The sequence below is a fragment of the Colias philodice genome, chromosome 21 (assembly GCF_061535455.1).
Source record: "Colias philodice isolate Cphi_HAF_F1 chromosome 21, ilColPhil1 Martin Lab GWU primary, whole genome shotgun sequence".
Lineage (NCBI taxonomy): Eukaryota > Metazoa > Arthropoda > Insecta > Lepidoptera > Pieridae > Colias > Colias philodice.
The window spans coordinates 321,846-442,116 of NC_143106.1; the positions used below are offsets into that span (position 1 = coordinate 321,846).

Consider the following 120,271-nt stretch of genomic DNA (forward strand, 5'->3'; position numbering starts at 1 on the left):
CCTTATTTCGACAGAGAAGGTGATAGTAAACTTATTTAAATTTTATTGTATAACCTAGTTTCCATGGTTTTTCTAAACCTCCAAAAAAAGAAAAAAAAAATCTACCCCCCACCCTTATGGAGAAAAGCGATGTCTGCCACACCGGACATTATCGAATCTTAGTAAAAAAGAAGAAAAGAAGTTGCATAGTATAAAGTAAAAGAATATAATAGTAAAAGAGCCTTTATTTTTTATAAAAGTACAAAGATACTGTGAAAAAAAGTAATCTAAAGGTGAACGTACTACGGGAGGATCTTCAACTACTGCAGTATCTTCTATCTGGGCTCTATACAAAAAGGTACTCTGTTTCCATTTGTAAGAGAGGGAAAGCTTTTGAATTTGCTTGGGTCTCTTTTTTGTCACAACTGATGGTTCTCTGAGTCTTCTTTTTCTATGCTCAGGTGTTGGCAACGAGGGTAAAGACGATATAGAAGGTAGTTTGCAAAATTGGGTTCCTGCGACTGGTTCGGGAAAACTTGCTCTATAATTTGAGTCAAAGGCGTCGGGAAGTCGTATGTAAGGGTTAGGTAGATAAGAAGTATCTAACAAATTTAGGTACTGAGAATAGATGTAATGTTTTGGTAATACCGACAACTCAAAGCTTTTACCTTTCATACCATATTTCGACAAGGTCCGCCGTGACGGACAACAGGACACAATAAATACAGGTGTTTCGACGAAGTCCGGTGTGGCGGACAAGTAAAAAACTCGATAATTATTAAGAATAACGTAAGCAAAAGCTATGAAATCGTATTATTTGAACGTTAGTAGACTAAATTCACAAAACACAAATAAAAAATCTACGCAACATAAGCAAAAAATAATATTTTTTAATAAATTACCTGAAAGACTTTCTTAGTGCGCAGTTTCGCCGACATTTTTTCGCCAACTGTCAAACTCTGGGTTATCACACGGAAAATTTATTTTTCTACTAAAATTTGATCGACCTCCCAGTCCCTTTCATAGCTTAGTAGTTTTTTTGTTGCAAAAATAGAAATAGACGGGGCGGTGGATTTTTTTAAAGTACTTGTCCGGTGGTACGGACAAATTCGAAATAAGGGTTAATTAGAATGTGGTACTACAGCCAGTTAGTTACCTACGTTTCGAAATTTCAAATGTCTTGGAGATTATTTTTGAAGAAATTATGTTTATCATATTGTTAAATTTTTTACGGAAATGCTGTAAAGGATATAAAATTGAATAATTTTTGGGACCTATTGGTATTTGGTCAATTTGTACTATAACTCAACAATAAGAGAATTGTATCTTTAATCCCTGTCGAGAAATATAGAGTTGAAATTATGGGCATAAAAATAACTCAATTTGGTTGAATTGATTTGCTATTCGTAAAAACTTAATTAATTTTACACAATTATCTACTTTACAAATAATACGTATAGGCCTTAATAATGTAACCTTATATGCAAATATCGATTCTCAAGTATCGATTACGACCATAGAAATCTAAATAACAAGACACTAGAAGTCGTAAGCGTGCGTGACCTTGTCGCCACTCAGGTGATTTGCACAACACCAGTGCATTCGTCACTGTTCAGTTGCTCTGGAGACGTATGAGTGTATACATGGTGTGTTTCAGCAATTCCCATTGCGGAAATTCTTCCACAAGTTGTAATTATACTTATAAAGGAATAATATTTCATCGGAAAATATTTTTTTTTAGAAATAATGCCGTTTTTCCTTAAAATTATAGAATATTTACAAGTATTACGAGCGTCACCATAGTAATCGAAATAACAATGAATGACACAGTCGACCATTCTTATTATCACGTTTGTTCGTATTGGAGCAAAAAGTCTCATATACTTAGGGATGTTATTCTAAAATAAACCGTAAATTCGTGCGTTAGGATACATATTCAAAAGCTTAATTTAATAGATAAGTTAGTTTTCACTAAAATCAAGCTGTCCAATAAAAGGCATAGTTTACTTGTGTGTACTGTTTAGCTTTCGGTTTGAATGTGTTGATTTTGGCGACAGCGGTTTTCATACGAATTATGACATTTTAGCACTTCTATGTGTCTTGTTATTTAGATTTCTATGATTACGACATACCGTAATGCTCCCAAACAATAAATCGATAAAGTGTTATTCAAATTAGTTTAATATTAATCGCTTGCATCTAGTCTCAATTTAGAGATAATTACCGTCCATTCAGGTTAATGTAACAAGATTATCGACAACATTCGATCGTCCGTGATCCTCTAAATAATTTAAAATTTTGTTCACACGAAACTGCTATTATAATACGCTTATATATTCTGCGTGTGTGTTCATATTTTACAGTTTTCTTGCAAATGCTGAAACTTCACGCGCGTTAAGATGAAGTTGGTGTTTATAGTGAGTACTGTTTTATTTAATTTAATTACGTTAGTAGTGAAAACGGTACCCTATTAGATAGGTTTTAAGTTTTATTTTCCTCTGCTTATCAAAATCGGTGCATCCGTTTTTACGCGGTATTTTGTAATACACCGGTAGTTTTTTTTATGTGTGATGATGTTTTGTTTTAATAGAAAAATTTACTGAAGTAATATTGTAAATGAACAAATTACGAATATAAATCTTTGGTTTTCTTATTGAAATGCTAGGTATTTTTAAGTGCTCATAGAAGCACATCGTAAGGTGACATTTTATTTGTAAGTATTTTCTTAAGATTTATTCCACCGTGACTAATCCTTTTTTTAATAACCCTAATATTATGTTGTTACTTAAACTTTAAAATTAAGTCATTTTCTATATCAATTAATATACTAATTTAAATATAATAATATTATGTTCAACTAAACTAATTATAATTTTCCTTAAAACTGATATAAATATTTAAACGGGATTAGAATATAATCAAATAACCAAGTTAATTAATCAATTAATTATATTAAACAAAGTGCATTAAAAAGTTTCATGTTAAAAATTGTAGGTAACCTAACATGTGTGTGTATGGATGGATTACTTTTAACAATCACTTCTCGATCAATCAAATCGGACCGATTTTAAATTAAGAAATTCTGGATCGTGTTTATACAACAAATAAATAGAAATGTTTATTGCAATGATACCAAACGAGATAATTATATTACAGGCCATCTTCTCCATAATTCTTCTTGTTGATTGTGCGCCTCAACAAGGCTACAATGACAATGAAAAGGACTTGTACCCTGAGGGTAATCAAAGCTATGGGTCCATCGAAGACAGCGAAGAATATGATAAAGGAGAAATCATAGATTACAATAAAGATAATAGCGATGGTGGTAACCGACGCGACAGAAACCAAAATAGAGACTATGGCCGCGATTACCAAAGAGGTGATAGAAACCAATACAGAAATAATGACAGAAACGGCTATGAATATAGAAACCAAAATGATGATCGAAATAATTATGGAAACAGAAGGAACAACAGAGGAAGGGACCGCAATCAAAATAGAGGATATGGTTATGAAAATGATGAAAACGATCGAAATCGCTATCGGAATAACAATGATAGGGAGAATTATGATAACGGAGAGTACAATTATGGTCAACAAGGATATGAAAAGAATAATCAAGACGGAAATTACAACGGAGAATATCAGTATGAAAGAAATCGAGGAAATAATGATAGGAACAGGGAAAATAACAATAATGAGGATGGCTACCGTCGCAGATACAATTACGGTGATGAAAATAATGGAAGAAATCGTAACCAGGATAGGAATCGTAACAATAATAATGACAGGAATAATAATTATGGCGACAACGAACGTGACCAATATCGAAATCGAAAAAATCAGAATGGAGAAAATAATAGAAATAGAAACAATAACCGCAGAGGACAATACGAAAATAAAGGGATAGAAATCGAAAAAAGTATCGAAATTGATACAGTTATATCGAAACAAAAAGGTCAACAAGATGGACAGAATCAATACAATCAAGGTCAAGATAAGAATAATTTTTTAGGAGGCGGTGGGATCCTGAGCTTTATTAGTGATATTGGTCAAGAAATTAAGGGCCAACTGATAGGAAGTGGTGTTGGTGAGAATGGAGGCCAAAGGAAAGGTATTAGATTAGAAGAGGAAAAAGAAATCGACATATCACTTAATAAAGGAAACAATGGTCAAAAAAGTGCGGGAATTAAGATTGATGATCAAATAAATATAAGTAAGGAGCAGAAAAATTACCAGGGTAACTCAAATAATGAATATCAGGATCAACAGAACCAAGGATATGACTATCAACAAGGTGACAGTGGAAAGGAAAAAAGTTTAAATATTGAAAAAGACATAAACATATTCGGACAAATCGCTGGTATAGAAAAGGGTATACGGTTTCAGGAAAAAGATGAAATAGATCAATTTTCTAATACTGGAGGCCAAGGACAAGGTTATAACAACAATGGAAATGAAGAATATTGGAATCGGCAAAGAGATAACCAAAGAAATAATGGCAACTACGTGGGTCAAGGCAGGAACCGTGATTATCAAGATCAAAGTGATGAAAATGGGCAAGTAGGTAAAAATAAAGGTATCCGTTTCGAGGAGGAGAAAGAAATCGATATATTCTCGAATTTCGAAGGCCTAGGCAAAGGGATAAGATTTGAGGAAGAGAAAGAAATAGATTTCATTTCATCAAGGGGACGGAATAATAATAATCAAAATCAAGGTATCAATAACAATGGAAATCAAGGACAAGGACACAGAGATTACCAAAATGATAACTATGGCGGGCGACAAAATGGAGGTAACCAGAGAGGGCAAGGCAAAGGTATAAGATTTGAGGAAGAAAAAGAAATAGACATCTTTTCGTCAAGTGGTCGGAATAATAACAATCAAAATCAAGGTACCAATAACAACGGAAATCAAGGACAAGGATACAGAGATTACCAAAATGATAACAATGGCGGCCGACAAAATGGAGGTAACCAGGGAGGGCAAGGCAAAGGTTTAAGATTTGAGGAAGAAAAAGAAACAGACGTCTTTTCATCAAAAGGCCAAGGTAGATATAACCTAAATAATGGTAATAACAACAATAGAAATCAAGAAAATGGTAGACAACAGGGAAGAGGTTATCAGGGACAAGGATACAGAGATTACCAAAACGACAGCAACGGAGGCCAACAGAATGGACGTAACCAGGGAGGGCAAGAGAAAGGTTTTAGATTTGAAGTAGATAAAGAAATTGATATCTTTTCATCGAGAGGTCAGTCTGGTAATGGTCAAAACCGAGGTTCTAACAACAATAGAAATCAAGACAATCAGAGACAGCAGGGGAGAGGGAATCAAGGACAGGGATACAGGGATTATCAAAATGACAACAATGGAGGCCAACAGTATGGGGGTAATCGAGGCCAACAGGGTGAAAGAAACAACGAAAAAGGCCTGAAAATTGAAAAAGAAATTGACATTTTTGCCCAGATCAACGGTAAAGAGAAAGGTATCCGTTTTGAAGAAGAAAAAGAAATAGACGTCTTTTCATCAAGGGGTCGGAATAATAATAATCAAAATCAAGGTACCAATAACAACAGTAATCAAGGACAAGGATACAGAGATTACCAAAATGATAACAATGGCGGCCGACAAAATGGAGGTAACACGGGAGGGCAAGCCAAAGGTTTAAGATTTGAGGTAGATAAAGAACTTGATGTACTTGGTCTAGGCAAAGGTATAAGATTTGAGGAAGAAAAAGAAATAGACGTCTTTTCATCAAAATTCCAAGATAAAGATAACCAAAATAATGGTAATAACAACAATAGAAATCAAGAAAATGGTAGACAACAGGGAAGAGGAAATCAGGGACAAGGATACAGGGATTATCAAAACGATAACAATGGAGGACAACAGAATGGACGTAACCAGGGAGGGCAAGAGAAAGGTTTTAGATTTGAAGTAGATAAAGAAATTGATATCTTTTCATCGAGAGGTCAGTCTGGTAATGGTCAAAACCGAGGTTCTAACAACAATAGAAATCAAGACAATAGAAGTCAACAGGGAAGAGGTGATCAGGGACAAGGAAACAGAGATTACCAAAACGACAGAAATGGAGGACAACAGTATGGAGGTAACCAGGGAGGGCAAGGCAAAGGCATACAATTCGAGAAAGAAAAAGAAATAGATATCTTTAGTTCTAAAAACCAAGGTAGCAAAGGTAAAAATATCGGTGGAATAACTATTATTGACGACTTTAGCATAACCAAAGAACTAGGGCGCCAAGGTAATCAAGGAAGTAATACTGGTAGAGGCTATGGTAACGATGACAACCGAAGGGAACAGGGTAATCAAAACCAACAAGGCCGAGGGAATCAGGGTCGAGGCAATCAAGGATATGGAGGACCACAAGGTGGAAGTGGCAATCAAAATAGTCAAAATGGTCAGGGTAATGGTATAAACAAGGGTATTCGTTTCCAAGAAGAAAAAGAAGTAGATATCTTTTCCTCACGAGGTCAAGGAGGCAAGGGACAAAAAAACAGTGGTATCAGGGTCTCAGAAGAATTAAATATAAGTAAAGGACAAACAGGTGGTCAAGGTTATAATGGTAACGGTATGAATGAAGTTAGAGGAAACCAGGGTCAGAATAGTCAAGGCGGAAGGGGTTATAATAATAATAACGGCAATGAATACAATAACGGTTATCGAGGACAAGGGTATTCCAACTATGGACAAAATAATAACAACAACAACCGTGGCTCTAAAGCAAATGAAGGTTGGAGATACCAAGAATTTTATTTAAACGGCAACAATAACAAAGGCAATTATGGTTCGAATTATGCCTCCAATGGTTATGGGAATGGATACGGATACAATTCATATAATTCCCGTCCTTACGATACATACGGTGCCTATGGATCTTCAATCTATCCTGGATATGGCAATTCCGAAATTAAATTAGAAAACCTAATAAAACCGCTGACGCAAGATATATTGAGTTCATCAGGAAATATAGGAGATTTGTATTATCAGAACAATACTCTAAGTTTACTGGGAAATGAAAATTTAGGATACAATCTATACCCCGAAAGTAGTTATAAATATTATTATCCTGAAAAATATAATAGTTATAATTACAACAACTACTATGTTTAAGACCTACATACATTACCAGGATTATACCGACGAGTACAAGACCTTACCCTGACACTGACTTTGCTCGAAAAAACTCTCACTAATAATATTTTCGTGTCCGCTGACTCGGACTTTCTGTGAAGTCAGTTGGACAACGTCCATCAATATTGTACCAATGAGTACATTGGAATTGAAAATAAAGCAATTTTAACGAATGTTGTTTTTATTTTTCGTGTTACTAACTGTTAACAATTACAATGTTAGTAACGCATTGTATTTTTTAATTAAATATCAATTATTTATCAATGTCATAACGAGCACGAACATTAATTATTTTTTTAGTTCGTTAATAATTAATTTTATTGTGTGTATGTATTATATGTATTCATGTCGTAAACGTTTACATTCTAGAAATAACTGGCTTACAATTTCATTAAAGTTATGGAAATGGCCAGTTATGTAAAGGAAAACACCCTTAAGAAACAATGAGAATATTATTTTGTCCTTTCTCACTATAAAATGTATTATAATTATTAGTTAATACAATACAAGTTTTAAAAAGCTCTTATTGTTTTTATAAGTAAAAAATAAAGCCTTGTGGTAATTAGTAAAAATGCTTAAATAATTTAATTATAGTACCTATTAAAGCAAAAAAAAAAAACACAAGCATTAGAAAGATACACATGGAAGATTTTACTTCTCTTGAAAGCTCTTAAATTAGCCACATATCAATAATTCAAACTATATTTAATCTGACGTAGATACTAATTAGTCTTATTTTGCAGGCTCTACTCTCCGTTATCCTGATAGTTGGGAGCAAAGCGCAGAGAGGTTATAACAATAACGATGGCTACTACGGAGGTCATGTAGAGAACAGAGATAGGCACGGTTATGACAATCAATATCACAATAACCGGGAAGAAAGACACAGGGATTCACATCGTCGAGAATATAACAATGATCAGAACAACTACGAACACAGAGATAGACATCAAAATAGAGAATACGGATACGACAATCAAGAATACGGTAGAAATCATCACAGGAATCAATACTCAGAATATGGCCACGGAAATCAAGGTCACAGACATAACGATAGAAACAATGGCAGGCGCGGTTATAACTATGTAGAAAATAGAGAAAGAGAGGAAGGTTATGACAGAGTTGATAGCCCAAGGAATTATGATTCTTACTCTTATAGCGGATATAATTCAGGAAATAATGGCTATAGAAGTTATTCATCCAGCTCAGGAAGCAAACAGCAAAGAACAAATCAAAAGGTACCTTTCAATGATGATTTCTACAAGACATTCCCTTATCCTGAACTCGTAGGACGAACGGGCATCGGTTTCCAAAAACGGACCCGCGATGTTAATGGTTTCGTGAGTCCTCTTACAAGAGAACTGTTGCAAGTAGTTGGTAAACCAAGAGAAGCACACTACAACAGTAGTCGTGTAAAGTACACTGGTTATCATGATAGTTACGGTGCTGGTGACAATAGCTATCAAAGCTATGAATACACAGATCCTCTAGGAAAGAATAATTTCAACTATAAAGAGCATTCAGAACATAGAAGCTCTAGAGACTTTAATAATAAGTTCCCAGAACCAGGCGTTGTTGGACGTACGGGTATTGGATTTCAGAAGAGAACTGCTGAAGTCAACGGTATCGTTAGTCCATTGACGAAAGATCTATTGGAAACTGTCGGGAAACCCAAGGATATGTATCGTCCTTTTAATGTTGATTATGACTTGCCTCTGTTCTAATCAATGTTCTTAATGAAGAAATAAATATGTTGTTTTGTAACTGTGCCTTTATTTTCCCTGTGTTACGATTAATAATTGCATTTTTATTACATTTACAAAACCTTTTCACATTATATAACTTAGATGTATGCTGTCATTTACTCTATATCTGTATATATAATACAAATGAATCGCCAAATGCCAAATCGCTAAGCGCAAAACTCGGGAACGGCTGCACCGATTTCGTTAATTCTTTTTTTATAATAAACCTCGGTTCTTTTGGAGAGAAAACCCCTAGTTTGTAAAATAACTTACTTACTTTCACTAATATTAGGCTAGATTTTTCCTAGTAGGTAAGTTAAAAAGCAGTAAATGCGGTATTATAACAACAAAATATATATTGAACTAGCTTTCCGCCCGCGGCTTCACCCGCATTTTCAAAGATAAACCCGCATAGTTCCCGTTCCTGTGGGGTTTCCAGGATAAAACCTATCCTATGTGTTAATCCAAGTTACCCTCTATATGTGTGCTAAAATTCATTGTAATCGGTTCAGTAGTTTTTGCGTGAAAGAGTAACAAACATCCATACAAACTTTCACATTTATAATATTAATAGGATTCACAATTTTCAGTATCGAATATCAGAAATCGCTGGAATTTTAAGTTAATCGTCTATTATAATAAATTATAAAAGCAAAAAAAATACATCATTCCCTTTTATATATTATGATAAACTCATATATGAGTTTATCATAATATATGTACTTTGATTGAACTATCTGTAGCACAGTATGAGTTCGAATAAGATTAACAGCTACACAAATTGTGGCAATAAATTACGTACCCTACTGTCCCAGTACTACAATCCCTATATTGTAATACATACTATGCTACTGTTCTTGTTATGCTTAAAAATTGAATATTCTCAATAATTCTGGTCATTTATTAAGCGCATCACACACGGTGAAGATACTATAATATTTTATGTTAAAGAATAAGATAGGTACTGTTAATCTTGGGTAAAAAATTACGTAACTACTGCACATAATTTTTAAAAATTGAAAATACGGACCCTATAGTTAATATTCAGAATCGTTATATTATCGATACAAGCGTCATATTTAATATTCAACTAATCGAATGTATTAAGTAATTAAAAATATATTAATAGAGGCCATTACGCATCCGGACGGTTTTCCCTTTGGTTTTCAATAACTATCATTATTTAATTACTGGGTAATATTTTTATGTAAAACCGAGTCGATTTAGATTATTTTAAATTAGCGGTTTTTAGATAATTTTGTCATTTAACATTTCACCATGGAAGGCGGCATACTACTGGTAAGCTTTTATATTATTTAATCTAGTTTGATAAAAAGGATGCTAAGATAAATGTTAATTTTTAATGTACCTGGCCTGCATGCTAATAAAGATTTTATTATTTTTTTTATTATTAAATATGATAGATTTACGAAACATTAAAATGTTTCCTTTATTTACCTTGTATAGTAAAGGTCTTCATCGTATACAAAATAATTGCATGTTCATAAATTCAATGAATGTTTTGTTTCCTTTATTTTCCCAATATGTGTGTGTGTGTGCGTGTGTCACTTGTAAATTTAAAACTGCAACTATTCTGACCAGAGATGTTTCTTTTCTAGATTTTTGCTTCGTTATGTTTGGCGGTCAACTGCCAGTTCTACAACCACCAACATAGATCTCCTTTCAGTGGGTTTGAAAGTATCCCACGATTATTAAGAGGGATATTCTCTCATCCTCAGCATCAACAGCCTCCGGGATACATGTACAACCAACCACCTGATATGAATGGTATAGATTCAGATGGCAATGGTATGACTCCAGTATTGATACCGATAAACAATTTGGGATATCCCAATCAAAGGTACCAGTACAATAACAATGGTCCGATGGTAAATCGAGCACCATTTGATAACGACCCACCAAGGAACATTGTACCTAGAGAAGCGCCTCTTACAAGCAGATCACCTACTGTTTCCAGTGAAGAAGATCCTTCCATTCCCGAGACACTTCATTTAAGTTCATCAACTACTACAGAAGCAACAACGACAACAACAGAATCAACAACACCGGCTATAGATATAACGACAACAAGTCCTAATGTGACAGGTTCTGGGAGTGATTCAAATGAATTGCCTGAAGCTGACAAAAATTATTTAAGTAATGACGATACAAATAGTTCACGAAAGAGTTGTAAGAATCACGATTTAGGAAAACAACCGCCACGGAATATAAAGCGGGAAGCTAATACAAATAAAAATGACGGAGAGAAGTTATCAAAAGATTCGGCAATGATTAATAAGCAAACTAAGTCATATCCAATTGTTTATCCAGATCAAGTAAATCAATTCAAGAAGAACGCTGAACAAAAACAAAAATCTAAAGATTTTCCGAATCGTTTCTCAGACGGGCCACAATTATTATATGCTGTTAATATTGCACCTTCGTTAGCTTCTCAATATAAGAGTGGACCTAATTCGCAACCCGCAACTAATATTCCTAGCCAATCAAATGCTCCACTTACGAATACACCAAGTTATAACCAAAATACGCAATACACAAATCAACCGACATACGTTTGGCAGAACGCAAACCAACCTATGACCAACAACATGCCGAGTACAGTCCAGAACACCATTGCCTTGCCCAATGCGAATGGAGGCACAACATTATACTCCATAGTTAATCTCCCAAGTAATACTTATGTACCAAATCAAGTGCAGTACCCTACGAGTAACATCAATACAGGAAATTATCAAACAGTGACCAATAATGGATCTCCATACTACGTGGTATCACAACCGAATCAAAATACACAACAACAACAAAATACAGAGACGGTTATGCCCTACAACAACGCACCTATGACATATACAGTTGGCTATGTATCCAGTAATGGACAGACTATTCTGGTACCCAGTAACGCTCAGGTTTATCAGCTCAGTCCACAGACTAACTATGCTCCAGCGACTAATTATGCTCCAGAGACAAACTATGCTCCAGAGACTAATTATGTTCCCGTAACAAATGATCAAAGTAATGTTATGACTGTGGCTGCTCCTAGCAATGCGATTACTCTGCCAGAGAACACAGATACGGTTACTTTATTAAGCTTTAAGGATAAAGCAGACAAGAAACCGAAGGATAAGAAATCAAAGGATGCTGATTATGCAGATAGTCCTGAAATTAAGGCAGACTGAAGACAATGATTCTGTAAATAGTATTAAATGTGAGTGAAACTGTTATTCAAAATAAGTTACATAAATTACTCGTTATAAAAATTGTGTTTTTATTGACATAATATCTACCTATGCTTTGTATCTATTATTATTCATTCATGCAGTTGCCATTCAGTAAATTATACTTACTACTTTAACTGCAAAAATCATAGTTTACAATTTCTTCTTTATTGAAATAAAATATTTACTTAAAACAGAAATAATATCATCATCTTCAGCATGAATAATAAAACAGTAATATTTTTTATTGAATAGGTAACTAATAATTTTCTGAATATAATTTATTATTCATTTATTTCGAACATTATCGTTAAAATATCCGTTTATGTTTTATTGATCTTTTATGTAAAACACGATAAATAATTATGATTAATTAGTAATTAGTTAAAAATCATCAATTCGTGTCGATATAACAAGGTTAATTAACGCATTATAACGCTGTTATTCTTGTTACATAATTAAAACAAAACAGCCATTTCCCGTAAATAATAACAAAGCAAAATATAAATTATCTTCTCGTAAACACGTGTAGGTATATAGTTTTAATCATATCTTATCTTAATCTTAATCTTATCTTATCTTAATCTTAATCTTAATCTTAATCTTCTTAATACTATTATAAAGGCGAAAGTTTGTAAGGATGTATGGATGTATGGATGTATGGATGTATGGATGTATGGATGTTTGTTACTCTTTCACGTAAAAACTACTGAACCGATTACAATGAAATTTAGCACACATATAGAGGGTAACTTGGATTAACACATAGGATAGGTTTTATCCCGGAAATCCCACGGGAAAGGGAACTATGCGGGTTTTCCTTTGAAAACGCGGGCGAAGCCGCGGGCGGAAATCTAGTACTATTATAAAGGCGAAAGATTGTATAGATGTATGGATGTTTGTTACTCTTTCACGTAAAAACTACTGAACCGATTACAATGAAATTTAGCACACATATAGAGGGTAACTTGGATTAACACATAGGATAGGTTTTATCCCGGAAATCCCACGGGAACGGGAACTATGCGGGTTTTCCTTTGAAAATGCGGGCGAAGCCGCGGGCGGAAATCTAGTTAGTACATATAATATGATTAATATTAATAAAAATAGTGGTCCACAAAGTCAGAATTTATTTTTATTTTCCGACAATTGTCGGTGTAAATTTGGTCATTTGATTTTGTACGGCATCTGTGTCATACTATTGCACGCCTCATAAGCGAAGCGTTGAGGTGGGTACTACCACAGTTGACAGATATATACTACGTACATACAGTTAGGAAACTAAGCCCCCCCCCATGAAATTATGACGTATAGCTATAGGGCTGTTACTTTTTGATATTTAACCGACTTGAAAAATAAAGGAGAAGGTTATCAATTCGGCCTGTATATTTCTGTTTGCTTTTTTTCACAGTTGATTTTGTGGTAATTTGGAGATTAAAACCCGTTAAAATACAAAAATGGTGTAGCCTAAATATGAATTTACAAGAAGAAACAATCCGAATTAATACAGCTTGTAAAAGTAAATACGTTTTTATCAGTGCTATATTTCGAAAACTAGTTTTGTTATGGACGCCGAAGGCTATTTAATGTACCTAAATTATTTATAATGCTTGATATGTGTAATATACATATATTCAATAATTATTTTAAACCAGAATTTACAATACTTGTATGTAGGTATACCTACTAAATTATTTTTAAAACGATAAATTAAATTAAAATAAAAAACACAAAATATGCAAAAATAAATTAAAATTATTATTATACGAGCATAGAACCTCTACCTTTTTGTTTTAGGAAGAAAAAGAAAATAGTTTGACAGGCTTAGTGCTTGACAAAGTGGAGACGCCACGTATCGATAAAAATACAATATTTATAATATCTATCTTTTTCTTCCCTAATATTTACGTAATTATGCACATAAATTTAAACAAGATTTTTTTAAGGTTTCCTTTTTTTATATTTTCGTGCTCTTCTAGATTGCGTAAAAAATAGATGCGATCTTTAAACAGACTGGACTCCTAATAGGTACTATTTGTAGCTATCATTTTGATAGAAAATATGTCAACATAATATAAAACTCATACTGCCATATCTATAGAAATTAAAAAATAGTCTCTTTTTAACTTGTAGTCAGATATGGTATTTACAAATATATTTATTGAAAGGGCTACAAACTGAAACAATCGATATTTATTTAATGTGAATTGACATCACTTTAAACTTTTTTCCATACTATATTCAAAATCTGTGGATGTGTCACCCGCTACTATCGATCCCCCTCAATACCCTTGTAAACACGCTTGATGGGGGGGGAGCCATTTCGAACATTTTGTATGAAGTTTCCTTACTGTATGTATCTGTATATTGTGGTACTACTGTCACTTCGCGCAAAACATCTGATTTTTCAAACTTAAAATGTCTTTATGTATCATACATTGCACTTGTAAGATAATACATACACACACATATTAAGAAAAAACACTATTTTTAACGTTCATGATATTTTTGATGTCATTTTTGTTATTTAGACTAGTTAAAAAACAGTTTAAAAAAGTTCTGTCTTGGACGTCCGTGTGTCTGTATGTGCGGATCCTTTTTCTTGTTAACACGATAGCGACCGAAATACTTTACTAATCGAGTCTTTTTTTTTCTCTTACGCTTGAGTATGCTCAGGAATAGAACCCTTTCATTTTTCAGGGTCTGATTCGATGTGGTTTAATTGTTATTAAATAAACAAAAATAATAATTAATAAATATTTATAAAAAAAAAATTATTAGGCGTGCACTTTTGGATTATCCAAATTATTTCAATACTGCTTTTAATCATGTCTGTTGAACCCTTATTACCTACCCTATTTTTATGTAACTAGATATTATTTATATAAAAAAAATGAATTTTTAAGTTGGTTTTTATGTAATTTAATTTAATATTTTAAAATTGTAATTTTGTATTCCGATTTTATTTTAATATGACTGACATTATTTTTTTAAATAGATATTTTCTGTGGATATTTTATTGATAATTGTTAAACGTTATTTTGTGAAGCTATCAGTTTTTTTTGTTCTTAAATCATAACCGTTTTTGAAGGCATGTGGTGTTAGCCTATAATTAATTGTTGCACTTGATTTGTTAAATTGCATTCTCCTTGTATGTCTAAAATTAGTGTTAACAATTGTTGGCTATCCTTTGTAAAATAAATAAATAAATAAATCCATTATTCCGCAACGCCGTACAGAAATCATGGGATAAGGGGAAAAAATCTCTACCTGTACTTTCGAATTCTCATCTGCACTCAGGTGGACAGCTTACAAGTGACGGCATAGTTATTAATTAATAAGATTCAGCAGCAGTAGGTAAGTATTAAATTCAGCAGCAGTAAGTATTAAATTCAGCAGCAGTAAGTATTAAAATAGTAATACTTTTGCATGTGTTGAACCTGTTTATTTAGGTACGCAAATAAAACGAACAAATAAGATAAAAATTTATTTAATATTGACTCCGATTCATAAAATTTTACATAACAAAATCGTAATTACAATAAAAACGTTTTCTCCGATATTTACATATCTCTATAATTAAATAATTCTCAAAATACGCGTTTTGACTGAATTAAAATACCTTTTAGTTACTTATAAGTACATAAAATTAAACAATCCATTTTTGTAAAATATATAGTACAGGTTTTTGATATTTAATGATTTGAATTTGAGCTTAAATAACTTTATATATTAGCTACTACATATTAAATAAAAAAATGCAGCTAATTAACACGTTTCTAAATAAAACACACAACTATGTATATTGTAAATGACACTCTTGATCACAGACATAGATAGACTACGCAAGTACCGCGATCTGTATGAAAACCAAGCGTGTCCTATTTTTTGTACTGACCTTGACGCGTTATGACGTCACGAGCGCTTTTTAGTGATGGTAATTTCATTTTACGCTAAATCGATTAGGACGCCACTCGCGCGCGATTGGCGCTCGTCCTATCCCATCGAAGTAAATCGAAAGAAATCAGATCAAACTAGATCTATGTCTAAGAGGTAATTAAATAAATGAATCGTAATCGATTACTAAATCGATTCAAGACAGAAAAATGATAATTACCATAGACAGAGGAATGATAAAATAAATTTATAAACCTTTTAATATTCTAACAAGTAAACTAATGTGTTTTAGCTTTTTCTTACATATGCCCATTGAGTTACCGTGTACTACGTACTAGAGAGGCCATCGAAAGAAAGTAATGAAACTGTCAATCAATCAATCTTTATGTCCCGTTGCATCAATCCATTTTTCTTTTATGTTCGGGTTACTTGGAAAACTGAAAAAACAAACATAGTCTAAGCAATAAGGAGTTTTGACAAAAAAAAATCTATGCCTTTTTTTCTGAAAAATTGCTCCTCCAAATTATCATTTTTCTGTTCGATTATAAAATCGATTAGAATCGAGAACTGTTGCATCAAATGAACATCACTAACCACAAAATTGGACAGAAAAATGAGAACAGAAAAATGAGAAGACGCTATTCATTGCTTGTTATCATACGACTCGATCTTTACCGTGCCAAGTAAAAGCCGCAATGTATTCCGAATCATTTCGTATGATTTGGTATCCGTGTTTGTCACGATCGTTTTCCACAGATATTCTTTATTTGATTTTAAAATAAATAGTGCATATTCTGATTAGAAAATTACTTACCGGTGGAAGGAAACATCTCTGCTAACTCGGCCACTCACAGCTGTGGAGTTTCTACAGTTTATAACGGCGTAATTCGGCATTTTACTTTATTCAGCTTCACGTCTTTCCTTGGCGAACTGCAAGCGCGGACTGAGTGTAGGCCAGCGTCAAGTAAGTTTCATAATCTTAGTTTGGACACGGGAAGTACATACACTCGCTTAGTCTATCTTGATACATGTCTGTGCTCTTGATATTCATTGTAGACTTCTTCTCTACATTTAATAAAATAAATTACTACTCTACTTATTGGTTTGATAAAAAATAATTGACTCATGTAACTAAAAGGTATTTTTACAGTCATAGGCAACCACATAAGCCAAATACATACTATGCGATCCAACTATGAAAAGGAGAGACGTGTAAACTTGAAAATAATATAGTAAGCAAAAAAAAAACAGTCGAATTGAGAACTTCCTCGTTTATTTTTGGAAGTCAGTAAAAAATACGATTTACTTATTAAGGTCTGTTATCTGATTATTACACCAAATAAAAACAGCATTATTACTTAAATATCAAATATTGGTTGGTTCAAATAAACAGGTGTGACGTCACAGTCTCTCCTATTCTTCGTTGGATCGCATTATACGTTACTAGAATACAATATAAGCACTATGAGCTATCACAACATTTAAAGGCTGTTCATTGGACCTTCGCTTGCCAAGGATAAAATGCGAAACTAACACTAAGCTTGGACATTTGGGTTCACCCACAGTTCACCCCTGTAAGGTCGAGGAAGGATAGAATGCTATGAAATGTAATTGAATGTATTTTTTGTATTTGAATTGTGATTTTTTCTAAAAAAATGGTGTTATAAGTCTCGTTTAAGTAGTGTATAAATCACATTGGATTTTATTTTATAAAACAATACCACAGAACTGAATAATTGAATGGAAAAAATTGAAATTCCAGTATATCTGACAAACTGAACAGCCATTTGAAAATCACATTAAATTATTTATTTTGTGGAAAAAGAGAAGAAGTTTCTAATCTGCTTAATTTCAATTACATCGCATAGGTAAATATTATGCTAGATACCATAATAACGACGTTAATAGAACAGCAAGGGAGCCATATAATACAAATATATTAGAAAGGTAAATCGCAGCTTAGGATTAACTATATAGTGAAATTCATTCTTTAAATTACCCTTTGCGTTTATGTCCTAGTTTTGGAGCTGAGCTAGAACATTGCTAAAATCCAAATTTTTCAAATATAAGAATAAAAACAAAAATTCTTGCTTCTACTTTTACTTTATCATTTTCGATTTTTTTTAAATAATAAAATGTGCAATGAAAGCGATTTTTATAGAAAAGTGTAAATTTGACTTTATGTAAGTAGATATATTACAATTAATTTTCTAAAGGAGATTAAAAATCGAAATTCTATGAAACATAATGTGGTAGATTTTTTTCAATGATTACAGTATATTATGCAAAGTGAAACTTAGAAATATTGAATTTAGATAATATTTATATGATAAATTCGTTCCTGAAGCTATCTTTTGTACAAATAATCATTTCTTTAAACATCTAGTAAGAACATAATATACAATATAAATAATAATTTCAAAAAATGTAGACATAATATGTACATAAAGAAAAATATCCGACCGCTACACTATTTTGCTATAGTAACAAAATTTCGGCAGAATTATAAATATATTTATAAAATGTAGGTAATTTTGTGTGTCATATATAATGTGTTAAGAGATGCTCTAGCACCAATATTATATTTAATATTATAATTACCCATTTATAAGTCTGTCTACAAAATCGATAAAAATCCCTAAATATTTTTAAAATAAATTTTGTACGTACTTATATGATTATTTTTGGGATAAATTGATAAGAATGAATACCAAATAAGTTTACGGAGGGCAGTGGTTTTCGATGTGGTTTTTTTGGTTAATTTCTAATTAAATATTTGTTTTTAATTTATTTTAGTTAAGTACCATATTGAGCAATAGAATAGTTTTAAGTTTTTTGTATATTCAAGAGAGATAAAAATAAAATGATTTGTAATTTGTACATAATTATATTCAAGAGAGACTAAAATAAAATGATTTGTAAAAAAAATTGAATATAATAGAGGTCTATAGGTAAGTTTGAATTAAGTTAAAGTTGTTACTTAATATACATTGGGATTACATTGGACGAATTTTTTAAGTAAGTATTTTTTTATAAATACATATATAAAAATCGCTTATTCCTAACAACTGCTGAGGGCAGGCGAGGGCTTAAGGAAAATTAATAATTTTAAAGTTGGATTTTTATAACTATTAAGGAATACCTAGGAATTTTAATAAAATAATGATTTTTTTTCAAATTCTTCTTATAATATTATCTTCTATTTGAAATTAAATATCAGAATTTGAAATAGCTAATAGGAATATTTTTTATTTTTTTCATAACTAAAATTTTTGTAATTTTGTAAGCGATTTTTTAAAGATCTAACATTTATGAATAATATATGAAAAGTGCAAGGAATTGTAGGTAAATATATAGATTTAGTGCTTAAGTGAATAAGTAGAGAGTTATTTACATAGTTATCTACGATACATAGAAAAATAGTTTATCGAGGGTTTAAGATTAATATAATTATAGTAGGTACGAGAAAACACCCAATGTTTCATATTATTATCTATAAGTACTATTTATTTAATTGTAAATATTGTATTTAGAGCTTACTGTTATTTGTTGCGCGAAACGAAGTAGGTACTATTTGTGAAAATTGTAATAAAAATTTGTGCTAAGCGGCATCATTTAAAACAAGTTTATTAATTAATTTAACTATATTATGTAAAAAATATATTTATTTCTAATGAATAATTAATTATGGTATTGTCACATTGAGGAATACGTATAGAGAGGACACTACGAACAAAATCTGTGCGACAATCGCGGCGTTGCGGGGCGCGCTTGGGGCGGCTAGTGAGTCATAGATATATAAGCGATGTTTGAGACGCTTGGCTCTAACTCGTGTTACAAAATATAGTGTAGTAGCGATGCCCTCTCTAGTACGTAGTACATAGTAACTCAATGTATTGTAAGGTTTTAAATGTGTAGGTTTATTTTGTGTTTAAAATGCGTCTATAAAAACTTAAAACAATATTTTTATATTATATAGTTATTATAGCAATTTGTAATCTTTGGGTGTTTTCTTTAATAATAAGTACAGAAGTAATTAGTCATAATATAATAAAGATATACAACTATTTATAAGTAAAGCTAGGATTTACACTTTTATAAAAATATCAGTGCATAGGTTCGCGTGTAAGAGTTTTTAAAATTACCCTAGTTCTCTTAAATAATCTATTTTTATTAAATTTCCCCCCAAATTAACAAATAAGCAAGCTTTCATTCCTTTTCATTCATTTGTAATGAAAATTGGTCAATCCTCAAATATAACATATCACTTTTTAAATATACATAGTTTTTAAGAATTTTTACGTTCTGAAATCGAAACATATTTTCAACATTTGATACCATTAAACAAATAATAATAAGTACTAGTGTATTAAGTTTGAATATAATAACAATGTACAAAAAAATATAAACTTGTGCTACGTGAAACAAAACACAATTTTAAAATAGTAAAAAACATAAAACACAATCCATAAAATAATTGATAAGTATAAAAAAAATGTATGCGTGTACTAGTGTACACACGTAAGAAGTGAAACTTCTTTATGCCCTTATTTTTCAAAAAATAATTTACTATATGCAACTTTACAGAAATACGTCAATTACGCGTGTAAGGGATAAAAACAAGATGGCGCGTAACGGAAAAATGTCACGCGTAACGAAAAAATGTTACATTAAATTTATTTCCAACCCCGATAAAGAAATTTCACTTCAAAAATTAATGAGATGTAGTAATAGAAATAAAATAAAACGGACTTAGTATATAATAATTAAACTATATTTATTTGTATAATTAAATATTTAAAATTTAAATGTACTTAATATTATACCTTGTACAACTTTATTGAGACAAAAATTAACTTTGTGTTTGTTTTTCTGACGAAATAATAACTAGTATTAAAAATTCTAATCCGCCATTAAAGCTATAATTGAATATAATTAAGTAGCGCATTAAATATTTAATATTACAAGATATTAAAGATAAAAATTGAGTCAAATCTTATTCTATAATGCCCACCACAGACTATATTAGTGGAGGTGATTTCAATTTCAAATGACAGCTGTCAAAATGTAAAAAATGGCAAAAACAACTTTACACAACAATATAACACAACTTTTCAGTGAAAAATTAAATGTGATGTCTTCTACAAACAAAATTATTATTTTTGACATTGTTGATTTATTAACAAAATGAAACTAAAATAATACAACACGACTAATGAAATTACGAAGTAAAATAATTCAGGCAGTCTAAATTAACTTAAAAATTAAAAAATGCCTAATTAAAAACCACGATACATTTATTCAATAAAGAAACACTGCCATTAATAATAATTCATTTATTATATAACTATCTGTGCCCCGCGGGTTTACATTGCTCCACTCCTATTGGTCTTAGCGTAATATAGCTTTTCTCAATAAACGTGTTATTTCACACTGAAATAATTTTTCTGTAGTTCCCGAGATTAGCGCGTTCAAACCAACAAACTCTTCATCTTTATAATATTTATATTTAATAAAATAAGGTTTATTTCAGGTTTGGTCACCGCCTCGTGTTTTGCTGACCGTTCTCTTTGTCGCTCGTTTTGCTGTCGGTACTTGTCTTCATGTCTGTCTGTTTCACTTCTGATTTCTCTTTGGTTTCTTCAACTGAATCTAGGTTGATGTCGAAGGATACTTGCCTGGAAGATATAATATAGACGTGTTAATTATAAATGTCAAAGGATATACATAATAATTATTAATGTTGTATATTATTGTCTGATCCTTAAAAAATTTACAGATTTAAAATTCTTCAGTTTATTAGAAAATTATGCAGCTTAAAAAAAGTAATCGGTCCAAGTAGATATTTTAAACAATATATTAATATCCTTATCAATTTATGAACCAAACTTAATTTCAGAAATTTCTAAAGGTAACCTAAGGCCGCCTTTCCATCTGCAAGAAAACTTCCGCGAGAAATGTCCGACAGTCCGTCTGACATTAGCTTGCAAGTCAAATTCCGCGTTTTCACCTGCAAGTAGACTTGCAAGCTGCTGTCAGACAGACTGTCGGAAATTTCCTGTGCAAGTTTTCTTGCAGATGGAAACGCGGCTTAAGGATAAAGGTACCGGTAGGCTATTCAATGCCTATTTAACACTTCTTGACAGAACTGAAGCAATAAAAAGACGGGTTGCACTGGGGGAGTGCCGGCAGAAGTGAAAACTTGATTATTAACGTTGAGCATGTTTGATATCCATCCGTCTTACGCTTTTTCGATCAGGTCACGTGTCCTGACGCGAGTTTAAGATTTTATACCCATTACAGAAAAAGTGCTCAACGCCGCTAAAGAAGTTTTCACTTCAAAAATATAGAACACTCACTTATCAGTAAGATAATTCCCGGGCGCAGACAGCGATCGTCCCGCTCTAGACAACGTAGCTCGTGCACTTGTGCACGCGCTCGCCGGTCCCGCGCTCGAGTCGCTCGAGTCGCGACGAGATCCTTCGCGACTGCGGAGGAATGGGTTCTGAAATGGTTTATTTTAGTTATAACTAGAAACTAACTGTGCTCTGCGGTTTTACCCGCAGTGCTCCGCTCCTGTTGGTCTTAGCGAGACGATATAGCCTATACTCCTATAGCCTTCCTCGATAAATGGGGAACTCACACAGAAATAATTTTTCAAATCGGACCAGTAGTTCTTGAGATAAGCGCGTTCAAACACACAAACTCGTCAGCTTTGTAATATTAGTAAAAAAAGTAGAGCGTATGTAGGTAATGTAGCGTAACGTAATCATTGAAAAAAAAATCAGGAATGTACATTTGGAGCCTATCAAAATAAACAAACCTCTTTATAATGTTAGTGATATGAGCCATGGTATTAATGATATAGATGCAGATGCATTTACTGATGCAGATACATGTGAAGATAGAGATATAATATATAGAGGTACTGCTGATAGAGTTAAAAATGTAAATATTGATACACCATGCAAGTACTGATACTGATTTAATATGCTATGAAAATTACATAACTATAGTAAATTTTTCAAAAATTATGAGATCATTGATAAAGTGCAACAAACAGAGATAAACGATTTTGCACCCATTGAGATAATATTAATATGGAGATGACACCGCCTACATCAATTATGTTCCACTCAACATACGTCATGTGACGTATGTTGAGCGGTATTTTTTAATGGTTTTAAAGTGAAACGCATCAAACATGCCTTCGTGTGTGTTACGATATTGCACAAATAATACAAATAATACGGAAAAGTGCAAAGGAATAACTTTCATCGTTAAGTACCTAACTAGATAATAATTTTTAAAACTTAGTTAGAGCAAAAAAATGGCGCACAGATTTTGTTCGTGGTGTCTACTCCATACGTAGTAATATTATCTCAATGTTTTGCACCACTTTTTTTATTGGCATCATCATCAACGTAAATGAAATTTTAGGTAAGTATTACAGCATCAAATGCAATTTATAAAGACTTGTAAAAATCTAAAACAAATAAAAAATATATATTCTTAATATATACTACAAACCTGAAAGCTATGTTTCTTGAGCATAGTTTTAATAAGTATGAGTGTGGAGAGGTTGGGAATCGAAGTGACGACCCGCGCCATGTCCTCGTCAGTGACCTCCACCAGGCGGCAGTTCTCCTGCTCAGAGGGGAGCGGGTCCTTGCCGCAGGAGGTTATCCATTCGTGCTCCTGGAAGAATATAAGTACTAGATATAGGAAGTCTGATTTAGCGTGAATAAAAATTAATTAAGTAATGAATTAAATTATTAAGTTATCCTTATAGAAAAATTGCAAATTATATTTTTTTAATTTGAATTTGAAATTTGAAATATGAAATATGAAATATGAAATATGAAATATGAAATTTGAAATTTGAAATTTGAAATTTGAAATTTGAAATTTGAAATTTGAATACTTATTCTCATGTACAATATATATCTATTAACAGAGTATAAGAAATAGCAGGACACCTTACCTTAATCTCCCGCATTGTCGCTCTTTTAACAGGATCTTTATCCAGCATCCTGGCCAGCAGTCTCTTCAATGCCCTGGACAGTTGTGGTCTACTAGGAAAAGACAATGGTTCAGATAACACGCGGCGCTGCAGTTCCACTGCACTGGGAGCCGTCCAGGGAACCCGGCCCGTTACCATCGCGTAGAGAGTGACTCCGAGGGACCAGATGTCCGCTGCCTGGAGAAGTTTGTGTACATTATAGGTGTTGTTTTAAAGAATAACCTGAATATAAAATGATTGCGGTAACTTATTGTTTTCAACGGCTAAACAGTGTACATAGTATTCCATGGACCAATAAACTAAGTATTGGTCCATGCATATTCGTATACAGTAGAAAAAGGCTCAGTTTAAAGGTGATATTTCGTGATTGATTTAATGTAAAATTCCACTGCCTTAGTTTTTGTTAGAAAACGAGTTATAAAGAAAACATTTGGTCGACAGGAAACAAAAATACGCAAAGCTGTAATAATCAGACGCGAAATGAAGATCCTTATTATTTCAAGGTAGATAGTAGATGCACATGGTAATACTGTGGTAGATGCCCTATTCTTCTTAATGGGAAACTGCACTTCTAATACGTAATTTTTTATAACTTCACCTAATCGTGCAACAAATCTTTTTTTGCCACAGTAACGTAACATCTTCCAGCAAAAACTTAGCTGAATAACATTCAATGTATAATGCTGCTTTTCCACCAATAATGAGCGAGGATGTGTGGCGAGGATAGGTTTGAAAAAACCAATCATATCGCTTCATTTAGTTTGAAGTTCGATGCGTTTAGCGTAAGCGATATTGATTATTTACAAACACATTCCTCGCTACACATCACACATTATTGGTGGAAAATAACCCTTATCCTGCCCTAAAATGTGCCCTGTATAGTGTTCACCTCTCTAATAGTAGAAAAGAAGCCTTATCCTGCCCTAAAATGTGCCCAGTATAGTGTACGAGATGCCCTAAAATGTGCCCTGTAGAGTGTACGAGATGCCCTACTGTGTGCCCTGTAGTTCTCACCTCGCCAATATAGTTGTCAGTGACGACAGTGGACTCAGGCGCGCGGAAGGCCGGCGTGCCGACCGCGCCCGACAGCTTGCCCGCGCCGGCCAGCTCGCCGCACGCGCCCAGGTCGGCCACTTGCACCCGCCCCTCGCCTAGCAGGAGGTTCGCGGGTTTGATGTCCCGGTGCGCTATGCGCTGGTAGTGTACTGGAAGCGAATTTCCAAAGCCTATATGTACCAGGTGAAAGGTAAGACGTTAGACGAATTTAGACAGGAGCTTCTACTCATGAAACTGAACAACTTTTGTTCTACAACTTTGCTGAATTCGTAAAAAAAATTGGACTTTGTAAGGAAACTTCGCTAATCAGCTGACCGATTTCCATACAAAGTCAATTTTTTTTTCTACGAATTCAGCAAAGTTGTAGAACAAAAGTGTTTCAGTTTCATGAGAAGAGGCTCCTGTCAAAATGCGTCTGACGTCTTACCAGTCACCCTGTATACTATTTGAGTCACGAGTCGTACTCTAATAGACGAGCTTTTGCATATTACTCGACCAAATCCTAATCTATCTCAGTAAAAATTGTGACTCAAATGGATGAGCTTTTGTCGATATATTTTCAAACATTACATATGAACAAAACCTAGTCGAGTAATCTTACCGCCATAATAGATTAATATCGGTATCAAATTGAATAGCTGTGTAGATGTGCTTTTGTTTATGCATATGACTCGAATAGAGGCTTCGGAAATTCGCATAGGTATGGAGAACATGTCACATGACGTTTGAACATTTTGACCGTTACGGTATACTTTCGTGAAACAAGGTATAGAATCGGTGCAGTAACGCATTTGGGGACTTGAACTGAACATTACTTTCATTTGATAATGAGTAACATTTGCCTAAACAGTACCTAATCTTCATTTTCTATTAATATTTTTTAATTTTTATATTTCAGGTAATTTCCAATTAATAGAGTAAATATGTGATATTATTGTTAGGACCGTAACCGGTTATTGTGGAATATTTTATTCCCATTATTATAGCGGATACCCAGCAACAGATTGTTATTAAAGATAACAATTCTTTCGAACACAAAATTGAACCTTATTAAATTCCTCGTAGAGCAAAAAATTATGTAAAATTATATTATATTCTTCAGTCTTGAATATTAAAACCTTTATTTTCTTTTCGTAGAAGTTTCAATGCTTTGTTTTACGCTGAACTCGAGAGCAACCTACGCATTTCATTCTTCTTTTTTTAAGTTTTATAATTCTTTGAAGAATTACAATTCTAAATCTTCTTCGTGCTTTGATGGTCGTTCAATTTTATGAAAATAAGACATGAAAGTCTGTCTGGTCATCAAGTTAAAAATAAATACTTTGCGTATGCGAAACTTTGGACGAATGTAATGTAAGTAAATCTGTTACTATTTATTGACTGTATTTTGAATTTTGATGATACTTGGCTTGTAGTTTATGTATTAAATCAACACATAAGCTATAGAAATACTTGCCTGCTCTTATTTCGGAGGATAAAATCGCAAAACAAAGCTATTTTATAGACACAATATATCTATCCTAATTACTAGGAAACATATCTACTACAGGTAGGTAAATATTTAGTACAGATAGTTACAGGCTACGTTTCCTTAACAAATATACTCACAATACTCCACCCCAAGGAGAGCATCCCTAAAGTACTTCCTCGCGAGTTCCTCGCTCAGGGGGCTATCGGTTGGCACGTCAATCACCGGCCCCCCCTCCAGCAGTTGGAATACTAAGTATAATTGGTCCTCTGCTGGGTCGTCTAACACCTGGAAGAAGTTTGCATGTTAGTCATTGCATTAATAACACCAATATGATGTTTTTCAAACTCAAACCCAAACATTTTTTTATTCAATTTGACTTCTTCTAGAAGCGCTTTTGAATCGTCATTACATATTTTTTTACATTTACCACCGATTCGGAAAGCAGTATCTATGGAGAAGAACTGGCCAGAAACTCCATAGTTGTTCTTTTTATATCATGTCAATTTACAATAATTTAGGTTTATATAATGTGTACCTAACTACATAATATATCATAATATGCCAAAGAACAGTCCTGTGGTTCTTACGCGACAACCCTCTATGGATTTTTATCTTCCATATATTCCTTATGCTGTAATAGGCCATAGGCCATGTTACCATGGTTACCATGATGTCTAAAAGCAGTATTATTTCCAGAATGGAAAAGAATAGGCGCTAGATGAGCTATGTAGAGCTTTCACACTTGAATTAATATGTTTGAATTATGATATCATAACCCCTGGAAGTAAATACACATTTTACGTTTTTTGGCATATTTTGCGATAATTGCTATGTAATGGTAGCTCAGATATTATAATTAAATGAAAGTTATGTTATATTGTTAAGAATAAAAATCTTTTTATGTAGGTATTCATTTATGTAAAAATTAATTATTATCAACGTTTATGAAATATGATGTGAAATGAAATACGTTTATTTATTTTTAATAAGTCTCTCTTATTCTTATCATCTAATTATATATAGGTATACTTTCTATCAATATTAAAAGCATGTAATTTATACCTATTGTCTGATTTACTAATTCATCCAACTTGGAATACAATTAATAGACGTATAATATTTCTAATTAGCTCTAATCGAGAGCTTACATCGATCCGAATAAACCGAGTTGTAATATATTATGAACTTAATATCTAATAGGTACCTAGTATTATTGATATTATCTGTGCTAATACTATAATCTACAATAATCATGATAGGCTTTAGGGAATGTATCTAATGTAATTTGATTTTTAATTGACAAACTTGAATACAATATCAAAGCATGAATAATGAATATACAATAATAATGATAATTTAGAGGGAATAGAGATACATTTTGTTACACACTTTTTTTTAATTGATGCCGCGTGTCGGCCAGTTCAAACAAAAAGTCTTAGATTCAAATGTCATTCATAACAAAAAAAAAAGATGAACCAAATGGTAATTTGGCGGGAACATACCTACATTCCATTTTCAAACATACTTTCTTAATTGACGAATGTTGTTGGCCAGTTCAAACGGGTAATAACGATGTCTCGTTGACAACCGACATTAAATATTTATTCTGTAGACCGTGAAGCTAATAAAACTTTTTAAATATGCCATAAATTGTATAAATAATAATGCTTTTAGAGGCACAGACAGCGAGGGAGGTCAGAGGGTGAGGGAGTTATCACGTTTTAAAATAGAGTGGGTGTTAGTGGTATTCGTATTTATTATAATAAGCGATTGCTTTGACCCGTTAATCTCTATTTATTGTTATCTCTATCGTTAATCTCTATTTCTTAATATTTAAACTTAATGTTATTTGAACTTCCGTTAGCTTCCCGCGCGCGAATTCGCTCGCTTTGGTTAAAACCGAATAAATAATATACGTAGTAAAACCTTCCTCTTGAAAAACTATCTATTAAAAAAACTGCATCAAAATCCGTCGTGTAATTTTAAAGATAGGATATACCGATAGAAAGCATATATACCAGGTGTAATCGTTATTTAGTAAGTATTACAGATAAAATACACCCGCAGCTAATCGCAGAAAATACTGAATCAATTTTAACAATTCTATCACTAGAGTGCTATAGGGCATAGGCTATATTATATTGTACCACGAACGAAGCGGCTATGAGCCTTAAATTATTTATTCCTTTATCTCTATTACCTTATAGGTACCAATGAAACCGTAACTCAATTATAAAATAACAAATCCTCAATCATTCGTATTGTGTTGGTAAATTAGGTTCTCTTGATAATCGGATCTACGTCCCAATGGAGCAAAATTTGCGGTCATATTGTATAAGGTACTCTGATTTCAGGGTTCATAGAAATTTACTGGCTTTGTCACGTTTTTGCTGGAGAGATATCAAAGACTTTATCTAGCTTTCTATCGAGATCCAAATCGAATTTGCAGATATTCCTTTACCTATTTAACAGATAAACTGATAAATTATCTGAAAGAAAATTCAAAACATTATTTGTTTATGTTGTTTATTAAGTAAATTACTATCGTATTTGTAATCTTTATTCTATACTATAGGTATCTGAAGTTGAAGAGTTAATATATTTGCTTGAACGTGCTAATCTCTGGAATTACTGGTCCGATTTTAAAAATTTTTTCAGCATTAGATAGCTCATTTTTTGAGGCTATTATAGTTTATCTGTACAAGATGAATTAATTATAGAAGCAGAGCGATGCGGGAAAAACCGCAGGGCACAGTGCGTATAGTATAATTTTACTGTAATGATGTTCATTAAAATTCTATGCTACCAGGATCACAGAAACTAGAACAGGTTTGAAATGCAATACGTCACCTTGATTGTTTGTGAAATAACTAATTAATGGCGAATCGAGTTAGCGTCTCATTTGCAGTGTCGCAGAGTTTCTTGCTAACTCTCTTGAGATGCTCTACATAATAAGTATATTATAACAGGAAACTTTGATTCGACCTTTGTGTTAATAGGGTTGACAGGAAAATACCAAAAAAATGTTACTGAAGTCATAATTATTGCTTACATATTATGTAAGTTTGAATCAAAGTTTTGACAATAAAACGGCTGACCCGATTTAAAATAATATAAAAATGGACTATAACTATCTTCATACCTCAATTCAAAATCATATCATATTTATTTATGCTATTTATAACACTTTTTAGTGCAATCCGGTAGTACATACTTAAGGCATAATCCAGGAGGTATTAAAAAAACTATTCAAACATACCTCTATTTAAATTCATGAAGTCATCTGAATTATAAACATTATTTCACCAAACAGCGTGAAACAATATCTAGCAGGAGACAGCTCTTATTTGTTTCATTGAGAGAGACATAGACAAATTATACTGTGTCATTTCTCTAGGGATCCTCTAGTGCAGATATTCGACATTTCGGTACAAAGTTTCATTGTGGGAAGATAATTTGGCGGGGAATGAAGGTTCCATATTTGAAAATTTCTTTTTTATTGACAGATGTTGGTGGCCAGCAGAAAAAAAAAACAACAGATAAGAATAAAAAAGGAATATAACGATATTCAAACTCAATAAACGTCATAATAATTATTTATCTGTATTTAAATACGACTTATAAATTAGTGCAAACTGAACACGTTTTGTAGAACTTTGTTTAAAAACGCCGAACATTTAAAACAATACGACAGTAAAACAGACTCGGAAAAGTATTTTGGCGTCCATTTTGTTCAACTTTTATATCGTTCAAACGTTTCACAAATTCACAATAGACTGGTGGGATTCCAAAACAACAAAAACATTTCGGATTGATAGGAACACGTGAAATGTAACAAGTGCTGAAAAAACGGAATGCGAAACTCTGGGAACAATTAAATGAAATAGTTTTGATTTTTCTTTTTGCGTAGCAAATATTACACACAATTAGACGTCAAAGTGAGATGGCACGATTCATCTATTGTGAACGAAAAGAGACAACTGAAATTAGATGTGACCAAAAATTATTAGCCTACATCTTTTTACTAATAATATCATGAGATGAACCACTTTATCGATAACTAGGCATCTTCCACTTTTCAATCCTATAACGTATAGGACAATAAAGTTTTTGTGTGTATCTTTTCAATCAGAGTTTATTGGCGATACGGATTAATTTTATGGAGGAAACTATTAAAAGTAACGCTCTTGCTCAGTAACGAGAGGAAATTTATTAGAAAAATAAAGCTGTTGTTAGAGTTCAAGATAAAAGCTTATTGTATTTGTTGTTGTGTGTGATAGTCAGTTATTTACAAAGTAACTAGACTTATAAATGAAATTAATGGAATCAATCTTACTTTCAAATTATGCATAGATAATGTTTAGAATAAAATAACAGTAAATAGAAGTAAAAGACAATGACAATAATATCTTATCGAACCATTTTACAAGTCAATAGTATTGTAAGCGAGACTTAATAATACTGAAACAGAGTTTTTTTATGTAAAAAAGATCGCTCTACCTAACTCTTTAACAAGATGCATTCATGAAATTAATATTTTTTCACTGATCCTTCATACGTGCACAAAGTTTGAATTAAATATTATGTCCGTTTAAGTAGAGTATAAAGAAGTCGATTACATACACATACGAGCATACATACAAAGCTAATATCGTTAAAAAGGACCAAATATTAACGTACCTCAACTAATTTAACTACATTAGGATGGTCGAGCTTCTTGAGCACGGCTATCTCCCTGTAAACGTTCTGCAGCGGGTCGGGCGGCGGGCCGGGCCGGCGCGGCGGCGGGCGCCCAAACAGGCCCGCCCGACGCATCAGCTTGCGTTTTGAGAGGATCTTCATTGCCTGTGAAATAATATAATATTGTTGGAGATCTTATGGCGTGTAAAACATAATTTGATGATATTAAATTAATTATACCAATATAATATGTAGTTTTAAAACTACAGTTTAAGTGGACACTGAAAAAAGGATTGATGTCTAACATATTATGCTCGGCCAAATCGCTTCAAGTTTGCCAAATACAACTATACATCATGAAAGACGCCGTTAAGAGAATAATAATCGCACTACATAGTATAAAGAAAGCTTTCCGGCGCCTGTTTATCTGAATGCTTAAATTTTTGAAACTACGCAACCGATTTTGATATAATTTCGTTTAATAGATAGAGTGATTCTCAAGGAAAGTTTTGGTATATAATTTATTACAGAAAGCGGGCGAAGCTGCGGGCGGAAAGCCAGTATCTGAACAATTTATATTTAAAAACTTGAAACTGGTGATTCTGTTAAATGAAACAAGAAATTAGTTAAAATGTTAAGAAGGAAAAATAAATTATCTAGTTTTTAGAATTATTTTTTAATTTCAAACGTTTATTGGTTTACCGAGCTACCAGTAAACAATAACTAGGTTTCTGCCCACGTTTCGCCTACGTGCAATTGAACTGACGTTGCTATTTCATAGTTTTATCGTATTTTACTCCCTTGCAGATTGTTATCACGGTAAATTGTGTCCTATTTCCTTCGTGGTCTAATCTATTTCTATTTCTATGTTTCATTGAAATTAGTTTGGCCAGTTGGACGTGAAAATAGAACATACTTATTAATTTTGAAATTTCTAATAAGCCTTAAAATCTACCGATTCGAAGGCAAAAAACTACAGAAATGAATAAGGGCTACTAACTGATTGCCGATATTTAGGAATGAAAATAGTAAATTGAAAACAACAAAAAATATTGAAATATTTAAAGGATTATACATACATAATGTGTGTCATCCTCTTCATTATATGCTAGCTTGACGATCCCGTATGAACCCTGAAATCAATTGAACAATATTAATAGTTGATAATATTCATCAGATTATTTGTTATTTGTGGGTTGGTTGCTTGTTGGTAAAATAAATATTTTTGAGGTTTTATTTGATTATCCTTCTTAGTTTTAAATACGGTAGTGCTAATGATTTGAACTATTATTGTATTTAATGAAAGATGCACTGACTACTGATATTGTTAAAATTTTGTTAAGGCTTCAATCTTCTACCTTTAAATTTATGGCGCGGCGAGCCTTGGCTGCACTCTGCTGACTTGGCTGCATACGCGCGCAGCAGAGTCTAGTTGTCACCGCTTGGGTAGGCTGATAGCGTACAGACCTGGCCAATAGGCTCCAACAGGCGGTACTGGTTGAGCTGCACGTAGCCCGACGCCTGCGCGAGCGACACGCGCCGCGACTCGCGCGGCGTGCGGCGCGGCCGTGGCGAGCCTTGGCTGCACTCCGCTGACTTGGCTGCGTGCGCGCGCAGCAGAGTCGAGCGGTCACCGCTTGGGTAGGCTGATAGTCTGGAGAAATTAATTATTTGTGAATTATAGTCAATTTTATGCATAGGTTCCTATGTGAGACAGGCTGTTAAATGCAATTATCATATAACAGTCCTGAGTCATCATAAAAAAATCGCAACGTTTAACGTTAACCATTAATATAATGTAGGTACTTGTGTAATGTAAAGGTAGCCGTAGGTATTATATATTTAACTTTTGAATTTGATATTTTTGGTTTTACGGCATTCAGATGCTTTATAAATATAAATTTATATTTAACAGTTCACAAATTACAGTGATATTAACAAAAATCACAAAAACCGTGTGTAGTTTCGCTTTTAAATTTAACGATACAAAAATCCCTATACAATTAGAAACGTAACAGGGTAAAAGTGGGATAGATGCCCCACTTTTTGAAATAGCCTCATAATTTAAAAAACATGAATCTTATACGAACACTTTGTATGAATATAGCTAGGTTAATTATCTGTTTTGAATTACTATATATATTTTTAATCCTATCATTTATAGATAATGTGTAATAAATATTTTTGTAGAACACCTTTTTTGAGGATAGATGCCTACCTAGTTGGATAGTTGCCCCACCATGAAAATACTAAGGAGGATAGATGCCTGCAGAGTGGGATAGATGCCTGACATACTCTATAAACGCGAAATCTAATAAAATTAATATGATAAACCAGCAAATGTCAAGTTCACATAGTTGTTCTGTTGTCCAAGAATATACTTGCGCTCGCACTCCTTCTTTTCTTTTGTATTTTCGTGGCGTGGTTCTCCTACAATCAGTATAAGGGCAGATCATTAATAAGTAAGTAAACATAACAAAAAAAAAGCAAATTAAACGAGTAAAATCGGTTAACATAGAGAAAACCTCTGACGCAATCGGGTAAAAATATAAACAGTACCTGTGATTATCGATACTAACATGTACATATGTATTGAGGGATAGATGCCCTTAGAGGCCCCTAAGGGCATCTATCCCTCGAAAAAAAAGGGGCAACTATCCTTTTTGATAAGGATAGCTGCCCCAGTAGTTTTTTTATTAAATAAAAACAAAAGAGCCACTATTTTCACTTAGATTTGTACTTAATGAACCAGTGTATAGACATAATAAGAAATATAGTGAAATTTATTAATACTTATAAAGTTATGCAAAGGCAAATATCAACTTTTTTAAATTTTAACGTGTTCGTGAAGTTCGCCGCCGATATTATAACACGCACTAGCGAAACACGTCTTCACCAAACAACAGCTCATGCGTACACGAGGTGCGGGGTGATAGGAGCTCCTATTTAAATCATTAATTCGTAGTCAGGACTCTGGGAAGTGAGGTTTTTTGAAAATGGGGCATCTATCCTAGTGCGGCATCTATCCCACTTTTACCCCACATTTATGAATAACTAGCGGTCCACCCCGGCTTCGCCCGTGGTACATTTTTACGTTTTCTCTACATAAAAACTATCCTCGTACTTCAAGGAATATAATAAAAAAAGAATTATCGAAATCGGTCCACCCGTTCTCGAGTTATGCGCTTACCAACACATTTTGCGATTCATTTTTATATATAAGAAGAAGATAATGAGGTGTTCATTATGTTATATTTCATATTTGCAATAAGATATGTCTTGATACAAAATCTGTGTTAATTATTTATACATTTTTGAGCAGTGTCAGTATCAAAAAATATTATTAATGGGTTTTGCGAATATAATTTATTTCAAATAGCAACTAATTTAAATATATCACCTTTGGAAAGCCGAATCTACGAGAGCAATTTTATAATCAAATTTATCTTTATTCAATTTAATAAGAAGAATTTTTTTTAAAGACGATTTTATTCATTTAATACATTCACTGGAAGAAGTACCTATTGAGAGGAATCGGAGAAAATTTAAATCAAATTTGTCCATTGACAAATACTTTATACTTTGCAGAATTGACTTTTTAATGAAATATTGGGTTATCTAGTTACTTCTTTAAGTAAATTCTCAATTTTAATCAAAGGCATGAAGTAATTATAACGATCACTATGCTAATAACAACCCTGTATCATTTTTTATCAAAAACCTCAAGTTTATTTTCAAATCAAACTCAAACATTTAGTTATTCAATTAGAATTCTTCTAGAAGCACTTTTCAATTGTCGTAACATATTTTTAACATATTTTACCACCGATTCGGAAAGCAGTAAGTATCTATGGAGAAGAACCGGCAAGAAACTCCATAGTTGATCTTTTTAAATCTTTCTATATTCATTAAACTTTTCTTTGTGTTTTAATCTTCATGTTAACCATTAATACCGTTTTGATTGCATTTCCAAAATTAATTAAATTCTCTGCAACTATTGAGTTATTAATTACTATCCAAAACCCTTTCATTCAATTTCAGTTAAACCGCATTAAAATCAATCAACTATTAATACAATTACTAATTTGAAAGCGCAATAATTCTGCGAAATAGATTTCATGAATTATATTGAACATTGATAATTTTCATCACGAACAATTCATATAATTTTACTAGCTTTGAAAAACCCGCATAGTTCACGTTCCTGTGGGATTTCCGGGATAAACTTATCCTATGTCCTTTCTCGGATTTAAAGCTATCTCTGTACGAAATTTCAACCAAATCGGTTCAGTGATTGAGGCGTTAAGCAAAGATATACATTTTCGTATTTATATTATAAAATTTGGATTGGGTACATGTCGCAAAGAAGAAGATAAATGCAATTAAAAAATGTGTAATTAAAATTACATACTGCAATACAATGAAACTGATGAAGACTTTGAAGATATGACCAGCTGTCTAGGATATAATATATAACTGCAAAACCTTTATAAATGGTGTTCCCTAGTCAATCATAATAGTTAAGTATGGCTAATATTAGTTTACCTGTCTCCGTCTGTTTGCTGCCATCGCTGGTCCCTTTTAACTTCACCGACTACGTCGACAGCTGAATGTCTGTAACAATAACATAAGTTATAGATACTTCATACCAGTATAATATTATATAATCTTTTGTTATAGACTTTGTTACATAATTAATTACAGTTTTAATTATATTAGTTATCGAGATATCGAGTGGATAACCTAACTTTGGGGAGTCCCATGGTGTCCACATTTATCTGTGCAATTCTGATTACCTTTTAATAATTATCTTAATTAGAATTAAGAGGCCTTGGCATTGGTTTAGCTATGAAAAGCTAGAGCTCTTCATAGCTACACCAACAGTTTTTGAAATTGGGGAGATCATACCTATAGATAAAGGCCAAAATAACAGGCAAAGTTCCTTTCAATAATTACTATTTTATCTTCTCAGTGACAACAGTACATACAGAGCTCTTTTCCACCAGCACTTTAACTATATGTTTCAAAATATCACGTTTAACTATAGAAATAAGGAAACAACCCCAAATGTATGTTCAGATAGTGTAAATACATATTTATTGTACCCACAAAGAGGCTCTATGTTGAAACGTTGAGCGCTATATAAAATTCTATAAAGCAGACCAGGCAGTGAGGCTTCCCGCGATCCCGGACCTGAATATTTGATCTCAGAATATATTGCAATGGTTATAGACCTGGCTTTATATTTATCTAGATACCGCAATGTGGCCCAGCTTTACTAAATGTACTTTTTTTACAAATATAATAATTTTAGCTCTATCTTCGCTCTATTATAATATCAAAATCTGTGTATTCGTTCATTATTTCTTTACCTCATTCTTTGTATCAAAAGTTTATTAATATGGATAAATTGAAATTATGTTTTAACGGATTTGATCCTCGATTTATTCATTGTATAAAAAACAATTAACCAAAGGCGTCAAACTATATTTTAAAACTTATTTAAATGCACCTTAAAGTTATAAATTACAAAATAAAATTGTTCTACAGTGGAAGAATTTAATTTTTTAATTTATAAAAGGTAAAAGAGTAAACAAACACAACAAGAGATTATATAACGTTAAATATAGTGAATCTCAAAACAGATAAAGTCACAAAAATAAAACTTCAAGGGGTGAAATTAGCGATGGAATTTGCATAGCGATAACGTCAACCGCACGCGAAGCTACGAGTTAGTAATTTAATATAACAGCCGCTAACTAAGCATTTTAAAATGTTTAATAGTTTTATTTTTGACTTGTATAATGCATAGTGATAAAAATATTATTTTCATATTTTTCACATAGATGATACAGAAAACGAGATATAAGTCACCGAATGCAGTAGTTTTAAAAATTAATTTCTCACAATTTTGAAATGCTCGTAACGGTGGTCATGATTAATCTATTTTGAACCGTAAAATGGAACATATTCATAAAATTAATAATAATCAATTTCATTTATAAATATGTTATTTTTATGAATTTCATTATACTAAAACAACCCTTGCTAAAAAAATGAATTTTATCAATATAACATATGTGATTAAACTAACAAACCAATTAAATTCAATGTTAAAATAAAACATCTCAAATTAACTAAATAGAGTCACATCTAGTCCACTAGATCTACGAACATAGTACAGGATGCTGAATGTATTTTTATAGACTTCTTAAATATTTGAGCACCCACTTTCACAGGGATTGCGTGTTTTTATTTTCTGTAAGCAACTTAACTTGAGGCAATATGTCAACCGTTCTCTATCGAAGAGAAACAATACAGTTTTATTTATTTAGAATTTAAGTAAGGGAGTGTGAGATTGACGTTGGTTTTGGTTTAAATAACGAATTTTTTTATTACATAATATAGGTTTCACCTATTGGCTGATTTTTTTTAAAGATGACAATTTTATTATGGTTTCAATAAATTGATTTTTTTAAGATAGGTAGGACGGTATGTCATACTGTCACCATTTTATTTATGAAACGTAAACACCTTATTAAACAAGGTTTCTTGTAAAATTCATTATTATTTTCAAAACAATTGTTCATCATTAGTTTAAAGTTCGTACGATAAATAACTGGCAAGTTGTAATTTCTAGTATAAGATGAAACATTTTTATTTTCAAAACAGATAGTGCAGAGGAAATTGGTATGTAAGTATCTTTAAATAAGTTATTCTAAAGTGTTACTAAAGGAGCAGAATAAATAAATATGTGATGTTGAACATAAAACTACGGTCGGCTCTCGGACCATTTCCTGACATCGTAACTATTTACAAGCTTCCGTAGAAATTTATAGCAAAAATACTCTCTTGGATGGAAAATATACACTTATTGCTTGTTGAAACATTAATATTGACCTGTGGGTATGTACAATGTACATGCTGTAAAAATAACGTAGAGAATGAGCTTAATAAGTTTGAAAAATAGCTAAAAATAATTGCTGAAGGCTTTACGAGTGAAATTGCGGGGCATTGATAGTATAACTTGTCAATTTTTTTATGAGATTACCATCAACATAAAGACGTGTGATTAAGTTTTGTTTAATATGTGTGCTTGGATTATTATCTACTAAATATTTCAGGACAAGTTTCACGATCTGATCCCATACTAAGCTTTCGGTTGTGTTATGGAAACCAGATGCCTGATAAACATATATATAATAAATACTTAAATATAGATAATCAACACCCAGACACAGAGCAAACATTTATGTTCATCACACAAATATTTGCCCTGGGTGGGAATCAAACCCACGACCACTGGCTTGGAAGGCATGATCACTACCAATTACTAAGCTAACCGGTCAGTCAAAGTCAGTAGTACCTACAGACAAAGACACATTTACATACCGTACCTATTTATAATATTACTAGCTCTCCGCCCGCGGCTTCGCCCGCATTTTCAAAGAAATACCCGCATAGTTCCCGTTCCCGTGGGATTTTCGGGATAAAACCTATCCTATGTGTTAATCCAAGTTACCTTCTATATGTGTGCTAAATTTCATTGTAAGTAATCGGTTTAGTAGTATTTTCGTAAAAGAGTAACAAACACACACACATCCTCACAAACTTTCGCATTTATAATATTAGTAAGATAAATGTGTATAATAGTACCAAATAGTAAATAGTTAAATATAAATGCTGGTTAATTAAATATGCAGCGGTTGCAGGTTTTAATTTATTCATTAAGCTGTTTAACTATTCACTGCTTTGAATTCGCCGAGTTGTGTTCAATTTCCTTTGAGGTTTTCTACAATTCTCTGAAATTATTACGTTAAATGCATCTGCAGTTTTTAAGTTGTAAATGAGAGTATTAAATAATAATGTTTTTCTCATTAAATTTTCATAGAGAATTTCTTTATTACCGACCACTTCTTACTAACCTATTATATTGTTGAAAATACAATAGATTGGTTTTATTAGCTTGTTTAGAGCTTCAAAACAATATAAATGGTTTAGATTTTATAATCGTTATTTGACTTAATAGGAAATGGAGCTTATTTAATTTCGGTTTAAGTTTGTTTTCAAACTCAAACATTCATTTATTCAATTAGACTACTATTTAGTAGCACTTTCGAATCGTCATTACATAAGTATTTTTAACATTTACCACCGATTCGTAAAGCAGTATCTATGGAGAAGAATCGGCAAGAATCTAACTACATAATATATCATAATATGCCAAAGAACTGTCCTGTGGTGGTTTTTACGCGATAACCCTCCATGGGTCTTTATCGTCCATATATTCCTGAATACTGTAGTATGCTCTCTGAACTAGTACATTTTTTATGTAAGTTTTAAATTTAGAACTACTAAACTCTTTAATATTGTGAGGAATTCTATTATATAAGCGTATACCTTGACCCATTTAAATGAATTTTTAACTTTAATCGGAAAACCTCCTTATTCTTATTTTTATTGACGATACAGACCAATGTTCATGTACCTTCTGTTACATCGTTTATTTATTCTAGATCAATCATTTTATAATCTATGTAATGTTATATTACACGAACTCTATGTTGTAAAATAGTTTTCTAAAAATACTTTCACAATTCATTTTGTCTATTTTTTATATAAATTTCCCAGATAAAATCTTTAGATAACTAAATATAAGTTTCCTTTGGCTCTTCTAGTGTAAATTCAAGGTGAAAAACAATATTTTAAAAGCGTACTTAATAATATTTTTTTAAGAAATAACACTTTTTTATTTTACATTTTATAGCGATTTCCATATGTTAGGGCGCTTGTGCACTACAAGGAATTTTACTGTCCGGCATTCCGATTTTTTACGGTCCGGTGTGGCATGAAAAAACCGATGAATTGCTTGTGCACCTGTCCGTCTTTACTCGGATCAGTGCGGTACAGTTCAAGGAAGTTTGGCGGTATAATGCTATCATAAATGATTGTTTTTGCATTTTACAAGAAACGAGTAAAAAATATAGAAGGTGAAATATTATATTATTTCGTTATAATAAAAAGTAAAGTTCCGTAAGAGATTTAAATTGCGTGTTTCACTTATTTATTTTAATCGGTGACGAGGAGCTAAAGCTATTCCCACTTGAACTTTAACTTACCAACACTTACTTAGATAATAATTATAGGTCAATGCTTGGTCAATGTATATAAAATAACAATACCGACTTCTCAAATCTCATTGCCAACTAAAAGAAAGTAAAACAAGAGCTTGCTTTCAACTGGCATATGCTGTAAAATCCAAGCAAGTGGGCATTCGAAAACAATTATACCTACAGCGACTCGTAGACACAAAAAACCATCCGGAATAGGGAAAAGTAAAATGTCGGACAGTAAAATTACGTATAGTGCACAAGCTAGTATATAGATTAATGGCGTGCTATACCGGACCGTAAAAAATCGGAATGCCGGACCGTAAAATTCCTTGTAGTGGACAAACGCCCTTACTGTCACTATGTACATATTTTTATAATTCCCAAAAATATATACTCTTTCAAAGACCTGAATTTCCCTCGCGTCTAGACATTATTCTAACCTTCGGTTACAAATTATTCCAATAAAACATCCTACAGATGGCGTTAATAGAAACAGTCTGTAATATATCACAAATGTTTCATATTAGTTCTGTGAATTTCATGAAAAATATTCTGTTAGACTTATGTTTTATTGTGTAAGTGTATTTGATGATATTGATGTATTTTTTTATAGTTATTTAGTTAATAATAATAATTAAACTATATTTAACAACACCATGTATATTAGTTAATAGTTTTTTTTTAAGTTTTAATGCAATATCAAATATACCTAGACATTTTTGATGTGTTGAAAGCTTTAAAGAAATGTTTTTTAAATTTTATTGCAAGTAACGGTATTAATAAGGCTAGTAAGCTAGTATACATTTTCATAGACTTTATAGGGGTGGATAAAAATTTGGGATTTTTATGGACTCGAGTAACAAAGCTTGTAATTAAACTCCTTACAAAAAGTGAGCAATTGAAGCTTTCAATTTATTTATTTGGATTTTTCCACAGATTTAGTTTTTTAGGCGAATTACGTGACCAAAATTAAATGAGCACTTACAGCTTTTTTATAGTTTTAATAATTTTATGAATCTTAATATAGTAAGTCCGTCCACGATATATTCACGCTACCGTAAACTTATATCTGAGCTAACATCTAGGTTAATGCCTACCTTCTATTTCTAGGTATTATTTAATTTTGATATCAAGATGTAGGTTTCATGTGAATTTATCCAGGTTGCTCTACCTTCAATATTTGCTTGAAATAAATATGTTTTTCTGTAAGGGTTGGTTTTTTTCACGGGGCCGAACTTGAGAAAAGGAGAATGGGCATTTTACTATGGAAGTTGGGCCTGAACCCTTGAGTTGGACCAATACACATGAGATATTGTTTTTATAATAGATCATAACACATACATAAAGGGAAAAATATATATAAAAAAATAATCAACCGGGTTTTTGTACAGTCACATCAAGTTTTATTTCTTTGTGTATAATATTTTTTGCAATAAATAACTGTTATAAGACAATGACAATATCTTTATGTTACTCCAATTCACTTTCACTTACAAATACGTACTAATCTTAAGCTTTCTAATAACCGAAATACACTAATATTATGTTTTGTAACATGTACCTATACCGTTTTTATTATAATTCAACGTAGTTAGACGTTTTTTGTGGTTAAACTCAGTCACTCCAGTGACATTTAGATTTATATTTACTTCACTCGAATTAAAAACACCGTTATTGTGCGCAAAATAAGAGCCAAATAAATAAAACTTTTTGCCTTGACTGTACAAGAACCCGGTTGATTTATTTTTTTATTTTATTTTTTTCGTAAGGTATGTGTAATGATCTATCACAAAAACAATATTTCGTGTGTATTGGTCTTAGCCCAAGTTTCAGGCCCAATTTGCCCATTCTCCTTTATTATGAAAACATGTTATGTTATAATAAATTACATTTGCTAAATATATAAGTGTGTTTTCTAATTCGTAGTCAATCTCACGAATCTCATCTTTAATCTTTATAATATGAGTAAAATAATATAATAATTTATTTCATTTTCTTTTTATACATTCACTCATTCATTTAAAACAATTCACAGCGGGTGCAAATGTTAATTATAAAATATGGTTATACATACAAAGACGAGGGTTCTTTTATTACAATAATTATTAAAGTAGTTATATATAGATATAAGTTTCCGCTCCATCTCCATGTAACCTTAGCATTTAACAAAATGGTACAAAACATCCCTGTCAGCTCTCAGGTGACCTATTTTCCACACAGCAGTTTAATTCTCAACACTGTCACATCGTAACAATAGCCCTACATGAAATGTTATGAAAATTAACTTGTACATATATAAAAGAATTAGATTTTGGTGGTTAAATAAAGGGAAGAGATGACATGGTTAAAGTATTTGGGAGGTAAAAATATGAAAAGTTCTGATAAAAATAACATGGGAAGAAATTAGACAGACAGTTTGGGTGGTAATTTATTGGAACAATTATATCAAGAGTTTCCTATATAAACGGTAGATCAAAATTAGTAGATATATTTAAACAAAAAAGGGAACCACCTTCAAATTGTCAGAACGAGATAAAATTTAATATGGTTTAATCAGAAGTTCACTTGAATAAGAAGTTATGAGTTTGAGTGAAGTCCCATGTCCATTATCGTATACTAGCTGTGACCCGCGGTTTCACCCGCATTGCTCAGCTCCTTATGGTCTTAGCGTGATCATATATAGCCTTCCTCGATAAATGAGCTATCTAACAACGAAAGAATTTTTCAAATCGGACTTGAAGTTCCTGAGATTAGCGCGTTTAAACAAACTCTTCAGCTTTATAATATTACTAGCGGTGGTACATATGAAAAATAGATGTTGGCCGATTCTCAGACTTACCCGATATGCACAGAAAATTTCATGAGAATCGGTCCACCCGTTTCGGAGGAGTATGCAGACTAACATTGTGACACGAGAATTTTATATATAAGACTAGGTTTCCGCCCGCGGCTTCGCCCGCGCAGTCAAAGAAAATCCCGCATAGTTCCCGTTCCCGTGGGATTTCCGGGATTACATCATTTTCCCGGGATAAAAAGTAGCCTATGTCCTTTCTCGGGTATCAAAATATCTCCTTACCAAATTTCATGAAAATTGGTTCAGTAGTTTAGGTGTGATTGAGTAACAGACAGACAGACAGAGTTACTTTCGCATTTATAATATTAGTATGGATTTATAGATGGAACCTACAACACATAATTATTTGATCAATTATGATATTATCAAACATAATCACATTTAGAGCAACTAGGGTCAACATAGTAAGAAAAACTATCAGGGTTGTATCACAAAGTCTTATGGCAATTCTCTACGAGCACTTTATTGTATGATGCTGTGACACTATAACAATATTATCAACACATTTTATGTTTCTTTTACCGTCTAGTTTATCTCCCTATGATAATATGTACTCAATAAACATAAAAATGTGGATATCATGTTATTTTATGCCTCTTAAAAATATGATATATCTATACTTAATATTATAAAGCAGAACAGTTTGTTTGTTTGAACGCGCTAATATCGGGAACTACTGGTCCGATTTGAAAAATTATTTCGGTGTTAGATAGCCCATTTATCGAGGAAGGCTATAGGCTATATATCATCACGCTAAGACTAACAGAAGCGGAGTACTGCGGGTAAAACCACGGAGCCCAGCTAGTTATGTATAATGATTTGATGATGAAAAGAAATTTATTCTGTATAAATCACTAAAAAGACGTTTTATAACATATACTATGTATAAGGCATTAAGAAAGACAAATTGCATTGCTATTTTGTAAGATTTTTATTGTATGTGTACAAAAAGTTTTTAATAAAGTTTTTTTTTAAAGTTTAAAGTTAAGTTAAATGATATGTCTGTCAGTACTAACTTGATAAGTAAGGTTAACTCCTGAATACTGAAGTAATGTTTAATTCAATTTCTTTTTTCTTTATGTTTGTAGAAATAACAAAAATAGTTTAAGAAGTTATAATAGAGATTACATCTAAATATAATACGCAAAATATTTATCTTAAGTCTATACATAAATTACACGCAACTCTGTAAAGTTTAAGCAAATAACTTGATATATCTAAGTAAAGTTAAGTAACGTATTGTTACGATTATCTCGCAAGGTGACTCGAGTTTGCTTGAAGTAATTAAGATCGTTTACAAAACACAGCTTATCGCAATTTTATTCATTTGATATTTCATTATAAACATAATAAATATTTGTTTTTAAATAAATTAAATAGTTGCGAAGTTCATACGTCATTGTCTTATTTTATACTAGCTACTACTCATGGTACATTTTTACGTTTTCTCTACATAAGAGCCATCCTCGTACTTAAAGGTGCTTAAAGGAATATTATGAAAAAAATTAACGAAATCGGTTCAGCCGTTCTCGAGTTATGCGCTTATCAACAAATTTTGCGATTCATTTTTATGTACACAAGAGGTTAAATTAAATTAGATTGATGACGATAACAGTTTGAGAGTGTATATGTACCTACGTATGTATGTTTGTGTATTTGTAGATCCATCCAAGTGTGCAATTATTGTGTATTTACGCTATTACGTTCGAATGATTCTGTAGTTAACCTAATATTGTAGTGGTTATCATTCAATAATAGATATATTAAACTATATTTATCCGTGTGTATTCTTGTATAAATAGCTCTTGTATCATCTATATTCTATGCTATATTGTTAGACGTAACTTTTGATTTAATATTTTTGTGGATGAATAGTTGTCACTATTTCCTGACAAAACATGTTTAGCTGTCGAAAACTATAAATTTCCTTTCCTTTGATCGTGGCGCATTCGTACGGATCGTGCCTAGAGGCTCGGGCGTTGTTTATACGACGTTTGACCCAACTACCCTCACTTTGCTAATAGTCGTTGACTTGCTGCGATTTGTTATCAACTACCTACATCAATTAGGCAGTTGTGTAGAATCACAGTACATTTGTATTACATTCAAACTAATATTTAACCCGGCCTCGCAGGTTATTTTTAAAAATATATTATTATAAAGCTGAAGAGTTTGTTTGTTTGTTTGTTTGAACGCGCTAATCTCAGAAACTACTTGTCCGATTTGAAAAAATTTTTCGGTGTTAGATAGCCCATTTATCGAGAAAGGCTATAAGCTATACATCATCACGCTAAGACTAACAGGAGCGGAGCCAAGCGGGTGAAACCGCGGGGCGCAGCTAGTCCTAAATATTACTGACATTATTACTCATAAAATCTATTAATATTCAGAAACTTTCGTATATATGTATTATAGAAGAAGGATAAATTACTACAAACAGGAGCAACATCAAAATTTATTTTAGTAAAGCTAATCAATAGCTACTAAAACATATTCATGAATATTAATTATTGTTACATAGATTCGCATTTTCATGTTCAGGTCTGGTTCACATTTTACCCGACCTCGATACAACAAATATTTGTGGACAGATATAACACAGCGCTTTAATTAACAACACGAGAAGCAAGGGGAAACGATTAGTCTTACAAATGGTTTACACTGGAATTGGATCCGTGGATTTATTGTCCAGAAATACAACGGATTGTTTCTGTTTATGGACCAGCGTGTTATGGAATAACTGATGTTATAGAGCACATATATTTTTTTGTTCTCTCAGTCATAATATGTATGTTTACTCAGTAACTACATATTTTTTGTTTCGTGTTGTAATAAGCCATTATTATGGTGCTACTGTAGCTATTATTAATACTAATAGAAAATAGTGTGGTATTATCCATATTCAAATGAATAATGTTTAAGTACAAAGGGAATTTCTATTATTGGTCATTAATTTTGATCAAATTTATAATAATTATAGTACGTACAAGTTAAGTGCGAAATTATATTAGATAACATCGACTCTATCATACGTAGTCTAGCTTAGTATAAGATACTAGCTGTTCTCCGCGGTTTTACCCGCAGTGTCCTGTCGGTCTTAGCGAGATGATATATAGCCTATAGCCTTCCTCGATAAATGGGCTATCTAATACCGAAAGAATTTTTCAAATTGAACCAGTAGTTTCCGAGATTAGCGCGTTCAAACAAACAAACTCTTCAAATTTATAATATTAGTATTATAAATTTGAAAAATGAGTATAAATGATTGTTTCCTACGTTACTCATAAAGTGGTATAGTGACAAAAATATACTTATTATTTTACCATTCAGCGCACTTAATGACATAAAACGTTTGATACCTACCTATAATAAATATAAGTATGACTTTAAAGTAATATAGGCCTCTACGGCATCCTGAATAGTGGAAACTGTTAAAAAGTCTTTAGAAGTCACAAAGGGCCTAGTTCTTGGGTAGTTTGCATATATTATCGGAAAAGACTGACCTGTAAAGAGAGAATTGATGAATGAAATATAATAAAGAATATGAAACTTATAGATTAGAAAAGTTGAAGGTTTAGCTGAGGTATAGCTAAGATCCCACTGCAGGATTAGTGCGTTCATAGTTTTTTTGATCAAACCAAAATTTTATGTATATTTATAATTAAGAGGATATATATCGAAATTTTGGAAAATTAAACTATGAACGCACTAATCCTGCGGTAGGATCTTGTACTACCTAATATTATTACCTATTACCTAATATTTCTTGACGGAAAACCACGGTTGATAATTAAAAATCAAATACATGAAAGGTACATTTTTCAACAAAAATGTAGAGCTAATAAATAAATTACATCTAAAGCGTGATACTATTCTCTTCATCTTAAAGTGCAAACTGCAAAGCTTTCACGATAAATAAACGCAGTTGAAAGGCAGAAAATACTTGTACATATTATGTATAGAACAATAGACGCCATTATCACAGTATTACCATTATTTCCTACAGTAGTGCGACGAATGTACTTGTGCAGAGAAACGGAGGGGAACTGGCGGGGGTCGGGCGACGCGGGCCGCGTAAAGCAAACACGCTTAGTTTGCTTTACCTAGCGCGAAAGGATGACGCAGTCGTATTTTTTGTGTAATAATTTTATTATACATAGGTACTTACATATTCTATTATGGCGCACACAAACTGTTCGGTTTATGGATGTAAATCTACATTGAAATCCCAGAAGGAAACAATATTTCAGAAAGATTGTATTAATTGTATCTGTTGAATTAAAATCAAAGCTATGTATATGTTGTCCTCATTATTTTCTAATCAGATTGTACATCCCAATGCGAATGCATTACTTAGTTAAATGTTATAATATACTTACAATTAAGAACATCCAAAAATAAAGTGTCCACGTAAATAATATTTAGCAGTGCAATATCTGTAATTATATATTTATGAACAAATAATTACATCAGATTTAATAATCGCAATTATTTTGAATGTACATATGAATAAAGATTTCATCATAATATTAATAATCACAATTGTTTTATTTCCCATTTGTTGCAACCCTAGCGTATTTTCGTGTGGCAGCATAATTACCTACGCTGGCGGCGGCATCGCGCGACATCAAAGGCGATTCCTTACTGTAGGAAATAATGGTAATACTGTGCCATTATTAAGGCCCGAGTGCATGTAAATACAGGGTGTAATCGTTCAAGTGTGCACAGACGATTATTCCGTAACTATTGCAGATATCAAAAAACTTTTGAACTGATATAGTTTAAGATATTTCTCGTTATATTAAAAAAAAGTTATTATTGTCATTTTACTCATTAGGTTAAGTACTTTCTATATCAGTTTAAAGTTTTTTGCTACCTGCAATAGTTACGGAATAATCGCCTGTGCACTCTTAACGATTACACCCTGTATATTGCTCTACCGCTTGTGTATCATTCTTTTATCACTTTGTAAAAAAAAGTTCACTGAGAATGTAAATAAAACTTATTTTTAATGTAGTAATTCATCCCGGATATGTCCGGATTGATCCCGGATTGAAAGAAAAGAAAATAGATTACGGAAAACACCTACCGATGAAAAAATAATATTCAAAATCGAATATTGAATTTCAATTTATCAGTTTGGTAAACGTTGTGTAATTTAAAGCATATAACATTACATTCTTCGATATTCACTTGAAAAATAATTATCACATTTTATATGACGATTCTATATTATTATACTTAATACGACGATTTAAAAACCGGTATATAATTCATTTATTACCTTATACTAGCTTTCCGCCCGCGGCTTCGCCCGCTTTGTCTAAAACCTAATTAATTATATACTAAACCCTTCCTCTTGAATCACTCTATCTACTAAAAGAAACCGCATCAAAATCCGTTACGTAGTTTTAAAGATTTAAGCATACATAGGGACAGAGAAAGCGACTTTGTTTTATACTATGTACTGAAATTAATCATCCAGAAACAATTGCCCATGTCCTCACATTTAATTTCTCTGTGGACTACAATTTATCAAAAATGTATGAAAAACAGGCTCTACATAGAATTAATAGTTTTAAACCATTGTCATATATTAGACGTCATCTATTTCTATAGTCCTTTATTTCCTCACAATGTACCGTTGTTCAAATTAAATTTTAAAATATTCATGGTTGTACTTGAATTTACATCAACATCCGAGGGAACCATAACTCAGAATTGGATCTCGGCAAAGAAAGGTAAATAGAATTCTTGATGAGATACTTTGTAGCTTTAAGTGTTTTAGTTAGGTTTTCTTCGGCTTGTTTCGTGAAATTATATACTTGTTACACAAATTATACAGTTAAAATTATTGTATAGGTAAAGTTTGGACAACTGTATTTATTATAGAAACTATATATTCTGATAGACCTCAATTATAGTACTAATTTGAATAAATTTTGATGAACGGATAAACTTTGAATATGGATTACGGGGGGTTGAAAAGGAGAGTATAGTATAAGTTTATGAAAAACAAAAGAAAAGTTAATTTTATTTTAAATGTGAACATACCCAGTAGTCTATATTAGTTTAGCATCCATATTAAAATGGAATAAGACGCTACACGTTGGTAACTTGATTATGAGACAAAAAATCGTAGGTTCAAAAACAAGACTAATGGAAATCTTCTATAATATAAAAATGAATCCCAAAATGTGTTGGTAAGCGCATAACTTGAGAACGGCTGAACCGATTTCGATAATTCTTTTTTTATTATATTCCTTGAAGTACGAGGATGGTTCTTATGTAGAGAAAACGTAAACATGTACCACGGGCGAAGCCGGGGCGGATCGCTAGTTCTGAATAAAATAAAGTTCTATTAAAATTCCGCGGGACAATCGCGTCTTTCGACGTTCGACACTCACGTTATTAAATACCACAGCTAATTAATTATTTAACTATTAATTATCCATTTAATATTAACACTTATTCTCTCTCTTTTATCCATTCCTCGTTAATTAAACCATTTGTAACCAAACGAAGCTATAATATAATTGTATCTAATAATATATTAGTGTTATTGGCACCAATTAGCTTCGATTTAACAAGTGATATCATCCGCTGAGACTCTACAATATAATAGATTGTATGAAATCATGCACAGAACTAGATTATTTACGACGCATTTGAAATCTGAAATTATGTATGTGTGTTATGTGGCTGAAGTTTTTATTATTTAAACTATATGGCGTATTCAAATATACAGAGTTTTATGGATTTTTGTTGACCCGTTTAAAAAGAGGATTACTTATACATATAGCTAAAGGGAAAATAATATTTCGTCTGTTTGCATCAAATAAGCTCGGAAACAATGATGTATTTTGAAAATTTTTTCAAGTAAAACACCTACGTTAGATCTATCTGAGGAGCATAGGCTATATTTTTTTTTATGTATTCCCTGTCAATCCCAGAGTCACCAGTTAGCAGCTTTCATAATATGCACATAAGTAACTCACATCGACTTTCCCTCTCATCGATAAAGCACAACCCTAGCGGTAACAACATGAAATTTTTATATCAATTTATCGCAGGCTTGAGGGAACTCAATTTATTTATTACAAGTTTTATTGGAGCTCGCAAGTTAATGCAGTTATGTTCACTGCGGGACTGAATACGTTCTGATTATTATGATTCTGTTATTACTTTCAGAAATCTGTTTTACTGTAGTTCTGTAGTAGCGTGCAGCAAATATGTTCTAAATTGTGTTCAGCTACGCGCTTTTTTTGAGTTGGGACAATTTTTTATTATACTAGCCTATTGCTTCAACGGACCATTTCTTCATTATATCCCTTTTCGATATTAGGCCTGTATGATACAAAGCATCGATATGTAATCTAATGTAGAAAAAAGATTTGTATGTAAATTTATACAATACAAAGCATGGATTTGTAACTTGAAGAATAATAAATTAACACATAAGTACATAATTCAATTGCACGCCTCATAAGCGAAGCGTTGAGGTGGGTACTACTGTCACTTCGCGCAAAACATCAGATTTTTCAAACTTAAAATGTCTTTATGTATCATACATTGCACTTGTAAGATAATACATACACACACATATTAAGAAAAAACACTATTTTTAACGTTCATGATATTTTTGATGTCATTTTTGTTATTTAAACTAGTTAAAAAACAGTTTAAAAAAGTTCTGTCTTGGACGTCCGTGTGTCTGTATGTGCGGATCCTTTTTCTTGTTAACACGATAGCGACCGAAATACTTTACTAATCGAGTCTTTTTTTTTCTCTTACGCTTGAGTATGCTCAGGAATAGAACCCTTTCATTTTTCAGGGTCTGATTCGATGTGGTTTAATTGTTATTAAATAAACAAAAATAATAATTAATAAATATTTATTAAAAAAAAATTATGAGGCGTGCACTTTTGGATTTTCCAAATTATTTTAAGTATATGTTTGTTTAACAGTATTTCTGACTCACGCCACGGCTTATTCAAAAATATCTGATGAACAACAACAGAAAACTACCAAAGAAAATATGAAGGAAAATAAATTATAAAGACATTGTAAACGACGCAAAATACAATACAATATAGGCGGTTGGTATATTAAATAAATACAAAAATATCAACTACATTATTGTATAGACAATGAATTCATTGAGATAAAATATAAGATATTCTCATAAGCTACATTGATGCCAATAAAAACAAGGAAGATACTCGTACATGACAAAAGAAGCATGATATACGGTGTGAGAGTTTATTTAGTTACATAATAATATATCATTATAACTTTTAAATATTATGTAAGCGCTTTATTTGAACCTTTTTTGTAGGCATAAAAGTTTAAAAGCCTGTTGTAGGTAATGTTTTTTGTTTTTGAATATTAGGCTTGTCTAGAGCATTCTATTATATTACAAAGTTAAGTTATGATGTACCTTCAACGTTGGTATAAAATATTAAATAACATAAACAACCTGGATAATATAAAACATAATAGGTAAGATAACAAAATGTCATAGATTATTACGACATTTTATCATTTATGCTATTCTAAACTAATATAATGAAAAGGTTAAACTTTGTTAAGGATAATGTTTGGAATTACTGACACATGATCAAAAAAAAATTTATAATACTACCTAACAAATAGTTTTTTAACAAAACTTTATAAGAAAACTTGGTAAAACAAATCCATGTATTATATAATATGTATCTCCAAAATCCCATATATTTTTATCCTGAAATGCTACGCAAAAGCTATCCGGTGCAAGAATGAGCCACAGTTTCGAGGTACTCCATCAAAAGTGTCCATGATGCAGGCCAATTAATAACAATTAGCCGTGCCTCTAAACAATCGGAATTAATTCTAACAGGAATTAATGGTAACACTGCTCGTCATTTACATAATTATGTTCAGTATTTCTTGTTTCTTCGTAAACAAACATACTTTATTGTTTATAAACAACACAGCAGATATGTTTGTAATATTTTATATAATGTTTATATACAATGTTATATTTTATCGGTAATGGATTTTGTGTGAAGAATTTATAGTTGTGCAAAACGAGCATTTAATTTTTTTTTTATTTTTTTTTTTTTTTTTTTATAGTAACCCTAGCAATAGGGCAGGCGACTCACTTGATGGTAGGTGATAGACGCCGCCCATGACGATCACAACGTTGGGAACACTGCGATCGTATTGCCGGCTTTAAGGTGGAAGTTGGTGTTTCAGGAAGGTGTAGGCTCTTTGCTTGAAGGTTCCCATGTCGTATTGGTTGGGGAACACGGAAGGTGGTAAGTTGTTCCACAATAGTGTAGCTCGGGGCAGGAAATTACGTGCGAAACGCACGGTTGTCGAGCGCCATGCATCCAGATGGTGTGGATGATATTTTTGCTTGTGTCTGGCAGTGCGGTGGTGGAATTGTGCAGGTGGTATTAAAGAAAATAATTCCTCAGAACACTCCCCGTTATATATGCGATAAAACACGCACAGAGACGCAACATCACGCCTCAAAGCCAGAGGATCCAGCCGATCGGTGAGCTCAGGTAGATCGACAATGCGGCAGGCACGACGCTGAAGGCGGTCAAAAGGAAGTAACTGATACTGGGGTGCTCCAGCCCATAGGTGAGAGCAGTACTCCATGTGTGGCCGAACTTGAGCCTTGTAGAGTAGTAGGCGATGAGCTGGCGTGAAGTACTGTCTCGCTCTAGCGAGCACCCCAAGTTTCTTTGAGGCTAATTTAGCCTTATCTTCCAGATGACCGCGGAATTGTACGTCGCTAGCAATGTCGATACCGAGAATTCCGATACAAGGCGTGGCTTTGAGAGGAGTGTTCTGGAATGTAGGTGACACTGCGAAAGACCTCTTTTTAGCCGAGAATACGCAAACTTGCGTCTTTGAGGGGTTAAACTGGACAAGATTGTTTTGACCCCACATTGAGACTTCTTCAAGAGATTTCTCAATTTTAGACACAAGCTGTTTCCGATGCTCATCCACTTGGTCCTGAGAGAGGTTTGCAAGACCGGTATATGCGGCGTCGCCCGTGCTATCATCGGCATAACAATGTATATCACGTACCTGCAACATATCATTGATATGCAAAAGGAATAGCGTCGGCGACAGCACGCACCCCTGTGGAACACCAGCGTTCACAGGCAAGGATTCTGAGCATGTTCCGTCGACAACGACCCTAATGCTTCGTGCCTTGAGAAAGCTGGCTATCCATTTGCATAATCTCTCAGGTAGTCCGTATGAAGGCAACTTGGAGAGGAGCCCCCTATGCCACACCCGATCGAATGCTTTGGCCACATCCAGACTAACTGCCATGGCTTCCCCCTTACTCTCAATTGCAGATGCCCATCGATGGGTCAGATAAACTAAAAGATCACCAGCCGAGCGATTTCGGCGAAAACCGTACTGGTGGTCGCTTAACAGCTGGTGATCCTCTAGATACTGTAACACCTGGGAATTAATGATGGATTCCATCACTTTTGAGAATAAGGAGGTAACCGCGATCGGCCTGTAGTTTCTCGGGTCGGAGCGAGTGCCTTTCTTCGGTACAGGGTGTATCAGGGCAGTCTTCCAAGTGCTTGGGACTATACTGGAAGTGTAAGAGCATCGAAACAAACGCGTAAGGATTGGAGCTAATTCGGGAGCACAAGATTTAAGGACTATCGCAGGGATACCGTCTGGCCCATTCGATTTATTAATATCGAGTGAAAGAAGAGCTCTACGTACGGCGCGTTGTGTGAATTTCACCTCAGCCATTTTGCTGTTGCAGTATGGGATGGTGGGTGGAACTCTTCCTTCATCATTCATGGTCGAATTTGACGCAAAGAGTGTGGCCAGCGTATCGGCCTTCTCGTTTGCAGTGTGGGCCAAAGTATCGTCATCCCTACGTAAAGGAGGAAAGGATGACTTGCAAAAGTTCCCCTGAACGGCTTTGGCAAGTGACCAAAAGGCACGTGTACCTGAGGGGTAGCGCGCAAGTCTCTCGCCGATTCTCCTGACGAACTCTGCTTTGGCTTTTTGGATGTTTTTCTTGTACTGACGTGAGGCAGCATTAAACCTTTTTTTAAGATCCTTGGCATTGGAGTCCTTTCTTGCGCTGGCTTTAACCCAGGCCTGAAAACATTCCTGTTTAAAGCGGGATGCCTTTTTACAGGATTGCCCAAACCAAGGTTGGGACCTGCCGCCAACGGGCACAACAGAGTAAGGAATAAAGAGTTCCATACCTTGCGTGACCACATCAGCGACTAAGTCAGCGCAAGCATCGGCATCCTCGGATACGAAGCAAATCTGACTCCATGGGTAGGATGCAAAGAAGGAACGCATCCCGTCCCAATCCGCCGATCTATAATGCCAGACATGACGGTGGCTTGCAGGTCTAGGTCGAGATTTGCGTGCGACAGGCACAGTACTCCGCACCAGGCAGTGATCGGAAGACCCTAGTGGAGCTTCAACTGCAACGTGGTAGTCATCAGGATGAGATGTCAGAAAGAGATCCAAAAGGGATGGCATTTGGTCCTCCACGTCAGGAATCCTAGTGGCTGTAGAGACGAGCTGAGATAGGCCGTATGACAGAACAAAGTCGTGGAAAGTTCGACCCGCATAATCTGTGGTTTTTGATCTCAGCCAATCGGAATGGTGGGCATTAAAATCGCCCAGGACCACTATTTCAGCGGAGGGGATTTTCTGCAGAAGTTCGTCGATCGTGTCTTGGATGTGCTCGGTGAGGCGATTAGTTTCAGCATTTCCACTATGACTCCTGTAAATGCATGCGTAAATGCGGGGGTGATCACCGCAGTCGACGCGCAGCCATAGTATGGACAGGTTACCCTCAAGAATGCCAAGGCGACGGCAACAAATATCCTCTCTAGCGTAGACGCAAACTCCGGCACGCGGTAAAAATAAGTGTTCCAGCGTGTATCCCGGGTAGTTTAAGTAAGAAGTATCAGCAGGAGAGGAGATCTGTGTCTCCGTCAAAAAGAGTAATGCCGGCTTAGCCGCCTCGAGATGTTGGTGGACGGCATTTAGATTTGAATGAAGTCCCCTAATATTGCAAAAGTCCACAGATAGTAATGTGGTAGGGGTCGCCGATACAGGCTTACCTTTTTTGTCCGTGGCAGTATAAAATAGCGGAATTTTGCCCCCCCCAGAATACGTGGGGCAGTCTGAGCGTGAACACTCAGAGAGGGATTCTCCAGCATCGATGATGCTGGTACCCTCCTGGGGTAATTCTATATTTAATCCCGCTGCCATTTTGTTTGTTTGAAGGGGGTAGGGATGGGATGGTTGGGACTATTGGGTTAAAGAAAGGAAAGAAGACGGGAACAAGGGAAAGGGGTGGGAAGGATAAGGAAAGGGATACGGGCCTCCGGCCCCCCCACTCACCGTACGAAACACAGTAGTAGCTACTATTTCACGCCGGTTTTCTGTGGGGGTGTGGTATCTTCCCCGGTGCGAGCTGGCCCAATTCCTGCCGAAGCGTGCTCGACTACCACTTTAAAATTAATTTCTCGATAACTTTATGAGAAGCGTTGAGAGTAAAATTTCAAGGTCACGTCATGGCAATACCGTCATGTCATGGAGTAACGCGACAATTTTGGTAGTATCTATGAATCTTGCCAAAGAAGTTTCACTTCTGACACTTGAGCTCGGCACACAATTAATTAAAAGCATGTAAAAAATATATTATTTATCTCATAAGATTTTTCTGATATTAATCTTTAGTCTTTACGTTTCATTTTTTATCCTCTATGTTTTAAATGTTTTCTACGGCCGGTTTTAAAACTTGTAGATCATATATTTGTTTTCCTTATCTGTCAGCTAAAATATTTAGGTATTGATCAAAATATAAGTCAAAAATCAAATAATGTAGTAGCTCTATCCCTTAGCCGACCGCCTCCTTGGTACAGTGGTTGACGCGTGAGCGTAGAACCGAGGGTCCTGGGTTCGATTCCCGGTGGAGACGAAGAAAAAAAAATGTCTCGGTCTGGCAGGACACAGAAGGCTGATCACCTACTTGTCCCTAAAGAAAATCGATCAGTGAAACAGATGTATGCATAATGCATCTGCCCCTTACCCCACTACGGGGATACGGGACTTCACTTTTTTTCTATCCCTTAGCAGTGAAACTATCTTTGAATAAAGTAGGCTTTATGCCTCAGCAATACTTTAATATGACTTTATAACTATAAAATATATATGGTTACATGCCTATCTATACTATAATATGTATAAATAATATTATAAAGCTGAAGAGTTTGTTTGCTTCAACGCGCTAATCTCAGGAACTACTGATCCGATTTGAAAAATTCTATCGGTGTTATATAGCCCATTTATCGAGGAAGGCTATATATGATCCGATAGGCTATATATGATCACGCTAAGTACAACAGGAGTGGAGCAACGCGAATAAAACCACGGGGCACAGCTAGTAAGTTATATGGCTACATGCATACCTCTATCTTCTCAACTAATCACTACACTTAATTATCATAAAACGTGATAAAAACAAAGTAATAATGAAAGACATAACAGGCAATTAAATAACTATTAAAATTATATTTCTGGTTATTGCTCATTGACCTTTGAACCGAAAGGATCGTTCAGTAACATAGTAGTAAAAACACAAATTTATTAAAGGTATATATTTAGGTATAATAATATTGTTAAACTGAAGAGTTTGTTTGTTTGTTTGAACGAGCTAATTTCAGGAATTAGGGGTTTAATGTGAAAATTATTTCACTGTGAGGTAGTCCATTTATCGAGGATGGCTGTATATCATCAGGCTAAGACCAATACGAGTGGAGCAATGCGGGTAAAACCGCGGGGCAGTTAGTTTAGGTATATTATGCATTCTAGTTCTTAGTAACGCGTGAGAAAATATAATTTAGGCTTTGGAAAAAGAAGAAGCTTAATTTGACGAAAAAAATAATTCGTATTCCTTTTGTATTTATTTTTTTATATTACAAGTACATTATTCTGGTTTATCGCTCTGTTTCTTGGTAAAAAAGTTTATCCTTTGTTTTAATGTTGGTGTTTCTAAATGCCATGTTGTTTCCTCATACTTTTGTACTGTTTCATCTTTCAATGTGAAATATTTTGCACGTGAAGGAGGCTTATGTTTCTAAAGTAGGTATGTGTTATGTGTATCATTATGGTTTTAAATAATAATGGTGGAAAAGTCTTCATTTTAAATTAAAATGTCGAGTCTTGGGGCCATTAGAATCTCCAAAATGTTTATTTTCTACAAACTATCTAATCTCAACATAATGGAAATTAAATACATTTACTTTGTCCTTTCTGCGTATCCAGGCTTTTTTTAATTTTTATCAGTCATTGCGTTTACAGCTGTCTAAGCTAGAATAATATTTCTATAGTAAGTACAATTATTATTTGGCAGAATCCGTCCTCACTGGGATCGGGAGTTGCCATTTGAAAAAAGAAGTAAAAAATATTGCCATGTTTAATATTACACGTCATAGTTATTATCGGTCATCTATAGAAACAAGTAGGTCAGTTAATCAGAAATCGCTTTTTCGTGCAAATTGTACCGAATTATATTTATCAGATTTTCCGTTTCAGGTCAAAGCTGAACATGAAATGTGTTGCGTAAAATATAAAACTGTGTAAGCTTTTTATTAGAGTAAATATGAGCGTGTTTTGTTTCTGCTTTTTATTTGGAATGGTTGTAAAATGTGGCACGAGAGCAGTAATCGTATATAGTTCAAAAAACTTATATGTACATTTTCTTTAAATTATTTTATTACTTAGTAACATAAACTTACACATTACATCACAACTTGCATGTACGTACAACTTATATTGGGTTATACGTATGAATAAATAAATTATGACACAGTATCTAAACCAAGAAAAATATATTTAGATACCTACACTAAATAAGCGATTTGTTTAAAAAAAAAACAACGTTGCACATTGAGTAGCTTCTATCTTCATAACAATTCATAATCTCATCATTAACCATATTTTGTAAATGAATAAAAAAGCGTTTCAGTTTGATCAACAGTTATTTTTGGTCAATGTTTACAAACATCAGCCCATTATAGACGGAAGCTAACAATTGGATTCGCAATCGACACACGTCGTACATTTGACGTCACTTTTCTGACAACAAATTATATTTGTCTTTCGTAAATAATAGTTAAAAATAAAAAAGAGCGTGACGTGTGCCGAGCACACGTGTCAGAAGTGAAACTTCTTTGTCAAGATACAAAGATACCAAAATCGTCGCTTAATTTTGTTTCCGGAACATTTATACATTTTTTGTAACGTATTATTTGAATTCTGAAGTTTTTCTTTCACTGTTTGAATGTTATCGTTTATCGAATTCTTTTCGGAAAAATTTATGAAGTGAAAACCTATTTTAATGTACCATGTATAGTTTCTATTTATAACTCTAAATATTATGCAAAAGGAATTATTTAATATTGTTAGGTATTTAAATATATTTCAGGACAATTTTCACACACGGCACGATCTGATCCCATACTTAGCTTTCGCTTGTGTTATGGAAACCAGATGGCTGATAAACATACATATATAATTTTAAATAAATACTTATATAGATAATTAACACCCAGACACAGAGCAAACATCTATGTTCATCACACAAATATTTGCTCCGGCTGGGAATCGAACCCACGACCTCTGGCTTGGAAGGCAGGGCCACTACCAACCAAGCCAACCGTTCTGCAGGCTATTCAATAAATGATAATATATTTACAAAATATGTAAATATATTATATGTTATTAAGATTATTTCGTCATATAAACGTAATAGAGCAATTCTATTTATAACAAAAGACATAGATTACACTGAATTATAAATTATCTGACATTTTATTTTTTGGAACAAATGCACATATAAAACAAAAAAAAAATTTAAATAACAATATCAAAAACCTGTCCTCAGCTGAAAATTTTTCATCTCTACTAGATCGGACCTTACAATACAATCCTAAACATAGGTCTAATGTTTTAGAAATATACAGCTAGGTTGTAGGTCAACAATGTCGTTGTTTACTAACCGCGTGAAGAACTATTGTGCCAAATTTCACTATTCTGGGTCAACAACAACTTTTTGTAGCAGATTTGCAGAAAATAATATCAGACTGTCATGATATTTTGGTTTATTCATCAACCATTCATTTTTGTTTTATTATATTTTTATAGCAAACAGTTTCATGTATAAAAGTGACGAATGAATAAAATTCTGTGTAAGGCAAAGTAAAAACAAGTGAATTGGAAATCCAAGTTATATAATATTTACTCGCAAAGAATTTGATCAAATCTGTACTGTTGTAAGTGTTAAAACAGTTCTTACTTATATTGACTTGTCCTATCTACTATTACCTATTTGACAATGAAAAATATATCAATATATGTGCATTGTATTAGGGTGCATTTACATAAAACGAACATAGAGCCAGAGCTAGAGCAAGAGCATTCTTTCGTGATCTTTTAATATAAACGAAAGCTCAGTGTTGTTCAGTATTAGAACATTGCATAGAATCCTTTCGAACGTGCTAAGAACAACGAAAGAATGCTACACCTGTTTAAACTAAAATAATTTGACATAATTAGAATGACCATTCGTCCGTTTGGTGTAAATGCACTATTACGGAAACAACGATATAATATTTTGTATAATGACAATATAGTGAGGGAAGACTATAATATTATAAGACCCAGTGCATATTAATTAAGTCCTTGCGAGCTTTTGTGACAGCTCCGTTAGGAACCTAGCTTGCTGAACAAAACTTAGGGTTGTACTGTAGCATAAAATGTAACTGAACGATAGACATAAAATATCGTATATTGTATGTATTCGGCTGTTAATTCTAAGATATTTAAGTGAAATAATCATTGAAATATTAACAGTAAGATTTGGAAGAATAAGAGAAGGTAGATTGCAACATATAACCACAGTAAAGATACGATTAACAACATAGAGCATGATACATATTTAAACACTAGTTGCGCTACGCGGTTTCACCCGCATTGCTCCGCTCCTGTTGGTCTTAGCGGGATTATTACAGCATATAGCCTTCCTCGATAAATGGGCTATCTAACTCAGAAATATTTTTATAAATCGGACCAGTAGTTCCTGAGATTAGCGCGTTCAAACAAACAAACTCTTCAGCGTTATAATATTTGTATAGATTTCATTGTTTATTTTTACAAGTAATCCCGTTCTCTTTCTGAGACTCCTATTTTCATTGGAAGCGAACCCAGGGCCATAGCGACATATATTATTATTTAAACATAAGTTATCCCACAAGCAACTAACTTCACTATTCCTTGAATTAAGGCATAAGTTGATAAAGTAAAGACGGAAATAACTTGAAGTTGCAAACTAATGCAAGGAGCTTAAATATCAAAGCCTTTTTGAACTTTCCATAAGGGTACATTCAGCGAGCGTTGGAATACGTAATTTGTTGTTTTTAACTTTAGATAACTTTTACCTATATAAATGGAAGTAAATTAATTAACTTCGGAATGCGAAAGATGCGTGGTAATATAATAATATGTAGTTATAATAAAGGGTAACAGTGGTATCTGTTTTTTTTTATGATCAATGGATTTTTTTTAAGGATTTTCAATACAACTATATTATAAGGACTTCGAAAATAATATTATATAATTATGCATTTTTAGTTGTAAAGAAAATAAGTGAAATAAATAGCTGTGTTTTACCTGAAAATAAAACACATATTAAATACTTACCTATATTTGAAGCTTACTTATTGAGAGAAGGTACCTAGCTTTTTCCGCCTATTTTCCCTCTCTTTCTCGTTGTATATATGCTATCTCTCTCGCACACGGCACACCTCCCACCAGGTGGCGCGGCCGGCGCACGATAATGTGCAGGCGCTTGATCTTCTTCATTGAGTCGAAATCCTCAACAGGTGGACGTTAAGTGTAAGCTTCAAATATAGGTAAGTATTTAATATGTGTTTTATTTTCAGGTAAAACACAGCTATTAAACACTTGACCGTAATTTGAAGCTTACTTATTGAGACCTGTTTGTTACCCACCTGGTGTACAATATATGGACGCCAATGTGAATTTGAATAGGTACATAAGTAATTACTTATTTCTTTATTTGAAAGAGTAAGGTGTGCAGATAGTATACCAATAAATCACACAAATTTTTATATTATTTATATTAACAATCCCAGATGAAAAGTTAATCAAATAAGAACCAAAAAGTTAATCATAATGATTAAAAGTATTAGAACTTATGAGATTGGTTCAAGCGTACCTTAGTTAACCTTTTGGGCTTGAAAAGTTAAAGTTACTACAATTTTCACTATCTTTAGCGTAAATCTGCGAAAGCGCCAGTAACGACTTTCAATTACGCATTTAGATGTTACTTACAAAATGAAGCAACAGCTGATCCCGACGAGGCAAAAATACCTCAAACTCAAACCTTTATTTATTCAATTAGAACTCTGTAGAAGCACAATTGAATCATCTTAACATAGAATTACCACCTGTCTCAACTCACACAGTTTTAACCCAACCTGCTACAAGCGGACAAGAAGAGAACTTGGTCCTTACTTTTGGGGTCAGAAATAAATTTAAAAGGTCACCCCTTGAATAAGGCAATAAAATATCAAAACAGGTAAACGGTTTTAATTATAATACAGATTTTTAACATCCAACCAAACCGTGCGGTATCTATTAATGTTTAGAGCCAACGCCACCAATCATAATCTAAACATGGCTAGTACTTTCAGTACAATGCATGAATTATTTATTTAAAACTGATAGGTCATAAACTCTGTACTGGAAACAAATATACTGAACTTAAGAGACTAAAATGATAAGGAGCTTATCTGTGTCCCAAAACTGCAATTACTACAGCCAAGTACGTTACTTTTAATCAATTCGGTTTTAAGATATAATTATGATTTACATCAGAACTTATATACCGAAAGCCTCGGGACTACATAACGTGACTTATCTTCTTATTCTTATACTTATATAAAAATGAATCGCAAAATGTGTTGGTAAGCGCATAACTCGAGAACGGCTGAACCGATTTCGATAATTCTTTTTATATTCCTTGAAGTACGAGGATGGTTTTTATGTAGAGAAAACGTAAGTACCACGAGCGAAGCCGGGGCGGACCGCTAGTTTATAATAATAGTGTTTGTGCACAACACTAGGCAGTCAACAGCTATATGAACGTCAGATAGGAAAAGAGCCAAATTTATCCAGTCAGTAACAAAGGATTTTAACTATAGTTACTTTATTCTAATTCAACCAACTGCTACTAGCTACTCCGTATGTCTTTTGGATAGACGGAGGCAAATAGGATTTTTATTCCAACTATATCATTTGATATTTTGAAAATGTACTCCACATTTTCATACCGTCAGAGTCATTTTGCAGATTATAGTGGTGCAGCACTGAACACTGTCTATTAGGTGGCTGATGCTGCTGACCGGGCCTTCAGTTCCGCTTTCCAGAATACCTTCACCCTTCTAGGTGTTACTACTACTGAAATAGCGGTACTCTATCGCGTCGTTCAGGTCTCTAACTGACATAATGGCAAGAGAGATTATAAGCTTAACTATGCATTATTATGTTAAGGAATATGGTGGGTTTTGAATACTATCGTCGTCTGAAAGTATCTCCTTTCGATTAACTGCATTAAGGATGCAGATCTGATCCCATCTTTGTTCCGTAGGAATGCTACGACAGTCTAAACGTTACACTGAACAAAGAAAATTGCCCTGAATATAGTCGGTTGTTCCAACATCCGTAATATGGCTAGCCTAAGGTTAGTTATCCCTTGATTGTGACTGCTACCAATGGAGGCATTGCTCTTGTGTTGTCCACAGTTGTGCGAGTGCAAAAATGAAGAACTGAGCTCGTGGGGAGCTATGTCGAATGAATCTGTGTTAAGATTATGACAGTATAGGACAGTTAGCTGTGGATGCGAAGACAGGACATTACTTTATTCATCCGTAAACACGCGAGGCAGCCACGGACAGCGATATAGCAAGAACTAAACTAGCAAAGTTTAGTTCGCTTACCAGACTTTGTCATGTTTTAAATGCAGTATATCCTCTGAATAGCATTGCATTTATGACTATTGATAAACTTAATTCACCCGTAAACACGAGAAGCAGGCACGGATAGCGATATAGCAAGAACTAAACCAGCAAGGTTTAGTTCGATTACCAGACTTATATTTTAAAAGCCGTATAGCCTGTACATTTCATTTATTGCCCCCCCCCCCCCCTCAAAGCAAAGAAATGAGAAGTCATTTGGCAGAGCTTTCTCGTTAAGGGTAGGGGTTCCAAGTAATATCTAATAATAAGAGGCTTTTGTTTGGAAAGATTGACTTTCCGTTATTTATCCTCTATCCTATGTAACTCAACAGTCAGTATTCTCAGCATTCGTTGAGTACTTAAACGTTTTACGTTAATAGTTGTATATAACTTTATTATACAATATAATAATCCTGGTGGGATGACAAAAAACTTGTCTAACAAACGATTATCCTAATCCCTCAGCGATTTATTGTTTGAGCCCCGAAGAAAAGTCTCATGGGTGCAATAATGAGGTCAAATGGGTTGAAAAACGAGTCAAATAAATTGCCTACAAGACCGGGCAACTAAAATAGGCCTATGAGAGGTCAACTATACGTAATCAATCGTCATTTGTTACATTCAATCGCTTTGCGATTAAAAAATCTCTTCCGATGTTTGTATATGAAAATTGGTCGGCTAGTGCCATTTAATTACGATACCAAACATACCGTTGACACAAGGCTTGGTGACAATCCTCGAAACCACCGCCACAAATCATCTGCGAGATGATATTTGATCCGACTCGCCTTCCTTTGTTGTGATTAGGCTTTGCATTGGTAAATACAATTTGTTCAATTCCAATTTCCATAATTGGTAAACCAATGGTGGTTTCCTGATTCCTGAAGCGTAAACTTTTAGGATACGAAGTATCAATTTCATGCGCCCATTATTTGACGTATCTAACCTTTATTGTATTTATTAGGTCATTTACTATACTGCCCACTGTGAAGTAGATTTCAAAACCTTTTTCTACCTAACTTAGAAGAGTGAAGATCCGATACGGTCATATCCAAAACTTCTTTCGTGGGTCCTCGTTGACAAAAGCAAATATCTATGATCATTTTAATGATCAATCCTTTGTATATTTGCACCAATCGCCATTAAAGCCCCGCGAGGGCTGATATATATTTGCACCATTTCCCCGTGGGGACGGTTGTTATCAAAGCCCCGCGAAGGCTGATATATATTTGCACCATGTCTCCGTGAGGTACTGTTGTAATCAAAGCCCCGCGAGGGCTGATATATATTTGCACCATTTCTCCATGAGGGACGGTTGTAATCAAAGCCCCGCGAGGGCTGATATATATTCGCACCATCTTTTCCGTGAGGGACGATTGTAATCAAAGCCCCGCGAGGGCCGATATATATTTGCACCATTTCCCTGCGAGCGACAGCTGCGCGAGGGATGTTTGTAACTAGAAATAAGTAGGGCCTGCCAAAAAATGCTTAAGAGACACCCTGCGAGGGTGAATTTGACCTGGCTAACCCCTGCGAGGAGTAGTGGCCACATTTATGTATTCTGCTTCGAGCAAGAATACACCTTAGTGCTAATATAAAAATAGCAGTAAATAATCATTTAAATAATATAGCAATTAACAAGGTCCTTTAACTTATTTTCCAATGTTAGCGACATTTAATAAATTCATAATTCAAATCAATTCACTAAATTTTAAAATGAACTTCGATTCATATTTATTTTTGTTCATGCAATCGATGTAACATTTAGTTGCTTTATATCCGTTAACATTCCTTACGAACGCAACCATACCGTCGTAGGACGTTATAATATTTAATTGCACAAAATAATCTCCACTCACCCGCAATTTTTTACTTTTTGTCAAGGTGTACAAGTTTATAATATTATTCTAAAACGTTAGAAGTGAATTGTAAATCCTTTGAAATAAGTGTATCTAAATCTAATTAATTATATTAAGATATCTCGATAATTATTATACGATAACCCTTTCAGCACAAGTTCAGTAAACCAAAGAATTTAATTGTAAAATTTTTGGTACTTACTCGTTTTAACAAAAAAGTTGCATCATTTGAACATAGGAAACGTAATTTTCAATCAAATTAGCCGTGTGTAATATGTCTATTTTCACATAAAAACGGATCAGAATAATACTCATAAAAGGACACGTATAGACTACGGATAGTTTTGAATGTGTGGAACATTCATGGTACGTATCTACTATACATGAGCGAATTCCATCATTATTCAGTTGAGCGGTAACTCCCGTACGATTTATAAAATAATATCACAACGTGTTCTGACATGTCGTGACTTCTTGGAGCTGACTCATCTCGTTCGATAATTTTTAGTAATAAACTATGATAGGAATTCCGAACCGTTCCTAGCGATAACGACAATGTAATAAAGTCGTAGCAATGGATTGTATGCCTGTAAAGCTTTGAGTTGGCTCATATCCATACTAAGTATTAATTGTAATTTTTCCACGAAAAATTCACTTGTACCCTTGTAATAAAAACACATTATTAAAAATGAAATAAAATATTAAAAATATCTATATACAAGAGAGGGTATTTGATATATCTAGTAATATCAAATAATCACAAAAGTAATATTAACGATTCGAGTAAAGCCGAACGGTAACACCGTTAAAATAGCTTTACTCACAGTATTAAAAATTCAAATATTAATTAGTACATATTGCATAATGAAATATTTCAAAAGAAAAGTTACTATTTCAAGTAAAATGTAACGGTTGTATCGTTAATTTTAAATATCTTTATTCATGCTATTAAGTATTTAAGCATATTGAAAAATAAACTATTGCTGAAGGATTCATTAATAAAGTCCAACGATTATACCGTTGACTTTAAAGATTTTTACTCATTTTTAAGTAAAATATTATTAGAATAGATGTAAAAATAACTCACTGTACCGATCCGACGGGATACACTTTTTAACACTTTTAGCACTTGCTTTAAGCAATACTTAATACTTAATAGCACCAAGGTTGTAGTCTTGTAGACAACCTTCTCGCGGCGGAAGCTAGACGCCAATGAAGAAGATCAAGCGCCTGCACATTATCGTGCGCCGGCCGCGCCACCTGGTGGGAGGTGTGCCGTGTGCGAGAGAGATAGCATATATACAACGAGAAAGAGAGGGAAAATAGGCGGAAAAAGCTAGGTACCTTCTCTCAATAAGTAAGCTTCAAATTACGGTCAAGTGTTTAATAGTAAGTTATAGGTGATGAAAATAAGTCCAGGAAAATCCCGGTTACACACAATTATGTATTATCTTTTAAGTAAAAATATCTAGAAATTTTTTAAATAGTCAATCTTTATGATACCACAAATTTTATTATAATAATTTTTATGCTCAAATTTATAACATCTTGCAATTCAAAGATTAAAAACCTCAAAATATTCGTATCTTTCTAAAGAATTTACACATTGTCTCGTGTGATAATGTTATAAGATCAAAGATCAATTGATCGAGGGACAATCAATGATCTACAGAGGTCAGTGACTCTGGAGATGTGGAGATGTTATTACAATACAAAATCGAATGTATTATTATATTGATTATAATGGGCAGCTGGCAGTTACATTGTACCTACATTTTTAGATAATTTATAATTTGATAATCTTTGAAAAAAGTTATATTACTTACTATAAAAACAAACAAAAAACCCGACTGCAAATTACTCTTGGCGCCAAAATTGATTGTTTTTTATTTAGGGCCGAAATTTCAATGCTTGGATAAAACTTATTCGTCGAATAATGTACAAAACTACCATTTTAAAAACGTATTCTAATTGCCCGTATTTGACAGTTTACGTGACATTTTAATATTATCGTGTAATACTTTATTGGACGGATAAGTATTATCCAAGCATTGAAAAATCGGCCCTTAGTGTATAATGTCCTACCCAGTGTCAATCGTATGACTAAAAGCGAATCAAGTTGCACCACCTGAAAATACGTCAAGCCATTTAGGATGTAGGACGTGCCAAAGAACATACACTCGAAAAACATTACCCACATTCTTTTGCAGTCGCGTAAAAAATTATAACAGTGTTTCTATCTGACTAAGACATAAAATTTTATCCCGGAAATCCCACAGGAACGGGAACTGCGGGTTTTTCTTTGAAAACGCGGGCGAAGCTACCAGCGGAAATCTAGTAGGTTAATACCTTGAGTATTGGTCCTTGGTAATACATAAAATAGAGCTCAAATATACTTAAACAATTAATCCAAATTACACGAATGCTTTTCAACATAAATTATAAAATATAGCTCTAATAATTAATGCGGAGATGTTCTCGAATGTTCGTCTTTGACGAGACTTTGTGAATATGTAAGGTATCCCGGTTTTGCAATTTTCGCTACTAATTATTTCAATCGGGTTTCCGAGTTCGAATCTTTGTTATAAATTTATTATGTACATGACGTATAAAACGATTAAACTACTACTATTATGTATAATATAACAAATTAAAATATTAGTTGCTTGTCCTAAGCGCAGAATACCTACCTACTTAATAGCTAATGCCTTAAGTTTAATTGTTTTTTAACAAACCGCAAAAAAGGAATTCACAATTCTTCTTTTTTGCGGTTTTGGTAACTCAGATCTATCGAAGGGGTGAATCAATTTTGATTTTCCTAATTATTGCACGCCTCATAAGCGAAGCGTTGAGGTGGGTACTACTGTCACTTCGCGCAAAACATCTGATTTTTCAAACTTAAAATGTCTTTATGAATCATACATTGCACTTGTAAGATAATACATACACACACATATTAAGAAAAAACACTATTTTTAACATTCATGATATTTTTGATGTCATTTTTGTTATTTAAACTAGTTAAAAAACAGTTTAAAAAAGTTCTGTCTTGGACGTCCGTGTGTCTGTGTGTGCGGAGGATTTTCTTGTTAACACGATAGCGACCGAAATACTTTACTAATCGAGTCTTTTTTTTTCTCTTACGCTTGAGTATGCTCAGGAATAGAACCCTTTCATTTTTCAGGGTCTGATTCGATGTGGTTTAATTGTTATTATAATAAATAAACAAAAATAATAATAATAATTAATAAATAATTATTAAAAAAAATTATGAGGCGTGCACTTTTGGATTTTCCAAATTATTTGAAAGCTAGTGCCGGTCGGTAGGTCCCATTTAAATTTTGTTCAGTTTTATCCGTTCGAAGACAGTTTGACTTTTGTTTAAATAATTTTGAATTAATAAAAGTGTAGTTCAGCAAATGTTATTTATTTGTTTACATAGAACAGTACTCACTATCATTACAGGTCAATAACCTTTTGATAGAGTTCTTCTGTTAAAGGCGACAATAACAAAAATAAAATCACATTTTATGTGTAACAAATAACAATAAATACGATTAATGTCGACTATATCAGTAAATCTCACTAAAACCATACTAAAACACTAAAATCTTCAGTAATATTTAATACCGCATGTTGCGTGACAAAATACGATAAAACTTTAGGTTTGCGAGAAATGTAAGTACTTAGGCTAAGTACTAGAATTCCGTCACACGGTTATGACTTTGATTAATCTTGAGAAAATAGTTATTTATTTTTAGTAAGCAATAATTATTATGTACGAGAAAAAGCTTGGAATTAATTAAAAAATAAGGTAAGGCTCGAATTCGTACAGTATCTAAACATTTTCTTCATTTACTATCTAAAATTACTATAAAGTTTTTATAATGATCAAATTTAATCAATTTTTTATGTGTTTATGTCCGTAACTGCATGTTTAGTTTTAATTGATTTATTTTATTTAAAAATTTAACACGTTACAGAATAGATTTTCAAGGATTTATTATTGTATTTATAGTTGTCGCGTGTATGTTATTAATTAATGGAGGTGTTATACAAACGTTAAATATTATTATAAAGAAATAACAACATCATTGTAACCAGGAATAATATCCATAAATGTTTTGATTATTATAATGAGTTGTTTTGATCTATTTTTCAAACTCAAACTCAAACATTTATTTATTCAATTAGACTTCTTCTAGAAGCACTTTTGAAACGTCATTAGGTACATATTTTTACCCGACTACGGCAAAGCAAAAGGAGGGTTATGATTTTGACAGGCTATGTATGTATGTATGTATATAATATGTATGTATGTTCATCTGTTCCCTCGTAACTTCTAAACAACTTATCAGAATTCGACAAATGACATATAGAAGCGTCTTAATTGTCCGCTGGTTAAAGGCTATATGGGGTTTCACAAAATCTAATGTGGCGCCCTCTAGCGGACAAAACATACAGAGTAAAAAAATAAAGTTAAGATAAATATGCCGTGTTTGGTATCATTTGAAAGCGCTTTACTTGCACATTTTGAATATATATATATATACATATATATAATACTAGCATTTGTTTGTGACTTTAGATGTATTCATGGGTTGATTGCATATAATTCACATCTTTTCGTTCATGGCTTCATTATTAGTTCATTTAACTTTTGTTAATATTCTCCGCCCCAAATACACTTTAACACCAAAATAGTACAAATAATAAAATGTAAAAAAACTAAAACCCAACTACGACAAAAAACGACGCTGAAAAAGTATAAAACAATATTTTCAGAAAACTGAACTGAACAAAGTTGCTAATGTAGTTGCAAGTAAATGGACACAGTAGACTCTACCAAGATGCCTTCGTTGTAAATTGACAATAATGTCATACAATACTATTCTGAAGTATGCAATATTCCACTATGTAGAGATAAATTTTCATGTTTGGAAAGGCGTAGTCACACGTTACATATACCTATCTACCGTAGCACTTTGACAACGTGTGACTGCGGTTTTCCAAACATTTAAAATGCATCCATCTGCACAAGGCACAATTTTATATATCAAAAAATTTGTCTATTTCCGTACTATTAGAGTAAAAACAGACCTAAATGAATGAGACAAGAATAATTCGTGAATATTAATGAATAGACAGTAATGCAGTCAGACGGGTGAGCCAAGGTTGGAAACCGGTTCTTGACAAACGTCACGTAAGTGTACATTGTTAGTACATCATATGGTTTAGTTTAATTTAGTCACTCTCACATAGTTCCTTATATTATAATAGTACTTCTGTTTCACAAGCAGAAGAATCCTCAGGCAAAGGCAAGCATTTCTATAGCTTATATTCTGTTAGTCTGTTACAAAAGCTACATCACTATCAAGATTGTACAAAGAGGAACAAACATACATATATTCATAGTCACATACTTTCTCTGTTATAATATTAGTAAAACCACGAAAAAATTGTACTAGTGATATTTAAAAGAAAAATTGCTTGACTCTTCAACTATTTTTAGTCTTAATTTAAGACTGCTATGTTTTAGCCCTGAAAGCAAAATAGATAAACAAACAGACTAGATACTGACATTAATTAATATTAAACATATGTTAGTAGGCCTATAACGCCCTAGGATATATGTATATGTAGTGCTTTTTCATAAATCAGAGAAGTCGAAAAAATTGCAAAGAAATTGAAAATATCAATTCCAAATATTTGTACATATTCAGAGCTCTACATTTTACATTTAACAATCTTTCAAAGAATAACACGAATTTTGCCCAGAGGCAACCTTTCTTTTACAAAGGCAAAATGCTAAAAAAATTCTGGTAAATAATACAATTTCTACTATATCACTCAACATAACATGTATTGTGACATAAATCAATAAATTATTATTCATTTAGCCATGTAATTTTATTCACCTGTCTCTTACCCTCCTCTTTTGAAGTCGGTGAACCAATTTATCACAGTGAGGTAGAGCTTTACTGCGTAAATGTTCTCAATAATATCATTTATTCGAGAGGGTATCGGATGATAATTAACGGCCCGTCAAGGTCTAATTCAGTTATAAATGGCCTATTTATTATATGGCTCCCGCTTAACTAGATCATGTATAACATACTCTTACTGCTGTGAATTTAATTTTCATAAGGCTAATTATTCAGAAATTATAAATTATTTAAAATTAATAAATTTTTCATCTGTTCTCGAGGCGTGCAATAATGTAGACGAAATGGTTTTGAAATTTTATGATATATTATTCGACGCTATACGTAAATTCGTGCCTAAACGTAACCCTACAAAAGGTAAATACCCACCCTGGTACAACTATTCACTCATTAGACTCTTGAGAGAAAAAGAACGGCTGCGTATTAAATTTCATAAATTCAAAAATCCTCGCGATAAACTTGAGTTTGACATTTTGAGGGATCGTTGTCATAAATTACACCAAAAATGCTTAAACAGTTATAAGCAAAATATGGAAGACGGTATCAATAAGAATCCTCAACATTTCTGGAAATATATAAACGCAAAGCGTCGGAATGAATGTTCATTACCTTCTCGCATGTACCTCGGTGAAAAATATGCAGAAAATGGTGTTGATATTGCCAATCTATTCGCTAATAACTTTTCATCCGTCTTTAAAAATAATAATTGTTCCAACAAAACGTTTTCTACACCAAGTATAACCTATCGTAACCATCCCTCCTTAGGCAAGGTGTATTTTACTGAACGTGAAGTAATGAAAAAAAATAAAACAATTGGATATATCGAAGGGTTGCGGTCCAGACGGAATTCCTCCGTTATTTGTTAAACGCTGTTGTACAGTCATTGCGCTGCCCTTATATTTAATTTTCAACCGCTCTTTGGATTGTGGTACTTTCCCTTCTGAATGGAAGAAGGCTCGAATAGTGCCCGTCTATAAGAAAGGCGATTCAGCCAACATTAAAAATTACCGTCCAATTTCAATTTTATCATGTGTTTCTAAATTATTTGAATCTCTTTTGTGTCCCGTTATCGCAAGTCATACTTCCAGTTTCATTGATAGTAACCAGCATGGTTTTCAAAAAGGTAGATCTACTGAAACAAACCTGGTTTCTTATATATCCACTGTTTCGAACGAAGTTGACAAAGGCAATGAAGTTCATACAATTTATACTGACTTCTCTAGTGCGTTTGATGTGGTGCAGCATGATGTCCTTCTATTGAAACTTGAATCTCTCGGCATACATGGATCATTGCTTGCTTGGCTAACCAGTTACTTAAAAAATAGAATACAGAGTGTGGCGGTAAAAGGATATGTGTCCAACTGTTACATATCTGACTCAGGTGTACCTCAAGGGTCACATCTGGGGCCAATATTATTTACGATTTTTATTAATGATCTATGTTCTGTTTTCAAAAAAAGTAATTATTCTGTTTTTGCCGATGATTTAAAATTATTTAAAACTATAAAAACACAACATGATATCTCAGATTTACAAATGGATCTTAATAGGTTGGAAGATTGGTGTAATAAAAACGGTATGATAATTAATGCTAAAAAATGTTTCTTCTTACAACTCTCCCGAAAAAAGAAACCAATTCTAGCATCTTACGTCATTAATGGTCAGAATATAGAAACTGGTAATGAGATCCGCGATTTAGGAATCCTAGTTGATAGTAAACTAAATTTTTGCTCACACATTGATGCTATCGTTAAAAAGGCCAGTAGATTGTTAGGTTTTCTTAATAGAAACACAAAATGCTTTAAATCAAAGACCAAAATTTTACTCTTTAATTCATTAGTTAGAAGCCATTTAGAATATGCAAGTGTAGTTTGGAATCCGTTCTATGCTGTTCACTCTCAAAGAATTGAAAACATTCAGCGTATATTTACCAGACATATAGCTTTCCTTTCACCGGGAATTTCACACAGATCGCCTTATGAATATCGATTATCATTCTTCAAAATGATTTCACTTCGTAATCGTAGATTGTTGCGCGATACTATGTTCCTGTTTAAAATCCTCAGAAATATAAATCATAGCCCGCAAATCTTAAGTCTAGTTAGGTTTGCTGTTCCAAATAAATTACCACGTTATCCTGTTTTTAAAGTTTTTGACCTTCCAAATTGTCGTAATAATGTTGGTAGAAACTCTCCAGTAACTCGTATATGTAGTACTTTTAATGACCTATGTAAGTCGTTGGGTGGTATAATAGACATAAATTTTGATTCACTTGTAGTTTTTCGCAAAAAAATTACTAAATTCTTGTTTGGTACAAAAATTCACTAAAAAAATGTTTAACGATTTATTTATTTTTATTTTTGTAATTAAATTTATTTAAGTAAAAATAAAAATAACAGTAACGTAATTATATGTATAAGTTTTCTTGTGCATACCTGTAATTGGTGTATATGTTACGGCTAAAGGTAGGTGAGAACATAAACTTAAGATTAGCCGGCTAAACTTAGGTTTATTTTCGACGAGGTGTTAATGTTAGTTTGTTCTATCTTTAGCCGGCTAAACTTAAGTGTAACCGCAGGCCCGTGGCTAAAAATGTCGGGGTGGGTAGATTTGGTTACTATAATACATGTAAGGAACAGGGCGAGTGTTTTCTGGCACTTCGCCGGCTGCTGCCGCAGCACGCTCGCTGCGCTCGCTCGGCTCGTGCGGGTCTTAAGAGTTCTAACCTAACCTAACCTAGCCACCAGCTTTCTGCCCTGAGTCGGGGTGGGTAGATTTGGTTACTATAATACATGTAAGGAACAGGGCGAGTGTTTTCTGGCACTGTGCGGGCCCCTCAAGCCCTCCACCGGCCCGGCGCTAACCAAATCTACCCACCCCGACATTTTTAGCCACGGGCCTGCGGTTACACTTAAGTTTAGCCGGCTAAAGATAGAACAAACTAACATTAACACCTCGTCGAAAATAAACCTAAGTTTAGCCGGCTAATCTTAAGTTTATGTTCTCACCTACCTTTAGCCGTGACATATACATCACATTAATATTCGTTAGTTGTTAAGATCTAATTGTTATAATTTTTATGTGTACTCTGTTGGTATGTCTAAATAAATAAATAAATAAATAAATAAATAAATAAATACTCGGTAGAGTCCGTGGTTTTACTCACGTTGCAAAGGTATATATTGTCTTTGTGTTAAATTTCGGATAGTTTTCGCATTTATCTAGTTCCTGTACCCATTTTGGCATTTTATTATTATTGATTTGAACTAATAAGTTCCCTAGAAGATATAAAGAGACCCTTTACACATCACATCACATCACGTCACGTCACATCATATCACATCACATCTCATCACACCACACTGCATGCAATGTAATATTCACAATTTATACGCATGTGTAACCCGTCACTAATTTGCGCGCAAAGATTCCTACAAATTTCGCACTCATGCAAGGAAAAACATTTGCAAATGTACAAGCATATGTGTGTTTACAAATTCGTACGAATGTGAACCGGCATAAATCTAACATTGCATTAATTCCTGACGCAAAACTGGACATAAATACATGCACAAAGGTACATAGGTACATATGCACATAGGTCCATAGATATAAGTACATAGGCACTAAGGTACATATTAGTGATTCGGAATTTATGACATGTATCCCCGGGGCGCCTCGTTAAATCAGGTTACATGTAGTGGGCGGACGGTGCCGTTCATTTGGGATAATTAAAGGGTTATGAGCTATTGCAGGCTTTAGCGTGTAAGTAAGATGTTAGTTTCTATAATTATTTGGTTAAATAATCGCTTGATGGGATGACCAAGTAAATATAGTCTGTATATAGTAATGCTGCTTTGTGATCGTTAAACACTTTCTGAAGTAAAAATCTTTTTTTTTTAAGATTCCAGACGTACGAAGTTAGACGTATAAATTATGCTATCGATTTTCTTCCTATATAGGTTCGATTTCTAGATATTTGGAAAAGTTATAAATAACTAGCGGTCCGCCCCGGCTTCGCCCGTGGTACATATGAAAAATAGATGTTGGCCGATTCTCAGACTTACCCGATATGCACAGAAAATTTCATGAGAATCGGTCCAGCCGTTTCGGAGGAGTATGCAGACTAACATTGTGACACGAGAATTTTATATATAAGATATTTAATGTATGTGAAACGGTGTTAAAAATAATATAATTTCACTAACTCTACTTAGAAATATGCTTCGAATAATATTATAGAGTTTCACACCTAATAAACAGATACAAATTTTTACATTGCTAGTAATCTCGTAATAATATACTTTGCAAATGTTTAGTATGTTTGTTTGTCACATTAATAAACACGTTGTGTTATTTAGCACCACGGGCACGTTCCTAGCATTAGGCAGAATAAATAAATCGTGATTTACACATTGGATAAATCCTTGCATATTATCTCCTTGTAATGTGTAAAATTTTCATGTCAATGTATTTGTTACCAAATTCCAATTTTTGAGCATTTTTTTGTATACATACATAGGTATATTCGGTTATTATAGGACGGACAGACCGCGACAGTGACTTTGTTTTATATATAGTGATATTCATATTGACCTAGAGCAAGGATCTCTATTATACATAAGTATTATTAAATAAGTTACGAGACCCAAAATTGATATTTTAGGGTATTAAACCGGTTTAAAAGAAATATATCGTAGAGATAATTAACGATATGAGTTATTTTAAATAACAAAGAGCTACATTTTACACAAATATAAATTATTTTCACTAGCTGAGCTTTTTACAAGCATAATTGAAAAAAGCATAGCAAAATTTACATACATAACAAATTGCGAATAGAAATAGTTCTTCCCAGGCTTGCGGAAACTGGGACAAAAGGGTTAATTGATAAAAAAGATGGCGCTAAGCTCAAAGGTCACACGTACTTTGTAGAAACTCCTCGAATTTAATTAGTTAGTGTACACTGCACAGGGTGTTTACAGTGTCGGCTGTAGTTTATAGTTGCGAGAGACAGTTGTTTTTGTCATTGCTTTGTGGAGATGGGAGTTCGTACTTGGAATTTATTTGTAAAAATGGTTTAAATTTCAGTGCACTTGAGGGATGTGTATCTTAATTTATTTTCCTTTGAAACTATTTGTTTTAAATGTTAAAATTAAATATATTTCTTTGTCTATCTTTCGCTCGAACCTTTGTAGCTGAGTAAGTTTTAACTTCTCAGACAGACTAACTTCAATGCTAAAAATACAAAAATGAAAATTGAAATGTCATGTAATGAAAGATAAAATAAGACTTTTAACGGTTGAACAAGTTGAAAGCTATTGTCTCAGTAATAACGTTATTTTAGTGGTATTTTTAGACATCCTGTATAATGTAAGCTCAGTTCAATTCTTACCTTACAATGTTTTATGTTTTTAATCTAGTTTTTCTACACAAGCCGCTCGCTTTGAAACAATTTAAAGTTTTTAATAGAGCTCTTTCATTTGTTGCTAACTCATCTTATTTGTTATGTTTATCTATATGAATCTATACTAATATTATAAAGCTGAAGAGTTTGTTTGTTTGAACGCGCTAATCTCAGGAACTACTGGTCTGATTTGAAAATTTCTTTCGGTGTTATATAAGCATATAGCCTATTTATCGAGGAAGGCTATAACATTACGCTGAGATCAACAGGAGCAGAGCCGCGGGTGAAACCACGAAGCGCAACTAGTATAAAATAAGTATTTTTAAATTAACCTGTCTTGTGTGGTAATTAGATAGAGCTAAAAATCACAATTAAAGTCTGACAGAATTCACATAATGATTTAACTATGAAAAAAAAACAATCTAGGAAACTGAAGTTATGCATTTCGTAAATATCCAACCAATTAATTAAATTAAAACGAGCCAGGCGTGAATTTTCACATTCACACGGGAACTGTTTAAATATTGAAATTCATTATAACTGATGACAAGCGTGAATATGTTTATAAATATTTAATGTTAATTTAAAATTGTGTTACATTTAATGGCTTCATTTCGATCAGTAATTTGGGAGTTGTAAGGAAGGTGTTAATTTTAGTTTCAATTTATACATTTTGTAGCGTTTGAAGTAAGTTTTCTAGAGTTATTTGAAAAGGGGTGCTAGGGTTGCCTACTGTTTTATTACAACTAAGTAATACGGCTTTACATATTTTCGTATAAATAATCTGAACTGTTTGAAATAATAATTCATTCTAATCAAATGCTGTCATAGTTTCTTATAATTTTTAATCGTCGATTTTTCTCGTAAAACGTTTTTGTAATTCAAAAACACTCATATGCATTACTTTCTTATTACTTTCTATTTATTTATTCTTTCACAACTTCTTCTCCAATGTGCATAATCTACAAGTCACAAGATATCTTTATGTGAATTAAATCTCTATATTATCAATTTTTTAACACTGAATTTTCAAAACACAAGCTTCAACAATAGCTTCAGCTGTAATATCGTAAGGAGTAAGGACTCTTTTTTATAATTCACATGAAAAAAAAACAAATAAATTAACAAGCTGACATCCCTGAAGCCCGCGGTTTGTGCAGGATTGAGTCTTTGAAGAGGGAAGGAAAACCTTGTATTTATCTAGACTTGTGTACCTACATTTCTTTTTCACTTTAAAAACTACGCTGCTTTGAAATTTTACTATTTACTAGGAATAAACAGGGTTTAGCGGGTTTTTACATTTTTTAATGTTGCTGAATCAAGTTTTTCAAATGCGTTTCAAAGCTATATACAGGGTGTAATCGTTAAGTGTGCACAGGCGATTTTTCCGTAAGTATTACAGATAACAAAAAACTTTAAACTGATCGCAAGTCCTTAACCTAATGAGTAAAATGGCGGTTAGTAATAAATTTTTAAAAATAAATCGAGAAATATCAAAAAAATTATCTTTAAACCCTCCCATACATTAAGTATGAATTATGAATATCCCATATACATTTAATATGAAAGATTTTAGCTTTCTTTTTCTTTTTTTGGTTTTCTGCTTTAATTACTTCGCAAATTTGAAGTGACATTTTCCACGTTTTTCCGGACATTTTCACGCATTTTCCGGATATTTCCCGGGAATTTTCCGGATATTTCCCGTCATTACCCAGGCATTTTCCGGGGGTTTCCAGGCATTTCCACGCATTTTCCGTACATTTTCACGCATTTTCCGGGTATTTTCCAGACATTTAAAAGGCTTTTTACGGACATTTCCCTGACATAGCCTGTAAATGTCTGGAAAATGTCTGAAAAATCCCCGGGAAATAACCGGAAAATGCCTGGGAAATGTCTGGAAAATATCCGGAAAATGCGTGGAAATTCCCGGAAAATAACCGGAAAATGCCTGGGAAATTTCTGGAAAATATCCCGGAAAATGCGTGGAAATTTCCGGAAAACCCGTGGAAACTGCCTGGAAAATCCCCGGAAAAACCGTGGAAAATGCCTGGAAAATATCCGGAAAATGCGTGAATATGTCTGGAAAATATCCGGAAAATGCGTGGAAAATTCAGGAAAAACCGTGGAAAATGCCTGGAAAATATCCGGAAAATGTGTGGAAAATTCCGGAAAAACCGTGGAAAATGCCTGGAAAATATCCGGAAAATGCCTGGAAAATGTCTGGAAAATATCCGGAAAATGCGTGGAAAATTCCGGAAAAACCGTGGAAAATGCCTGGAAAATCCCTGGAAAAGCCGTGGAAAATGCCTGGAAAATATCCGGAAAATGCGTGAAAATGTCCGGAAAATGTCCGGAAAATATCCGGAAAATGCGTGAAAATGTCCGGAAAATATCCGGAAAATCCCTGGAAAATATCCGGAAAATGCGTGAAAATGTCCGGATAATATCCGGAAAATGCGTGAAAATGTCCGGAAAATATCCGGAAAATGCGTGAAAATTCCGGAAAAACCGTGGAAAATGCCTGGAAAATCCCCGGGAAAACCGTGGAAAATGCCTGGAAAATATCCGGAAAATGCGTGAAAATGTCCGGAAAATATCCGGAAAATCCGTTCTTACTTATAAGATTGTCATGCTCTTACCGAAGTAATAATTACGTGTCATAAATAGTTTCCCTTAGAGGTTAATGAGAATTTGCTATTACTCGGATAATTTCGTCTATTTGTATTACATACTTCAGTTGTTCGGGAGATTGTTTTTGGTATCATTTCTGTATTCTTTGGTTGATTTACTTGATTAGTTTAGTTGTATTAAGGGCTTTACATTGTCTCTTTGGCGAAATTAATTACTATTAATTAGATATTTATTAGTCTTCGGTTATAAGCATTGCTTTGGTAATTTGTTAATGTTATCACTACATAGTATAAAACAAAGTCGCTTTCCCTGTCCCTATGTCCCTATGTCCCTATGTCCCTTTGTACGCTTAAATCTTTGAAACTACGCAACGGATTTTGATGCGGTTTTTTTAATAGATAGAGTGATTCAAGAGGAAGGTTTATATGTATAATAAGATCCATTAAGTAGTGGAGAAGTACTGTTATTTTTGAGGTTTCTAATGTGATGTCGTAAAAAATTACATTTATTCCGCTTACATTGCAAACGCAGGCTGAACCCTACGAGTTTTATCAAAATAATGTACTAAGTATTATACACATTGAAAAGGTCTACAGAAAAGTCCGCGATGGTATATGTCTATCTCTTATGGATAACCCACAATAACTTTTTTTGTCATTTACTTTTTACGACAAATAATGGCTAATTTTCGAAGCGATTTTAACCAATACAGCATTAATCCTTAACCAATTAAATACCATGGATACATTGTTCATTTAATATAGATCTATATGGCCCTTTACACCGTATGATTTAAGTGAATATTTTCGAAGATATTACAGATTTAAAAATTGCAGGACGTAGCGTTTGCGGCCGCCCGGCTATGTATTTTATACCCGTGCGATGCCGGAGGCCGGAGCGGGCCGCTATATTTTTATACCTATACAACGTTCACAATTTTTCTGTAGTGTATTTAGTATCAGCATTGCACCCGTGCGAAGCCGGGGCGGGTCGCTAGTGCATATATAAATAGATGACTTTTCATCATATTTATGTTGTACTAGCTTTCCGCCCGCGACTTCACCCGCGTGGATATTTAGTAAATGGTGGATTTACGATGAGGCAATATACCATTTTTTTCAGCTTTATATGTATAAATATAGCCAAAAAAATATTTGAACAAAGGACCTATTTACAAACCTATACTTTTTTAAAGATTTTCTATCATTTTAAACGGAGAAAATAATATAACTTTACTGAAAAAGACTTCTAATGTTAAACGTATTTGAATAACGTTACAGAGTTTAAATCAATTACTTGCTCCATCTAGTTAAGTAAGGTCTAATGTATGCTACAAATAGGTAATAAGTAGAGTCTAAGTAAACTAATGCATTATTTAGTTACGTTTGTCCGGATGTTTGTTTATCAATTAAATCTATTTATACAGCATGGCCTTGTTTTGTGCTAATTGATAGTCAATAAGTAGGTATTTGAGTCTTGTTTCATTTAATAGATTAACAAAACTTTAATTTATTAAAGTGTTTTAAGTCCTACTAATATTATAATTAATGCGAAAGTTTGTGAGGATGTGTGTGTGTTTGTTACTCTTTCACGCAAATACTACTGAACCGATTACAATGAAATTAAGCACACATATAGAGGGTAACTTGGATTAGCACATAGGATAGGTTTTATCCCGAAAATCCCACGGGAACGGGAAATATGCGGGATTTTCTGAGAAACGCGGGCGAAGCCGTGGGCGGAAAGCTAGTTTCCTATAAAACTTATATAATTGACTTATAAATATGCATATATTATGCAAAATATATTTAAATTAGTAGTCTGTATATTATGTTTTTGTGTATATTTTAAATGCACAGCGTGAGACTTGTAAGTAATTTATTATATTTTGAAAATACCAGACCTTTGTTAAAAGAATTAACATAATATGTTTCGTTTTACGGAAGTAAAACAAAACATTAAAGGTCATTGTGTTGGTGTGTGTCAAGATATTGTTATGTGTGGGTAGAACCTAATGCTCAAATACTTTATGCTACGTATGTTTTACAGATCTTTTAAAATCGCTTATATACTATATAGCCATTGCTTGATAAATGGACTATCTTATAGTGAAATAATTTTTCAAAACGGACCCATGGTTTCTAAGATTAGCGCGTTCAAGCAAACAAACTCAAGCATTATAATATTAAGTATAGATACATAATTAATATTACAATAATATGTAGGTGTGTTAGAGTTAAGATTTCGTGTTTTTGTGTGGGTGCAACCAGTTTTAACTAAACAGTCATGTACAAGGAATTTCAAATCTTACGTTGCTATAGTTACATATAGTAGAGATGCATCATCATGATGATTTATAATAAAAATAAAAAATGTGTGCGTGTACTAGTGTACACACGTAAGAAGTGAAACTTCTTTATGACCTTATTTTTCATAAAATAATTTACTATATGCAGCTTTACAGAAATACGTCAATCACGCGTGGTAGGGATACAAACAAGATGGCGCGTAACGAAAAATTGTTACACTAAATTTTTTTCCAACCCCGATAAAGAAGTTTCACTTCAAAAAGCAATGTTTCAGTACAATATATTGGTGAAAAAACCTATAAAATCCCCATACTATCATTTAATGCTCATTTGTTACATTTTCACACAAAACGAACCGACTTCTAAAGATTTTCTGAAAGAGCCCGGAAGGCTACTTTTTGTCGCGAACTCAAAACTTTTACACAAAAACAGGGTGAAAATTAGTATGAGAAACGAGTATAGATAACGTAAGGCAAGGAAAAGCCGCGGGCTAAAACATGATTGTGAATATTAAGAGTTAAAAGATAAAATAATCAAAAAAGTATGCGTAGAAGATCCTTTGGAAAACTTCAACTTTGTTTCTTGAGTTAACCCTATTCTTGGTACTGTGTACAATTTGATACATTCAACTTTAAAAAAATCCCGAGAATTAATCTAACGTTTTTTTTTTACTTTTATTATTTATTAAGGTACAAAATATATTTATGCTCAAAAAATAAAAAGTTTTTAAGTGCTTGCAACACTAAAATCGGCAGTAGAGCGCAAGATGACGGACCGATCGAATGCATCTACGCATCGCAAAGTAAGATTATAGATTATTTATTATATTTTGTTAAAATTGTTTTCAAAACTAATCTAATTTAAAAAGCTTGTTATATATTCTAACTGCTAACGTTATTTTCCAATACCTAAATAAATTGTTAGTGCATGTAATCTTCATTGTTTTGCAAGTGTAGCAAATATGATACATTGCTAGATAGCGAACATTCTACATATTTTTAGCTGTGTATCAAATATGTGACATTGCCAGATTTGTAGAGATGTACTATTTCGTTATGTTTTCCAAATCGATTATAGCCAAGGGGCCAAAATGTAGTCATTATTTATGTAAATTATTATTTTTTTACAGGTAATTTCTCACTTAAACACGCAACAACAAAGAAGAGCTCGGCAACTCGTAGCTCTTGTTCCAAAACCGGGAGCAAAATCAGATTTGGACGAAAGTGATACTTCTGAGGACGAAGTTCAATATTTCTCCCGCCTTCCTTACTCTGATAGCAGTTCGCCACCTCCATCATTGCCATCTTCAATAGAAAACCTAAATCTTCTCTCAGATGACGATATTGAGGTCAATGAAATAGTCGCTTCAAAGTCTTTAGTACAAGCATACAGTCAACATTCAATTCAGTCACCATTGATTAATCCTTGTTCGTCATCAATTTTATCGCCTAATCCATAAGCAACTGAGACCAGATCTTCGTGTCCGATACCATCCTTCATCGCCATCTGTACTAGCTGCACCCTCACAATTAACTTCACCGCGAGTTAGTAACTTGAAGCGGCATCATCAGTCACCACCAACATCGCCATTATTTGCAAATTTTCCTTCAACGTCTACTCGTTCAAAGAGACCTAAACTTGTCACAGTAAAACGCAAAGCAATACCACCTAAAAGGTTAACACCTAAATGGGGTCGGTTCAAATTTACTGGTTGTGCAGAAGTAGATGAAATCGTGTTTGAGCCAAGTGAAGAGAAAAGCCCAATTGAATATTTCGGCATGTTCTTTTCTGATAACATAATTTCTCTCATAGTGCAACAAACAAATTTATATAGCACACAATTAAAGGGTCATTCAATAAATGTTACAGAAAATGATATCAAAGATTTTCTGGCAATTCTTGTATATATGGGTATATAAATTACCAGCTTATACAGATTATTGGGCATTATAATGACCCTGAAGAAGTTCCAATTACTGAGGCGTCACTTGCATTTTAATGACAATTGTGAGACTGATTTTTTACTTTATTGTATTGATTGATCTCAATTTACTAATCATTAAGATTTAAGATTAATAACATAAGTACTAAGGCTGTTAATTATTCTAATTTTATATGTCTGTAGAAGAACATAATAATTTTATATTTTATTTTTTGTTATTTTACGAAGAATATTGACATTTTAAGTTTTGTTTTGTTACAAGTATTTTATTAAAAAAACTGATTTGTTTGGCACTGAAAAGTTGGCATTGTAGCAAATTAGATACATAGATTTTATAGTGTTGATTGTTAAGGGCTTGGCAATGTATCTAATATGTTACACTCAATAAATGACAATTTACTGACATTAAATTTTTTTTATTATTTTTTACCCCTTCTATAGCCACATACAAACATATTAAATATGTTTTTTTTTTCAATTTAAAGAAAAAAAGTTTTCTTGCCAAGTATAGGGTTAATAAAAAATACCAACCAGGCTTCGATCGTCTTTATGAGAATTTTTCTATTTGTGGAAATGAAACGGAAAGAATTGTTTAATAAAATTTATGGAGATATTGTTTTATGTTACATCAATCATATTGTATAATATTATATGTCGGAGAATTTAAATAACTCTCCATAATTAATTATAATTAGGTAGATATGTGAAATAATATTAAATAATGACTCAGTGCGCACACCTTGCGCGGTCGATGGTAGTACCGAGACTATATCATCGAGCTACTGACTCAAGGAATATAAACCATAGCATGGCCCGTAAGCCCATGCATTTCATATCAATTCAATATCGACATTATGTTGTACACAATAGAGTACATTATAATAGGTAGGTATAGCCACATAACAACTACTCTGTTATGATTCTCTCACACGGCCATTCTGACAACGAGCGCGTTCTCGCGCGAACAATTCGACAAGTAATTTTGCAAATTACTTACTGCGTTGTTATTTCATTTGTTGTATTCAAACTCTTTTCCCTTCACGGTTTGTAACTTTTCACACCGACTCACAAATTATTACTCATCATCGTCATCATCGGCGATATCAACAACTGCTACTGTCGCCTAAAGGCGAAGCTTTGAATGTATTGTGTGTGTTTATTATATTGTAAGTGTAGAGCTCTGAACAAATACTGGAACTACATGCAGCGCGGAGCCTGACATGTACTGTAGTCACATGAAGCGCAATGCTTCGCACAAAATCTGGAACTACATACAGCGCGGAGCCTCATATGTACTGTGACTACAAGGAGCTTAAAGCTACCCACAACTGGAACTACATGCAGCGCGGAGCCTGCCATGTACTGTGATCACAAGGAGCGCAATGCTACCCATAACATCTGGAACTACATGCAGCGCGGAGCCTGCCATGTACTGTGATCACAAGGAGCGCAATGCTACCCATAACATTTGGAACTACATGCAGCGCGGAGCTTGCCATGTATTGGTGTGTGTGTGTGTATTATATTGTAAGTGTAGAGCTCTGAACAAATACTGGAACTACATGCAGCGCGGAGCCTGACATGTACTGTAGTCACATGAAGCGCAATGCTTCGCACAAAATCTGGAACTACATACAGCGCGGAGCCTGTTATGTACTGTGACTACAAGGAGCACAATGCTACCCATAACATCTGGAACTACACGAAGCGCGAAGCTTCCAATGTACTGTGATCACAAGGAGCGCAATGCTACCCACAACATCTGGAACTACATGCAGCGCGGAGCCTGCCATGTACTGTGATCACAAGGAGCGCAAGCGCTACCCACAACTACACGAAGCGCGGAGCTTCCAATGTACAATATGACATACACGCCTTGCTATGTCAAACACAGAGCTATTATTGAGCTATTAAAGTGTGGTGTGCATGTGTGTAATGAAACTTTTGTGTAATACTTAGATTAACTATACGGAACTATGTAACAACCGAGGAAGTAAATAGGTAAAAATAATAAAATAAAACAAAAATAAAATTATACGGAGTATTTATTTTTTTACAATACTTTATCGTACAAAACAATGTAAGAAAATCTAGTACAAACTTATAAAGTAAAAATATTTTGCACAAAATGCGGCCTTATTGCTACACAGCAATCTCTGCCAGGCAACTTGCAAATTACTGGAAGTAAGGAGTAACTTTTATGGAATACATTTTTATTCATTGGCTCACTTTCCAACTGCTTAGATAAATTTGGAAGTTCTTGACACAAATATGTACTGAGCATGACCTCCAGTTTGAGGCTCGATTCGATACCTCTCGTTATCGCAAAGTTGAGATTATTTTGTATGGACTGGAGAACTTTTCTCCTAACTCAGTAATAAACATCGTATAACACGCCATCAATTCGTCATCCAGTGACACTATTTACAGGAATACACAAAACCACCTTGCACCTATAACTTGATGTATACTAGGTATAATAACAACACTTTACAATTGGGGCAGAGTAACAACTAATAATTAATTTACGAAGACTGAACCAGGTTCTAAAGTCGCACCGACTTCCATATCATTTGCCACTACCGACGATATCACATTGTCACAGTCTACCTTCAGACGATTCAATAATCATAAATGACTATCAAAACAAGTAAAATAACATTGATGTTACAATCGGCTTTTCTTTCTTACTAACACAAAATCATCAACATTAAAATAATAGAATGCGTTTTTTTTTCAATACGAGCCTTATAGACGTGCAATTGCTCGTCCATCCTGACTTTTGTGTTATTTCTAATTTCAAATAGGTCAACTACTAAAGTGTTGACACTCGTACTAAAACATTATTACACGGTGGACTTGCAGCCTATAGACAATTGCAATGGGCTGTCGCCTGTGCTGTGCGTTTCTTTCATACAATACAATTCAAAGTAAGTTGAATTTTGCCAATAATTGTAGAATAGGTACCAATATCTACGTTCATGATTTTCAGCGATAATGAAACAATGAACTTAAGAACAGACATAAACCTTTTAAAATAACCCGTTAGCGCAACTCATCCCGCTTGTAATTTTGTAAAACTCAAAAGAACACTGTCAACACAAGTCTATGAGTTCGCTACCTGCAAATGACGTAGCTTGATCGGCTACTATTCCTTTCAGCGCCTTAAATAAGACAACAAAAACACAGCGCTAAACATGCTCTTTTTTTTGTGAAGACACATTTTTAACAGGAGCTAGGTGACAATATTTACCAGTAAATGCGTCAACAATTACCAATGCGCATTTCTTAAACTCGTAAGTGCCATTCGTATCGATTGTAATGTATGAAGTGGCTCTGACACATTTTCTATCGGATGTTAAGTCGACTGTCCAGCTCTAGAGGGCCTTTTATTAACTTTGCGATGTTAAAACGATCAATGTACGTTCTAACGAAATTACACTAAATTTTTGCAGGATTTCCAAACTTAAATGTTTCAAATAATCATGAAATGATTGTATCAATAAACGAATGATAACACTTCATTTGCACCTAACAAAACAAGAAGTTTATATAGCAAGCATTTTTTTTATCGTATGTGACAACCTTAAACTTAAATCAATAATGTCATTTCATCGCACATGTCGCGAATCTTTACTATTTTTGCCCGAATTGAACATTATGTGGAGACAATTAGTTTCTACTAATCAAATCTACATGCGGTATTCTTGCACCCTTGCGTAGGTACCGACATCGAAATCAAAAGCTTGTATGTAAGCCCATCATCTATGAACACGAGGGGAAAATCTTTTTCTTATGACATGATGCTTTGAGACTATTTTAATCTGTTAATATTTTAAAATGATAACGCTTAATTAATTATGCTTGAGGTCTTCTTAAACCTTTTAACTCTATTCAATAACTATGATAACAACTTTCTGTGTCAGTGATTCTTTGATTTTAATATTCGATTTTTAAGTTGATCATTACTTTCTTGTAGGAAAATTGAACCATAATAATCTATTGAACAGGAATCTGTGTGTACTTCAACCACGAGATTTGTCCGAAAATCGTTAATAAAGAAGCAGACGTCATTATTTTTTGTTTTGTTAATTTCTCCGCAGGTGGGTGTCCGCATGCGAAGTGCACCAATCCTACTTTACGTCTTTTTTATTTATTTCATACAATAGGGGCTAAGACTTAAGAAAAGCTAGGAGTAATCTCTCTACAATACCTCACGAATAAATATCTCTTATTTATCTGACGAAGCTACCGTTCGATGTTATGAAACCTTGTTGTGAATAGGCTATTCAATGTTGCAACAGCAACTTGCATTTATTCCAATTAAATGAAAACTCTGATCAAGTGAGACTTTCAATACTCTTCTTAAACAAAAGAATGTAACCTCTTAAATTTTGAAAACTCGAGAACATCGTTGAGTATAAAAAGTAGCTATGAAGTCACATAATTTATCTAGTCCTTGGTTAACAACAAGGGCATTACAAAGCCTTATAAACGTTGAAAGAACTATAGATTGTGCTAGTGTTGTATTCACAAGTCTTATTTCCATTTCACAAAATTCGTGCTTTACTTTCAATGATGGGTCACACAGGATGAACATAATTAAAATCATTGGAATCCGCGTCTATAAATTCAATATTATTGTCCGCAAAAACAAATATTTTTTATTTTAAATTCACGAATAATTTGACTCCCATTGTTATTCATAATCAAACTACGTCCGGCTCTAGTAAAAACATCTCAACCTGTTACTTCATCCCCGAAAGTACTCGAAAGTCTACAACCAAAGCTCATAATATTTACATCATTAACAGTTATAGGTAATGTTGTACGGGCGAATGAATAGGTTGATACAGTGCCAATTCTTGTTACGCGAGTGTATACAAACTCTAGAGGCCTGGTCATGTTATCCATGGCTATCCTTTTACAAAAGAAAAAAAACAATCGGACCCGCTGTCAATAAGGCACTTGAACTTAACGCCGGCAACATCTGTGACTGTAAGCAGGGTATCGTGCTGTATAAACACACATTAACAGGGTATTGTTTCTTAAAGAGCGTGCCGCCCGTTGCTTAGAAAAACAAACCTCTTCTATGTGACCAAATTTATGACTATAAGTGCGTTGTTGTACTTTTTCTTAAATATTCAACGGACCTTTGTTATTCTTAATGATTAAACTAACTGATTTTGTTTCATAGGCGAGATTTACCGTCACGTTTGTAATGACATGTGAACACACAGTTATAGCAAACAATTTGCAACATGCGACGCTTTAATTGATTTGTGCCAAAATGTCTACCAAGACCCACAAAATCAATCGGCGTGTATCATAATAATTCAGATCATACCTGGTCATCTGCAATACCTTCTACCACGAATTTACTATATTCGCGTAGTTCCAGCCCCTTCGCAGCCGGTCGGTTAGCACCAACTTTGTAGTGGAGCACTCGATGTATGTTGAAACTCGATCACTTTTTTACCATACCATATCTCGAAAAAGGTATTTCCTCTCGCTTCTTAGCTTCTTTCCAAGTTAAAAATAATGTCCTCACAGGTAGATGAACGTGCTAACATTCTCATGATTAATTGGTGGAAACTGTGGTTCTTCTCGAACCTCATTAACACTAGCTATATCTTCTTGAATCTCACTAACACTATCACTCGTTTCACTCACTTGCAGATTTGCACCGTTTAACAAAGTCTTATTCGTATTGGAATCGGGGTAGTAAGTGCCGATCCCGCCGCTGCTGTCGGAGAATTTAAATAACTCTCCATAATTAATTATAATTAGGTAGATATGTGAAATAATATTAAATAATGACTCAGTGCGCACACCTTGCGCGGTCGATGGTAGTACCGAGACTATATCATCGAGCTACTGACTGTTCGAACCAAGGCCTGCCACCCACTGTCTCTCGGGAACGATTATAATAAAACAAAAGTTCCAAGTGAGCAACAAAAATTTATTCTTCTAAACAAATATATGTTTACACAAAAAAATTACAATAGTGCGATGTAAATATGGCTAAAAACAAAAATATGCCATCTCTTGGCGAATAGCAGAACTAAGTATACTCTCGGTATTTGATAAATGAACAAACAATTCAATAGCGCGATGCAAAAACACACGTTTTCCGTACAGCGACATCTAGCGACAAATAGTTATAACTAGTACTTAATCAGAACATTTAACATTCCGCCCACCATGGACAGAATGTCCATCACTTAAACTACATACATTGATAACTGCGTTACCGCCCACCATGAAACATTAATGGCAGTAACGTCTTAAGACACAATACATGTTTTAGAATAGAGTAAGTGGACTGTAAACAATAATAATAAAAAAAACAAAATACATAAAAATAACTCCGATACAAATTACATGAATAACTACGCGTACGTTGTGACTGGGAGCACAATAATAATAAAAAAAAATACATGAAAATAACTCCGATATAAATTACATGAATACTACGCGGACGTAGAGACTGGGAGCACAATCAGCTTTGAGGTGGGGCGTTTAATGATTGAACCCTTGCAACGCAAAGACACAACTCTTGTGACCTTGTCCGAACCAGTGTGCTTATCTAAAATTACCCCATGGAGCCATCGCGCAGGAGGCAAATCATCCTCCATGACCAACACCACGTCACCCACGTTAGGCTCTGGAGTGCATCGGGTCCATTTATGCCTCTGGTAAAATTGGCAAAGATACTCGCGAGACCACCTTCGCCAAAAATCTTGCACCAGGCGTTGTGACAAGTGCCACCGTTTCAAACTACCAATGTTGGTGCTCTCGTAGTTATTTTCGGGAACTAACAATATTGGTTCTCCGATTAAAAAATGCCCAGGGGTCAGTGGACATGGATCCTCTGGGTTTGTGCTCATTATAGAAAGAGGCCTTGAGTTGAGACAAGCCTCTATCTGAGCTAGTACGGTTATCATTTCCTCGAAAGTGAGCGTGTTAGTACCTATCACTCTCTTAAGGTGGTGCTTTGTGGACTTCACTCCAGCCTCCCAAAGTCCTCCAAAATTTGGAGAGTGGGGGGGGATGAAGTGCCAATCAGTGCCGTTAGTTGCAAGCCAATTGGAAATGTCTTGTGCCACACAAGATTTTTCTTGAGAAAATAAAGCCTTTATTTCCTTATCAGCCCCAACAAAGTTCGTGCCGTTATCACTCCACAATTCACCACAATGTCCTCTGCGAGCTGTAAAGCGTTTAAAAGCAGATATGAAAGCCTGAGATGTCATATCGCTGACAGCTTCTAGGTGTATTGCCCGAGTAGTCATACAGACAAAAAGGCAAATATACCCTTTAGTGGAGTGATAACCACGTCCTCTGGTGGGTCTGATACTGATGCTTCCGGTATAGTCAACACCACTTCGAAAGAAAGGACGGCAAGCATTTACTCTAGCTTCCGGCAACTGTCCCATAAGCGGTTGAATAGCACGTGCTGAATAACGTATGCAAGTCACACATTTATGAATATATTGTCTTACAACACTCTTGGCATTAATTATCCAGTATTTGGACCTCAGATAATTAAGTACTAGTTGTTGACCACCATGCAGAGTGCGCTCATGTGCATCGGCTATTAACAGTGTGGTGAAATGCGATTTTTGTGGAATAATTATCGGATGTTTTTGATTCTCATTCATGTCTGCATGTTGTAATCGACCTCCAACTCTCAACATGTGTTCACCATCAAGATACGGATGAAGCGAGGTAAGCCTTCCCTTTTTAGTTAATATTCCATTTTTCTTTAAGTCCTGTATTTCTTCCCCAAAATAATGACTCTGACATACACGAATACACGACATTAAAGCCTCCTGAATTTCGGAAAACCTTAAATTAATAGAAACTTTAGTTTTAGATTTCAAATTTAAAAACCTTCGGCAATATGCAATAACTCTAGTTAGCTTACTCAATGATGAAAATCTTTTAATAAGTTCATTTTCTCCATCTCCTATCTTAACCACGTTGCACATAAATTTGTCCTTCTTTTCTTCAAGATGTGTATTTATAATTTCTCCCTTGCTATAATCAATTACCTTATTTTTGAGCCATCTAGGTCCCTCCATCCATGACTCAAGTTCCAATAACTCCATCGGACTAACACCTCGCGAAGCGCAATCTGCAGGGTTGTCCTTCGATTGAACGTGTGACCATTGATCGCCATCCATAATGGTAAGTATTTCAGAAACGCGGTTTCCAACAAAGGTCTTCCAACGGCTGGGGTGGCTTGTCAGCCATGCTAAAACTACCGAAGAGTCAGTCCACGCATGCAATTTATTTTTCGAAACGCCTAATGTGACTGAAACTTCACTTAGAAGTTTCGCAAGCAATACGGCGCCACACAACTCCAAACGAGGTATGGACACCTGTTTGACAGGGGCTACCTTGGTCTTAGATGCTATAAGACTAATATGAATATTGCCGTTGGAAACAACTGATCGCAAATAAACCACAGCCGAGAATGCCCTATTGGAAGCGTCACAAAAACCTTGTAGTTCGAGCTCAACATCCTGTCGACTAGTGTGAATCCACCGGGGCAAGCGAAATTGGGTGAGTTTATGTAAATTGTCTCGATATACGAGCCAATCCCTTAAAAGCTGATGAGGAAGTTCCTCATCCCATTCAATACCCGAAAGCCAAAGTCGTTGTATAAACACTTTAGCCGTTATAACAACTGGGGAGATCCATCCGAGTGGGTCAAATATACGAGCTATGTCCGATACCACTCGCCGTTTGGTTACTGGAGTCTTCAAAGTAGGTAGATGGACAGTGTATTGAAATTCGTCAGAATTTCGATCCCATGTTAGACCTAAAATCTTCATAACATTGTCCTTTTCGAAGATAATGTTCTCATTACCATCACACGTTCTATCTCTTATTTTGAGTAACAATTCATCGCTATTGGTGGACCACTTCTGAAGTTGAAAGCCTCCACGACTCAGCAATTCGGACATCTGCCGATAAATCTCTTCGCCTTCAGAAATAGTCTCACAACCAGACAGAAAATCATCAACATAAAAATCTGACAAAACACGTTTTGCTACCAAAGGAAAATCATGTCCTTCGTCATGAACCAATTGCTGCAAGGAACGCACAGCTAAGTATGGAGCCGAGGATGTACCAAAAGTTACACGCAACAAACGCAAATGTTGTAACTCAGTCTGCGTGTTGTCACGCCACAAAATGCGTTGATAATCTACATCCTCGTCAGCTATTTTTATCTGTCGATACATTTTAATTATGTCAGCCACTAAAGTTATTGGATGACAACGCCATCGCATAATAATATTGCGCAAATCAGGTTGCAAAGTAGGGCCAACCATCAATTCAGAGTTCAGCGAAACACCATTCCTTGCTGGACAGGACGCATCGAAAACAACCCGGACCTTAGAAGTGCTTTTATCAGTTCGCACTACTGCGTGATGGGGTAAATATACAGAATCTCTTGAAACTTCTAATTCCGGTACGACTTCAGCATGCTCTAGGTCAAGATATTCTTGAATCACAGCCTTATATTCTTTTCCAAATTCAGGATTGCGAGTTAATTTTCTTTCCAAATTACAAAAACGTTTACCAGCTATATCCTCTGACTTGCCAATCTTGCATTAGGGATTGTCTGTCTTAAAAGGCAATCTAACGATGTAACGACCCGTATCGTCTCTTTTGGTAGTTTTAGAATAAAATTCCTCGCATTTCTGTTCTTCTTCAGTTAAAATAACCTTCAAATTTGAAGAATCTTGCGACTCTTCCAACTCCCAAAACTTCTTCAGAAGATCATTGACATTCACCTGTGCATTAACAACTACGCCGTAACAAGCCGGCGTTTGAGTTACGGACTGGACTTCGCCAGACAGAATCCAACCGAGCTTAGTCCTTTGAGCAATTGGTGCTCCAGGCGGTCCTCTTATCAGTCCTTCCTCCAGAACAGCGCCGACCACTCGAGTGCTTAACAGCAAATCAATATTGCCTGGAGTATGGAATGAGGGATCCGCCAACTCCAAAGACGAAACCAATGGCAAATCCTGAACGATCCTTCTCTCAGGAAGGTGTGAGGTTAGCCTTGTTAAAACATACGCGTCGACATATAAAACAAAATTGGGGTCTAGGCGAGACTGCAATTTAAACTTAACAATCCACTTGGAAGGCATTGAAATGCCTTCGTCATCGCCTAGACGGAGTATGTCGGTACGAGCAGGTAACTTTTTCAAGCCGAGAAGCTGGACTGCAGATTCCGTGATAAAGGAAACCTGAGAGCCTTGATCCATCAAAGCTCTTAAAACAAAGGCAGCTCCAGATCTCGACTCGACGTTGACCAAAGCTGTGGCTAATAAACCTTGACTATGAGTATTTGCATAACAACAAACAGGGGTGGTTGACTCACCTTGATAAGATGTAGAAGCTGTAGTAGCAGCTGCTACATTTACATCTGCTGGACTATCAGTCACAGCAGCGTTGACAGTTTTAGGGTGCAGAAGTGTGTGGTGTCTTTTCTTACACTTATGGCAACGGGTAGATTGACGGCATGAATAAACATTGTGATTTCTATTAAGACAATTAAAACATATTTTACTGGTTCGGGGAAATTCACGACGAGAGTCAATGTCCTTTGCGGCGAATTCTTTGCAGTGACACAGTTTATGATCACCAGAACATAGAATACAAGACACAGAAGCTACATGAAACGATTTAGGATTATGTGAACGAGTAACATTTTGTTTAGGATCTAGATATTCTAGGGAACGAAATCGGGTTTCCAAAAATTCCTTCATACTATCAAAAGATGGTAATTCATCTTTCGAACTAACTCTCACCTCCCACAACTTGCGCGATTCGGAATCTAATTTTAAGCTAATTATGTATATTATGATTGTGTCCCATGAACTCACATCTATACCTAATGTACGCAAACCGTGCAAACAATCAAGTGTCGTATCTAAAAGGTTCTTAATTAAATTTGAAGATTCTTTTACAATGGTTGGCTGATTCATAAATCGTTTCAAAATGCAATTAGACAAAAATCTCTTATTGTCATAACGCTTAATGAGAGTTGCCCAAGACTCCGTGTAATTAGAAGCCGTGACAGGAGTATATCTCAATAATTGTTCAGCTTCTCCAGATAAATGTGTTTTCAAGTAATGAAGCTTCTCAACGTCGTCCAAAGTTTCATTTTTGTGAATAAGTGAAACAAAAAGATCGCGAAAAGACGTCCATTCGTTATATAAACCGGAAAAAATAGGTAAACTAATTTTGGGTAACTTTACTTTCGATGTGACTTGAGATGCTTTACTACAACTATTACAATTTAAATTATCTTGTTGTGTATTTAACAACTCTTTTAATTCTGATTTATAATTGAAATAAATGTCTTCTGTTTCGTCGTAGACGTCAGCCGTAAAATATGGGTTAGTGGTTGCATCTTTGTCAGATGCCTTTTCGATGATAGACTTATGAGTATTAAGAAAATTTGACCATTGTGACTCGAGTGCTTCTAATCGAGTTTCAATATAAAACTGAGTCAATCTTTCTTTAGGAGATTTTTTGAAGTTGATCCTGCCCTTGTAAATAATATTTTTGTTGTTTAGTTGTACTTTAATCAATGATTCCATGTTAAACAACAATAACACAAATTTATGAAACAAAAAAAAGAATCAGTAAAAAATTCTAAGTCCAAGAATAAACTTGAAAAAATTACAAGTGTTTAAATTTCTGTGGTGTTTGGTATATACCTCGTAAGTGCAAAAATGGCATTTTTTTGTTTTTTGGCCATCTATACTGATAAAAACGTCCTCTTTCGTTTGGTCTATGTCACATAAGCCTATTGATAGTAGAAATACCTTAAATAGGTTGTCTCAAAACCACTTAAGTACAAAAAAAAATATTTTTATTTGATACAAATATATTAATATAACTTAACATAGACTTGTAAAACGAATACTCAATCAACGAACGGCCATTTACAACGTAAGAGCACTTAACATAATTAGACCAAACTTGAATAATTATTATCATCACTTAACTTATTTGTACCAAATCAAATAAAATTATTTGTGAACTTAACAGGTCTTCTCTGAGTTCTCCCTTACTTAAATATAACGTTATTTGGCACATAATTTAAATCTTCAGACATTAGGTCTCAAGCCTATTATCTATAAAGAAACATGCATGTGATGCAAGAACTCTTAGACTTAGTGTGTTCAGAAACGTTTACCAATCTTTAAATCGATTTGGTTAGATTGGTAAACGTTTAAAAAGCCAAATAACGATACCTACACGCACAAGGTTTGATTCTTTGTCTCTTCAAATTCATTCTTTCATGTCAGATTAGAATAGATTTAGAAAAATCGGAGCATAAGGCAACATTTCACTATGAAACTAAAAGATAAAAGCTGTTTGTTTACAGATTCCAAATTTAACTGCATCTGTAGCCTTTTATAAAAGAAACTTTGGACTTTCAATTTAAAAATCCGCAAAGTTACTACTAAACGAACATTCCATTATGTTATGTATGAAGGAATAGCTCAAAGAGGTGCGGATAAAATCGCATCATGCTTATGGCATTTTATTAACCGTTTGGCAGAAGAAGTAGAGTAGCTTATTTTATATTCAGTGTTTTCCAGGTCAAAAACGGTATAATATCTTGCCTGTTAAGCAGATATTGAAAGATTCATTCAAAAAAGAAACAGCACCATCTCCGTTCCCCAAGATAAATGAAAATGACCAGCAATCGCCATGATGTAAAATTAATTAATGAATCTGACTTCTTTCCATTTTCGAAACTATTGACTACCTACTCATTTTATCAAAAGAAATACTGCAACAGACAAAACTACATTTGGTTAGAACTGTATTTTCTGGTTGATGTATGAAAAGTCTAATGACGTAGATTTTAAATACTCTTTGAGTGAAAATGAAGAGTTTCTGTATTTCTGGTTTAAGAGAACTGAGAATTCTCCGAAGTGGCTTTGCCATTGGCCTCTAATGAGCCTATCAATATCGATGCTCTGAAATTCAAAGATATCTTAGATCTCCTGCCAATAAGTGATCCAATTTATGATGATTATTTCAAATCATTGTCTCATGGTCTGACTAGAAACAATCTTATGACTTTCAGGACAGTGATGACGACTATGAATGAATGTTGTAGTGGTACCGGTCAAATGTGGCTACTTGACCACATTTTTTTACTTTTTCTTAGCTAACTTTTTTATGTTAAGAGCCCTTTGTACTGAAAGTTTAGGCATTTTAGGCACTGAGATGGCTCGCGCCCGCGTTGCGCAGGAGCCGGCGCGGCATGAACTCCGGTGACCTATGAAGGCGGGTGATTATGCCACAGTATAAATAAATCAGTAGTTCGATTTTATTTGCTATCGTAGGAATGTTGTTGATATATAAATTTACTAAGTAGTAAATTTATATGCCCCAATTTGGACAAAATAACCCGGAAATTCATAGTAGCAGAAGAAACCATTAAAAATGATAAAAAAGCATTCAGACAATTAAAAGACAACTTTTTACGGTGATGTCGCACTTGCACTGAGCAACAGCGGGGCTATTTAAAAAAATTCTGGTAATTAAACACCTATTTATTGGTTTTAATGATCATCATGTTAATAAAAATTTTGCACTTACCACATTTAGATTTCAATTTTTCGATTGAAGCCTTCAGAATAATAAAATGAAATTTTTATGGTGGCTACCTGATCGATAGAGCAAGTTTTTAAAAGCCAAATGGAAAACCTTTTTTATGTGATTTTATTTTTTTATGGGCCCTTGAAGTTATGAACATACTGGGTAATTTTATCTTTCTTGGCATTTAATTCTTTTTTTTATTCCATTCGAAGATCTAACGATAGTAAATGTTACCATACTGAATTGGCCTATCTTTCAGCTTAGCACACAAAAAAAAACAAGCATCTAGCGCAATAATTCACGTCACCATAAATAAAAATCTCATCGTACTCGGCGATAGATGAAAAATTGAAAAAAATGTAATAACTCCGAAAATACGAAAAATCGCATAACACACATGGGGGTGATTCGGATAGCCCTCTTGGTCCTCTACCTCCCAGCTTCCGTTCATCACTACTTTTTGGGACACCCTGTATATTTGTTTGTATATATACAGTGTGGAAATTTTCGATGTGCCCTGAATGGAAAGTACTTGAAATACTAGGGATAGCAAATTTTTCTGAAAAGAAACATTCCTTTTTCAAATTTTATTTTATTATTCAAATCGATAGAAACAATATAAAAGATAATTTATTGTTAATTTCTCGTAAAAATTTTTTGGTCTATTTTATACATACATTTAAAGTTTAAAATGAAACTCTCGTTCTGGATACATTAATTTATTTTCTTCTGAAAATATTGGTAATAATAATTTAAAGTAAAACAAATAAAAAAGGCAAAATAATAATTGAATATAAGTATGTAATAAGTAAGTTAGTGTATTCTAAATTTTTGAAAATCTTTGAATGCAGTTCTATTTCTTTTTAAAAATAAAGGAAATTTGCTATCTCCAGTATTTCTAGTACTTTCACCCAGGGCCCATCGAAAATTTCCACACTGTATTTACAAACAAATATATTAATATGCAAATATTGTTCGTTTAATAGTATAGAATAAGAAGTTAATTTATATTTACAACAATAATCCTAGGATAACTAACAAAATCAAACTACTGATTTATTTATACCGTGACATGCTCGCCGTTTTACTCGCCGCTCGGTTCTAATACGCGAACGGCGACTGCAACGTGGTCGGGAGCAAAACTAGCACAGGTCCTCCCTCGATAACGTCCGGCTGGACTCTGGCTGCACTGACATGGTGCGCGCGAGTCGCATTTTACGTATTATATTTTATATAGAAAAAAATAAGGGCTAAATTAAAAATCTATCCAAAAACTTCCCTGTAAAACCTGATTAGTAAATGAAATGTCAAATTTTCATAAACATAGCGTTCCCCTAATTCTCATAAAACTGATTATGCTTTTAAAATCGATGTTACTTCTGATTTTTTTTTGATCGAGTCAAATGTTTAATATTGTGTTTTTATCCAAAAAAGTCACTAGATCAAACGTTTATCTGTGCTATATATTTTTTTAGGATTTTAAATATGATGATTTCTATCCAAAAACCATGATTTAGAAACATACATTTCGGAGCAGGGCCCCTTAAACTTTTATTAACATTTTATGATTTGTTCATGTCATGAATGATTTCATCATTCACTTTTACTAGGTATTTCTTTAAAATATATTGAATCTAACATTATTTACAAATAAACGTAATACAGGTCAAGTTGACACTGATGTGGTATCTTGACCTTGCACATCAGTTTTCATAGGTAGATGCTTAACATTCTTGTTTTAGGCTAAGTTGCTATTATTTTTTAAGTCTTCGACTTTTTAAATATTGCAGCCCGAAGTTTTACAATAAACTGTTAGGCTCTGGCTACCTGGTCAAGTTGCCACGGGATTTGTAATGATTTCATACAAATCATTACATGTCGGATAGGGTTGTCACAAACAAAACACAAATTTTAATGAACTATTTATTTATTAAACCAAATTTAATACATATGTATATGTATATTACTTAATACTTATAGGTATTTATTAATAGGTAAGGAAACATTTATTTTTCATTAGAAATATGCTAAATCGTTGTCATCAAAGAGAGTATAAGTATCTGGATTGTCCGAAATTTGCAGCAAATTTATTGATTTTACTATGCAAAACTCGAAACAGATAAAAAAAGGAAAAAATGCAGTCACGTTATTTTTTTGTGTCAACCCTAGGCGTCGGTCAAGTTGCCACGCAGCGGTCAATGGCAACTTGACCTAACCTGAGGCATCAATGCCCAAGCAAATATTTCGACAGATGAGCCTAAAATTGGATAGTTCCCACTGTAAAATCAATCTCTAGGGTTTATTACACAACATATCAAAACTGTACTCACCTGAGATGTGCAGTTTAAGCTCTACAAACATAACAATACTGACACCGGCAAAAGATCCTTAGTCACAGTCACACTTCGATACGTTATATTGCGAGAACCAACAGCGTTACCGCTTTAAAATTAAAATATGTTGCCAATTAATATTTTAAAAACCTACCAACATCGATACGTTAGGTCAATTTGCTTTCAATTCTACAAAATTTGATATTTTGTTGTTAAACGGAAGGTGTGGTCAAGTTGCCAAGTAAAGGTCAAGTAGCCACATTTGACGGTACGTTTTACAAACAAATTTTATTTGACTGGATCCAGCTCGTAACTATTTGCAGGGTAAAGACATCTTCTCACAAGGAGAAGACATGAGCAGTAATCACCACGCTTGCTCACTGCTGGTTGGTGATTTCAGACCAAAATCTTGGTTGCCATCACGATGTTTTCCTGTTATTAGAAATGATGATGTTTTCTTGTTATAGAAGATGTATCTCTGGTTATTAGAGAATTTACTTATGCATCCGAAAAAGACACATTGGTACATGTCGGTTGATGGGATCGATCCCGCAGCATCTAGCACGGCAGGCAAGCGAACTACCGTGACTTCTGAACCACACACATACACACACACTACTTTAAGGATTTTACTTTGTAGAGAGAGTATCAGAGAATTGCATATAGCACGAAAATCACAATATTTCCTGGCTTTTTTATGAGTACTTATTTGTGGCAAATCACACTCCTATTCGTTTTTGTTTTTATATATGGTTAAATCTATTTGTATGGAAGACGTTTCCCCATAATATTTGTTTTTTAATGTCTGTTTATGTCTCCGTCGAAAAAAAAAAAAGAAAAATCCTTTCCATTAAGGTAAAAATAGGAATAAATACTAATTAAGAGTACAAATAAATATGCTCTAATCCACTTAAGTACACACGTTTTAGACATTTTCACATCATTTTCACATTTTTTCTTTTGGTACAAACATGTTAAGTAACAATTACTCTTGAACTAGAACATTTTTTTTATTTTTTTTGTAAGTGTTCAAAACTTGAACATAATAGACATTTAAATATCATAAATTTGTTTTACTCAAGTGTTTATTCCGATCTGTAGCAACAGGGTAGCAACCGTGAAAACTTTCAAACGCTCATACCCAAAAATCACCATTTTGCACTTAAGTGGTACGTACCAAATACCACAGATTTATAAACAACTTAGAAAAAATCGGGCATGGATTCCCCGTCTAATCACTTTTTGCTTAATTATTCTAAGTCTAAATTAACTCTAAATTTTAAACTAAGTACAATGTTCTAAATATACGTAAAATAATTAAAGTCCCAAACACTTCACTAATAATTGTAACTTGATAGAAGATCGAAATGAAATATTTTTACAAGTACACAATGTTTACTCACAGTTGTTTCTTCAAACCATTCATAATATGTTGCCAGTCGTAAGTGGCGCCCTCTATAGTTGGTCGTGCTCAGTTGCTGCTGTGTGGAAGGCCCGCCCTCTGCCGGAACGTAGCACTAGACTGCGAGTGCTTGCTGCTTGAACTGGTTCCCATAGGCTGGTGGCGCCCTCTCGCGGAAATACTGCAGCTTCTTATGCACACTCCTTATGGATGCGCTTACGCCGCTCACCACAATGGCGCTTCAGTAGCAATCCACTACCGGTTTGCGCGCCGCACTTTAATACAAAAATCCACTGGTCTAGGTTCTTAATATCCGGCTCGAAGGACCAAAAAATGTTCGAACCAAGGCCTGCCACCCACTGTCTCTCGGGAACGATTATAATAAAACAAAAGTTCCAAGTGAGCAACAAAAATTTTATCTCGGGGTCTTCCACGCAGGCCTTCACAGGCCTCGGGGTGACTGTTCGGGGCGACGGCCCCTTTCAGTGGTGGCAACGCCGCCTGCAACTACAGGCGGGGCACTGGGTGGGACCTAATGGTCCGAGGTGTCGTGTCCGGGAAGTGTCCTGCTGCAGTGCGATCGAGCCCGCGTGGTATCGCGGGCGATCTGCTAGCTGCTGCAGGGAGGAATGTCCGTGGGTGAAGCCACCCGCCGCTTAGCGAGGTCGAGCCCGCCGGCAAGGTGCCGGGGGGCGCCCATCAGCCAGCGGCGAGGAAGCGGTCGTGTCCTAGGAGATTAGGTCACGTGGTAGGCCTCTTATGTCCGGCGGTCGCCGATGGTATGGCGCGATGCCCTGCAAATGCTGGGATCGCGCTCCGTCGGCGCGCGCGAACATGGAGGAACTCAGGCGACGAACGAAGTCGTCCAGGCTCTCCATGCGCAGGTCCCTGGAGATGACCTGATTCCGTACGAAGCGTGGTGCTCCGGAGATGGTGCGGAGCGCTAGCGACTGCTGCGCTCGCAGCGACTTGCGGTCTGTCTCTTTGGTTAACGCGAACCACGCTGGGGCCGCATAGGTGAGTCGCGTGCGAACGTACGCCTTGTAGATGCACAGCTTCGTACGGAGAGGCAGGTGAGATGCTAGCATGGGGCGGAGTATGTTCCGCACGGCACGCGTCTGGGCAACTACGTTCTTCACATGGGGCCGCATCGAGAGCGTCTTGTCAATGGTCACACCAAGGTACTTGGCCGTCGGTGACCATTCGACGCTCTCGCCCATGAGAGACACCGGGGGCGGCAGAAGGCGCGCCCGCCCGATGGAAATCGCCTGAGTTTTACCCACGTTGACCTTGAGTCTCCAGTCCTCCAGCCATGAGGGAAGCGCATCCAGTGCTCGCTGCATCTTTACCGATGCGTGCTTGGCGTTCAGCGAGGTGGTGATAAACGCAGCGTCGTCGGCATACAACGCTAAAATAGCTCCGCCAGCGACTGGAATGTCGTCCGTGTATCTGCTATAGCAGACGGGCGACAGGCAGCTTCCCTGGGGCACACCGGCTCGGATGGGGCGCTCTGTGGACAAAGCGTCTTCAACCGCCACTTGAAAACGCCTGTCTTGCAGGAAGGTGGCCACAGTCTTAACTACTCGACGCGGAGTAGTAGACGTGGACAGCTTGTAGACGAGTCCGGTGTGCCAGACGCGATCGAACGCCTTCTCCATATCAAGAAATACTGCAACCGATTGTTCTCGCTTGTTGTAAGCGGTAGCGAGGTGGTGCAGTACTCTCGTCACTTGTAAAGTGGTGGAGTGTTCGGCGCGGAACCCGAACTGTTCGTCGCGTGGCTGAAGGTGGGGCGTAATGTGCAGCAACAGTAGTTTCTCGAAAACTTTCGAGGTCGAGGACAGAAGAGTGATGGGGCGATAGCTCTCAGGCAGCATGATGTTCTTGCCTTGCTTGGGAATCAGGATGACTCGGCCGAGCTTCCACGGGGATGGAAAGTGCCCGGTACGGAGGATTCCATTGAAGAGCCGCGTCAGCGTTGCGATGGCTCGCGGGGGTAGGTGACGCAGCGCTTCGTTGGTGACTCGGTCGGGACCGGGGGCTTTGCGCAGTTTAGTTCGGCGAATCATCCTTTGGACTCGACCAGGGGAGAACACGACGGGATCTTCTGTCGGCGGTATCGGCAATTCTAAGTAGTCCATCACATGTCGCTTGATGGTCTCTACGTGCTGCACATTCGCAGTCGGATTAGGCGTAAACTGCTTCTCCAGGAAGTCTGCGAAAATCTCCGCTCGATCCTCGGCGCGGTAACGTGGGGTTCCGTCACCGGCCATGAGGGGTCTAATCGGAGAGGGCTTCCTGGAAAGCTGGCGGCAAAGGCGGTGCATGCCGGACCAGTCATCGCCGGCTCGCTCGATGGCGGTGTGCCAAGATTCGACTGCTACCGTTTCCAGTGCGTCTGATATCTTGGCTGCCAGGGCGTTCAGACGCGTCTTCATGGCCGGGCATCGCAGGTTTTGCCATAGTCTACGCAGCTTCCTCTTCTCCTCTAACATTGCTAGTATGTAGGCAGGGAGCTGGGGTTTTCTACGAGTAGTTGCAGCATCGAGTCTGGACTCTCGAAGCGCATTGGACATGACTGCGCTGAGGTCCGTTGCGAGTCGATCGACGTCTGCAGGGCTCTCTATTCTAAAGGACGGCGAGTGTTCGGCCATGTGATTGGCGAAGATTCTCCAGTCCTGGCGATGCTTTGGAGAAGGCAGCGATGTCGTCAATGGAGTCATTGTCAGCGTCAGGAGGACGGCTTGGTGGTCGGAGATGAGGTGGTCATCCAGGACGTCAAGTGACGGTGCGGCAGCGAGGCCGCGAGCTACTGCTATGTCGATGACGTCCGGAGTGTGGGCTGCACAGTACGGGTAGTGCGTTGGGACCTCTGGTCCTAGCACTTCGTAACCGTGGCGATCTGCATCGTCCAGTAGGCGTCTGCCGTCCGGGCTCACGGTGTTGGAGTTCCATGCCGTATGTTTCGCGTTGAAGTCGCCAGCGAGGATCGTGGGCAGTGGCGAGTCCAGCAAGGTTCGGACATCAGCCACTGCCAGTCGATTTTGCGGCGGCTTGTAAAAGGCGAACACACGGATGGGCTGGCGGTCTATGCAGATTTCTACGCCGAGGGCGTACGACGACTGCAACTGAGGTACTGGCAGCAGTTGGTGGATGAGGTTCCGACGGACCAGGACTGCTAATCCCCTGTAAGCAGTCCCGATCGGCGAGGTGTGGTCCTCCCGGTAGACATAGTATCCGGAAACCTTCAACTTGTCTGCTGGTCTGAGGTGTGTCTCGTTAACCAGGCCGATGTCCACCTGACGCTGGGAGAGCAATGTTTTAAAGAGACGGGCTTTTTGAGCTGAGAGCCCGTCGGCATTCCAAAATGCGATACGGAGCTCAGCCATAAGAGGCGCAAAGCTCCGCGATACAGCCCAAGATCAGCGGTACTGGGTCACGCTGCTCTTGGATGGCTATCAGCACCTGGTTAAGGGTGCTGATTACTTTGGTTAATCGGGGGTCCAGCGGCATCACTCGCTTCGCCTTCGTCCCCCGTACAGGGGCGGCGACCACGGTGGGCTTGGACGTTTTGCTACGCTGGGTAGGTTGCGGCGCGGCGGGCGGCGCAGAGCGTGGCCTAGAGGTGGATGCTGCAGGCGGTACACTAGGCGGTGCAGTGACTGGGGCTGCAGTAGGTGGCGCGGAAGGCTGTGTAGCTGGTGGCCGCTTTTGTGTGCGTTTGCCACGTTTACGGCGGCGTTTGCCCGTCGGTCCTGGCTGGTTGGCGGCAGCCATGAGCGAGCCAGGTGCATCGACTTCTGTTGCGGGCGCACGGGCATTTGTGGCAGTGCGTGCGACGGTGCCTGCTCGGCGGTTGCGCGTCTCCTTGCGAAAGATGGGACAGTTCGCATTATTAGCCGTGTGGGCGCCGCCACAATTGGCGCACGTTGGTGGTTCCTCGCGCGAACGTTGACACTCCTTCGCCGGGTGGTTCTCACCGCACCGCACACAGGCTATTGGCCGGTGGCAGTTTTGGGAGGAGTGTCTAAATTGCTGGCAGCGATGGCATTGCGCGGGCCCCTTTCTGCCGCGCCAGGCCTCAATAGTGATCCCAGGCATACAGAGCAGTTCGCTCACCTCATAAATGCCTGGGATGAGATCCGGGGTCCGCTGCAATTGCGCGAACATCAAACAGCCCGGCCTGCCTGGACGAGCGGGTATTGCGCGGACGTGCTCTGGGATGAACCCGAGCTCTCGCAGCTCTGTCTCTACTAGTGCCGGTTCTGTGTTAGCCGGCAGGCCGCGGATCGCTACTTTAACGCTTCTTTCAGCGGGCAGCGAGTAGCAAAACCAAGAGATTCCGGTATTGCTCTCCAGCTGCGTAAGATAGCGCTGGATGAGTCGGAACTCCTGGTCCGTCTTTGGTATGAAGCGGACGCCCTTGCCAAATGGACGTCCGTTTGGGGTGTGCCCGAGGACTTTCTTTAACTCTCTAAAGTGGGTGGGCCAGTCGGGCAGCGTCTCCACGATAAGCGGGGGGTAGCGGTTGGGCTGTTTGGTAGGGGGCGCGGCGCTTGTGGCGCCGGCAGCAGCAGAGGTGGAGGCATAGGCAGTAGTGTCGGTCGCAGTCGAGGTAGAGTTGGTCGCGGCGGGCGCAACGGCGGCGGAGGAGGTGGAGAGTGTAGGTGCTGGGGATTTTTGAGACGCGGCTATGTTCGCGTATGAGGTGCCGGTGGTCCCGGTTTCCATAGGAGAACCCGGTGACATCATCGGCATATTCAGCGTAGGCGGAGACGAGGATGCTGAGATGGCTTTCTCTTCTACTCTATGTGGAGGGGAGGGAAAGCGTCCCACCGGAATACCCGGTAAAGGGGCGGGGAAGCGCGGAGTGCGCGGCAGTGGTGCCTGTGCGGGGCGCTTCAAAGTGCCCGGATTTGGTGTGGCGGCGCTTACCGAGGCCTGTCGGCGACTCGGTGTGAGCGAGCGAGTAATCGACGATACGGATTCGGTGGATTGGGCCGGCGACAACGTCAGGGGACTCGCCAGGAACGATTCATCGCCGGCACCTGACAGAGGTTCCGGTACCAACGCGGGAAGCCGGCCGGTTGCTGTTGAGCGGGCCACGATTGCAGCCTGGCCGGAAGCGGCAATGGCGTCCAGGCCCATTTCAAGTGCGGCAACCGATCGACTATAGACCCTGCGGCCCAGTGCGCGCGGACGAGTCGCGCGTCGCTGCGGCAGCAGCGGCACGCTCGGCGGCGGCATGATCGCAGGATGTGTTTATTCACATCTGGCCGCAATAAAATTTTAACAACTCAGAAATAACCAAATTATTTATGAGTTATCAATTTATTTATTTAATTAATTAATTAATTAATTTTGATTAATCAATTAATTAATTAATTATTTATTGATCAGCGAGCAGAACGCTGAGAACGAGAGACCAAACGACCAAGAACGAACAACCAAACCTATCAGTGTGTATCTCTCAAAAATTTATTCTTCTAAACAAATATATGTTTACACAAAAAAATTACAATAGTGCGATGTAAATATGGCTAAAAACAAAAATATGCCATCTCTTGGCGAATAGCAGAACTAAGTATACTCTCGGTATTTGATAAATGAACAAACAATTCAATAGCGCGATGCAAAAACACACGTTTTCCGTACAGCGACATCTAGCGACAAATAGTTATAACTAGTACTTAATCAGAACATTTAACACTGACTCAAGGAATATAAACCATAGCATGGCCCGTAAGCCCATGCATTTCATATCAATTCAATATCGACATTATGTTGTACACAATAGAGTACATTATAATAGGTAGGTATAGCCACATAACAACTACTCTGTTATGATTCTCTCACATATATATATATATATATATATGACACCTAAACATTTTCATGTAAAATGTTACCAAGACCCTCTTGCATAAATGTAGAGCCAAGCGTCGAACTCTACATCTTAACTGTACTAAAACTAACTTAGCAATCTCTACCTTAGTTAAAATATGTGATTTCGCCGTTTCTTTACTTCCAAAACTATTGTAATAAATGAATATTTTTTTTCACCAGGCGTTACACATTTGTGTTATAAAATATAAATTTAACTGCAGATGCTCAAATATAAAACAAACATTATACTTACGATATTAAAACAAAGGTATGAAATTCAATGTAATAAATTATGGTTCATCAACGTAGCAAATCGTTTCGATTAGTTATTATCTGCATTCTTCATTCAAATAATTAATAACAATTAGTCCTTTTTAATAAAACATGTATCGAAGATTTCCCAGAAAAAAGCCAAATCAAATAGATACTCGTCCTGCTCAAACGATTAAATTTCTTGTTATTTAATTTGGTACATTACTGAGGAATTTCCTATGTTTCTTTTGATGAAAAATACTTTTTATTTAAGGGAACTTCTACCATTAGCTATATAGTTTAATTACTTGTAATCTATTGTTCTTATTATATAGGTACTGGCAGTGCCCCGCGGTTTTACGCGCGTTGCTCCGCTCCTGTTGGTCCTAGTGTGATGATATATAGCCTTATTAAGCCTTCCTCGATAAATAGGTTATCTAACACCGAAATAATTTTTCAAATCGGACCAGTAGTTCCAGAGATTAGCGCGTTCAAAAAAACAAACAAACAAACTCTTCAGCTTTATAATATTGTAACAATTAAATAGGCCACATCGATATCTAATCATTTTATACCCTAAAAACTTAATTTATATTGGAAAAGCGTTGAATCTCTATGATGCTCTTTGAAACGTCTTATTATAAAACAATTTGGTTTAGTGAAAGCAATTTCTGCAAAATAAACACACCTACTTATATTTCAATTTAGTCTAGCTTAACTTTTTAAATTTAATAGACTATGTGACGTCATAGTAAATTCAAAATGGCGTAATTTTACAATTTAACGCGCGAATATTTCGTATTATTTTTCGAGTGTTTTTACTTCTTGTTTAGTTTATTAGGTACGAGCGTTGTTATAAAGTTATGCAAAGATAATTGAGTTCAACTTGTTGCTCTCATAATTCCTAAGTTTTATTTTTCATAATATGGAAAATAATGAAAGTGCAAGCTTTGTGAAGTTTTGAGTTACATTTTCTCGATTCAACTCGAAGTCATTAAAATGCAACGAGTGTTCTTAGGACTTTGAGAAATACCTCTTGTTTATTTGAAACTACTCTTTCATACCTTTAACTAATAAGTTAAAGGTAGGAAAGAGTAGTTTCTTGTTTCTATGTTTTTCTTTAAAGATACCAAAATTGATTGATTTTTACCAGGACGTGACGGTATTGCCATGACGCGACCTAGAAATTTTACTCTTAACGCGCCTAAAGAAGGTTCAGTTCAAAAACTAGTGAGGGATATAGTTCAGAGATTGATAGACAAATATTTATCGGGGTAAATGCTCGTATATTGAACTATTTTAACTAATAAAACTTGACGTAATTGTGTAAAAAGATACGTGCCATGTTATTTTTTTATTCTTAAAATCGTAATACCATTTTAATAACTAAAAAACACATCACAATAATAGATGAGTTCATCAGACAAATATTTTGAATTTGTTATTTTACACATTTACGACTCATGTAAATTATAAAAGGCATCGTAAAATTAATTTACGACTTTATACTTTACTAGCTGTGCTCCGCGGTTTTACCCGCGTTGCTCCGCTCCTGTTGGTCTTAGTATGATGATTATAGCCTACAGCCTTCCTCGATAATTGGGCTATCTAACACCGAAATAATTTTTCAGTTTTTCAGTAGTTCCCGAGATTAGCGCGTTCAAACAAACAAACTCTTCAGCTTTATAATATTAGTAAGTATAGATTAACATTTCTATAAAATATCAATATAATAAATGCTTGAAAATAATTACCAAATGACATTTAGATAGATAATCCGAAATACGTCAAAGTTTTCGTGTAACAAACTATTTTAATAGGTAATTAACGTTACATTACTTAAATAATTTAAGCAGATAAGTAATGAGAAGCCATATTATTAGGATACATCACGTAAGGTCATGGCCGTGACTTTCGCTTAACTGTGTTTAAACATAGAAATAAACATTCAAGTATCTGTTGATGATAAAAAATAACAGCTTTTTATTGAATAGTATAGTTTATATAACAAAACAATTGTAACGTTTTTTTAATTAGTTGTTGTTGGGCAACCTTGGGGGCAGCAGCACTACTCAACAACAATGATTAACAATATGTATATCTAAATAACTGTCTCAGCTACGATTTTGTCAATTTTGATTCCTTTTAGACGGAAATTTCAATTAGGTACAAATAGATAGCCATAAAATCGGCTTGTTTATGAGTTACTACTTTTGTAAAAGAAGCAGGTTAACTTTATTTTAATGTTCACAAAGAATATAATTTAACGAGTCCCTTTAAGATCCTACTCTTGAAAGAAGACTTCTAGATTTTTCTGTTCTTTTCCTTCAATTTTTCAAGGAAAATAAATGAATATATATTGTCTGAATCTCCGTCTAAATTGTAGTAATTTTTAATGGCAGAGCAAGCAAAGTATTTGTGCTTGATATTAAGTAGTCACTTCCATAATAAAAATCGGACAAGAATACCATATAACGTTCATTTTATAATATTTATTTATGAAAAAGGAACGGTTATTTCATAATAAACTAGCGGTCCGCCCCGGCTTCGCCCGTGGTACATGTTTACGTTTTCTCTACATAAGAACCATCCTCGTACTTCAAGGAATATAATAAAAAAAGAATTATCGAAATCGGTTCAGCCGTTCTCGAGTTATGCGCTTACCAACACATTTTGCGATTCATTTTTATATATAAGAAGATAAAAAAGATAAGTACTTATAAGATATGATAGAGCATAGAGTCATCAATATTCCAACGTGACATTTCATCAAACGGAGGGCAATATAGGTTACCTGTAGATTTTTAATTTCGATTCCAAAGTGCTTCTGAATAAACAAGTTGAATAAATAAATATAAAAGATTGATTTATTAAATAACTCTATCAAATATGAATATTCAGATGATTGTTTTTCTTAAAAATATATAACATCATAGTTAAACTTTTTTTACGTATTGTGGAATAGAACATAAACAAAATCTACTATTAAACAAAATATCAAATGGTGTGGTCATACCTACAGTCTGTCTGTAGGTATGACCACACCAATCAGAGTCATCCATGTTAAATTTGAAAAGAATTAAGATTTTATGTTTGTTTCAAACTCAAACATTTATTTATTCAAGACTTCTTATAAAAGCACTTTTGAATCGACATATTTTTAACGCTTTAAATCCAAACAATTTGGAAAAAAAATCACCATTTTTGGCATATTATTCCTAAATTTTCCTTCTTCTCTCCGTTTCAAATGGCGTAGTTTGTATAAATAAACACCACTTTGTGCAAACGAAATCAGATACTCGTTAATAATAACAGAACATAAGGTCAGAGGCTATCTAGTTCTCCGTCACATGTTTTGAATACAAATATTGTTTCTGACAGTCAGATATTATGTGTTATGATCCATTGTTATACCTCTTTTTTGGATAGGTTAAAGAGCAGACAAACAGATAAGAAAATCGGTAAAAATATATCGCATTGTTCTATTTTGTTGCTATAAATATTATTCATGAGAGTTATGTTATAATATACATACTTTTGAATTTATAGTGCGACAATTCAGAATAATTTTCAACATTTTACGTGATTTTTCTTAAGAAAATGCTTAATGTTACTGGCTTCTTTATTTTATAGTTTTTTTTGGTGAGATATTTATTTTTGCGAAGATACGATATGTTCCTCTTACAATATTTTGTCCACCCGTGGGAATCGTATCTACAACCTCTGACTGAATAGCCTCGGTTACAACCACTACGTAAACATTCATTGATACATTATTATTTGAAATTAATTACCGTTTTGGTAAGAAGGTAAACTGGTTGACGCATCGCGACGCCATTTTTGGTATAGTTCAAGATAAACTATTCTTTATTATAGTCATTACTAGGTTATTTCTAACTAGCGGTCCGCCCCGGCTTCGCCCGTGGTACATATTTCGCTTTCTCAGGTATCAAAATATCTACATACCAAATTTCATGAAAATTGGTTCAGTAGTTTAGGCGTGATTGAGTAACAGACAGACAGACAGAGTTACTTTCGCATTTATAATATTAGTATGGATTGTGTCTAATAGGTTTTTAGTTAGACGTCAATTAAATAAACATCATTTTGTCAATAGATAAAAGCAAACAATAAGGTTGTGAAGAAGATAATTTTAATGTAAAACATTGAACAATAATTTTTGAAGTGAAACTTCTTTAGGCGCATTGAGAGTAAAATTTAAAGGTCGCGTCATGGCATTACCGTAACGTCATGGAGTATGGTGACGATTTTGGTATCTTTGAATCTTACCAAAGAAGTTTCACTTCTGACACGTGTGCTCAGAACATACGCTCTTTTTTGAATAGGTAGATACAAATAATAAATATATAATATATATTAACCAATTTCCAATTCGATATCAAAAGATATCTATAACACTAAAGTATAATCCAACAAAATGATAAAGCCATTTTCTAACCAGGTAATAGCAATAATTTGATAAACCCTTTCCTTACTAAACTACTACTTACCTACTGTTTTAGTAGAGGTATTTAAGGTAAGTGAGAAATGCTCAAAGGGCTGTAACAATGCTCTTAGTATGACAGACCTGTTATGAAGGATCACGTAATAATAAGGCTTACAGGGGCTCCCTTGACGGCCCTTACAGGTTAACATTTAATTACAAAAGACAAGGCACATAACCACATGAAATTGTTATGACTCCCTGAACAACTGTAATATAAATGCGAGTTATTTTGTCTGTTTGTTATATGTTCACACTTCTAAATGTGCAGTTTCAATATTAGATAGGTATTCTTTACTTATCTATACTAATATTATAAAGAGGAAAGGTATGTATATATGTATGGTTTTCACGCATAAACTACTGGACCGATTTTGATGAAATTTGGCACAAATAATCTTTAGACCCTGAGAAAGAACATAGGCTACCTTTTATTGCGAAATATGTACCACAAGCGAAGCCGGAGCGGACCGCTAGTAATATTATAAAGTTGAAGCGTTTAACGCTGTAATCTCAGCAACTACATCTCCGATTTAAAAAATGTTTTCAGTGTTACAGAGTCCATTTATGGAGGAAGGCTATAAGTATGCTATATATTATCATCACGCTAAGACGAATACGAGAGGAGAAATTCGGGTAAAACCGCCTAGCACGGCTAGCATAATAATATGGATCAGTTAAAGTAGGCACATAATATACAACTAAATGTTACACCTCCTCCTTCACTGTCACTGCAATCCGTTTATGGAACAACTTACCTGAGAGAATTCGTTGTGCTCAAACAATAAACTCTTTCAAGAAAATGCTGAAAGATTATTACCTTTCCCTCTAATTGTAGTATTTATGTAAATAACGTACTGCTGTTAGTATCTGTATGTATGTATGTATATTTGTATCTGTATGTATGTATGTATGTGATTATTATATTCTGTATAATATTTATGTATATGTGTTACTATATATATTATTGTTTAAATATTTGTTACTCATGATAACTATTGCCTCATACTACCGAAGTTATTATATTTTTATCCTTTACCCGACGGTTGCCTGGAAGAAATGGCTTATAGCCATAAGGCCGCCCATTGTATATCTTTTATTGTGTTTTTTTTCATTTTTGTATTTCCTTGATGTGTATACAATGAAGAATAAATAAATAAATAAATAAAGGATAGTTTTATTATTGGAGGGGGTAAAATATATTATAATACGAGTGTGCAGGCACGTATAGATATAATGTTCGTATAATATGCATGAATCAACTGTTTTTATTTTGTGTCTATACGCTCTCAGTAAATGAAATGCTAGTCAAAGTAAAATTTAAGTAATTTAAAGATACACAGCTATAGTTTATTTCAATACAAACACGTCGTTAAGGCTTTTATAACATTGTTAACTAAACTTGCGTATAAGAAACACAGAATGCTCAAGTTGTTATCCTAACGATTTCCAAACATTGCGCTCTTGAGACATCGCAACTATTGTTTAAAAGAAAATCACTTTGATAAATATTTCTCTTGCATTCTCTTGACACTTTCCTTTATAATAATTACTAGCTGTTCCGCAAACGTTCTGCCTGACTCATTTACGGGTATGAAAAATAGATGTTGGCCGATTCTCAGATCTACCCAATAAGCACACAAATGACAATCGGTCCAGCCGTTTCGGAGGAGTATGGTAAACCGTAAATAACATTTAGATACGAGAATTTTATAAATATAAACAGATAAAGGAAATGCTTATAGTATGTAGTATCTATGTACTTTTAATATCAAGGATGTCCTGCGGGTCAAAATACGACGTTTTCATTCTAAAAAGTCATGCATAGAAAGTGATAACTATGGTCTCATGGGTTCTGCACGTACCACGATGAAATATACATTCAAATCTGCATCGTAATATGGAAATAATGACATATTTCATTGCAACATATATTATTATATATATTATGTAGGGAACCTAAACTTCGATTGACCTGATGAGGCTCTACATTTTATTGTACTAGATAAGTACATAAAGCTTACAAAAACTCATAAGTACAATAAAAGCACAAAGGGCGGCCTTATCACTTAACAGTGATCTCTGGCAGGCCACCACGATATTATAAATTCGAAAGTTTGTATGTTTGTTTGTTACTCTTTCACGCAAAACCTGCTTAACCGATTTTCATTAAATTTGAAACACACAGAAAAGGATAGTTTTTATGCCAACGGGCACGGGAACTATGCGGGTTTTCCTTTGAATACCGCCTAGGATTTAAATAATTTCTATGGATGGAGGATTTCGTCAATAAATATAAACCAGTTATGAAGTTTACAAGATTTTACGGGACTTCAGTCAATGATCCTACAATAACCCTTACAAGATATACCTACCTAATTATAATTATTTTAAGGCTATCAAATGTAGAAGATTGTACATACTAGGTAATATAAAACGTATCTATCTCGGTATTTTGTTATCTTTTAATTTGAAACGCAATTTGAACAATAACGATGCTATTAGTGCAGTTTGTAATAATTTAGAGTCAATTATAGTGTATACGATAATTGGTTTCATTTCAACCTTCGAATATTTTAACTTTAATGTTAGTGTACAGGGTGTCCCACTATTGGTATACTAAGAGCGAAGGGCCTTGTAGTCTTGCATACACTCACGTAAAAAATAATTAAACAACAAAATTACATCAAAAAATTTTTGCAAATTTCCTGAAAATGAGGAAATGAAAACATAATCTTAAACGGTCACATACTGGTAGCAAAGCTGGGCGGGTTGCTTGTTATGGGTGTATACATAGAGTTTTAAGAATTCATCTATTTGAAAAATAAAAACTTCGTCTGGAATTTTATAAGTATTTTTTACGTACTCAGCGTATGCAAAACTGTAACCTCCTTTGAGCTTAGTATACCAACATTGGGACACCCTGTATAGATGATAGATATTTAAGACCTTCTCCTCGTCTATAAAGTAAAATCTAATAATTATTCTAGTGTTTAAATAGAAACCATTAAAATAGTTTGTTAAGAATTCGGGTTTTTGATGTGTGAGGTAAAAATAAATAATCTTAATACTATAAAGGCTAAATAATCTAAATACTATAAATATATTATAAAGGCGAAAGTTTGTATGGATGTTTGTTACTCTTTCACGTAAAAACGACTGAACCGATTACAATGAAATTTAGCACACATATAGAGGGTAACTTGGATTAACACATAGGATAGGTTTTATCCCGGAAATCCCACGGGAACGGGAACTATGTGGATTTTCTTTTGAAAACGCGGGCGAAGCCGCGGGCGGAAATCTAGTACATAATAATATGTATTTAAACTGCATATTTATGGAAATTCGCTGAATGAAAATGTTTAAGGGCTTGGTCTAGTAGTGCAAACAAATGCATCCTGTCATCCTATATGTAAATAATACAAATGTACTAAGGGAAAGTTGCTCCACTTAATTTTTAAAAATTAAATCATTCGTATGCATAATTTAATATTCGTAATAAGTACCAAAAATGACAATTTGAAACAATTTTCGTGAAAATTACACCGGGTGTTTTTTTTTTTATCAGTACACAATATTTGCGAATACTTTCTATTGATATCTTCAACTTCATGTTTATATAACTGATCAACTTTTACAAAGAAATTTGGACGAAATATAAAAAAAATAAGCTTTCCATACAAAATGCAGAACTCTATACATTTTTTTCGACCTAAGTTTCTTAGTGAAAGTTGTTCAGTTTAACTAATAAAACGGATAAACAAATTTTGTATATAATAAAAAAAATGTAATGTTTGTGTTAAATGAAAACAAAAGATATTTATTTCTGACTAGCTTCCGCCCGCGACTCCGTCCGCGCGGATGTCAGTCTTCGCGTCTTCTACAGATTTATTATATTATGTGTAATATATAGATTTATTGACGACGCGGTTGGCGCAGTGGTAAAGTAACTACCTACTGAGCCGACGGTCCCGGGTTCGATCCCCGGTCAGGGCAAATATTTGTGTGATGAACTCAATTATTTGTTCTTGGGTCTGGGTGTTATTATCTATATATGTATTTATTAAATATTATATTTATCGTCGCCTAGTACCCACAACACAAGCCTTAATTGAGCTTACTGTGGGACTAGGTCGATTTGTGTAATAATGTCCTATAATATTTATTTATTTATTTATTTATTTATATTGCTAAAACCTAATAAATCTTTTGCTAGCATTCTGATGCTTTATCGGTTGCACTGGATTTATCTCTTTTTTTTCAATCGCTTGAATGATATAGGATGGGTCCTTGATGGGCATCGAATGCTGAAGTCTCGAATCAATCAATTCTGACAGTAGGCAATTTATTTAAAATCTTGATAATGGTCCATCATTTTATTTTGCCTAAACGTTACATACTTTTTTATATATTCTATTTTTAACAAATTATTCACTCCAGTCCAAACAGCAAATAAGCAGACTTCTGCTTCTGCAACGTTTAGTTGTCCCTGAATTTAGAAAAAATAGTCATGATTCTTATCTATGACAAAAGTGTTATTTTTTGCATTGTATTTCAAATATTAAATTTTTTTTTAACCGCATCTTCCGCATTCATGTCTTTTGCCGGAATTAGACATTTAACTTCTACTAGTCCCATTTTCCCATTTTGATATGGGAGTGTATAAAGTAAATTTTTTAGATATTTCTCGTTATACTTTTAAAAAGTTATTATTGTCATTTTGCTCATTAGGTAAAGTAATTTCGATATCAGTTTTAAGTTTTTTGATACCTGCAATAATAACGTCATAATCGCCTGCACATACTTATCGATTACACCCTGTATACAATCCACCATCCACATTCATAATGTTTTCCTGTCCTCCTCTCCTTTACGCTGTTCACCGATACATTTGAAATGAGTAAATCTGCTACCTCTGAAGGATGTTTCATTGTGATCAGCAAATTTTCACCACTGTTGTCGATTATTTGTTTTTCATTTTTAATCAGCAATTGGGAATCATCAGTTTTGTTTTTGCAGATTGGTGATGTACCCTAACAATACGTCGAAAAGGGAAAGCATCAACGAATTATCGTTTTCGTCCTCTTTTTTTATTCTTCGCGTCTCTGTTACTTCTGTTTGTTTAGTTCTCAACACCCACTGAATTTTCTATGTTATTGTGATCTTCCATTACATCTGAGTTTTGATGATGTGATGATAATTCATTCGTTTTAATATTGGTACTTAGAGTTGGTAGACTAAACTAGAAATGGCGGACTAAATTTGTCAGCGCGTCTGTAAGATCAGAATATAAAACCAACATCCTGTATTTAAGTTACAAAATTAATAATCAAACAACATGCCGCTACGTTGAAAATGACTAGAAGAAAAAATTAAAACACCTCGGATCAATTTTGGAGTAAACAAATCATTTTCCCCGTATGGGGATTTCCCCGGATGAACTTGGGAAGTTCAAGTTCTCAATACAAGTTTATATTATATTTCGTATTTCTCAAACCAAAAATAAACATTTTTGGTACTTCAAAAAAATTATATTATAAGAAAATTTATGAGCTTACTTTAGTTTTAAAGAAATATACATCCCTTTACTGACACCCCGTAAAATAAAGAAATTGTTGCCAATCACCTTTGCAATCTATTTGGTTTCATTAACTTTATGTTCGAAGATAATTTTTTTTCTAGTATGTAGTTACACGCGTATTTTTTTCGTTTATTTTCCATATCGAAATCAAATGTTTAAAAATACGAATATTTGCACAAAACTAAGATAAAAATAATCAATTAACAAAAATATTAAATTTAATGAAGTAGAGCAACTTTCACTTCGGTATGAAGGAAAATCGAGCGTAGAGCACACGTCAGAACGCTCCGGCCCAAGGAGCGCGACTAAAGAAATTCACTAGGATTTTTCCTAATTATTTAAAATATTTTTTTAATATTTAAAGAATTATCAAAATTAAAAAAAAATGTTTTTTAAAGGATTAATACTCATTGGTCTTCAACCAACTCGAATAAATTAATGGAAAAAATAACTTTTAGCAGTATTTATCAATAGATTTTGTAAGGCAAAAAATGGGAAATTTAATGAATTTATAACGTTCTAATTAAGAAAATCATAAGTTTTTCGGCAATTGTGTTCAGCAGTTTTTAATAACGACTATATAAGGATAATAATGCGCTGATCAGATTGTGTAAATTGTAATCGGTTGCAACGTAGTGAGTGCACAAACTTAGCTCGAAATGTCTTTGGGGGAAAGAGACTTATCTTGAAGGCCTGATTAAGGTAACATAAAGTAACTTTATAAATGTGAAAAAATTCACGCGCATTGCGTATATAACACTAATTGATAAACAAGAAAAAAAAATTCAGTTTATCATTTCATTAGCCGGGAAAAAATTGTCAAATAACTTGTTGAAAACGCAATTTTGCTAGACTGCAGCCTTAATAAAAATTAAAAATTCACATGTAACTAACTAAATCTGATGAGAATAAATATAATAATTTTGAATTCGCTTTTTTCGACACATATTTTATCATGTTTTTATGAAGGCCTCTTTGTAGAAAATACTTTAAAAATGTAAAATGTACAAGTTTAAATATAGGTAACATATAAATAGCTTAAAACTTAAAAGCAATTTAAAGATTTATCAAGAGTACATTATAGTCACGCATATTATAGTTTTACATAGCGAAGGCAATATTACGACATGCATTGACCATAAAACTCCGATAATACAACATTACTCTTAATTATAAACCGGTAACATTTTCTTATGCAACAGTTACGTTGTTTTGTAAACTTGTTTTTAATCTGTCATCTACTCACCTGTCAATATTTCCCGCCATTTGTGCGTTCCGTTATGAATCCACGAAAATTCCATTCATTTCACACAAACTTCACACGCATTCACAATTTAATAATAATCGTAAAACTACAAATATTTAAAACACTTAGAAGGCATAAAGAGCACCTTTGAAAATATATAAAACTTGTACAATTAAAACTTTTTTTTGATATGGCTGTATGAAAACTTTCCTTTGCTTGTGTTGAGTGTTCTTTTTTTGAAAGTTTTGTTTTATCTGTGCATGTTGTGGAACGATAAAGCGGAGACGTAAAAAAAATAAAAAGTAAAAAGAAACGACCGTCGGGGTCAAAACTCCATGCGGGTTTGTTGGGAACTGCCGCGCCAGCACCGTATGGTATGAAACAACGCGGCAAAGAGTATTCGACAGACGTGGAATGACGTAACTTGTTGATACAGTTTGATTAATGAACATAATTCTAATTACGTCAGTGTTGCGTCGTAAGTGGCATGAAAACCTGATTTATATGTTTTTAAGTGTGTATTTGAAATTTGAATACTGAATATTATACATTTATTATAATAATTGTGATGTTTAAAATTCTAATATACTTAGCTTAGCTTAGCTTATTGACCGCCTAAAATTATAGGTGTGCGCATATCTGTAAAAATGTAGACGAGTCTTCCATTTATATAATTAACCATCCCTTTATTTACAAATACCAATAATAACAATAAAAAAAAAACTATCATTTTCTCTTTCTATCAATGCTTAACAATTATATATAATTCACATAAATCTCATATAATATTATATATTCTACATACCTAACGAATAAACATTGTTATCTCATAGCGCATCTGTACAAATAATCTTTGTATAACCAGTTGCACAGTTTTGCGCGCGCAAACTTATGTGACCCGTCGAGTGTATACGGAACCATAAGTTGTAATTAATTGTTTTGAGAATTCATTTATTATTTGAGCGATAAATATGATCTCTATTTTCAACCAACTTCAAAAAAGGAAGAGTTTCTCAATACGACTGTAATTATTTATTTATTTTTATTTATATTGATAGTTATTTTTTATTTGAAAGCATGTCTTCCGGTTGTTCCCATTGATATTTTGTCCAGTTCTAGCCAGTTGAGAGCGGTTTAGTTTTTGTTAAAAATACTTATTTAAAATATCTAGTCATGTGCAAAAATATGGTAATCATGTTTTGCCTTATTTAAATATGAAAAAAAAAAATGTTTTAGACAATTTCACGGTGAGTACGCGCTAAATCGAAATATCAATGAGATTTTCTATTGAGGCAGTTCAATCGCCTCAATGGTCACGTTTTACTGATTATTTTAGATAGCAAGAAGTTTTTCTAGGAATAATTAATCAAAGCTTCAACTTTGAATATTATTTAAAACAATACTAGCATTATTTTTAAACTCAAACTCAAACATATAATATTTATTCAACAGACTTCTTTTAGAAGCACTTTCGAATTGTCAATACATATTTTTAACAATTACCATTAAATTTTTAATATTGTAAATGCAAACGAATCTAAGGATACTTAAAAGATACTAGATTTTCGCCCGCGGCTTCGCCCGCGTTTTCAAAGGAAAACCCGCATAGTTCCCGTTCCCGTGGGATTTCCGGGATAAAACCTATCCTATGTGTTAATCCAAGTTACCCTCTATATGTGTGCTAAATTTCATTGTAATCGGTTCAGTAGTTTTTACGTGAAAGAGTAACAAACATCCATACAAACTTTCGCCTTTATAATAGTACTAGCGGTCCGCCCCGGCTTCGCCCGTGGTACATATTTCGCAATAAAGGGTAGCCTATGTTCTTTCTCAGGGTCTAAAGATTACCTGTGCCAAATTTCATCAAAATCGGCCCAGTAGTTTATGCGTGAAAACCATACATACATACATACTTACATACATACAAACCTTTCCTCTTTATAATATTAGTATAGAGTATAGATTAAGATGGTATTAATTTGATATCGAGGAATTAATCACAATTTATGTCCATTA

General features: G+C 34.5%; 4 protein-coding genes across 4 annotated transcripts; 2 read left to right on the forward strand and 2 right to left on the reverse strand.

Moving 5' to 3' along the window:
* Positions 1-2,232: 2,232 nt before the first annotated feature.
* On the forward strand, positions 2,233-7,336 carry LOC149478599 (uncharacterized). The gene is made up of 2 exons (XM_089708566.1): positions 2,233-2,396; positions 3,136-7,336. The coding sequence occupies exons 1-2, from the start codon at positions 2,379-2,381 to the stop codon at positions 7,111-7,113; spliced, it is 3,996 nt and encodes a 1,331-aa protein (XP_089564692.1). The 5' UTR covers positions 2,233-2,378; the 3' UTR covers positions 7,114-7,336.
* Positions 7,337-10,101: 2,765 nt separating this feature from the next.
* On the forward strand, positions 10,102-12,137 carry LOC149478600 (uncharacterized). The gene is made up of 2 exons (XM_089708913.1): positions 10,102-10,178; positions 10,499-12,137. Exons 1-2 carry the CDS (start codon positions 10,158-10,160, stop codon positions 12,074-12,076), a joined length of 1,599 nt encoding a protein of 532 aa, XP_089565039.1. The 5' UTR covers positions 10,102-10,157; the 3' UTR covers positions 12,077-12,137.
* Positions 12,138-17,662: 5,525 nt separating this feature from the next.
* LOC149478601 (calcium/calmodulin-dependent protein kinase kinase 2) lies at positions 17,663-118,630 on the reverse strand. Its single transcript, XM_089709010.1, has 11 exons — positions 118,256-118,630; positions 35,788-35,856; positions 32,710-32,896; positions 32,322-32,375; positions 31,243-31,407; positions 26,700-26,847; positions 25,050-25,240; positions 23,997-24,212; positions 23,543-23,710; positions 22,372-22,517; positions 17,663-21,690 (listed from the first exon to the last, which is right to left on the reverse strand). Exons 1-11 carry the CDS (start codon positions 118,273-118,275, stop codon positions 21,552-21,554), a joined length of 1,503 nt encoding a protein of 500 aa, XP_089565136.1. The 5' UTR covers positions 118,276-118,630; the 3' UTR covers positions 17,663-21,551.
* Positions 93,025-96,495, reverse strand: LOC149478602 (uncharacterized). The gene has a single exon (XM_089709053.1). It carries the CDS (start codon positions 95,023-95,025, stop codon positions 93,025-93,027), a length of 2,001 nt encoding a protein of 666 aa, XP_089565179.1. The 5' UTR covers positions 95,026-96,495.
* Positions 118,631-120,271: the final 1,641 nt, after the last annotated feature.

Excerpts from the sequence above, each read along its gene's own strand:
- LOC149478602 (XM_089709053.1), bottom strand. The coding sequence starts at position 95,025 with ATGGAATCATTGATTAAAGTACAACTAAACAACAAAAATATTATTTAC.
- LOC149478601 (XM_089709010.1), bottom strand. The coding sequence starts at position 118,275 with ATGGCGGGAAATATTGACAG. Across the intron at positions 26,848-31,242 it reads ATGTAGTTAAATTAGTTGAG|GTGTTAGACGACCCAGCAGA; the intron begins GTACGTTAATAT and ends AACTTCTTCCAG. Across the intron at positions 21,691-22,371 it reads GGGAATTATCTTACTGATAA|GCAAGTATCCTTCGACATCA; the intron begins GTGAGTGTTCTA and ends TATATCTTCCAG.
- LOC149478600 (XM_089708913.1), top strand. The coding sequence starts at position 10,158 with ATGGAAGGCGGCATACTACTG. Across the intron at positions 10,179-10,498 it reads TGGAAGGCGGCATACTACTG|ATTTTTGCTTCGTTATGTTT; the intron begins GTAAGCTTTTAT and ends TTTCTTTTCTAG.